A 144,179-nucleotide genomic window follows, 5' to 3' on the forward strand; every position below is an offset into this window, starting at 1 on the left:
AGGTAGATAGGAGACTTGGTAGAATCCTATTTTATTTTCATTAGCCAGAAAACGGAGATCTAGAAAGTTTAGAAACTTGACCCAACTGAAAAAAAGTAAGAAATGATGGAACTTGAAAATGACTTCAGGTTTTCTCACTGCACAGAAATAGTCAAACACTGCTGCAGTTAAATATTTTACCCTTTGTTCTCCCTGCGTGATCTACAATGATAATCTGCTTCATGTTGATATTTACTGCTGTGTTGCTGACAATTACCTGAAAGAGAAGTTGGGGTGCTTCACTGGGCTAGAAAAAGCTTAGCTAAATCAGAAAGCAGTTCTAATTAAGCAAGTTTATTCTACATATATAAAAGGCTAAGTTGACTCATGCATGCGTGATACATATAAGCCTCCTGCTGGCACCAATCACACACGTGTGTTTCCACCTGTCATTGCCAATCATGAATTTGGTTGACACTTATAGAGAAAGGGTGAATAGCGATATTAAAATATTTCTTCTAATTAATTTCCTTGCAATGTGCACGAATTTGTGCACCAGGACACTAGTGTTCTTTTATAAAATCCATTAGCAGTTCCCATATCCTGGATCTTGCTTCTCCTCCTTCTCCTACCCCATCACTATCACTCTCTAGTCAAACTTACTAAACTCTATTCTGAACTAAGACTAAATGGATAAAAGAAAATTAATAGGTGCATGTTTTCATCTATCAAACTAACAGGCTTTTTTTTATTACAGGAAAAAATTTTGGGCCCAGCTGATGTGGCTCAGTGGTTGAGTGCCAACCTATGAATCAGGAGGTTGCAGTTTGATTCCAGGTCAGGGCACAGGCCCAGGTTTCGGCCTGATCCCTAATAAGGGGCATGAGGTAACCAATCAATGATTATCTCTCATCATTGGTGTTTCTATATATCTCTCCCTCTCTCTTCCTCTCTGAAATCAAAAATAAGTGGAAAGAAAAGAAATAATGTTGGTAAGGGTACACAGGAACAGGTACATTTATAAACTCTTGGTGAGAATATAATTTGGTGCAATTTTTCTAAAGGGCAGTTAGCATTATATCTAAAAAAAAAAAGGAGAGATCTTAAAAATATGCATACCTTGGCCCCAACTATTTTTTTCTGATGATTGTTTTCTAAGGAAATAAACACTGGTATGTACAGAGCTTTAGTTTTAACAGTGCACCCCACAAAGGTGTAGCTAAAAGGAAATAATCTAAAGGTTTCCCGAAAGACATTAATTATAGTCCTTCCTTACAATGGAATATTTTGTAAGAATAAAAAATTATGTTGGGAAAGAATATTTAACTATATAGAAGTATTTCACTATATACTCTGAAGTAATGAAAGCAGATTAAAGACAGTATGTAAAATATCCTATATTCACACAAAAATGTGCTTAGAAATAAAAGGGAAGAAAATGCTCTATAATATTGGTGCTTACCACTGATTACAGGTGTTTTTTATGTTCTTTTTTGTATTTTCCAAACTGTCTGTAATGAAGTCATGACTTCTGCAATGAGGAAAAAAAGTTACGTAAAACAGAGTTAAATTGCTCATGATTGAAAATGTCCCAATTGTCCTGCTCTCAGTGGGCCCAGCAGTGCTGGCAAACCATTGGGAACGATGTTGTAATGTGGCATTTCAGGCACAGTCCCAAGACTGGTGAGGGGAGGATTTGGAGAAAAGGCGGCCTGAGTCACAGACTGAAAGTAGGCACTGTGTGCTTCACACTTTCACAGACTTCTGATGGCAGCACAGGACTGCGACCAGACCTTGGTTCTGAGCACACTACTCCCAGTGTTTGGTGACCTCCGTAAGAGCTGATGATAATACTTACTGACAATGATGTTTCTTTAGTTTATGACTCTTCAAATTTAATATTCAAACTTATTATATTTCATTATGTGCATCTGATGTATTTGCTTCTGGGTTAGACTGTGTGTGTGTGTGTGTGTGGCTACCACACTACCATATATGTTAAGTGACCACTGAAAATGTCCATGTTTTTCATATATATATAATTTATTTTAACAAAAATAGTTCATATGTGACTGTGCTGGATTCTTGATTATAATTTTTCCCCTTCTGAAGATTGGTAATGAATATTTCAGCTTAAATGATATGATGTCTGTGTTTTGCTTCAAAATAATCTGGGGGTGAGTGGAGAAGTTGGAAATATATATGAAACAAGGTTGACTGTGAGTTGATAATTTTTGAAGCTAAGTGATGGGTTCTTGGGAATTTAGTGTGTTATTCATGCTCCTTTTCTATACGGTTGAAATTTTCACTAATAGAAAGTGTAAACCTTTAAATTAAAAAGAACATCTTAGTAATTCTGGTTATTTGTGACTAACCTTGTCCACAATCCTCCTTACAGTAACAGTGTTAACTACAACTTGAAAACTTTTAATTAGCCATAAAGGCAGGATGGTTTCTTATTAATAAGCCTCAATGGAAAATAAAGTGAAGAAGCCCCTTGTTCCTAATCAAGCAAAATGGGAAAATAGTCACTATTCTTTCTCTTAACTTCAGTCTTTTTAGAAATTAAAACATCGTTGGAAACAGACCTGATTCCATTCAAATTAGCAGCCAACAATAACAGTTGTTCTGTTTGACTATGTCCCAATGAGTTCCCAGTATAAAAAAAATGCTATACCTGAATTTCTGTGTGCATTCTTTATTAAAATAGCAAGAGGAGTTGGAAAGAAAAATTGTTTAACCTTATAATGTGAAGCAGTAAAAAGTTCACCACAGTTCTAATCAGATCTTTCTTCTTCCTCGTTTTCTACCTCTACTTCCTCCTCCTCCTTGTCCTTCTCCTTCTCTATTTAGACATATATGCCTTCATTAATTTGGACCAAAACTCCTATTCATTGTATTTATCAGTGAGTCAAATTTAGTGCCCAGTTGTAACAAACTATTCTGGCATATAATAGTTTGGGCTTCTGTCATATTCTCATTCAATTATTCTTATGTAATAATTAACAAGTTCCATGAAATTTTTATCAAACCAAACTATTATGTTTTTTTTTAATACATTTATTCAGAGAGGAAAGGAGAGGGAGAGAGAGATAGAAACATCAATGATGAGAGAGAATAATTGATTGGCTGCCTCCTGCACACCCCCTACTGGGGATGGAGCCTGCAACCCAGGCATGGCCGGAATCGAACCCGGGACCCCTCAGCCCACAGACTGACACTCTATCCACTGAACCAAACTGGCTAGGGCCAAACTGTTATGTTTTGTGTGACAGTCCAAAATATAATAAAAGGGCAACATTGTTCTTTTTATTATTATCTTTTTTTTACAAGTTATATTCTTCTAATGTGGTAAACACAAAACATAAAATTTACCACCTCAACCATTTTTAAATGTACAGTTCAATAGCATAAGTATATCCACATTGTTGTGAAACAGATCATTAGAACTTTTTCTTCTTGCAAAACTGAAACTCTGTATACATTAAACAATAACTTCTCTTTTCCTCTCCCCTCAGGCCCTGATAACCACCATTCTACTTTCTGTTTCTGTGAATTTGACTACTTCAGATGCCTCAAATGAGTGGAAGCATACCGTATTTGTCTTTTTGTGACTGGCTTTCTCACTTAGTACATATATGACATTTAATTATCCATTCATCCAGTGGTGGCTACTTGGGTAGCTTCTACATTTTGGCTATTGTGAATGAAGCTGCTATGAACATTGCTGTTCAAATAACTATTCAAGTTCCTGCTTTCAATTCTTTTTGGGTAAATACCCAGAAGTGGGATTGCTGGATTATATGGTAGTTCAATTTTGAATTTTTTTAGGAACCTCCATACTGTTCTCCATAGAAGTGACAACATTTTATAATCTTACCAGTAGCGCACAAAGGTTCCAATTTCTCCATATCCTCACCAACACGTGTTATTTTCTGGGTTTTTTTTTTATACTAGCCATCTAGAGGGATATAAGATCATATCTTATTTTGGTTTTGATTTGCATAACTGATTATTAGTGATGCTGAACATTTTTTCACATACTTGGTCATTTTTATACCTTTAAAAAAATCTTCATTGTTGAAAGTATTGCATATGTCCCCTTTTTGCCCCCTTTACCTCCTCTAGCTCGCCCTTGCCCCTCACCCCAGGCCTTCACAACCCTATTGTCTGTGTCCATGGTGTATATCATTTTTGAAGAAATGCAATGTTACATCAGCAGGTGTACACCAAAAGATAAAGTTCAAGGGCAAAACTTTGAGTTTAGTAATGTAATTTTATATTATCCATCAATTATGAACATAGTTAATTCTTATGTTGAAAGAATTGCAAGAATCTTACACATATGACCTCTTAATCAGAATGGACCTTAAATATTATATAATCCAATTTCCAGACCCAACAGAAATATAGGTGAATTTCATAGCATGAATTTATATGTATTTCAAACATAGAAATAATTTATAAAACCACTAAAGGATTTATATAAAAAGAACATATCTATCAAATTGAATACTCAATAAACTTGATTATAAGTACCTGGAAAGATATATGGAAAAGTGGCTGCATATTTTTTAAAAAAGATTAGAGGGATAGCCAGCAATATATTTACAATAGTCATCACTAAAAAGTATAATTATGAATGGTTTTTAAATTTTTTTATTCTTAGCATTTTCTTTTTTTATTATTTTTATTGACTCCCCCCCCCCTTTTTTTAATAGAGAGAGAGGAAGGGAGAGGGAGACATCAATGCGAGGGAAACATTAACCAGCTGCCTACTGGGGATCAAGCCTGCAACCTGGGCATTGCCCTGATGGGGAATCAAACCAGTGACTTCTTGGTGTATGGGACGATGCTCAACCAACTGAGCCACATGGGCCAGGGCCACTCTTAGCATTTTCTAATTTTTTATTTTATAATCAGAAAACAATAAGTGCTATTTTTAAAAATATGTTACTTGAGGAGATTAGTTTTCCCAAAGTGTGGTCCACCCATCACCTATATCAGAATTACCTGGCTGTACATTTAAAATGCAGATTCCTTAGCCAAGTCCCAGGCTTCCTTAATCAGAAGTTCTTGATGGTATGACCTCAAGAATAGCATTTTAAACAAATACTCTGATGATTTCTCATGCATATTAATAAGGTCCATAAAGAGTTGATTAAGATTAAATAAACTAAAGTACTCCCTCTCTGTACTGTCTTTATATTTAGGCTAGAATCTTTCTACTAAATCTCCCAATTCTCCTACCAGCATGTAAACAAGTCAGAAAGTCCACTGGATTTCTAAGAAATGTGGGCATGATTCCTCCTCCAGCAATTCTGAATTTTCCTGATTTCCTGATAAAAGAGCTATCTGAAGGCTAGAACAACCCTGCTATAGAGACCCCATGAGATCAAATGGTTGCAAGTACCTTAGGTCATTTAATAGCAACATCATGATTGAGCCCATGCTGATGGGCTTCCTGGTCCATGATGATCACCTTCACGTGGCCCTTACTAGCCCTCTAAACTACTCCTAACTGTTCCTCATCTGTAAAGTGAAGACGGTAATAATACCTATCTTTTCAGATTTTTCTTTCTTTTTTTTTTTTTTAATGCTGGAAACCAAGAGCTCAGAGTAAATCCATGCCCTTAGCAGTATATTTTGGATTAGCCATGAAGAACTTTCTGATGATTGGCGCTGTTACACAAATCATCATTGTTGTAATTAGCATTTATTCAGCTTTTATTATGTGCTAGATACTACTGTAAGCACTTAATATTTACCTTCTAAACAACTACATGAGGTAGTTATTTTTTTTTTTAAATAAATCTTTATTCAGATTATTACAATTATTTCTCCTTTTCCCCCCCATAGCTCCCCTCCACCCCTTTCCCACCCCACCTTCTGCCCTTACCTCCCCCCCACTGTCCTCATCCAAAGGTGTATGATTTTTGTCCAGTCTCTTCATGAACCCCCCATACCCCTTTCCCCCTGAGAATTATCAGTCCACTCCCTTTCTATGCCCCTGATTCTATTATATTCACCAGATTATTCTGTTCCTCAGGTTTTTAATTCACTTGATTTTTAGGTTCACTTGTTGATAGATATGTATTTGTTGTTCATAATTTTTCTCTTTACTTTTTTCTTCTTCCTCTTCTTTAAGAATACCTTTCAGCATTTCATATAATACTGGTTTGGTGGTGATGAACTCCTTCAGCTTTTTCTTATCTGTGAAGCTCTTTATCTGCCCTTCAATTCTGAATGATAGCTTTGCTGGGTAGAGTAATCTTGGTTGTAGGTTCTTGCTATTCATCACATTGAAAATTTCTTGCCACTCCCGTCTGGACTGCATAGTTTCTGTTGAGAAGTCAGCTGACAGTCGTATGGGTGCTCCCTTGTAGGTAATTACCTGTTTTTCTCTTGCTGCTTTTAATATTCTCTCTTTGTCTTTTGCTCTTGGCATTTTATTTTTTTTTTTTTATTTTATTTTTTAAATATATTTTATTGATATTTTACAGAGAGGAAGGGAGAGGGATAGAGAGTCAGAAACATCGATGAGAGAGAAACACCGATCAGCCGCCTCCTGCACACTCCCCACCGGGGATGTGCCCGCAACCAAGGTACATGCCCTTGACCGGAATCGAACCCGGGACCCTTCAGTCCCCAGGCCGACGCTCTATCCACTGGGCCAAACCGGTCAGGGCTGCTCTTGGCATTTTAATTATGATGTGTCTTGGTGTGGTCCTCTTTGGGTTCCTTTTGTTTGGGGTTCTGTGGGCTTCCTGGACTTGTAAGTCTATTTCTTTCACCAGGTGGGGGAAGTTTTCGGTCATTATTTCTTCAAATAGGTTTTCAGTATCTTGCTCTCTCTCTTCTTCTGGCACCCCCATAATTCTGATGTTGGTACGCTTGAAGTTGTCCCAGAGTCTTCTTACATTATCTTCAACTTTTTGGATTTTTTTTTTTTTGCTTTTTGCTTTTTCGGTTGAGTGTTTTTTGCTTCTTTGTATTTCACTTCTTTGACTTGATTCTTGTGTTCCTCTATTCTGTTTCTGGGTCTCTGTATAATATTTTTTATTTCAGTCAGTGTATGTTTAATTTCTAGTTGGTCCTTTTTCATATCTTCGAGGGTCTCGTTATATTTATCGGCCTTTTCTAGGATATTCTTAAAAAGTCTTATAACGGTGGTTTTGAATTCTATATCCAGTCGTTTGTTTTCCTCCATTTCTTTCGTTTGTGATCTGATTCTTTGACCCCGCATTTTCACTGCTTCCCTGAGTTGGTAAGGTAGATATTTGTGCTAGGTTTCCAATATGGCCCAGTGGGTCTGCTTCCCCAGTTAACCTGAGGTGGACACTCTTGGTGCACCCCTTTGTGGACTGTGTGTACGGCCTTGTTGTAATTAAGTCTTTATTGTTGTTGGTATCACTGGGAAGAATTGACCTCCGGGTCAGTTGGCTGTAATGATCAGCTGTGTCTATGCTGGGAGAAGCCCGGTGCTGGAGACAGCCTTATAGGATTAGACTTGCCAAACTGCAATAGCCTCTGTGCTCAGCTTGGGTGGGGTGGAGCCTCAGTCTTGGCTTCCTGTCAGCCCCGCCCCTGCGCGCACGTGCGCTTTCAGTCCTCCGCCTTCCCCAGCTCGAGTCTCCGCCTGAGAGTCCAGACTCCCCCCACAAGAGCGTGGGTCCCCAGGGGCTCGCCTGGAACCGGGGTTCACTGCAGTCAGAACTGGGGCACAGTGCCGTCAGGAGCCTCTGACTCCCCTCCACCAGGGAAAGCCCGCGGCAACCTCCGCAGCCCTTGTGCGCACCAGCGCGTGCCCCCGTGCGCACTTTCAGTCCTCCGCCTTCCCCGGCTCCCGAGTCTCCGCCCGAGAGTCCAGACTCCCCCCACAAGAGCGTGGGTCCCCAGGGGCTCGCCTGGAACTGGGGTTCAGTGCAGTCAGAACTGGGGTTCAGTGCGGTCGGAGGCTTCCTTCCCCCTTCCGCCAGAGAAAGTCAGCCAGGCTCTCAGCCGCCCTTCCTCTCTGCGCGCACAAAGACCCTTTGCCGTACCTCCAATTCTCTGTGAGCTTTTCTCCTTCCTTCTAGTTGTAGAATTTTCACTCAGCCTGCTTTCCTGTGGTTCTGGATGGTGTCCGTTCTGTCTTTTAGTTGTAGTTTTGAAATTGTTGTGCTAGGCAGCAGTTTAGGTGTTTACCTATGCCGCCATCTTGGTTTCTCCCTGAGGTAGTTATTATTATCCGTATTTTTACAAATGAAGAAAGTGGGGCTTAGAGAGGCTCAAAGTTTACAGAGTTAAGAAGTGGTAGTCAAAACTTGAACCTAAAACCTCACCACTTAAAAACTTCACTATACTGCCTCTTTTCCCAAACTTACTTTCTCATTAACTAAATATACACAATACTTCTGGTTTCTTAACTAACTTTTCTTAATTCTTAACTTTATTCTTAATCTTTCATGCAGAAAAATTAATGAATGAAATCAGGATTTCCACATTCACCTGGAGAATAACATTCTTTGTGTCTTTTTTTTTTTTTTTTTTTTTTTTTGGTTTCCGAACCGTTTATTTCTCCCGACCGGGAGGTGGGGGTCGCTGGGAGCGAGAACATGCTGCCGGCGGGGTCTGGGGCTGATGGGTTGGGGCGGCGGGCCCTCAGGCGAAGGTGGAGCCGTTCCAGCCCACGTTGGCCGCGTTCACGTCGTAGTAGTTGATGTAGATCCTGTCCGGGCTGATGCGCAGGCGCTCGGCCAGGAGGCCGCACAGCAGCTTGCTGTAGGAGCGGTTCTGCGGGCCGCCGATCTTGCCGATGCTGTGCAGGCTGCAGAGCGCGCAGGGCTCACTGGAGCCGCCGAAAGCCATGAGCTGGTCCGGCACCATGTGCACCGCGATGTACTGGGCCGGCTTGCCCGTGGCCTGCGCCAGCTGCTGGGTGAGCTCGGAGAGGAGCCCGTCCGGCACCGAGGCGCGGGGCACGTTGGTGTTCACCACGAACATCGGCATGATCGCCACATTCTTTGTGTCTTAAGCAAAAATGAAAATAATAGCCCTAACTGGTTTGGCTCATGGATAGAGCATCGGCCTTTGGACTGAAGGTTCGATTCCAGTCAAGGGCACCTGGCTAAGTTGGGGGCTGATCTCCAGTGGGGGGCCTGTAGGAGGCAGCCAATCAGTGGTTCTCTCTCATCATTGATGTTTCTTTCTCTTTCCCCCTCTCCCTTCCTCTCTGAAATAAATAAAAAGTACTTTTTTAAAACGAAAATAATGATTTATGTACAAGTTCATGTAAATTCTTGAAAATAAGCAGTGGAAACATATCACCCATGTATGATGTTGCAGGTTATAAATGAATCAAGGAACTAACCTCTAAACACATTGGATAGTATTTTAACATTACCCATCATACAACATGTGATTCACCAAATGAAGAATCTCTCCCTACCCAAGTCACTCCCTAAAAATACCCAATGTGATGCACTGCAGGCTCTTACTTTCCTCATAGATCCCAAGAATTCAATTGTGTTCTTGCCTTGTGCTGCCTTGCCTGTTGCGTCCCATCAGAGGAAAAGCTTCTGTAGGACCCTGAGGAATGGAACATAGTATCCCAACGTCTCCCCTCAATCTATCCTTCCCCAATCCCAAGCAAGCACATTGTTTCCAGAGGCTGTCTTAGGGTTCCTCTGTAGTAAGGACAAGAACATTGACAAGGATGGCAAGAGTTCCTTCCATGTTTTTACCTTGACCAGTTTGGAGGAAACAGACGGGTTTATAGCAGTGGGTGTGTGGATTACAAAAGGAAGTTGGCCATTGCCTGTGTATACTTTGTTGTTAAGTCCGTGTTCTTCCACGGTCAAGCAGATAAAAATCAGTTTACCTGTTAAAAAGCAGTAAGGAGAGGGAAGGCGGGGGGAGGGGGGGGAAGGTGTGATAAGAGATCAACCAAAGGACTTGTATGTATGTATATAAGCATTACCAATGGATATGGACAGGGGAGGCGGGGGGAGCATGTGCTGGGGGGTGAGAGTGGCCAGGGAGGGGTTGATGGGGAAAAAAAGGAGATGTGTAATACTTTAAACAAAGAATACAAAAATTTTAAAAAGCAGTAAAGGATTATTCAGCTCTGTAACCCAACCAAATCTGGGGTGGAAATATTGTTTGACTGAAATGTGGCAAGAAAACTGGGATGCTTCAAGACTCGAGGAGTGCAGAATGTGTGCTGAGATCCTCTGAAAATTATCTCGAAATATCCTACTACTGCTCATACAGTTCCCTCTTGTGGCTAGAAGAAACATCTACTTGAGGTTTTATAATCTTATCTACAGATTTTTTTAAAATAATGGACATTTCTAAGTTTGTTCATCATGAAAGCACTCATAACAATACCCCCAAGCAAGTTTTAAAACAAACTTATTCAGACCATATAATACATTTGAAGTATGGTAGCAACCATACTTGGGTAAAAATTGCTGTTTAATATTTTAACCTTGCTGTTTTGGGTTCTGTACTCATTTAAAAGTTATTTTGATTTTCTGAACTTATGTATGATTGAATACTCCCTTGATGGCAGTTTGAATATCCCATTGATTGTGATCTCACTGGTCATCGAAGCACATTCCTCTGGGACCCAGGACAGATAGTGATCCTAAATTGTCTCAGTAGCTACAGATAACTGAATTTCGGTTGACTCAGTGGTCCCAGAATCTGGACAGCACAATTATTCTAAATTGTCCAGGTGGGTGGTCCCAGATAATGTGTTTCTGTTGATTCAGTGTTTCGTAGATACTTTAGATAACTAAGTTGCTCAAATTCTGCTTCTGTAAAAATGCTTTTTCGCAAAACAGGTTCCTCATTCCAGACCCAAAGATGTAATCAATACTTTTGTGATATTCTGTCAATATAAGCCAGATGTGGCAAGCTGTTCGGGGCTGCGAGGTCTGGAGCGCTTTTGCTCCCTCGTATGCCACCGGCTTTTAATAAATGACTCCACAATTCGACCTTTTTTTGAGGCATCCTTTGTAAGATGGGGGTTACACTACAACACATTTTTAAAATGTCTTGTTTCAGGCAAAACTTAATTAATGCAGGTACAAATTTGAGTATATGAAATTAAAGACAGTCAAGGAATTAAAATGTGTGAATGCAATAGTTAACACTTTACGATGCCATTAACCTCAACAAGCAAGAGTTTCCCAAAGCCCATTTTAGTCCCTGAAAATATATTCGGCACCACTGGAAGTCCAGTTAATAAAAAGAGACCATAGAATCACAAGTTGAGAAACTATCCTTTAAGTGTAATAAACTTGGCAAAAGAGCTCAATTCAGTTTCAGTTACATAGCGCATACATTATGTTCAGACTATATAGATAAGTTATAAATCCTCCAAAATTAAGACACTGTGTACTTGTCTTTCATTTACTCATTATTACTTCCTCAATGCTCTATTGAGAACATGTTGGCATTTTTATCTTGTTTCATTATTTCATTTACTAATGGTTGCATTTTCTGAGTTTTCATTTCTTTTTTTAAAAAAATAAATATTTTTATTGATTTCAGAGAGGAAGGGAGAGGGAGAGATAGAAACATCAATGAAGAGAGAGAATCATTAATCCTCTGCCTCCTGCATGCCCCCTACAGGGGATCAAGTCAACATGTGCCCTGACCAGGAATGGAACTCTGACCCCCTGGTTCATAGATTGATGCTCAACCACTGAGCCACCATGGTCAGGCGTCTTATTTCTTATTAAATGTTGGACAAACATAAAGAATGGAGCAAAAGAGAACTTCTGATAGAAGCTCCACACAACTGAGCAGTCAGAGAAACACTCAGTGGGTCAAAATTCAATAATCCTCCAAAACCTTTCCTGTCTCACAAAGACACCTCACCTTTGAGAACAGGGGACCATCTATGAGAGGCTGCGTCCCACAGATGCAACCCTGGGCTCTCCCTTCCAGCAATGCAGCACTTCCTCCACCTGGGTGCTCCTCTTCAAAGACCCACCTTTCTTTTAATCTTTGTCTTCATTTTAGTTCCCTGAGAAGCCGACCTTGAGACAAGAATATACCAACAAATAGTTTATTTTGGTGGTGACCTCAGGAAATGCCATCAGGGATGTAATAGAAGGAAGGGAAGACAGCCAATAAAGGCAGTGTTTTCAAGCATGTTGGCACGGTGGGTAACAGGTGCTCAGTCCCTCTGGGGAATGCTGGGAATCAGTGTAGAACCCATGTCTCTTAGTTATTCTGCCTGAGGATCGAGGGAGCTGGAGATTTATATAGGGGTGGGCAAATGTAGGTTTGCAGTCGTGAGAACGTGAAACAGTTTCTTTTTGTATTATTTATTAATTATAGTATTATTCACGTTACAATGGTAAACCTACGTTTGCCCACCCCTGTACACCAACTCTAATCAATCATTAGTTAAGGGCTGCTCTGGGAGGCATTAAGTCTCCATACACCCAGCCTCCATGCTCACAGTTGGACCTCTAGCCACTAGAGAAAGCCATTGCAAGGTGCTGCCTGCCGGGAACCCATCATTGTCCCACTAATAGAGAGATGTGGAAAGGGAATCTGGAAGGCTGGTCAACCTTAATTGCTCTGAAAGGTCAGAGCTGATCACTCATTGTTTCGTTGAGACATTGGTAGTTGAAGCAGCCTCCACCTGTTACTCTTACATGAATTCTTGCTGATTGGCTATTATTGGAATTTCCTGCCTAAAGGATATGGGTGTATCCCATAACCTTAATAAAAGGGATAGCAAAGCCAGAGCGGGTGGTAGTCCTCCCCCTAGAGGTGGACTCCAGCTTGGGCCCCAATGTTCCCAAATTAATGCTTTTCTAGTCTCTTTTCATTTGTGTGCGGCCTTCTGCAGAACCCGAACCCTGAACCTGGAACCCTGAACCACGCGGGACGTGAAAAGGATCCCCACAGCTGCCGCTGCTGGCTGTTGGTAAAGCCCCAAGGAGACATGGGCTGGGCCCCGACGGCACCGGCTGCACTGGTGTCTGAGATTGCAATCTGGAACCCTGAGGCCCATTATCAAAAGCCAGGGCTCACAGAACAGGGTTGAAGAAAGGTTCTGGAGACAGACTGATGGTTCCAAAATCTGGGTGCTTCTCCAAGCTTCAAATTCCACAAAGGATTGTTGTGGGGATTGAATAACGTAATTCATGTAAAAGTATCCAGTATTGTTTGCAACTGGCACATAGTACACTTTTCTTCAAATTCAAGTTATTAATATTATTACTAACACCTGATGACCTTACAGAGCCCTAAAACCAAACAGAACCTTAAAATGTTCTGCTTGCCCTAGCCATTTTGCCTCAATAGATAGAGCGTCAGCCCACAGGCTGAAGGATACCTCAGTTGCAGGCTCCATCCCGCCCTGGTCGGGGTGTGTGCAGGAGGCAACCAATCTATGTGTCTCTCTCGCATCGATGTTTCTCTGTTTCTCCCCCTCCCTTCTACTCTCTCTACAAAATAAAAATAAAAATAAATAATGGAAAAATGTCCTCAGGTGAGGATTAACTAAAAATAAAAAATGTTCTGCTTGACCAGGCTGCCCAGCAGAGACCCAAAAGTTCCAGTCTTGCTACCGGTACGGTGTTTACACTGGCACCAGTGAGCAGAACTGATGAAATCTCTGGCACTCTGTCCAACTAGTCTTGAAGACATGGCCAGACCCCTAGATTATCCTCAGAGGGAGAGGGAATTGTCTCCAGCTGAGTGTGGCTCAATAGAAGAGTAGATATATCCAACAAAAGTAGGTTCTAGGGGCCATGGTCTGCAAACTGTGGCTCGCGAGCCACACGCGGCTCTTTGGCCCCTTGAGTGTGGCTCTTCCACAAAATACCACGGCCTGGGCGAGTCTGTTTTGAAGAAGTGACGTTAGAAGAAGTTTAAGTTTAAAAAATTTGGCTCTCAAAAGAAATTTCAATCGTACTGTTGATATTTGGCTCTGTTGACTAATTAGTTTGCCGACCACTGTTCTAGGGCAAGCTCACCTCAGGGTCCAACTTACCTTCTTCACACTATTTTCCTACCCAGCTACTCAGACAGTGTTTAATTCTTAAGTTTATGAGAAAAAGGAAAGGAGGAGAGAACTAGTACTTATCCCTCTCCACAACAAATTCTAACACAAAAATATAACTTCCCTTTCAATAAGCAAGTATTTTTGGAATTCCGTAGTTCAGATGAAATTACATGGTTCACATGTTCAAAGCATTTTTTTCCCCAACTGTTTTTCCTCCACGGTGTGCAGACCAGACTTTTGGAAAGACTCAAACTTTCATTACAGTTCAGCCGTACAGGATATAAAAGCTGGGTGAGTCCTGCTTAGGTTTTTCTTTGTTACTAAACATCTCTACGTAACTAATAGCAAGAACAGATTTGGGAAGTGGTGCAGAGGGCATGGAGAGCCCTTTGAAGCCACATAAAGACAGCAAACAAAAGGAAACTTAGAGAAAGTTGATACTATTTTCCAAAAATCAGAGAATGCTATTTTTTTCAGGTCTCTAAGATAATAAATATGTAGCTTATTTCAGTACAATGCAGTATTTTTCTAAATCACTTCCTGATAAGATTATAATTCAAATTGCAAATTAAAAAAAAATATTTAGCTACTAATACTTACAGACCCTTGATTAAAAAATGTGGCCTTCCTTAATTAAAATAAACACATATCCTCCAGAATTGGTACTGATTAGGGAGGAAGAGCTGGACCTTATGTCCCCCTTGATTCATCATCCCCTGTGCTGGGGTGGAGGACACAGCTCTCTTTTAATGTTGGCCTTAGCCAGGCCCGGTTTGATCCTAAGAGAACTTCCTAATAAACTCCCTGTTCCCTAATTTCTGCCTCAGAGTCACCTTCCCTGAGAACCCAATTTGTGGCAGGTAACCCACAGCCCAGCAACACATATCCAGAAACCTGAAACCCTCAAGTGTAAACCCAAAAGAGCAAAGGAAGTCAAAGCAGATTATTACTGTCTCCATGTGAAACTGTCTTGTGTTCAGTTAATTGGTAGTTTTAATAATCACTTTCAGGAGGAAATTTACCTATCTTTTTTTAAAAATATATTTTATTGATTTTTTTACAGAGAGGAAGGGAGAGGGATAGAGTTAGAAACATCGATGGATGAGAGAGAAACATCGATCAGCTGCCTCCTGCACACCCCCTACTGGGGATGTGCCTGCAACCAAGGTACATGCCCTTGACCGGAATCGAACCTGGGACCCTTTAGTCTGCAGGCCGACCCTCTGTCCACTGAGCCAAACCGGTTAGGGCCTATCTTTCTTTTTTTTAAAAAAAATTTTATTTCAGAGGAAGGGAGAGGGATAGAGAGACAGAAACATCAATGAGAGAGAATCATCGATAGACTGTTTCCTGTATGCCCTCCACTGGGGATCGAGCTCGCAACTTGGGCATATGCCCTGACCGGGCATGGAATTGTGACCTCCTGGTTCATAGGTGGACATTCAACCTCTGAGCCACGTTGGCTGGGCCTATCTTTCTTTTAAGTCACTTCAACAGATTAAAAATGGAACTGCCTTATGACCCAGTGATTTGATTCCAGTTCTGGGAATATATCTGAAGAAACCCAAAAACACTAATTAGAAAGAATATATGCACCCCTATGTTCATTGCAGCATTATTTACAATAGCCAAGATTTGGAAGCAGCCCAAGTATCCATCAGTAGATGAGTGGATAAAAAAAAAAAAGCTGTGGGATATTTACACAATGGAATATTACTCAGCTGTAAAAGAGATGGGAAGTCTTACTATTTGGGACAGCATGGATGGACCTGGAGAGCATTATGCTAAGTGAAATAAGCTAGTCAGAGAAAGAAAAGTACCATATAATTTCACTTATATGTGGAATCTAATGAACAAAATAAAGTAGAAACAGACTTATATAGAGAACAGCTGTTTGAGGGGGCAGGAGTTGCAGGGCTGGGTGAAAAAGGTGAAGGGATTACGCAAAAACAAAACACACACAAAAAAACTCACAGACACAGACAATAGTATGGTGATTACCAGAAGGAAAGAGGGTGGGGGAGGTAGAAGATGGTATAGGGGGAATAAATGGTGATGGAAGAAAACTGGACTTGGGATGGTGAACACACAATATGACATACAGATGATATATTATAGAACTAGAGGCCCAGTGCACGAAATTCATGCACGGGGGAGGGGGGTGTCCCTCAGCCCAGCCTGAACCCTCTCCAATCTGGGACCCCTCGAGGGATGTCCGACTACCCATTTAAGCCCAATCCTGGTGGGATCGGGCCTAAACAGGCAGTCGGACATCCCTCTCACAATCCAGGACTGCTGGCTCCCAACTGCTCGCCTGCCTGCCTTCTTGATTGCCCCTAACCACTTCTGCCTGCCAGCCTGATCACCCCCTAACCACTCCCCTGCCAGCCTGATTGATACCTAACTGCTCCCCTGCCAGCCTGTTTGCGCCTAACTGCGCTCCCCTGCAGGCCTGGTCACCCCTAACTGCCCTCCTGTGTAGGCCTGGTCCCCCCCAACTGCTCTCCCCTGCAGGCCTGGTCCCCCCCAACTGCTCTCCCCTGCAGGCCTGGTCCCCCCCAACTGCTCTCCCCTGCAGGCCTGGGTCCCTCCCAACTGCCTTTCCCTGCAGGCCTGGTCGCCCCCAACTTCCCTCCTCTGCCGGCTTGGTCACCCCTAACTGCCCTCCCCTGCAGGCTTGATCACCCCCAACTGCCCTCCCTTGCAGGCCTGGTCCCTCCCAACTGCCCTCCCCTGCTGGCCTGATCGCCCACAACTGCCCTCCCTTGCAGGCCTGGTCCCTCCCAACTGCCCTCCCTTACTGGCCATCTTGTGGCGCCATCTTGTGTCCACATGGGGGCAGGATCTTTGACCACATGAGGGCAGACATCTTGTGTGTTGGAGTGGTGGTCAATCTGCATATTTTATTAGATAGGATAGAGGCCTGGTGCATGAGTGGGGGCCAGCTGGTTTGCCCTGAAAGGTGTCCCAGATCAGGGTGGGGGTTCCCTTGGGGCATGGGGTGGCCTGGGCGAGGGGCCTGTGGTGGTTTGCAGGCCAGCCATACCCCCTGGCAACCCAAGCAGAGGCCCTGGTATCTGGGGTTTATTTATCTTCTACAATTGAAACTTTGTAGCCTGGAGCGGAGCCAAGCCTTCTGCTTGCTCTGTGGCAGCAGCCATTTTTTTTTGGATTTATGTATCTTCTATCATTGAAACTTTGTAGCCTTGAGTGGAGGCCTAGGCTGGCAAGGGCAGGCGGAAAGCTTGGCTTCCTCCATTGCTGGGGAAACCCAATCCTCGCTCCTGCTCTCTGTGGCTGTAGCCATCTTGGTTGGGTTTATTTGCATATTTGCTCCTGATTGGCTGGTGGGCGTGGCTGGTGGGTGTAGCAGAGTGATGGTTAATTTGCATATTACTCTTTTATTATATAGGATTGTACACCTGAAACCTATATAATTTTATTAAACAATGCCACTCCAATAAATTAAATAAAAAGGAAAAATAAATACGTAAATAAAAAAGAACAAAAAAGCGTCTCTGAATAATAACCATATCATAGAATAACCCAATAAGCACAATGTTTATAAAAATGTGGGTGGTGGAGCATTTTGTTGTAAACTATCTTAAAAAATAGAGTAAAAGTAAAGTAGCAAAAAAAAGTATTGAAATGAAAGAAGTGCCAATACTTCCCATTTTGTAAAAAATACATTTCTGAAAAATTGGTCTGAGTCATATTTTAAAGTCAATATTGGAACTCATCATTTAAACATTTTTATGACAAACTGTTTTGCAGGGGAAAAAATTGTAAATTTAAATCACCGCCTTTCAATTTGCTATTTTATAAAACTAGATTTTTCACACACTGAACTGATTTAAACTAAAGTATTTGTTTTTCAAAATCTAACACCATAGCAAAACATCAAATACAAAATTGCAGTAAGCTCTAATTAATTACTCTTGGCCCAAGGTTTTTAGATACAGAGGGAGAAAAAGTCACTTCAAGTTACATGTTACTATCATATTCTGGAGGAAATTAGCCAAACTCTTTCCCAGTATTGGAACTTTGTTGTATTATTATTTCTCAAAATAAATCCATTAACAAAGACTTATCATTCTCTCCTTTAAATAATTTTAATACTAATACTTTGTTTTGGTAATGGATTTAAACTTCATCCTGAATGAGTAGCGAAAAATAGAGAAATATAGGTTAGGAACTTCCTTATTCTCTTCTGCCACAGAGTGGTTTCTCCCCCTAGCTTAGTAGGCATAGAGTGGGCATGGATAATTTCATACTAGATTTGCATAGAGATTGAGAACTTGGTCTTAGCTCAAAGCAAGCAGTTCACATTTAAATAAAATGAACATTTGGATACAATGCCCAAATTTACATAAGATTATATTATAACTAGTCGCCCTGTGCAGGAATCCGTGGGCCAGTAGCTTGCCAGTAGCTCACTGCTGCCCTCCTGTAGCTATCTGCCTGCTGCCCTGCCCTCCTGTAGCTCCCTGCGCTCCCTCCCCGCCCCCTCATAGCTTGCTGCCCTGCCCCCTCCTGTAGCTCTCTGCCACCTGCTTGTAGCTCGCTGCCCCACCCTCCTGATGATCCGTGATCCGGTTGTTATGCTTCACGATGTAACGACCATTTGCATATTACATCTTTATTATATAGGCTGATTCAGGAGGAAATCAGTCCACAAATCACATCTATTATCCTTTGTATAATGAAAGTACAAGTTGATCTGTTGTTGCAAACCTACCTAAGCCTACTTATGAGACATAATCAAAGGCAATAGTCACAAGTACATAGGTCAGGAATGTCCCTTGGCGAGGTGGAATAACATGTACCCAGATCCAAAATACCAACATGGACTCTCTCGAGAAGAGTGTCAGATGCATAAGTATTTTTCTTTAAAATGGCTCCTAGGTTACAGATCACTTCACTGCTCTAGGCCTCTTAGACTTCTCACGTGAAAAGGCAGGAGGCATGGTGCTCCCAATGCAGAAGGCGGAAGTGAAGGAATGGCGTATTTCCTTACACTGAGGAGGTCGGTGCAGGCCCACAGTTCCTCCACCTCCTTGCAGATCTTCTGCTTCAGCCTTTCCAACTCTTGGGTCAGGTGTGTTTAAGTTTAACTCCATGAATGGCACCAAAGTTTAGAAGTGCTGAGAGACTAATGCAGATTCCAGTCCATCCTGTGGGCTCTAATGTGTCATTGCTTCCCTGACGTCACATCCTGACTGCCTGTCCTGGGGACTTGAACTCCAGCACTAGACAGAAGAACACCAGCCTTACACAGACAGTATAACCAGCCCCATAGCTGCATACGGCCAAATCCCTCAATAAATCCCCTATTGTGTTTGTTTGTCATCGTGGTTTTGCTTCTCTAAACAAACCCTGACTGATATATTTGGGTTGGATTTTTAGGGTTTCAGTGTTTACTACTACAAAAATGCCACTGTGAATGTCCATGTTTGTATTTTCTGGTGTGTAAGTACCCAAGAATTCCTCTACAATGTATACCTAAGAGTACAGATTGCTGCATTATAGGGTATTCAAATGTTCAACTTTATAAGATAATGTCAAATTCATTCCAGAGTGGTTGTGCCAATTTAACTCACACCAGCATTTAACTTCTTAAAAGAGTCCTCCTTGATCCAAGTCTTTGCAATTACTTAGTATAGTAATACTCCTTAATTTTAGCCCATCTGAAGAGTATAATATGGTTTCTTATTATAATTAAAATTAATATTTACATAATGCTAATGAAAATGGAGAATCTATTGCTAGTCCCCATATTTTCTCTCCTGCAAAATGGCTATTCATACCTTTAACCACTTTGCTATTTCAATACTTTTACCTTTTACCTCTTTTCCCCGATTTGTTCTCTGTTACTTCTTCTTGTCTTACAGCACTTGTTAGGAAATCCTGCATAATAGTAGAAGTAAAAGGGGTCTTTCTATTGTTCCTGATATTTAAGGGTCTGCTTCTCTCTCTTTTTTTTAAATCACTAGGAGTATGGTTTGCAGCAACTTCTCAGATGATCATGTTTTTTCCTATTTAATCTGTAATGTTGTCAATTATATATATATATATATATATGTATATATATATATATATATATATTTTAAATATATTTTATTGATTTTTTACAGAGAGGAAGGAAGAGTGATAGATAGTCAGAAACATCGATGAGAGAGAAACATCGACCAGCTGCCTCCTGCACACCTCCCACTGGGGATGTGCCCGAAACCAAGTTACATGCCCTTGACCGGAATCGAACCTGGGACCTTTCAGTTCGCAGGCTGACGCTCTATCCACTGAGCCAAACCGGTTTTGGCTATTTATATATTTTTTAGTGTTTAACTACCCTTGCATTTCTGGGTAAATCCAGCTTGTTTATGACCTATTATCTTTTCAAAGTAAACTCCTGGGGTTTGTTTTATTAGCATTTCATTTGAATTTTGTAGCTGTTTTAAAAATTGAGATTGGCCAAAATGTTTCTTTATTGTACTGTCCTTGCTTTGTTTTGATATAAAGGTTATATATAATGAATTGCATCATAGTCTCATTTTGTTGTTGTTCTCTGAGATAGTTTTAAAGATTGGAATGATCTCTTTCTTAAAAGCCTGATATGTCATCTGTAAAAATATCTGAGCTTAGTATTTTCTTTGTGGAAAGACTTTGATGACATTTCTTTAGTAGTTATAGGACAATTAAGGGTCTCTATTTTTGAGTAAATTCTAGTAAGTTACACTTTTTAAGGAATTTGTCCATTTCATTTAAATTTTCAAATGATTGACCTAAATTGATACATTTAAAAATACTTTGCCTTACGTTTGATTATGTCCCTTTCGCTTCTAATGTTGCTTATTTGTTCTTTCTCTCTTTTGTTCAATCTCTGCAGATATTTCTCTATTTACAAAACAGACCTTATAATTTTATGCATTCTATCTTTTGTATCTTTGTTTACTTTTTCATGAACTTGTGTTTATCCTTATTATCTACTTTTTATGCTTGTTTTTTTCTATTGTTCTTTTCCTAATTTCTTAAATTGAACACATAGCTCACTAATTTTCAACCTTCCTTCTTGTCTAAAATAAGCATTTAAATTAACAAGTTTCCCTTAAAAGAATCATTTTTAACTATTATATTGGTCTGAATCCCATCTCAGACCAATTAAGTGAGGTAGTATTTTTTATTATCATTGAGTTTTTAGTATGTACATTTTTTCACTATCATTTCTTCTTTGACACATGAATTATAAAACATGTAGGTTTCAATATTTTCAAATATATGGGGACTTTTACAAATTTATCTTTGCTATTTTTGCCACCCCAGACCCCATCACTTGTAGTTTCCTAGAGTCAGTTATAAACAGTTGCTTGTGTATCTTTTCAAAAACATTGAATGCATTTGCAAACATAAATTAATGCATATTTATTCTTTTGTTAAAAAAACAAGAGAGCATTCTATAACATTGTATTGGATCTTTTTTCTATTACCAGTATATCTTAGAATTATTCTATATCAGCATTTAAAGATATACTGTATTTTTTTTTATTTGCCAGCATTCCATTTTATAGAAGTACCATAATTTATTAAATTAGTCCTCTGGTAATGAGACATTTCAGTTATTTCCCATCTTTTGATATTATGAACAATACTGCAACAGGTATATCTTTTACAGGCATTTTTGTCCATATGTGTGATTATGTGGGTAGGACAAATTCCTAGAACAGCTGGGTCAAACAGAATACATTTTGACAAATATTGCCGGCCTGTTCTTAAAGCTGTTACACCAAGTTACACTCTCATCATACAGGGAGTGCTCATTTTCCTCACAGAAATATCAGACATTTTGATTGTTGTCAATTTGATATTAAAAAGAATACCTTATCACTGCATTAATTTTCGATTAAGAAAAAAGATCATGGGAGTTATTTTTAAGACTCTTCAGGAGTTCCACGGAAGAAGAAACATCTGTGTGGGAGTGAGGGGCGGGGCATTCTCGGAGGGGTAGCTCTTAAGGGGTGTCTGGAATAGAACTCGCAGCTGAGATGGAGGCAAAGGGCAAAGCATTGAGAGCATGAGCAGCGTAGACAGAGTCGCCTGAGCAAGACACAGAGGGTGGGAAAATGTCTTACCTAGTTTGTCTGAAGCAGAGGAAGCACATCGGAGTATGAGGGAAACACACCTACTTGGCAGCAAGGAATCACGAAAGCAGGGACATTCAGCCCTGGCTGCGCATTACAACCATGGGGGGTGGGGGGAGAAGACAATAAATAGATAGATAGATAGATAGATAGATAGATAGATAGATAGATAGATAAATAAATAAATCGGTCGATGCCCGAGTCCCATCTCAGACCCATTAAATGAGGATCTCCTGTAGGAGCTTCCTAAAACTCCCCAGGGGATAGTATTTTGCAGGGAGGGTTGAGAATCACTGCATTAAGGACGCGTGGATGACTTACAGTCTTGGATCACATGCTGTTTACCTCTAAGCTTATTTAGCAGTTTGCAATATGGGAAACAATCATAACTACTTAGTTGCAAATTGAATTTAAGTAAATTTCCACTGTCACTTTGGTGAAGAGAGCGTGAAAGTCCCGGGATTCCCCTGGAATGAGACTGTGCTCTGACCTCAGTGAGGCACCGCTTTGACACTAGGTGGAGCCATGGATGTGATTTGGTGATGAAAAAAGGCTTCAAAGAAATAAGTAGAATTTGGAAACGGGGAGAGACTGGGAAACCTATCTGCTTTAACTCCCCCCACCCCTCCCCCCGCCTATGTTTTATTTGTAAAATTCTTTTATAGTGGGTACAAAATAGCTACTTTTCAAATAAGTGATCTATGCTTATAGTTATAATTTACAAGGTAAAAAGGGTATTACAAGGCTCTTCAGTAGATATTCCCTGTCTGCCCTCCAGATCCCCTTGTACTCTGAGAGGCTCATCTCAAAGGCTGCATCGACAGTGCCCTCAAACTTGGGCTTCTGGTAGGGTTCTCTCATGGAGCAGCACTGGCAAGAGACCTGAGGGCAGGAGGGGAAGGGGTGGTCAGGGTATTTATTTCCCCAGCTCCTACCCTGCTGGCTGTGGGCTTATCTAGAGAAGGCTATGGCTTCTGTTCAGTGGCCCCTTCTATACCTAGAACTCTCTCTCCGAGTTCAGGTAACCATTTACCTTGTCCCGCAAGGCCTAGGCCTGGTAATTATTCCCCACTGTCGCTAGCCCAAAGGCGGGCACATCACCGTCCTTTGTCGGGCACCTGAGCCCTGTCCACACCTTTGTAAGCCATTCTTTCATTAAACTCCTTTCCATTACACCTTTTGAGTGTGCCATGTATTTCCCGCTGGGATCCTAACTAGTGTAGGGCTCACTTCCTCCTTTCTCTGTTCCCCATCCACTGAGTTCTCCCGAAGCAACAAATTCCATAGGTTTCCTGTATGCATGCACATACAAGCATAAAGGAATATGTTTTATATTCCTATCACCATTATTTACTCAAATTGTAGCACACCATATGCCCAGGGAAGAACTGTAGTTTTTTTATGTAATAATATAGTATAAAAATCACTTTCAAGTAGTATATAGAGATTTACCTTACTCCTTTTCATGGCTTCATTATATTCCATTTTATGGAGGTACAATCATATTTTAGTCAGTCTCCTATCAATAGACATTTAGGTTGTTTCCAGTCATTTGCTATTAGAAGACATTGCTCCAAGAAATAATCTTGTACATGAGTCATTTCTCCTTATTTTATGTATGAGAAAAATGAAACTGAAAAAGATTAAGTTGCTTGAGGTCAATTCCTTGCAGAGCACAAATGTCACAGTGACTTGCAGAATGGATCTGAATTTTGCTGAGTATTCCCACAAAATTTACTGCTCTTCTTAAATTTCCACCCTTATGCTTTCATTCCCAGGGTAGTTACAAGAATGGATTCTAGAGCCACAGTTCCAGGGTGTGTTTCTTGGCCTATTATTAATTGGCTGTGTGACCTTGGACAAGTCATTTAGCCTCTCAGTGGTGTGTCAGTTTTCTCACTGATAAAATGGTTTCTACCTCAGTGTTGCTGAGACCATTAAGTGCTTGGAACAGTGCCTGGCATATATAAAGATCCATATAAGCACTGGCTTTATTAGTGGTGTTATCATTCCTTTGGGTTGAGGCTGTGCTCTCATATTAGCATTGAAGCACAGCAAGAGAGACCTAACTCTTTGCGTCTCATCATTAGTTTGTCTTTTAAACTGAGATTATCGAATGTTTTTTTAAGAGCAGATGTGGATGAAGAAATTAGAGAACTGGGGACCTAAAGTGGTTCTAAAATAGAAGGGAGTTCCTAAAGATAATTTTGCCCACTTCACAATTTCATTCTGGTTTTCCTGTTCACATGTACTATCAATAGATTTAGCCTTGGGGTGCCTCAGTGATATTACCTGTAATTCACAGTTACGGAAAACAAAGGGGTGAAGGAAGTAACTTGCCCATAACCACCAGCAAATTAAAATGGAAGGAAAGGAATGCAGACTTCTCTGCTTGCCCTTTCCTTCTCTTTTTTTCTTACTCTCCTGGCTTGCTCATCTTGAGCCTCCACCTAGGTCCTAAATATCTGTGTTTTCCGATGGTCTTAGGCGACCCCGCTAGCGGTTCTCACAGGTCGCGACCCACAGGTTGAGAACCGCTGCTGTAGAGCCTAAGACCATCGGAAAACACAGAATCTTACATGACGATTCATAACAGTAGCAACATTACAGTTATGAAGTAGCAACGAAAATAATTTTATGGTTGGGGGTCACCACAACATGAGGAACTGTATTAAAAGGTCACAGCATTAGAAAAGTTGGGAACCACTGACCTCGGAGGTGTAGAACTCCGAATCTAGCAATCACTGAGGTTGGAAGGGTGAAATGATTCATGAAGCCATCACCTTGGAGGTGGCGTCTGGGCATCCTTCTGGGACAAATGGAAAAAACAAAAGCAACCCTAAGAACGATCCCAGGAAGAAAGGAAGGTGAAAGTCATTTGTACACAGCCCTGCTTCACCCTCATCTCTCCTGCTTCTTCCCTTTTGCCCTGTCATTCATGCAACCATTCAATTATTTAATGTATATATCGAGCACCTACTGTCTGCCAGGCACTGATATCTGCACTTTCTTAGTAACTGCAGGGCTTTCTACAGATCTTTTTTTTTTTTTTTTTTTTTTTTTTCAAATCTCCTGGGAGATCCCCAAAGATCCCTTCCCAAAGCCTTTAAAAGCCATCATGTTCCTATGTTAGATTTCGCCCTCTCCAGCCCCAGGCAGCTCATCAGAACAGTAGGAACAGTTGAAGATGGAAGACTCTGTAGTTTCTGTTCTCTGCTCAACTTCCCCTATTTTTTTTTCCCAAGGGAAATCTTAAGGGGGATCCAGGTATGAGTGGGGCTTCAGCAAACTGTGGAAGATCATTACTGAACTTGACTGAGGGAGGGCATGGCTCTGGTTCTGGTGAGCCACTGAGGTCAAAGCTGGGGTGTCTCCCATTGACTAAGTTCCCTTCAAAAGAAGATTGGGTTGAAGAGTGAGTTTGAGGTGCACAGAGGGACCTTCAGGGGAGAGGAAGCAAAAGAAAAATAACACTCTTCCCCCAAACTGTTTCTGACAATTCAGCATTGCACCCTTTAAGGTTGCAATAGTATCATCACTCTATGATAGAAAATTATGTTACCACAAAACAGGGATGACAAAGGGAAGGTCCAGAGGGTGGTATGGTGGTGTCTGATTTGGCTTTTAAATTAAATTCTACAAGAAGACTGCAGAGAGACTAATGTAGATGCTTATCATGAGTTGGTAGCCCTGCTTAAGTGTTCTACCTCTTTCCCACTGGTAGGTGGTTTCTCTAAAAATGTGGGTGCAGGACCAGGAAAGGGGGAAATCAGAAGAAGAAACATGCAAATATTGAGGTTCTACCCTAATGCTGTCAGAGGCAACTTTCATCTCTGAAAGGATAAAAAATAGCCTTCCACAGAGTTACACAGCAATCATTGGAAAGAAGATACAAATCTAGACCTCTAATCTCTTTTATTTCCTTCAGAAAGTCTGTTGTAATTAAAGACTGTGGTAATTTAAGCAGGCCTGCAGGTTGTTTGAACTAAAAAAAAAAAAAAAAAAAAAGACAACAAGAGAAAGGGGAAAGAAATTATTATTTGCAATGAGTTGATAGGTAGAGGGTCAAATCGTTAGATTTATCTTAGAAATAACCCACAGTAAGGCTGTTGTATCAAAAAGGGAAGTACTAGTGGTATAAGTGCTTCTCAAAGTGTAATCCGTGCATTTGAGCCAATCCACAAACTGTTACTGGTCTACAAGGGCCTACTTGTCCAGTCCTTCATAAGAGGCCAAACTGTGGACCACAGAGATGCCTTTATATGTAAACACTAGAAGTCTGGTGCACGAAATTAGTGCACGGGTGCGGTCCCTAGGTCTGGCCGGCGATCAAGGCCAGTCAGGTTCCGTGCCTCCCGGCTTCCTCACCTCCTCCTTCCCTCGCCGCCCACATGCCACCACCTCAGCGCCTAGGAGCCTGGTGGTGGCCCTGACCCCTGCCACCGCTGCTGGTTGGGGGGTGATTGGGCCCCCGCTCGCAACTGCTTTGGCCTGGTGCCGCCCACTCACCTGCTTCACCATCCCGCCGCAGTCCCACTCTCATCGGGGCCCATGCGTCACTGACACCTGCCATGTTTCGCACTGCCCCCTGGAGGCCAGCACATGTCATAGCGAGTGGTCGAACTCCCAGTTGAGTGGACAATTTGCATATTAGGCTCTTATTATATAGGATATAGGATGATTTTGTATGAGTGGGGGATATATTTTTTAAGTATAAACTGTTGGGCCAGATGTACAAAACAACTTGGGTTTGAAACCACAGATTTCTGTTAACGGAATAGTTTGATTCCTCAGGACAGATAGATATGGCCCCTTTACTCCTACCACTTGAGAAAGTTGGTTGATTTTGCCATGATCTGCCTGCAACTGCCTTCCACTACTTCCTTTTTTTGTGGCAGTTTTCTAGGTAGAGAGGAAGTGTCTACACCTGAGCCCCCTGGAGCTCTGGTTTCAGTTACAATTGAAAGTCAGTGTCCACTGATAGGCAATAATTTATGATTACTTATGTTTTGCTTAGACTAATCCTAAAATACATTTTTCTTTGAGATTTGTGTAAAGTATTAGGAACCCAGGAGTTTACCTACTTACTGGCTGTATTACTTTGGACATAGGACTCTCAGCTTTCATTCGTCCTAAGAAAACTGGGGAAAACCCTACCTATTTTACCAAGTTGTTGTAAGGGGTTAAGTGAAATAATTTATGCAGAACAGCCCAGTGCAGCATAGCAGATTTCCATATGTGTTCATTTCTTCTTGGATAACTGGGCTAGAGCTTGGGAGAAGAATGGATGCTAGGTAAAGAAGGAAAAGACAGGAATCAAAGGAAATAACCTTGGATTGGCAATCTGTGATCCATTTCAGTCAGCTGGTTCAGGACATTTTCATGCCATCATATGAAGTAACTTGCATTTTTTTACATTATTCACGCTATGGAGAGGAAACGGCTCTAGCTTGATCCCCTGTGCCCAGCGATTTGGTATCATGGGAGTGTGCCCAGTCACTTTGTGAGGACCATGCAAGCTCCCCACAAGGACAAATGTGTAACAGAGGTGTCAGCCTTCAAAGGTTCACACTCCTAATTAATATCCAAATAACTGAGCCGCATCCCCTCACACGCCTGTAAGAAAGCTAGCCTTGACCTCTCCTCCTCAAGGATTTCTGGAAATTCCTAAGGAATGCTTACTTCAGGTAACCACCTGGGGCCCGGTGGCAGTGCATCTTATAATTCCTCACAACAGAGAACAGACTCTCACATTTAACCCAGTTTTACTGAGGAGATGTGGGAATAACACAAAGAAACAGCAATGCAGAAAAGAAGAATATAAAACTGGGCCCTCCAAAACTTCTCCTACCCTGACCTCATAGGAAGGATATCGCCTCTCATCCCTATCTTGCAGCCATGTGAGAAGGATCAATTTACCTACAGACAAGAGTCCTTTGACCATGACTGCAAGGAAACCCAGTCTCAGGGCTACAATTCTACTCACAGTAAACACAAGTCCCCCCCCATGACAATGGAATAATAATCAGCCATAAAAAAGATGAAATATTGACATTCATGACAACATGGATGGACCTTGAGGGTATTAAGTAAAATAAGTTAGTTGGTAGAGAAAAGGTCAGTCGAGGATAAGATATTGGGAGCCAAGTTGAAGATGAAAGATTCCTGTCTGGTATTGATGTGAAACATGAGTGAGGCTGCACCTTAGAACCCAGGTACTGCTAGAAGAGTCATTTTGTTCCATCCTCACCCCATCCCCAAAAGAAGTAAAGTGACTAGTTTGAAAAATCATAGAATCTTAGGACCAGAAGGAGGCCGTAAAGGCTCACCTCCTAATGGAAGAATACCTTCTAGAGTACCTTGAAAAATGGCAATTCTAAGCTATATGAGTACAGGTGTGGGCAAAAGTAGGTTTACAGTTGTGAGTGAGAAACACAGAGTTTATTCTTATACTAGAGGCCCAGTGCACAAAATTTGTGCATGGGGGGGGGGGCGGGTTGTTCCTCAGCCCGGCCTGCGCCCTCTCACAATTCGGGACCCCTTGGGTAGGGTCTCTAGGCCTGGCCGGCGATCAGGGCCTATCTGGGCTTTCCTTCCCCTGGCTGCCGGCAGCTGGCCCACCCTCGCCGCTGCCACTGCTTGCCATCTGTGCAGTGCTGCCCTCCCACCCCCCGCCCCACCACCAGTCGTCTCCCTCTGTGGGAAACAGGCATGGGGTGCGATCGCTTGGCTGTCCTGGGCCCTCTGCAGGGCGATCGTTGGCCAGCCCTACACACCCGCCACAGTGTCACTGGCTGGTGGCCTGGGCCTCCCTCTTTGGGGTGATCATGGGGTGATGGCGGGGCCCCCTGACCAATGGCATCACACCCACCTTGACTGGCCTGGCACCAGTGTGTGTCATAATGTGGTCGTCCGGAAGGTCATCTGGACAGTCGTTCTGCTGTTCGGTTGTTTGGTCGATTTGCATATTATGCTTTTATTATTATAGATTATTACTTATTAATTATTGTATTGTATATTTGTATTATTTGTCTCTTTATTATTATTATTTCATGCCCTTCCTTATGATTTATCTTTTAGGTAATGATTGCTGGTAATTTAACCTACTTTTGCCCACCCTGTCTATCCAGCAACCAGGAGATTAACCTTTGATGAATGGCTCTAGTTATTAGTGAGTTCTTTCCAGTTCTTGGACAAAACTCTACTTCAGTATAAGTGTACACACTAACTTGGCTTTCATGTCTTGGCTTAACACTTCTGTAGGTGAAATACACCCAGCTCCTTCAGGTACTCCTAGTCTATGGTGGTTTCCAACCCCATCACCATCTTGGGTGCCTCCCCCAGATCTATTCCCATCTAACAATGTCCCAATTAGCAAGTGGGGCTCAGAATAGAACAAAATACTCCACATACAGGCTGATCTAGACATATAGGCACAGCAAGACTATTTGTTTCCAGTTCTGAACAGTATCCTACTATCAGTGGTGCTAAAGTTCTTCTTAGCTATTTAGCAATTAGATTTCAGTTTGACCTGCATTGGTGATTGTGGCACATTTGTAGTTCATGAGTAGGATATCACTCACATTACTTTATATTATGCTCTCTTTTCCCATTAACTCCTAACAAATCAAGCTTCTTCCATCTAAAGTGGGTAAATCAAAAGCAAGACTTTATTTTCTACCACCTTGATCTTGACCTAGAGACTCAACCTGGCATTTTAAATGAGAAAACTCTCATATATGTAACTGAATATTCTCCCTGCTGTATTCATCTTCATATAGCATAAGCCAATCTATGTCTTCATCCCAGTCACCAGTAAGAGAGAGGTACACAGAAATAAGAGAATTTTTTAATAGTTGCTTTGTCAGCCCAGCCTATTTTTCCAACCATATTAACTTATTCACATGTATATAAATTCAACCCTTTGTGATGTGCTGTGATAAAAATCAAGATAACCTGTGCCTATGACATCTCTCTGAGCTACCAAACTAGTAATGCTACTTAAAAAGATGTAGGGTAAGTTAGTCAAGTTGCTTAACTTCTCTAACCCATTTCCTTATCTATAAAATGCCAGTATTTGCCTTACTCTCTTTACCAGCTTTTAATTAGTAAGGCTCAACTAATATAAAACATTTGCAAATGCTTTGCAAATTTTAACTTGCCACAGGAATCTAAATGATGATGATGATTTGTTACTAATGCTGAATGTGAGTGACTCAGGCCTGACTTGCTTCTCTTAATGCTATTTGCAATGTCTGTGAGCCCACCAGTTTCTGACTCAGTACTGAGTCTGGGTTTCTCCCTGTTGGACCTACCTCCTCCACCACTGGCAATAGATTCATACTCAGATTGTGGTTCTCTTGCTTCCTTCTCAGTTTTGGACCCGGATACACATCAGGGCTTGTTGCACGATGCCCAGTTCCCTTGTGACAATTCCAACCCTGGGCAGGGTCTTCAACTCCGTGCCCATCTGGGTGTCCAATACCCAGGGACACCGAGTTTTTTAGAGGAATGACTGAATAACTGAATGAAAGATGAAGGAAGGCTGCTTTCATTCTCATTTCTGTACCTTTACTGTGTTTTTATTCTCTCAAAAAGACAGACAGACAAATACATACACAGAGCAACAGACAGATAGATATGTGGCCTGTTAGACAGGTAGGTAGGTAGGTAGGTAGACTGACAGGTAGGTTGAAAGAAATCCCATATGGGAAAGCATGTTTTAAATGTTCTTGTTATATCATTGTCCTCATTCAAGGCTGATTTTCAGCAGATGCTCACTGGCGTGGTGGCATCATTGTTGGGGATAGAAGTGCCCCCAGCACCCTGAGTGCTTCACCACTCAGGCCATCTCCTGAGACTTGTCCTTCCCCCAGGACTCCCTGATATTCCCACAACCTAACAACCCAGGAATAACTCCAGGCGCAGCCATGAGCTTCCAGGATGATTCCCTAGCATTTGGATTAGTGTGCATTCAGATTGGCCACTTCCACTGCCAGGCAGGTTGGTGATATTTTTCAGTATTAGCCCTGCCCCCATTACTTATCTACTCTCTACCCATCACTGAAAACCTCCCAGGTCCAGGGCATTTCTCATTCCCTCCCTGCTCTCTTGTGCTTCTCCCACCCAGGCAGAGCTCCCACCTACTCTGAATTCCTTTGAGTCTTATGGTCTGTTTCTACTCATCAGATACTTAATTGTACCTGGCCTTGTTTCTTTCATACAACTTTTCCTGTGGGTATTTCCCCAGCTCCCATGAGTTCCTTAAGCTGGAGCAGATCTAATACAGACTGTGTATCCATTGCAACATCTCCTACAGTGCTAAAGGGGGGTTTAAAGTCCCAAGACAGAATCTGATAGAGCCTGGGGACCGTTCCCCACAACAGCCCTGAAAGGGAGATGCTGTCAGGATAGTGCAGTGAACCCCAGTCTCAACGATGAACACTCAGCACAGCAGAGCCTCTGTCAGCCTGGGCTGGAACTTGTTTTGCCTCTCCGGGACCATAGCCTGGAGCCTGTTAGGCTGACATTTTCCTAACAGCTTTCAAATGTCACATTCCAGCATCCAGCACTCCTTGTTCCTTACTTCTTTTCATATTAGAACATCAAAAAAGTTTTTGTGCTTTAGAAAGACCCCTCTCCCTCCCTCCCTTTGAATTTTCTGCTTTCAGGAGGGTGGTGCTGGAGGACAACTCCCCAGGGTACTGCTTGAAAAGACTGAGTGGCTCATCCCGTCACATGTGCGTCACATGCTCCGTGGCAGCCCAGTCATGCGTTGTGTGCAAACACAGATGCGACATTTGGTTAAGTAGGCAGGATGCTGGCAGCCCCAGTGCTTTTTCAAACTTTCACCTAATAAACTCATCTTTTAGTTTCTCTTCAGATTCCCTTAAAAACACAGGTGAAACTTTGCACCTGACATAAGGGGAAAAACCTGGGTTGCATATATAAAAATTTTGGCAAAAATACCACTATATTTGATATTTGGGTGACTTTAAAAAATATTTTTAAATTTATTTCAGAAAGGAAGGGAGAGGCAGAGATAGAAACATCAATGATGAGACAGAATCATGTTCCCTACTGGGGACTGAGCCTGAAACCCACCAGAAATCCAATTGTGACCTCCTGGTTCATAGGTCGATACTCAACCACTGAGTCATGATGGCCAAGCAATGACTTTTGATTTTCAATAGACAGACAATACAATTCTAAATTTCAAAATATTAAAGAAGCTTGAATAAGATAATTTAATTTAAGACATTAAGGTATAAATATTATTTTTTCAGATTTAAAATGTGAAATGTGTTGCCCTGGCTGGTGTGGCTAAGTGAATAGAGTAACGGCCCTCACACTGAAGGCTGGCAGGTTTGATTCCTGGTCAAGGGCACGTACCTGGGTTGCAGGTGCTCTCCAGGGCCCAATCAGAACACGTGCGGGAGGCAACCAATCAATGTATCTCTCTCACGTCAATGTTTCTCTCTCTTCACTCCCTCCATTCTCTCTAAAAAAATCAATGGAAAAAATATCCTCGGGTAAGGAGGCTAACAATAATAAAAAATGTTAAATGTGTTTTTAAAACCTTTCAAATACAGAAAACATATAAAGAAAATAAAAGTTCCTAATAATCTCATCACATCAACAGAGACAGTTACTGTTAGTACCATTCTAATTTTAGTTGAGAAAGCAAAGGAGAAGAAGGAAGGGAAAAAAAGGAGTATGAGTTTTTAGATTTTTTTTTAAATTTAATAAATCTTTATTGTTCAGATTATTACAATTGTTTCTCCTTTTCCCCCCCCCATAGCTCCCCTCCACCCGGTTCCCACCCCACCCTTTGCCCTTACCTCCCCCCACACTGTCCTCATCCATAGGTGTACGATTTTTGTCCAGCCTCTTCCTGCACCCCCCACACCCCTTCCCCCCTGAGAATTATCAGTCCACTTCCTTTCTATGCCCCTGATTCTATTATATTCACCAGTTTATTCTGTTTCTCAGATTTTTAATTCACTTGATTTTTAGGTTCACTTGTTGATAGATATGTATTTGTTGTTCATAATTTTTCTCTTTACTTTTTTCTTCTTCCTCTTCTTAAAGAATACCCTTAAGCATTTCATATAATCCTGGTTTGGTGGTGATGAACTCCTTTAGCTTTTTCTTATTATCTGTGAAGCTCTTTATCTGACCTTCCATTCTGAATAATAGCTTTGCTGGGTAGAGTAATCTTGGTTGTAGGTTCTTGCTATTCATCACTTTGAATATTTCTTGCCACTCCCATCTGGCCTGCATAGTTTCTGTTGAGAAATCAGCTGACAGTCGTATGGGTGCTCCCTTGTAGGTAATTAACTGTTTTTCTCTTGCTGCTTTTAATATTCTCTCTTTGTCTTTTGCTCTTGGCATTTTAATTATGATGTGTCTTGGTGTGGTCCTCTTTGGATTCCTTTTGTTTGGGGTACTATGCACTTCCTGGACTTGTAAGTCTATTTCTTTCACCAGGTTGGGGAAGTTTTCTGTCATTATTTCTTCCAATAGGTTTTCAGTATCTTGCTCTCTCTCTTCTTCTGGCACCCCCATAATTCTGATGTTGGTATGCTTGAAGTTGTCCCAGAGGCTTCTTACACTATCTTCAACTTTTTGGATTCTTTTTTCTTTTCTTTGCTTTTCCGGTTGAGTGTTTTTTTGCTTCTTTGTATTTCAAATCTTTGACTTGATTCTTGCGTTCCTCTAGTCTGCTGTTGGGTCTCTGTATAATATTTTTTATTTCAGTCAGTGTATGTTTAATTTCTAGTTGGTCCTTTTTCATATCTTCGAGGGTCTCGTTATATTTATCGGCCTTTTCTAGGATATTCTTGAAGAGCCTTATAACCGTGGTTTTGAATTCTATATCCAGTCGTTTGTTTTCCTCCATTTCTTTCGTTTGTGATCTGTTTCTTCATCTCCCCATTTTTCACTGCTTCCCTGAGTTGGTAGAGTAGCTTTGTGTGCTAGGTTTCCTATATGGCCCAGTGGGTTGGCCTCCCCAGTTAACCTGAGGTGGACACTCTTGGTGCACCCCTTTGTGGACTGTGTGTACAGCCTTGTTGTAGTTAAGTCTTGATTGTTGTTGGTATCACTGGGAGGAATTGACCTGCAGGCCAGTTGGCTGTGAGGATCAGCTGTGTCTACAATGGGAGAAGTTCGGTGCTGGAGACAGCCTTATAGGATTAGCCTTGCCAGATTGCAAAAGCCTCTGTGCTCAGCTTGGAAGGGGTGGAGTCTCAGGGCGGGGCAGACAGTCTTGACTTCCCATCAGTCCTGCCCTTGCGCGCGAATCTCCAGACCTCTGCCTTGCGCGGTTCCCGAGTTTCTGCCTTACAGTCCAGATTTCCCCCGTAACAGTGTGGGTCCCCAGGGGCTCACCTGGAACTGTGGTTCAGTGCAGTCGGAACTGGGGTTCAGTGCCGTCAGGAGCTTCCGACTCCCTTCTGCTAGGGATAGCCTGTGGTAACCTCCACAGTCAGTCTTTGCACACTCGTGCCTCCAGACCCCTATCGCCGCGGCTCCCCTGAGTCTCCGAGTCTCCGTGTGCCTTTCTCTCTACCTGACAGTCCAAACTCCCCCTGTATGAGCCTGGGTCCATGGGGTTTCGCTCAGAACTGAGGTTCAGTGCAGTCAGAACTGGGGTTCAGTGCACTCGGGGGCTTCTTTCCCCCTCCCGCCAGAGAAAGCCAGCCAGGCACTCCGCTGCCCTTCCTCTCTGCGCGCGTGTCTCCGTACCTCAGCCCTTTGCCGCTCCTTCTCCGTGAGATTTCCTCTTTCCTTCTAGTTGTAGAATTTCCACTCAGCCAGCTTTCCTGTGGTTCTGGATGTGTCCGTTCTATCTTTTAGTTGTAGTTTTGAAATTGTTGTGCGGGGCAGCAGTTTAGGTGCTTACCTATGCCGCCATCTTGGTTTCTTGCCGGAAGTCTCTTCATAGATTTTCTTTACAAATACGTTAAAAAAAAGGACTGTGGAAGTAATCCCCAAATCTCTAAAAAGAAATGACAGATATTCCTGTTCCTAATAACACTTATATTGCCAGGAGTGTCATTGCTGGAGTACACATCACAGTGTTTCATTGATCAATGAGCTTTACAGAGTACTAGTTTTTATATCACAGAGGACAAATACAATATCTATGTGTATACTTTTGATATGGAATGGTTTGTGAATTTCATGTCATCTTTGTGCAGGGGCCATGCTAATCTTCTCTGTATGGTTCCAATTTCCAAGTACTGCCAAAGCAAGCACTTAAAATAATATTTTACAAAAGTACTATGCATTACAAAAAAAATCTTATGAAATGGAAAAAAGGGGGAAATTACACACAACCCCACCACTTTAATAAAGTCATTAATATTTCAGTACACTACTTTCCAGTCTTTTGCTCCATTCTCACTTTTTTCTTCTTATTTATTTGGACTCAACACTGCAATCAAAGGCAAGCAATTATTATAAGACCTCCTACATCATTGCCCCACTGTGATTCTCTCTCTGTCTCTCCCTCTCCCTCTCTCCCTCTCCCTTTGCTTATTACTTTCATGAGTCTAGAGCTTTTATAGCATGTTGGATACAGAGAAATGGCTTTGATTTTGTTAGCTGAGGTTTGAATTCTGGCTCTACTGTGTGGACTTGAGAAAATTATTATGCAACTTGGTCTCAATTTTCTCAACTGTATAATTTTCTCATCCCTACTCATTGGGTTCTGTGAGTATGAAAAAAGATAATGTGTGAAAATTGAGTGACAGAGTGATAAACTCAGAGTAAGGGCTCAATATATAGAAACTATTTTTTTTTCACTTAAAATTATATCATAGAACTATTTCATATTTCTATATAATCTTCCTGTCATTTTTATTGCTAGATAGTAGTATAATGCAAATATACAAATCACTGAGACTAATTAACTTTCCTTTTTGCTTGACAGGTTATTTCCAGTCTTGGGCCTCTAGATAATACTGTAATTAAAGTATTATATTTCACATAATACACATTTCACTTTAATCTACAGATTTCTCTTAGAAAATCCTTGGAAAAGTATGAACCTTGACATGGTTCTTGCTATACATCCAAGCATATTTTTTGAGCTCATTTTTTAAACTTAGAAAGTAATCTAAGTGAACATCAAGTTTTGTAACTTGCTTTTTTCATTTATTGTTATGGTGAAGCTTTTTAAAAAATCATATATTTACATTTGCAATGGACCTCTCCATGTCCTTAGCTTTTTCTATATTTTTGGATTATTTCCTTAAAGTATATTCACATAAGTATAATTACTTGAAAATGGTATGACAAATCATATGGCCTCTTATCTATAGACAAATCACTCTCCAAAATAATTGTATGTGCTGACTTACATGACCACTGATAATTTATGAGTCTACCAATTTAAGAACACATTCTGGAACTTTATGTGTTATAATTTCAAAAGCTTTTCCAATGTAATGATTTAAAAGACCTATTTAAGTTTTGTTTGATTTAAATTTTAAATTACCTGTAATGTCAGCATTTCATTTTTTGAATTTTAAAGCAAGCAGAACTGAGACACTGGGAAGCTGCTTGATTAGATTCGCAGCCTGATTATATTTCTGCTCTATCTACAACCCAAACTTTCAGGCATTAGCTGCTTCCTCTATACTTCTTGCAGCTGTTCTGTTTTAACATGGAATTCTATTTTTACAGAACAAAGCAGAAAACATGCTACTCTTTGAGTTTACTTCTCTTAAGAGGAGCCTGCTGTTGAGAATACACAGTTATAGATAACATATTATTAGGAGGCAGCTGATGACCACCGTAAGAACTCTTATAAGAAAAGAGTATCCTATTGGCATCAGCAAGGTCTTATCTTACCAGGTGAAAGTTCAGAAAAATGATTCTGTATATTCAGAATAAGTCTGAAAAACTGGATTGCACTAACCAAACTCCTAAAAGACTTTTCTACAATTAAAAAAAAAATGCCGCCCTGACCGGTTTGGCTCAGTGGATAGAGCGTCGGCCTGCGGACTGAAGGGTCCCGAGTTCGATTCCGGTTAAGGGCATGTACCTGGGTTGCAGGCACATCCCCAGTGGGAGGTGTGCAGGAGGCAGCTGATCGATGTTTCTCTCTCATCGATGTTTCTAACTATCTATCCTCTCCCTTTCCTCTCTGTAAGAAATCAATAAAATATTTTAAAAAAATTCCATTAATGTGCAGATCAGAATTTGCTTCAGAACATTCTATTTCCATAGAAAAGTCTATATGAGAAATGAAATTATAATCAGATTCTCAGTATCCATTGAATCAGCATCGGGTGTGGAGAAGGGATGGTGGCTGAAATTATTTCAATGGCTGATGTCATCCAGTATGTGAATTGGATGCATTCATCGCCACTGGAGGGACAGACTGACAGGCTTAGACAGGCTTGGGATTCACTAACACATTTTTCCATTTTGAGCTCTTCTCCCTAGACTTAATGCACATTGCCTCCAATTCAATCCTGTAATATTTGTTAAGCATCTTCTATGTGCCAATCCTTGTACTGGGTGCTGGGACTACATAAGTAAATAGAAATCAGCTCCTGCTCCTAGGCACCTCACAGGCTTTTGGAAAAAACAGAACACAGATATAATTTTTAAATGCCATAAGACTGCTACAGATCTAGGATCTGATTTCTTGTCACATGGCTGGCTTGCAGAATCTCAAGTCTAGCTCTGCTATGTGAAATGAGCAATTTATCAAATGTCACTGGGTCTTATTTTGCTTATATGTAAAATGGAGACAATAATAGTTCCTGTTTTATTGAATTGTGAAATTTAAATGAAATAATACATGTAAAGCAATTAGAACAAAATCTAGTACATGGTGTGAAAGTTAGCTATAATGGTAACCTCATGATGTCTACCAGCAATATTTCAAGCTCAACAAAAGGAGGAATGTCTAGTCTAAACCCTTCCCAGCACTTTAACACATCTATATGCCATGATAGTCAGAAATATATCACCAAGAAAGATGGGATGATTAACTTCTGAAAATGTGACATTTTATCACAAATTTGGAAGTGGCCTTATATGATAGTGATAAATATTTTTTACAATATGTTCCTGACAACTTGTGCTCTACATTCCAGGAAAAGTCTGGATCCATTTGGGCACTTTCAACACCTCAACACAAAAGATATCACTTTGGTTCTTATGCACACGTCCCAACATCCAGGATACACCAGGGTTACATTCATTTCTGGTTTCCCAGGCTAGTTTTGAACTCCTTGAAGATAATGATCATGACATACCCATCTTGAATTCCTGGCCTCTAACACAGAGCCTTGTGGGTAGTAAGAGCTCATTAATTATTGATTGATTGAATAAATGGCTTTGGTGTCTGCCTCTCCAGCATCCATTCTTACTTACTTTGGGGACCTATCAGGCATCCTACTTTAAGTTCAAATATTCTGAATGGAGCGCCAGACTTAAGACACTACTCACATATTCTTTTTTTTTGTTTCAGTAATTGGTTTAGGAGAGGAAACATGACATAAGCTTGTCCAGAGTTCATGTCTGAACTTTTTGGGGGAAATGCTGGAAAAAACACTGTTGTTTTTTGTTGTGTGTGTGTGTGTGTGTGTGTGTGTGTGTGTGTGTGTGTGTGTTGTGGGAGGGGGTTGATGGGTTTGAACATGGAAGGTTTTAGAACTACTGGCAGAGATCCTGCGATCATGAAGGCAGAACTTGTTTGAAAACAGTCAACAAAATGGAAGCAGAGTGAAGAGATGGTACAAAGACCTTGGGTCTTGTACCCCTGTGCCCATCGGTGTCTTTTATTGTTCAATTACATAAACCAATATTTCGTTTTTTTCTTAAAAGCCAATTTGTATCAGGTTTTCTTTCACTTGCAGTCAAATGATACAATGAATGCAAATTCTTCTGTAAGATGCATTTAAAAATAAATTTATTTGTCCTATGCTCATGGCCAAAGTAGGTGCCCAACTGTTATTTTCTTATTCAGTTAAGCAACAAATATATGTTAGATCTTTGTAACCTGGTTAGATGCCACAAAGTTTAAGAAAGACCCTTGTTCTGCAATCTAATTGGAATTCTTAGTCTCTGTATTTTCCTCTTTCAAGGAATACATCACTGTTTACTCAGAGCAGTTTTGACTCAGGAATGAGTTGGTTATTTGTGTCCTGTTCTCAGCTCAAGCCTTTCTTCCTTTACTCTGCTCTGTGGAGGTAGGGCTGGGATTCACAAACCTCATTTATCAATCTCCCTTGTCACTGGTTTCCCATTAAGTTCAGGAGACAGGAAACCCTAAGGGAACTGGAATGTGGGAGGGAATTCCTTACTGTTCCCAGTTCCTGAATGTGTCACTCTTCCAGCAGTACTTGATACTAGGAGTGGTCCTAGTAAACAGACTGTCAAAAATAGGATTCTGGGATTGACTTGCACTGAACTCAGAGCTGAACATTTTGCCAGTGGAAAATGGGCACTGGTAATCTGTGGCATGTAATAGCATCATGATTTCAGCTCAAATCCTTAGAGCATCCAAGTGTTCCTAAGGCTGCCCTAACAGTAACTCCTATTCCTTCTAGTTATAGGACAGGCATGACTAAAACCTCAGACCTCCTTCACAAACTGGCCTAGTCCCACACGTGAAAATTTAGGCAGTAATTTGGAAGGAATAGGAATCTGAAACTGGGAATGGGAACATTTATTTGGGCAGACTTGGATGAAGCTGAGAATCTTGAATCCCCCACATATCCCTGAGAGTGGAAGAAGCTTCTCATTTCCCTTTTGAGGATGTTAGCCTTTCTTTGCTTAAAAACCTGTAATAACTATGTATAAGGTAGTTGCTTTGCATGGGGATCCCTAACCCTACTGTTGCTAACTCTCATAGCTTCCAGGCTTTTAAAAATATATATATTTTATTGATTTTTTACAGAGAGGATGGGAGAGGGATAGTTAGAAACATCGATGAGAGAGAAACATTGATCAGCTGCCTCCTGCACAACCCCTACTGGGGATGTTCCCGCAACCAAGGTACATGCCCTTGACTGGAATCGAACCCGAGACCCTTGAGTCCACAGGCCGACGCTCTATCCACTGAGCCAAACTGGTTAGGGCATAGCTTTCAGGCTTTTATCTAGGGTCAGAACACTGCATATCTGGAGGGACAGGGGCATAATTTGGCTAAGGAGGAAAAGGCTTATATGCCAAAAGAATTGCAATATTTTCTTAAATTTATATTAGAAAGCAAGAAATTAGGGGCAACTGTCTCCCAGGCAGGGGTGCTCGCAGGGGTCATTGTTCCTATGCTGAGGCCTCCCAATCTCAGAGCTGACTGCCAGCCATATCTGAGTTTCCATCAGCCTGGCTCGCACTGTTCCCTCTGCCCTGGTGATTGTATGAGACCCCAGCCCATCTAACTGGCAGCCCCACCCAAGCTGTTTGCAGTGGCTTTTCCATATGACTGGCCTGTCCTGTCTCAGGCTTCAGACATTCCTAAAATCTCTCAAACAAGCAGCAGCTGGTGTCAGCATGCTCCATACATATCAGTAAGAGGCCCAAAACCTGGCACTAGAATTTTTTATTAGAATAAACCTAGCTAATATATATGAGGATGGATTCTAAGGGTATTAGACCAAGGAGAACTGAACAGAACAGTGGGTTGGGGCCAAATTTAGGTAGCCTAGATATAATACACTTTCCATGTATTTTTTTATTTAATGTTAATATAGTAATAGTCCCCAGGGAATCATGCCACTTTGTATATTATGCCTTCATGTGACACCCTTCCACATTGATTTTTGGCATGGCTCTCTGACTTTCTTTGGCCAATGAAACATTAACAAATGTGATACAAACAGAAACCCGAAAAGCACTTGACTTTGGGGCTTGCTCTCATTGTGGTGTTTTTGGACCAGGCTTCATGTTGAAGAAGCATGAACTAATCTGCTGGAGACACATGGTCCCACTGAGAGCCAGCACCAATTCCAAGACTTGTGAGTCATCTAAGACCAGCATCCTCCAGCCAATCTGTCAAAAAATGCATAAGTGAGCCCAGCTGACACCATGTAAAGCAAAAAATGACTTGCACCAGCTGAGCCCAGCCCAAATTATTTACCTCCAAAACCATAAAAGCATAAATGATGAACATAAGCCACAAGTTTTATTATACAGCAAGAGCTAGCTAAAATACGTGCATTTGCTTGAACAGCTAGAGATGGCACAATTGGCTTACTTGGTCGGCTGAAACCTGTGCTCAATAGCAAGCAGCATTCAATGGTGTTTGGTTGACAGAAGAATTTCTCTGACATAATGTACAGGAAGAATTCTAAAGGCTTAGAGAGATAGGAATAATGGAGTAGTTTATTACGTGTAACCTGTCCATCTTTCCTCACCCCACTGGGCCCTGAAAGTGTCCAAGGAATATTCACTTCACTAAAGTATTGAGAAATGCATTAGTGAGGCAGCCCCAGCAACCTTAAACACCTCCAGGGAGCCCAAGGACGATAGTGGGAAATGCTGCCATTGAGATGGGCTTCCTAATTTCACTGGGGATAATGAGATCCCAGAGTGGCAATCAGAATCTTTTACTCAAAGTAAAAAAAATCTTCGGTGGTAGTTGACCCTAAGAATTAAATATGTGGCTGGACTACCAAAGCAATAGAAATACAACTTGAGTTCTCACAACTGAGAATCACAGCTTCTTCTATTCCCAGACCTTAATAGTTCACAGATCTGAAGCTCTGGGTTGGAGAGGAAGAAGGAGACCCCTTGAGAAAGGACTCTGCAACAATGCCACAAATACTTACTGTAGATCTTCCTCCAAGCCATCCCCAAATCATTTACTAAGGTGTCTGTGCACCGGGAGAAATGGAAATACCCTGGCTTTTCAGGGATTCCTAAACACTATTCTGAAATGATACTAATCCTTAGGAACCCCAAATGCCACTGCGGTCCACTGGTCAAATAGGGGATTACAGTAGTCCCTCTTATCTGTGGTTTCACTTCCCACAGTTTTAGTTACCTGCAGTCAACAGTGATAGAAAAATAATACATGAAAAATTTCAGAAATAACTACTTCAAAAGTTTTAAATTGTTAGACCTTTTGAGTATAATGATAAAATCTCACACTGACCTGCTTTTTCCTGATGCATGCGTCCATCCCTTTGTCCAGCATATTCGTGCTGTATATGTTCACTGCCCATTTGTTACTTAGTAGCCAACTTGGTTATCAGATTGACTGTTGCAGTATCTCAGTGATTGTGTTTAAGTAACCCTTATTTCACTTAGTAATGGCCCCAAAGCATAAGAGTAGTGATGCTGGAAATTAGGATATGCCAAACAGAAGTTGTAAAATGCTTTCTTTAAGTGAAAAGGTGAGTTGAGAACAATAAGATACTTTGAAAGGGAGAGGCCCACATTCACATAAATTTTATTAGAGTACTAGAGGCCCAGTGCACAAAATTCGTGCATGAAGGTGTGTGTCCCTCAGCCCAGCCTGCACCCTCTCCAATCTGGGACCCCTCGAGGGATGTCCGAATGCCTGTTTAGGCCCGAGTCCGGTAGGATCTGGCCTAAACAGGCAGTCGGACGTCCCTCTCAAAATCCAGGACTGCTGGCTCCCAACTGCTCACCTGCCTGCCTTCCTGATTGCCCCTGACTGCTGCTGCCTGCCAGCCTGATCACCCCCTAACCACTCCCCTGCCAGCCTGATTGATGCCTAACTGATCATCTGCCAGCCTGGTCACCCCTAACTGCCCTCCCCTGCAGGCTTGATCGCCCCCAACTGCCCTCTCTTGTAGGCCTGGTCCCTCCCAACTTGCCCTCCCCTGCTGGCCATCTTGTTGCATCCATCTTGTGTCCACATGGGGGCAGCCATCTTTGACCACATGGGGGCAGCCATCTTGTGTGTTGGAGTGACAGTCAATTTGCATATTATTCTTTTATTAGATAGGATTAGATAGGATAGAGGCCTGGTGCATGGGTGGAGGCCAGCTGGTTTGCCCTGAAGTGTGTTCTGGATCAGGGTGGGGGTTCCCTTGGGGCGTGGGGCGGCCTGGGCGAGGGGCCTGTGGTGGTTTGCAGGCCGGCCATACCCCTCGGTGACCCAAGCGGAGGCCCTGGTATCTGGGGTTTATTTATCTTCTACAATTGAAACTTAGTAGCCTTGAGCAGAGCCAAGCCTCCTGCTCACTCCGTGGCCACAGCCATTTTTGTTAGGATTTATTTATCTTCTATAATTGAAACTTTGTAGCAGAGGCCAAGGCAGTCCAGGGCTGTGGGAGCTTGGCTTCCTCCATCACCGGGGGCAACTCAAGCCTCCTGCTCTCTCCAGCTCCGTGGCTGCCACCATTTTTGTTGGGATTTATTTATCTTCTATAATTGAAATTTTGTAGCCTTGAGTGTAGGCCTGGGCTGGCCAGGGTGGCAGGGAAGCTTGGCTTCCTCCATTGCCAGGGAAACCCAAGCCTCCTGCTTGCTGCAGCTCCGTGGCCGCAGCCATCTTGGTTGGCTTAATTTGCATACTCCCTCCTGATTGGCTGGTGGGCATGGCTTGTGGGTGTTGCGGAGGTATGGTCAATTTGCATATTACTCTTTTATTAGATAGGATATTATTCTAATTGTTCTATTTTATTATTAGTGTTGTTAATCTCTTACTGTGCTTACTTTATAAATTAAACTTTATCATAAGTATGTATGTATGGATGGATAGGGAAAATGTAGTACAGTATACATATTTCAGCACTGTCTGTGGCTTCAGGCATCCACTGGATGTCTCAGAACATAATGCCCACAGTTAAGGAGGGAGAGGTGTATAGTGGCCAGGTGATAAATAGAGTTTGGGCCTAATTCCATCTTGTTGTCATGAATCTGTGATCCATGAAGCCATTAAAGATGATAAATAGGGAGACCAGCCAGCAACATAGTTGCTTATGGTACAATGACAATTTGGGAAAAGAATAGAAAATTATATGTTACAATTAACAATAGCTGAAGGTATGTACATGTCTGGAAGAAGAACAGATGCTGACAGCAAACATGAAAATACTTTTGCTTGGATGATGAGATCATAGGTTGTGTTTGGTTTGTTTGGTCTTTCTCAATTCCTCAAACTCTCCCAAATGCTATTTTTGCTTCCCTTTTAAAAGGTACTTTTTTTTAAAGACTTAAAACTCATCTAGCTATTTTATTTTAAAAATGGCCATTTATATACTTTTTAGTCAATCATATTAACATCATAAAAGATAAGAAGGTCAAGTGTAGCCATTCTTCTCAATATTTTAATGAATACTAGAGGCCCGATGCACGAAATTCATGCAAGAGTAGGCCTTCCTTCCCCCGGCTGCCGGCACCAGCTTCCCTCTGGCACCTGGGACCCAGGCTTCCCTCGCAGCCCCGGCTTCATCCAGAAGGTCATCCAGAAGGACATCCAGTCTAGTTAGCACAGTAGTCGGCAAACTGCGGCTCGTGAGCCACATGCGGCTCTTTGGCCCCTTGAGTGTGGCTCTTCCACAAAATACCACGTGTAGGTGCGCACGTACAGTGTGATTGAAACTTCATGGCCCATGCGCAGAAGTCGGTTTTTGGCTCTCAAAAGAAATTTCAATCGTTGTACTGTTGATATTTGGCTCTGTTGACTAATGGTTTGCTGACCACTGACCCAGACCAACCCCTGGGAAACAGCTTTGGGACCCCTCCCTTCTGAAGAGGGCAGCCAAGTGAAAGGCTTTCAAACCTCTGGGAGCCAACTGACCTGATGAATATTAAACTTACTAACTTGGATGGGCCCTGGATGGGCACTTAGGCAAAATTAGAAGAAAAAACAATTGAGTTTTATTCTTCAAAGGCATTCTTTGATTTTTAAAGACAGGGAATGGAGGAATTTAGGTATTATATGATTTGTCTGTTACTCATTTTCACACACCTTCATTCTCATTAACTCCAAATTCTCCTTAGCCTGAGCACCAGTTCAAGAGCTTGCTTTAGGCCCTAAGACACTGTTATGCTTGCTAATGTACACATTTGGATAGTTCCTGAGTCAACTAATGCTCTGAGCTTCATGGCCCCGGCATAGAGATCAAATTTAACATGATGAAACTATTGTTGGTGTGCCCAGTCATTCTCCCCCTTGACATACACATTGGGATCCACAGGATTTCTATAGTGCCAACAGTCAAAGACCTTGATTAGTGGGTATCACCATATCCCAGAAGTAGAAACTGAGCCAGTGAAAGGGTAAGGTAAAGTCATATAGAGAGCCAGGAAATGAGCCTTCTTTTGGGGCTTTGATCATATGGCTACTCATCTGAAATCTTTTTAGGCACAGCATATTAGCCTGCCAGAAATTTTAAGTGTATATCATTGATTTCCAAGGTTAAAAACCAATAATAACCCAACAGAATGTTTGGAAAGAAAGATGTAGTTAAAATAACAACAAAACTACCACTCAACATTATGTCATTACAGATAAAATAAATGCTTTGTGATTTAGACCTCACAAAAATACTCAGTGGCTTTTCTCCATGATTTGTAGTTGGCCACTCTGTGTACTTAAATGCTTCCTGTTGATTAGAATGACTTAAATGCTTTCAAGATTCCAGTAAGCTATAAAACACATCACTTAACGGCTTGACTTTGTAGAAAGCCCTGTCTGTGAGCTGATAGTTTCAATAGGCTTTTCCTATAGATAAAAATTACTGGCAATCTGTCCATTTCTGTAGCTAAAGATTTCCATTCATCTCTGCTCCGGGAAGTTTTTGGAAACTTAGGGGGAAATAATTCCCTTTGATTTTACTCCACAGCAAGAAGGAGCCTCAGGACATGAACTGGGGTCCAGGAGCCAATGCGGTCGTTTTCTAAAGTGCAGTGGTGCTTGCTCAGTCACAGGCTGTGGAGGTGAGAGCCAGGTGGGTGAAGGGGTGGGCTGCCTGCCTTCCTCTGAGCATACGGTGGCCAGGAGCTGCCTAGCCTCGTTGTAGTCTCCTGATTAAAGTGCTGGTCATGTACGGGCATTTGAAAAATACAAACAAGCTTTGTGGGCCAAGGGGTTCTCGTTCAGAGTCCAGAGGCTTCTTGAGGATGTCCCATCAAGTCACCCCAGCTCCGGAGATCACACGTTCAAATCTGAGGAGAAAAGCCCATAAACAGGAAAATCACTTTTCTGATTAGGAAATATAGAAGTTCTAAAAAAAAAAAAAAAAAAAAGATTGACATGAGAAACTACTTCAGGAAAAAAAAGCTCATCTATCTGGAGGCAGCATGGTACAAAACCTATCTTTTTAATCCTCTACCATTGCCCTAGTCCAAGTCTTCAGCCTCTCTGGGCAGACCTATTGCAAGAGCCTTCTTCCCTCCTTATCTGGGCTGAAGACAGCTCAGTGCTACTGCAGCACAGTTCACGGGGCTTTCCTAGTCAGACTCTTTTGTAGTTCCCCACTGTGCCAGATAGTTCTGTTTGTTCCTAGACACTCGGTCTCCACCCTGCTCTATCCCGCTCATGCCCTAGGACCGTGGTCGGCAAACTGCAGCTCGCGAGCCACATGCGGCTCTTTGGCCCCTTGAGTATGCCTCTTCCACAAAATACCACAGCCTGGGCGAGTCTATTTTGAAGAAGTGGTGTTAGAAGAAGTTTAAGTTTAAAAAATTTGGCTCTCAAAAGAAATTTCAATCGTTGAACTGTTGATATTTTGGCTCTGTTGACTAATGAGTTTGCCGACCACTGGCCTAGGAGGATGACATTGTAGACTGTGTCACTGGCTTCCATCCCATTCTTCCCCTCAGCATAGGAGAGAAAGGAGATTGCAGTGGGGAGAGAGTGAGGTTAGGATATGCATTCCTCAGCAACTTCCCAGACAGGTTGCAGGTCGACTTCATCCCTCTGTCAAAGGCTATAGCGCCTTGTGGGTGTCCCCTCCTCTTGCTGTCCTCTCCAGGGTTCTGGTAACTACACCTTCCTTTTTCTCCTTCAGGCCCAGGGATGCTTAACTGTTCCCTGCTTTTGCTAATTCCAGGGTGCTCGATATCCCTTGCTGATATCCCCTAACTCTGCTCATGTCTTTGTAAATAGTAAAAACTTATAAAATTGCTCTGTCACCCCTTCTAACCTTTCCTTCTGGGAACTGACTGAGGCATCATGCCCAGTGAAAAAATCTAATTTCCTTTGCCTGGAATTTATGACTCATAATGCCCCCAACAGTCTTTCCTCTTATCTCACACCTGGCTCTTTTCAACTAGGATCACATGCCTTTTCCTACAGATGCCCCAGGTCTCCCTGCTTCTCTGCTGTATCTCCTATGTCCCCTCTGTTTAGATAAGAAGCTCTAAAAAAAACAACAAAAAAAACAACATAGAGATTGGGTCAGTTGCCAGAGGGCATACAAAAAGCTGATCTTTTTTATTTTAACTTTAACTTGGACCAATAAGAACAGTGTGAGTACCTTATCTCCAATACTCTATTGTAAGAATCTTGAATAACTAATGCTGTACTTATTTCACTCTTACAATTCCTACACAATGTACCTGATGCAAAATAGCAGAAACTTAATACGTTTGATAGTGAATGAATGAATGAATGAATGAATGAATGAATAGCACTATACTGGGAATAACAAGACATTGTGTTTTTCTGTGATTATATCATTCAAGAAAGTAACTTAACATCCCTTAGCCTTAATATCTCACTACCTCTAAAATGAGGAAGTCAGGTCTGTAAACTCTAACAAACCACAGCTTGATAACTAGAATAAATATTTTTTAAAGAAAGCATAATGTATCAGTATCAACTACTACAGTTTACTGGTTGACAGCTTGGTTACTTGTATGAGAGCAAGAAGCCATGGGACCCATAGCACAAGCGAGTAAAGTTAGCTGCAAGAAGAATTTACACAAATGGAAAGGGCTGTGCGCCATAGACAAGGACTCAGGTGGCATGCATTCTAGCTCCAGTTCTACCACTCAGTTATAAGATGACCTTGTGCAAGTCACCTCATCTTTTACATCTTTGCAGTATGTATCCACCCCTTCCAGGTTGGCTGGGCTAGTAATCTTTGAAAGGCAACTAAGACATTGGTAGGTGTCATTGAAAGGGCATACACTGAGTGGCCAGATTATTACAATCTCTGAACGCATAATAATCCGGCCACTCAGTGTATATCCTATATAATATAAGGCTAATATGCAAATTGTCCCCTTGACCAGGAGTTCGACCAGCAGGCAGGCTGGCCAACCGCCCATGTCCCCTCCCCCTGGACAGACTGGCCGGACCCCACCCATGCATGAATTCATGCACTGGGCCTCATATATATATATCCTATCTAATAAAAGGGTAATATGCAAATTGACTGTCACTGCAACACCCAAGATGGCTGCCCCCATGTGGTCAAAGATGGCTGCCCCCATGTGGACACAAGATGGCCGTCACAAGATGGCAGGCAGGGGAGGGCAGTTGTGGGTGATCAGGCCAGCAGGGGAGGGCAGTTGAGAGAGACCAGGCCTGCAAGGGAGGGCAGTTGGAGATGATCAGGCCTGCAGGGGAGGGCAGTTAGGGGTGACCAGTCTGGCAGGGGAGGGAAGTTAGGGGTGACCAGGCCTGCAGGGGAGGGCAGTTAGGGGTGACCAGGCCTGCAGGGGAGGGCAGTTAGGGGCAATAGGGCCGGCAGCGGAGCAGTTAGGCATCGATCAGGCTGGTAGGGGAGTGGTTAGGGGGTGATCAGGCTGGCAGGCAGAAGTGGTTAGGGGCAATCAGGCAGGCAGGCAGGTGAGTGGTTGGGAGCCAGCAGTCCTGGATTGTGACAGGGATTCCAGGTTAGAGAGGGTACAGGCTGGGCTGAGAGACACCCCCCCCCCCAGTGCACGAATTTCGTGCACCGGGCCTCTAGTGTGTGTGTGTGTGTGTATGTGTGTGTGTATGTATATACACACACACACACACACACACACACACACACACACACACTGAGTGGCCAGATTATTATGCATTCAGAAATCATAACAATCTGGCCACTCAGTGTATAGTGTTTCCCTCCCTAAAGTTGACAAGGACCCAATGAAGAGTTCTATGCAATGCACTTGACTACTGGGATATAGAGAGGTGAGTGGGGGGTAGTTAAAAGAACTTCAGAATGTTAGTTCTTCATCTAGCAAGCATCCCGGTGTAATTAAAAGTGATACATTGGGACAGCTAAAAATGCATTAAACTACAGAGAAAATTCAGGAAACAAAAGAAGAAAACAATACAAGGTTCCATAACATAAAGATAATAATTATGGACCTTTTAATGTTTTTATTTTAAGTTTTCGGAAGAAATGGTTATGGTAGGTATAGTAAAACCATTTTTTAAAATATAGCATTCATGATATAGTAAGTATATTTTCATATCTTATTTTTTCTTTTTATTATATAGAAAACATTTTCCATATTATTATTTCTCAGAAACAGTATTTTAAATGGTAACATATGGTCTATTTAGTAGAGGTTCCAGTTTCCCCCTGTTATATCAGTTAGGGTAGGCTAGTTTATGGTGCAATAACAAACAACTCCAATATAATAAACGAAGTTATATTCTTGCTTATATTCCATGTCCATTGCAGGTCATCAGGGGGCTCTGTTATTTGTAGTTAACTACTCAGAGATCCAGGATGATATAGTAATCACTAGCTCAAGTGTTGCTGGTTATCATATCAGATGGAAAAAGAAAATATGGCAAAGCACACTCTAGCTCTTATATCTTCTACACATAAGTGTGTATTACATCACTTATGATTATATTTACTTGACCAAAGCAAGTCACATGACCATACCTAATTACCAGTTAACTACAGATAAGTGCAAACCCATTATGTATACAAAAATAAGACATCCAGGAAATATGTGAAATAATACTAATGACCATCACATCCATGACAGAGAAGGATGAGAATAAGCTATTTCTTCAGTCATAGTATCTGAGTCTTTTTATTTTATAATAACAAAGTTAAGGTCTTGAAGGCCCTTCTAGGGGTATTGAGAAGTCTGGATTTCCACAAGAATAAGAACAAGCAACACCTTTCTCAGCGTTGCCCAGAAAGTTATGGGCAGAGCCACGGAGTGGAAAACCAAGCCCTAGGCAGCTGTTGCTTGAGCCTCTGAGCCCTGCTGGGCACTCCCACAATAATCACATCTCACTTCAGTATCTGGTCACTGAAGCAAAACCTACAAGCCCTTCCCTGCTTAAGTAGAAAGGGAAAATATTTATCTGAATAAAGTCTTGGTAGTTTGGGGGTGAGGCAGAGCTGTAATGGCAGAGAATGGGTATGGGAGAGTGAGAGCCTTGAGCTAGCTGGGCCCAAATACTTCCCAGTGGGGCTCTCTCCTTAGATAGCTCAGGTAGGAGTAGGAGTGGCATTAGATCATTTAACACAGGAGCAAGTACATTGACTTTGGGAGAAGGTACAGCCCAGGGAGAACCTCTAGGTCAGGGTCAGTACACTTTTCCTGTAAAGGGCTAGATTGTAAAAAATTTAGAATATATATCCCATAAAGTCCCTATTGGAATTCTTAAACTCCGCTGTCAAGGCAGGGGAAGGGGTGTTAATGCTGGGGGGAGGAAGGGCAACATAGAAACAATGAGCATGGCTCTGTTTCAATAAGATTTTGTTTATAAAAACTATTGGCCCCTGGTTATAGTTTGCTTAAACCCCTTTTAGTTGATACATAAAATGAATAGTAGAGTGTTAACTCTGGTTGATTCTCATTTAATAGATGCCTAATGAAAGTACACTTTCTACGATGTAATAGGCTTTCAAGGGAAGAGGAAGATCCTCAGCTGCTTTCTAGAAATTTATAAGTTAGTACTTTGGGAAATGCAGATGTTACTCCTGGAAGCTTTTACCCAACATAAATGCTATAATTAATACACTTATTTTCTTTTAATAAATATATGGCATACAGGACATTAATGTTTATAACCTGGTCCTGAGAACCCAGTTTTTCTAAATCCAATACTTGTCTTCTCAGGATAAGAACAAAAACAATTTAAAAGTAAATGACAGCTCTGGCCAATGTGGCTCAGTTAGTTGGAGTAGCATCTTGTACACCGAAAGGTAGCGGATTTGACTCCTGGTCAGGGCACATACCCAGGTTGTGGATTTGATCCCTGGTTGGGGTACATGCAGGAGGCAACTGACCAGTATTTCTCTCTCACACTGATGTTTCTCTCTTTCTCCCTCTCTCAAAACTTAGTCTAGATGCTTCTATGAAGGTATTTTGTAGATGTGATTAACATATACCATCAGTTGACTTTAAATAAAACAGATTATCTTCCATAATGGAGGTGGGCCTTGTTCAATCAGTTGAAGATTTTAAGAGCAACACCTGAGATTTTCCAGAAAACAAGGAATTCTGATTTAAGACTGTAATAGAGTTCCCAGACTGCTGGCCTGCTCTACAGATTTCAGACTCCACATTGCACCTTCAACCTTTACCTGAATTGCCAGCCTACTAGCCTGCCCTACAGATTTCATACTTGCCAGTCTCCTAGTGGCTCTGTTTCTCTGAGAAGCCTGAGGTTCCTTTCGCCTCTAACAACAGGTACCAGGTTTTCTTGGCTATCTAAACACTGGGCCCCAGACCTGTCCTCTTTCCATTCCCAAAATCAGTATCTCCATGTCTTGATCCTCCTTGTTCCCAGGGGATATTATCTAAAATGTTAAATTAGTTCTCAATAAAGAGTTAATTGTTGGTGAGCAACTTTGTAGAGGAGGAACTTAAAAAGCATCTACTGGGGTGGGTAGGCTCTATCTCCCTTCCTCTCTGAAATCAATAAAAATATATTTTTAAAAAGATTATGTATCTAGCTCACAGGAAAACCTGAATCTAAATCTCCTGAATTTTAGTTATAAGCTCTTTTGTATAAAAATAAATAATTCAGGCCCTGGCCAAGTGGCTCAGTTGGTGGGACCATCATCCTGTACACCAAAAGAAAGGTTTCAGGCTTGATCCCCAGTCAGGGAATGTAGGGAAGACAAACGATTGATGTTTCTCACATCCATGTTTCTCACATCAATGTTTCTCTCCCCACCCCCCCCCCCAAACCCCCTGCTTCCTCTTCCTTTAAAATAAATAAAAACATATCCTCGGTGAGGATTAAAAACACACACAATAAAAACATAAATATTTCAGGCATAAAGCAAAGTAAAGGGGAAATACAATGGAACATCTGTATCTCTGCCACCCAGTTTAAGAGGTTAAATGTAGTGTTTATAATTCCTGTGCTGTTTTTGTATTTTTACTTCACATGACTGTTTCCATAAACACTACTTAATGGTTGTTTGCATGTGTTTAAAAATCTCTGTGATAGGCCATATGTTGTCTATATCTTTTTGCAATCTGTCTTTCCTCTCAAAATTATATTGTTCAGATTTAATCATCTCAAAAATACATCTAGCTTTGGTGCTTTCATTTTAATTATTGAATAGCATTCTTCATCTATTCTCCTATTGATTCATATTTTATTATTTCCAATTTGTTGCTATTAAATGTACCAGGTATATTCCTATGTGTGATTTCTATGATGTATGTATATGTGGTCCTGACCTCTTTACATCACACCACATATTCTCAAGTAAGTGCCAGGGAGGAGTGAGGAAGAGAGGAGGAGCATCACTCCCTTACCTCCCAGACTCTCCCTTCTCCCCATTACAAGGTAGAGAGCGGGGGACTGTAATTGGCTGGTGGGGTTGGTGGAGCAGAATTAGGTCGATTTCTTTCATCTGACTTTTGATTAAGATAGTTACTTTATTTTGAATTTTAGATACCATTAAAAGAGGGTGTGAGGGTTCCCCCCCCCCCACCCCGCCTGTTTATAACGAGATGTATTGGTTAAAAATGGTTGTGCTATCGTGTTAATCCAAAGAAATTGCTCTATAATAGTGCAACGTTCACACCGGTGACAGGCTATAGGGTGAAAGATTTAGGAATGGCAGGAAGCCTTTGAGCATTTCTCAGTTCCTCAAATAGATGTTTCTGCCTTCATGACTCAAATCCTAAGCTCCTTCCTGACTATGTTTTCTCTCTAGCTTGGAAAGAGGTTTTCCGAACTGGTCATTGACAGGCTCAATTAGCCCATGGGCACATTTTGTTTGGTTGGTTTGGTATTTGAAATAGTTTTTGAAATAACGAGGGCATCCTATCTAATAAAAGAGTAATATGCAGATTGACCATCACTCCCACACACAAGATGGCTGCCCCCATGTGGTCAAAGATCCTGCCCCCATGTGGACACAAGATGGCCACCACAAGATGGCCAGCAAGGGAGGGCAGTTGGGAGGGACCAGGCCTGCAAGGGAGGGCAGTTGTGGGTGATCAGGCCAGCAGGGGAGGGCAGTTAGGGGTGACCAGGCCAGCAGAGGAGGGAAGTTGGGGGTGACCGGGCCTGCAGGGAAGGGCTGTTGGGGGGGGACCCAGGCCTGCAGGGGAGAGTAGTTGCTGGGGGACCAGGCCTGCAGGGGAGGGCAGTTAGGGGCAAACAGGCTGGCAGGGGAGTGGTTAGGGGGTGATCAGGCTGGCAGGCAGAAGTGGTTAGGGGCAATCAGGAAGGCAGGCAGGTGAGCAGTTGGGAGCCAGCAGTCCTGGATTGTGAGAGGGATGTCCCAGATTGGAGAAGGTGCAGGCTGGGCTGAGGGACACTCCCCTCCACCCCCCCCCCCCGCCCCATGCACGAATTTCGTGCACCAGGCCTCTAGTTTTATGTAAAAATCTGGCTTTCTGTCTTCTCCAGCAATGTTAGGCTAGTGCTACATTGACAGAGAATATGCTCTCTGATTTGACACAGTCCCCACCTCTCCCTATTTGATTATACTAGGCCTTTTCCACTCATTTCATCACCTGCCTGGCCCTGGTGCGCATCTGAGTTGACCACCTCTGCTGTCATGCCTTTCACTATTTCTTATGCTGAGCAACTGAAGTCACTTATACAAAGACTTCAAGTTCATGAAATGCTAGGGCCTCTCCCAGAGAAACTCACTTTACAGGAATGAAGGATTTTTGTTTCTCAGGAAATGGCTGTTTCAGTTTCAGTGTTGAAACTTATCTGAGTCAAGAAAACCTTTTGGCTGATTCAGAGAAGCTCAGTGTAACCTGACCTCAAGTCCAGCCAGTGCTGCATGTGTTTCCTTGGTTCTGTGCACAGGGCAGAATGTACAGTCACAGGATGTGCTTTTTAAAAATACATATTTTTTATGATTTCAGAGAGGAGGGGAAAGAGAGATTGAAACATCAATAATGAGAGAGAATCATTGATCAGCTGCCTCTCACACGCCCCACACTGGAAATTGAGCCTGAAACCCTGGCATGTGCCCTGACAGGAATTGATCCATGACCTCCTGGTTCATAGGTCAATGCTCAACTACTGATCCATATTGGCTGTGCAGGATATATTTTTACAACTGGCTTTCAGGGAAGTGGTGGGAGAAAGAGAAGGTACAGGGGCCAATTTCACTCTTTTGAGTTATATTTTGTGCTTATGTGCTGCCATATCTTATGCATAAGCTAGACACAGTGCCTATTAGGGTTTCCTAGGGTTGTTTTCACAATTGATGATTCTGGGATTTGGGGGATATATTCAGCAGAATTCTAAAATGAATAGCTGTGAATATTCTGAGTAGCTGATGCAAAGTTATTTAGAAATTTCTGTGATTTTCCTATCATCATTTTGGTGAACTCATGTGTCACATGTGCTTTTTAGATTACAAAGGAAGGCGACTTTTCCAAAAAAGCTAAAAATACCCAGTCCTCAACATAACCCAGGCCTGTCAGTCCCCACCTAGAACTATCCCAGTTCTAAACTTTTCATCCAACCAACCTGAATGGTCTCAGCAACCTAACTTCTTCTGACCTCCAGATCACATCCTTTCTCTTCTACAAATTCTAGCTCCAAGCTTGTCAACCTCATGAAAAGAGTTCTATTCCCCCAGCATTATCCTTGACCCACAGTCCTCACCAAGTACTTAACTGTTGCAAAAAACAATGGCTATTGATTGCATCACAACCGAATACCTACCCCTTGGTGTTAAATTTTAACCATGTTTCTAAGTATGTGACCTCACAAGCCCTGTGCAGTGTTCCCCAGCAGTGCTTAGTCTTATAGGCAGACCGAAGGCTACACAACTGTTCTGTAGCTGTACAGAAGTTACCATCTTTGTTCTCTAAGAAAGATATGGAACAATGCAAGTTCTAGAGAACAACTAGCTGAAATGCCATTGAATAGGAAGATTCTGTTCAGGCCTAAACTATTCAGTTACCCTTTATGCATTAATATCACAATGGCTATATCTTAATTCAAGCTGGGAGAGAAAAAGAGATGAAAAAGAAAAATCATGACTACTCATAGCTCTGTTCATTTCCCTCCTGTTTGTGGTGACAACCTTTTGCTGCATCTGAAAAAGAAAAATCCCAGTGATGGAATAAAATTAGTGAGAAAATTGTTCTGTGTATAGGCCAAAAGATGGCAGAACAAAAAGTCAATCCAAAACAGACCAGTGGTCAAGATGGTGTCGTAGGTAAATGTGGAACTCACATCCTCCCACAACCACATCAAAATTACAGTGAAACTACAGAACAACCATCATTGAGAACTACCTGAAATCTAACTGAACAGAAGATATAAAGCAGAAGCCACATCGATGCTAGCATGAGGGGAAGAGACTCTGAATATGCTGGTCCCACACCTACATGTGGTGGATAAAGATTGGGAGGGATATCTTGCTGCTGAGGTACCCCCTGAGGAGGGGTCCTAGTCCCATACCAGGCTCCCCAGCCCAGGGTTCCAGTGCCAGAAAGGGAAGTCCCCATAACTTCTGGCTGTGAAAACCAACTTGGATTGAGGTGAGGGAGATGGAGGGTTCTTGGAATCTCAGGCAGTTCCTCTTAAAGGGTCCACGCAGGAACTTACTCAGACACTCTCACTCTGAGCTCCAGTGCTGTGGCAGCAGTTTGAAAGGCATGTGAGGAACATATTGGGAGGAAATGAATTGTGTGGTATCAGGGCAAGGGCTGGAGGTACAGCTTCCTCCCAGACAGACGTGCTGGCAGAGGCCATTGTTCTTTTGATGAGCCCTCCCCACTACAGAGCTGGTAGGGGGGCTCCATCAACCTGGCTTCACACTGCTCACCCTGCCCTGGTGATTCCCTGAGACTCCACCCCACCCAACTTGCAGGCCAATCCAAGCCATTTTCAGTGGCTTTTCCATACAAATAGCCATCTTGGCTCATGCTTTGAACTTTCCTAAAATCTTTCAAACAAGCAGCATCTGGCCTTGGCATAACCCCTACCTCTCAAAAGTGGCCCCAGTCCCAGCACTGCAGCATCCAAGCTTGGTTCGCAGCTTGGTCTCTCCTGGGCACCTCTAAGCTCAGCATATTTAGTAGCTATCTGAAGATTGCTCCATAGCTCATGCTGGGTGGCCCTGGGAAGGGCACAGGTGGTGGCTGACTTTGGTCTACACCTCCCAGGAGTCCCAAGAGCCAGCACACCCGATAGACAGCTTCAGACCACACCCAAGCACCTACATGAGTGACACACTCAAAGGGAAGACACAGCCAGCACCAGAATCCCACTGAAGAATGTCCTGTTCCAAGGGGTGGGCCCCTGCACAGCACATCCTCCACAATGGTCACAGCCAGTCCTTGCAGCCAATTGACCTGGGGTGAATCCCTCCCATGGACATGCCAATACCAATCAAGACTCAAATACAACAGGAGGGTGCACACAGCCTACACAGGGGGTGCACCTGGAATTCCAAGCTTGGGTAATCAGGAAGGTTGTGCCACTGGGCCTCATAGGACACCTACTACATAAGGCCACTCTACCAAGACTAGGAGACATAGCAACTCTACCTAATAAATAGAAACAAACCTGGGGGGGAGGATGGGGGCAGCCAAAATGAGGGGACAAAGAAACATGTCCCAATGAAAGAACAGGACAAAACTCCAGAAAAAGAACTAAACAAAATGGAGACAAACAATCTACTAGATGCAGAGTTTAAAATGTTGGTTATAAGGATGCTCAATGAACTTAGGGGAAGAGCAGATGAAATTATGTTTCTTATCTTTCTGATAATTTGAACAGAGAGATAAAAACATAAAAATGGAGCTAGAAAACATTTTTTAAAAGTCAAAAATGAAGAATGATGAATACTTTACAGGGAATCAACAGTAGAATGTATAAAGCAAAAGATTAATCTGCAATTTGTAAGATAAGGAAACAGAAAACACCTAATCAGAACAGCAAAAAGAAAAAAGAATTTTAAAAATAGGAGGACAGTGTAAAGAGCTTCTGGGACAACTTCAAGCCTACCAACACTTACATCAGGTGTGTGTGTGGCGGGGGCGGGGCGGGGGGCGCACTTTGCTGGAAAGAGAAGAGAGAGAGCAAGGAATAGAAACCTATTTGAAAAATAATGACAGAAAACTTCCCTCACCTGGAGAAGGAAACAGACATACAAGTTTAGGAAGCACAGAGAGTCCCAAACAAGATGAATCCAAAGAGGTTCATCCCAAGACACATCATAATTAAAATGCCAAAGGTTAAAGACAGAGATTCTTAAAGGCAACAAGAGAAAAGCTCTTGGTTACCTACAAGGGAGCTTCCATAAGACTGCCAGCTGATTTCTCAACAGAAACTTTGCAGGCCAGTAGGAATTGGCACAAAATATTCAGAGTAATGAAAAGCAAGGACCTATAACCAAGATTATCCCACCCAACAAAGCTAACATTTAGAGTCAAAGAACAGACAAAGAGCTTCCCAGACAAGAAAAAGGTAAAGGAATTCATCACTACCAAAACATTATTATAAAAAATGTTAAAAGGTCTTCTTTAAGAAGAAAAAGGAAAAAAAAAGATTAAAATATAAATAATAAAATGACAATAAATACATATATATAAACAATTACTTTAAATGCAAATGGGTTAAATGCTTCAATCAAAAGATATACAGTGGCTGAATAGATAACAAAACAAGACCCTTACATATGCTGTCTAAAAGAGACTCACTTCATATCAAGACACACAGACCACCCTAGCCAGTTTGGCTCAGTAGATAAGAGCATCGGGCCTGCAGACTGAAGGATCCCTGGTCTGATACCAGTCAAGGGCACATGCCTGGGTTGCAGGCTCGATCCCCAGTGGGGGTGTGCAGGAGGCAGCCAATCGATGATTCTCTCTCATCATTGATGTTTCTATCTCTCTCTCCCTCTCCTTTCCTCTTTGAAATCAATCAATCAATAAAAAAGACACAGATTGAGAGTAAAAGAATGGAAAAAGATATTTTATGAAAATGGAAATTATAAAAAGTTGGGGTAGCAATAATTATACCAGACAAAACATATTTTAAAACAAAGGCTATAACCCAGACAAAAAAGGACAGTAATTCCACTTCTGGGTATTTATCAGAAGAAACCCAAAACACTAAATGAAAAAGACAAATGCATCCATATGTTCATTGCAATATTATTTACAATAGCCAGGAGATGGAAGCAACCTAAATGCCCATCAATAGATAAATGGATAAAGAAGTGGTGCATATATGTACAACAGAATACGACTCAGCCATAAAAAAAAAAAGAATGAAATCTTGCCATCTGCAACAAAATGAATAGACTTAGATAGATTTATAAGTTACATAAATCAAAGAGAGAAAGACAAATGCCATTTGATTTCACTTATATGTAGAATCTAAAAAACAAAACAAACAGACTCATATATAGAGAACATTTTGATGGTTGCTAGGTGGTAGGGGTGTTGGGGGAATGGGTGAAAAAGGTAAAGAGATTAAGAAGTACAAATTGGTAGTTACAGAATAATCATGTAGATGTAATGTACAGCATAGGGAATCTAGTCAATAATATTGTAATAACTATGTACGGTGCCCGATGAGTACTAGATTTGTCAGGGCTATCACTTCATAAGTTATATAAAATATCTAATAACTGGTTTGTACACCTGGAACTAATGTAATACTGTATGTCAACTGTAATTGAAAAATAAAAAATTATTTTAAAACGTAAATCCAGCCCTGGCTGGTTTGGCTCAGTGGATAGGGTGTCGGGCTGTGGACTGAAGGGTCTCAGGTTCGATTCCAGTCAAGGGCACATGCCTGGGTTGTGGGCTAGATCCCCAGTCAGGGGCATCCAGGAGGCAGCCGATCTATGATTCTCTCTCATCATTGATGTTTCTGTCTCTCCCTCTTCCTTCCTCTCTGGAATCAATAAAAACATATATATAGTAAATCCAAATAAATTCACACATAGAAGTCTAAATGTCTCAGTGGCTTGAGAACTCAGTCTGAATAATGTGTAATGTAAAACCATGCCAACAGGCAAGATTGTGAACAAAGACGGCCTCTATTGCCATTCCTTTGTCTGTCCCTGACCCCAGGCACTCAGAGGTCAACTTTGGGATTCAGTCCAGGAAATGTCTGGCTCCAGAATTTTCTCTCCCTCTTCTGGTTTAGTCTTTACTGCCACTTCCTTCCCTCTGCCCTACACAGAGCAGAAGGTCTGATCAATTAATTTGCACTAAGTGTAAATGACTGCTACTGGTTCAAAGTAACTTAGGGGGCAAAAGCCAAAATTTCACATAATGGGATGCTGCTCCCCACTGTTTCCCTGGTTTCATCTTTCTCAATACCGGATTTCACTGCTCCTTTCCACTTTTCTTTTCTTCCAGGGCTTGATGCCCATCTCCTGCAGTTGCTTGGGTATCTAAATTCAGTCCATCTCTAATTCTGTTTTTGCTCTGTATACCAGATTTTTAGTAACTCTCTCATGACCATCTTGGGCCTCTAATTCAGCAATGCAGTCTCCCCCAAGAGGGTTTGTACTTGAAAGGAGCCCAATGATTAACTCAGAGAGATTGCCCTAGAATGTTGGCGTTTCAGGGAAGGCCTCTTTCTAATGCCTGTGCTCCCATTCTCTGTTGTCCTTATACATCATAAACCTGCATATCTGGCCTTTGGTTTAAATCCCTGGAAAGTCCTTGGTCAATCCTTTAGGACAGTGCCACCAAAAGTGTGGTCTACAAGCTGGTGCTGGTAGGTGAACTGTTTATTTGTCCACAATGCGATAAGAACAGAAGTGGAGTGTAAACATTTAGAAAAATGGATAGTAATTATTTTACTAGGTTATATTTTTGAACATATTTATTCAAATGTCATTTTATATTTACTGACTCCAGTAAGAATTGGGCTTATTGCTTTATGTCTTTTCCATTTTATTATTAATATTTTTTCCATATATACATATTATAAAAGTACCAATTTTTAACATATTAGAAATTTGAAAAAAAACAAAATGGTTCTTTACCATCGAGAGTTTGAGAAACAGAAATCTAGAGACCTTTTGGAGATCTGGTCTCTATAGCTCACAATTCTTGCTGGCTTCTTTTATTGGCTTTGCCATTGGCCCAGCAAGTCGATGAACAAGTTGCTCAAGTACTTTGGGTTGAGACTTTTTCTTTCCATTGCCCAAAGATAATTATAATGTAAAATGTATTCAGATTGAGCCAATTTTTATTAAGCACGTTTGCAACAAAGGGCCACAAGTTTTGGAGTCAGACCTGTGTTCAAGCCCAGCTATATAACTTCAGAAATATTTTCTGAGCTTCAGTTTCTTCATTTACAAAGTAGACATTACTCCTTGCCTCAAGCAGTTTTTGTGAAATTAACTGCAAAGGGTCTAGCACAATGCTGTCCAATAGAACTTTCTGCAACGATGGGAATAAGTAATATCTGCTCTGTCCCATACAGACCCACATGGCTACTGAGCACTTGCAATATGTAGGCACTTAAAATGTGACTGAAGAATTGAATTTTTATTTCATTTAAATTTAAAAACCGCATGTGACTAGTATATTTTACAGAGAAGTTTAGCCTATGTACCTGCATATAGTAGGCTCAATGTTAAAGTTTTCTTGAAGAACTGTATTGCCAGGTAATGTTTTAGACACTGGACATATATTGGTGAATAAGAGAAACATAGCCCCTGTACTTATGAAACGTAAAGACTAGCAGATGAAACAGAACTTGACATTATTTTTACAATAATGTCAATATCACCCTGGAGCCCTGATCTGTTGAATGGTCCCTCTTAGTGCGGGATGGTAAAAGGGGGAACCTTTTACGGTCTGACAACGGCTGCCCTCCCCAAAAACCTCAGTGTGCAGAGCGGGTCACTGAGGCATAAGGGGGTAAATGTGTGGGGAGCCAAGGAGCTTTCTGGACAGAAAGGGACTAAAATGGAATCTCTCCAATAGATTGAGAAGTTCAGAACAGAAACTACTCCAGAGAAGGAAGTCAGGACTGGTGTCCCAGGCTCCACATGAGGGTTTGAGAGCAGAAGAGGCTGGCTGCGCACAGCTGTGGCTGAGGCAGGAAGACCCTCCTCCCTTATCAGCCCCTGCCAGTCCTGCTTTGGGAGCAAGGCCAGAACATGTGAGGGGAGCCAGGAGAGTTGTCATCCTGCATCGCTCTGGTCTGTGTGGGGATCTGGACCAGCAAGGGTACCTTTGCATAGTGGATGGAGACACCTGGAGGTAATAGGGATGTTGCATGGCAGGAGTAGAAATAGCAGCAGCTTAAAACCAGGGATCTCTGGTGAACTGACCTAGTTCCCCAATAGCTTTCTCAGAAGCAGCACTGGCCCTGTGGGCTAAGTAAGCCTCCTGGCAGTTTGTGGGAGTTGGGGAAGTACATACTGTGAGAAGGAGACACTGGACTTTTTGCTAAGATGAGAAGGTTGGTGGCTTGAGAAATTAATTGGAAAATGAAAAGAGATGCAATTGCATTTTTAGCTCAAGCTATTAAAATAGGTCCTATGTACTTGTGTGCTGAGTATATTGGAGGGAGAAGTTGGTGCTAGGCAAGCACCTGACAAGGGGATTTATTGTAATGGGTGTGGTGAGGGGTAGATTCAGGGGAGGCTTGATGAAGTGACAGCTTAGTGGAGACTTAATGAATGACACCAACTCAAGTGGACAAGGAAAAGAAAGTAATTTAAGAAGAGCAAATACTATATGAGAAACTCATATTTGAAAGAGGGGGATATCTCTGAAGACTAGAAAATCCTTTATGGCTAAAGCTTGGGTAACAAAGGTGATAGTGGTGCCATATAAAACTGCATACATGAGTCACACGTCCTCGTGAGCAAGGTGAAGCCATGGAAGAGATCTGAACAGAGGAGACCTGATAGATTTGAGAAATTACAAGCCCATGCTAGCTAAAAGTGAAAATCAATCATATTGGAGACAGCAGGAATAGATGCAAGGAGATGAGTGAGGAGGGTTCTGCCCTAGTCCAGGTTGAACCTTGGTAGTGGCAGTGAGATTGGGTTAATCAACTGCAAAATGTTCATTCCCAGGTCGCTACCCATTTTACAGATAGAAAAATCATCTCAAAGGAGTTAGGTGATTCGTGCAAGACCATAGAACCAATAAATGATAGCACCAGCTCCACACCTAACCTGACTTTGGTTTAAAGCTCTATCCACAGAACCAGCTGTTCTCAACCTTTTTTCGTGACACGTGAGTTTGTGCGCATGGCCACCACATTTCCACATTTGTATCCATGTATCTCCTATGTAAGAAAGCATATTCCAATGCACAAGAGTTAGGGAGGTTATTATATAGGCAACCATGATTTCACTCTGTTTCATTAAAAACAAAAAAAGGAACCATTTGCAAATTTATTCATTCAGCCCTTATTAGTAACAATCTCTCCACTACAGCTGGTGCTTGAGCCTTGCACCCAGGAGCTACTGATGTCCTCACTCACTCTAGAGATCGAGATGAGGGGAGGATTTTTTCCCTGCTCTACCTTTGAGTATAACTCCACTTTATTTTCCAAAAGAGAATAAGGACAGAAGGCTCTGCTGCTCATTTCTGAGGTGACTAAAGGGTTCTCAGGCCCCAGGTCTGGAAATATGGTATAAAGATAAGATTCTAATGAACTGCACTGCATCTGCCACAACTCTGAGGTCACAGATTTGCAGAAATGATTCTGTTTAGTCAAAGTTCTGTCCAACAAGAACTTGTGATTCCCCCTTTATGGTGGAGCGTCCTTCCCCTCCACTTTTGTCATTTCTCTCTTTTTTATTTCTCCCTTCTTCCTCCTTCCCTTTTCCTTTCTCCCCCCGCCGCTTCTTTGACAATAGTTCCTTTAGATATACCTTAAAGGGGTTTGTGGATATTACCCAAGCTAATACATATAGAGGGCAATGGGCAAAAATAGAATATGATAATATTTCATGACAGATGAGAATGTAGAAGTTAGATTGTAAATGTGGGAGAACAGCCACCTAAACATCGCCCAATCCTCAAATAGTGATCACCCCAAATTCTATTGAGTTACTCCCAGATGCCATTTCTTTTTCTATAGACAAGGCTGTGTCTCAATCTTGGGAGGAGCCGGTTGGGTGCTGACAAAGGGATAGTTTAGGGAAGTACCAGATGAGACTGCAGATATTCAGGCCAGGGCTCCAAGGCTGCAGGCATGCTGTGTCCCAGCTGGCACAGTAGGAGTGGGGATCTGCTGAAAGACCTCAGGGTACCACCAAACAGGTGCTTTCCCCACCCCCAAATTACCTCACACACTTTTCTCCTCTTCTTACCCCACCAGGAGATTCAGATTCCTGGGGGTAAGGGGAAGGCTTAGCCCAGCTCATATCCAGAATGAGGCAAGGAGAGATGAGAGCTGAAGGAGTTGTTAGAAAGGATCCTGGCATCTTCCCACCAGTGAATGTTGACCACATAGCTGTCCAACATTGTCAAAGTAACACCAATCTCATGAGGCTGATGGCACGTCTTGGCTCAAAGAACAAAGCAAACAATTTCATCCACAGAAACAAAATATTCCTTTGAAAATATTCAGTGTAAGAGTTTTAGCTCACTGAAGACTAGAGCCATTTTCTTCTGGGGAAAAAAATCATCAGGACAAACCCAAAGCAATTCATAACCATTGAGTGGATTTGGTGTGAAACCAGGAAGCGTGAGGCCAGTGGTGAAAGCAGAGCCCTTCACTGCAGACACCCAGTCCACATGGTTACTGTGAATAAAACTCACCTACCTTTTCTTGAAGAAAGCTTTTGGCAGCGTTGTTTTTTTAAGATTATCATTGCAACTATGAATATTAGAGCAATGATGAAGGAAGGGATGATAATATGAAGCAGCCAAGTTGAAGGGATCTCGGGTTCCATCTCACCTGATGAAAGAAAAGCACCACAATTACATGGTAGCTCAGAGGTAAATCAACAAGTTGGCCTTCTGAGTGGGTTATAACCAACATGGCCAACTTGCATTGAGCATCTAATTCATGCTAGGTACTTTCTATGTGCCCTGTGCAGACTAGCTCATTCACTCCTCATAACCACCCTAGGAGGCAGGCTCTACTATGACCCCATTTTACTGGTAAAGGAAGTGAGGCCTAGGAAGCTTTCCCAGAGTTATACAGTAAGTGTCAGAACTGAGATATAATCTAGGCTGTCTTGTTCCAGATTATATGCTTTGCAACATTCTGACACATGTATCATATTCTATCTATGTATCTATGTATCTATGTATCTATGTATCTATGTATCTATCTACCTACCTACCTACCTACCTACCTACCTACCTATCTACCTCTTTACCTATCATCATCTCTCTATCTTTCCAGTAGGGTAGTTTCTCAGTCCAAAACTGTCTCCCTGCTCCTCTGTCATGGTGCTTAGAATCTATATACATTCATTATTAAATTTCAAAGAATTACAGGATCCTGTGGAAAAAATAAAGTCTTGTAAGTAGTATTCATATATAAAATCTAGTCATTGAAAATTACAATAATTAGCCCCTCTCCTTGTCACAGCTAATGAAGGTCCTGGCACTGTGGAAAAGATGAGTTTAGTAGAGAAGTGGATGAGAAAGTAATTTGGGAGCCTGGGGAAAACCTTATAAAGGAGATCTCTGAATATCTAAAGGTTAGAATGAGGGCCCAGGCTGACCAAAGACAGGGCCGGAGGGGGTTCACTGCAGGGAGATGGAAGGGGACCCAAGGTAAGCTATACCTTTTCCATAAACCTGAAGTCTGCCTCGTGGAGTAACTTATACAGAATAAACACAGAAAAACCTGGAAACACTGCTCAGGGGAAAGGTTCAGTCCTGCCCACTGCCTCCCAGCCCCCAACACAGTGCCTTCTGAGAACCACAGGCAGTTTTAGCTGAGAAGGGCATAGACATCATTTAATCTGAGCCCCGCATTTGAGCATTGACAAAGTAAGCTCAAAGATGAGAAACAATCTATCTAAGGTCATCACTGCTAAGCAAGTGGCTAAGCTGAAATTGCAAACCCATATCTCTCTGATCCAAAGCTCTGGCCCAATAGATACTATTCTCTATCTAAAAGAGTGAGGAAAAGGAGTAGAAAGACTGGCTCATCCATACATTGGATAACCCATCCTTCAAAAAAATATTTTTATTGAAGTATAATTGACATACAACATTACATTTGTTTGAGGTGTACAACATAATGGTTCAATATTTGTACATACTGTGAAATGATCACCACAGTAAGTCTAGTTACCATCCCTCAATGCATAGCCCATATTGATTACAGTCGTCTCCTTCACCCCTAGGAAGTGCTATTTAAGCTCTTGCCATGTGTAATACCGTGAGTCAGGGAGTACCGGGACCCTCACTGTTCCCACAACAAGCAAAGTGCCTACCTCAGGGCCTTTACGCAGACACTTCCCTCATAGTCCTTCCCACATACAAAAGCTTACTCATCCCTGAAGACTTTCCAATGTTGAATATCCAATGGAACATCAGTCTGCTTAGATTGTAAGTATTTAAAGTGCAAAGACTTTATTTAAGTCACCTCTGAATCCCCTATAAAGCCAAGCTACATGAATGGTGTCAGTAAGGATTTGTTGGACTGAATTGACCATCTACCTAGTCCACCTACCCCTATCTTCCTTGTCAGCAGTTACCTTATGGCAGACTGCCCCTTATTCCTTAAATCCATTCTGCTTTTCTTCCCTAGTATTAGCTAGGTGTTAGCTGGACACATGGTTTCTCAGAGACTACATTTCTAAGCCTCCCCTATAGATAGGTGTGGCCAGACATGTAAGTTAATTTCAAGCCAAGAGAATGGGTCTCCTGAGTTTTGGCTTTAAAACACTGAATATGTCTCTTTTTCCTTTCTGAAGGCTGAAACACGGATATTGCAGTGACCCAGCCTTGACAATTCAACAGGGATAACACTCTGGAGAGTGGCAGAAAAAGATGGAAAGAACCTGGACCACAGAATGACTTTATGGAATATAGCTACTTACCTGCTCTGAATATTACATGAGGGAGAAATATATCTTTGTCTTGTTTGAGTCATTGTATTTTCAGGTCTCTTAGTCTATATCCTAATACATATTCTTCTAAACTGTTTTCTAATATTTGCATGCTACTTAACAATGATGTGATGCTGTATGGGAAAGCAACTTGTTTCATCCTTACTCACAAGGAAGCCATGCCTCGTGCTAAAGGTGCCATTTTTTTTTTCCTGTTTCCATCTTTTCAGAGTGCTAGGGACTTTATTAGTATATTTCATTTAATAGTCCCAATAGCCTTGTAAGGTAGCTACCATTATTTATCCCCATTCAACAAAGGAAGACAAGGGACCCTTCTCGGGTGGCTCGAGTCCTCAAAGCCATAGGTAGCAGAGAGGATTTGAAACTCAAGCCCAGCTGACTTCAGAGCCTGCATGCTTGACTATTGGCAGAGTCACTGCAGGCCTCCTGGCAGGGCTTTCTTGCCAGCCCCATAAGAATCTGGGCTCCAGTCTCACTATATACTTCCTAATGAAAATGCAACAACCGACTGAGCAGAATAAACTCTGTTTTGAAAGGAAAATCGTCTCACTGCTCCTTAATTTCTGATGGAAAGTGAGGATGCTCAGTTATCCATTCTAGAGTCATGGGAGCACCACCCACCCCGAGAATTTCGTTGCTGTCTTTGTTTGATTCACTGATTTCTGGAAAAACCTGTGGTGGGTCACGGAAATCAGCAGCTCCACTTATGAGAATGAGTAGAAAGGGGACAGTCATAAGACAACGTAAAAGGCCTTTGAGAAATAGAAGCTAGGAACCCGTGGGAGGATGTGTGACTGTGGTTTGGTATTTGTACCACAAGCCAGGGCATCATTTGACTGCTCTGACTGACGGTCCACACAGTCTGGAGGCTGGGACGACGGGCCTGGAATCATCTAAGACTAAGCCTTCAACCCATTAATCTGACATTGGTTGAGCACTTATTATGAACAGAGCACTCTGTTTTTGCTTTATCTGGGTATAAAGAAGACTCATATGAATAATTAAAATACATGGAAAATAAAATAGTGATGGAAGAGAGAAGGTAAGTACAGTCCCAGGCAAACAAAGAAGTGGCATAATTGGCCTCAGGAGGCAAGATGAGGGAAGCCTGCTTGTACCCTGAGGTTACCTGAGCTGCTCTAGAGAGAGTGGGCTTGGAACTGGTGAATACTGATATTTTATGTGGAATAAAGTGCCTGAGCAAAGAGGTCATGGAGGTGGAAGAGGGTCAAGCAAGTTCAGAGAGTACATGGTGAGGAAGGGGAGCTGACTGGAGCAGAGGATCATGTCAGGGGATAGTAGGATTAATTTAAAGCTGAGGAGGATGAGTAAAGCTAGGTTGAGGATTTCTAATTGCAAAGATTTCTCCATCTCCCTGTTGGTTGCATTCATGAGTGATATCCCAGGCTTTGATGCAGGCCCCACAGGTCTCTCCCACAACGTTGACTATTCAGTCAGGTGTGTTGGCTCCCCAGAGAAAGAGGGGCCACCTTACTTTATTCTTAACTTCTCACAGCCTCAAGGCTTCCGGAGAAATGATCACTTCTCTAACCTGAAGAAAAAAACACTGATGCAAAGGACAGATTCTAGTTGTTTCCAAATTCATCTTACCAGGTCTGTATTTCTCTGTGGAGATCCTTATATAAGTGTTCTTCTAGAAAACCACATTCCATCTAAATACTGGCCTACACTTAACCAAACAGAAAATGCCACATAACAAAGGACAGTTGAGTAAACATAAAGGACAGGAGAGGAAAAATAAAGTCCCCTGGGATTGTGAGTATTTAAGCTTCTAAAGCTGTAGTGTGAATTAGTTATAGCTCGATATTCATAAGGTGACAAGTCTGGTGGTCTTAGCTGTGATAAAAACAGAAAGATTATTGAAAAGCCAGCTTGCCTAATTAACTATTTTCATTCAAAGTCAACCCTAAACATGATGTTTCTAATGTCTTTATTTCTATCAATATCCTTAGCATGACTCTTTTTACCGCTAACATTAGTGTTGGAATTGCATAGAGACGTGTAGGTAGGTAGGGAATTGGGGGGCAGTTGGGGGCTGGAAATAACAGTGCATCTGGATGCCTCTAAGAACTATATCAGGGAATTTTGTGATTTTTTCCTCAGAAGTAAAAACTAGGAAATTAATGTCCATTGAGTCACTTCAAAACTTTCAGTCTGGTCTGTTGTTTGGTAAATGTTACTTTAATTTGAGGTGGAGCAGATAATTCTGATGCCCCCAACTCATATTCTGTCCATCCCACCCCAGGTACGGACTCACTTCCCACTGCCAATCTCATCTCAAGCATGTGCTGCTTCTGTGCCAGGGCTCCCACATGCTGAAGGCTGGTCCCTCTCAGCATTACTTCCAGTGACCCACTTGTAGAATTTTTGTTTCTCATCTCCACAAATTTTGGGTTTCCTGGATTAAAAATCCAGCTTCCTGGTGGTGAATGCTTCTACTATGGGATGTTATACCAAGAAATATTTCTCTTGTATCTAATGGTATAGCTACTATCTCATCTGCTTGAGTTCTACCCACTGGTGGACCAGCAGGAAAGAAAAGAATTATTACATTGGTGGAGTAATTGATCTTAACTACCATGAAGAACTTGAAAGCTGTTACATAATGGAGGCAAGGAAAACTATGTCTAGAACTCTGGGATCCACCGATTCTGATTCTGGTTACTTCCATGCCCATTAATAACAATGAAAAAGCAATTGTAGCAACCTCAGTCAGCTAAGGGTAAGGCAACTATGGGTTGAAAGTCTAAGTCCCCTACCAGTGGTCAGCAAACACATTAGTCAACAGAGCCAAATATCAACATTACAACGACTGAAATTTCTTTTGAGAGCCAAATTTTTTAAACTTAAACTTCTTCTAACGCCACTTCTTCAAAATAGACTTGCCCAGGCCGTGGTATTTTGTGGAAGAGCCACACTCAAGGGGCCAAAGAGCCGCATGTGGCTCGCAAGCCGCAGTTTGCCGACCACTGCCCTAGGCAAACAAACTGTTGCATGTGAGGTGCTGAATGAGGGAAATCTAGAATGTATGGTGGATGGGATAGATGATAAATATCGATTGCGATCAATTGCAGCAGCAGGAACAGTGGTTTGTTCCACCAATTTTTCCATATGACATCTTTTGCAGAGATTGTAGCTGCTTCCCTGCCCGAAGGCTCAGAGACAGTAGACTTAATGTAGGGCATGAGTGGGCTTGAACAGTACAAAGGTTAGACTGTTGCAGCCCTGCCTCACTTCCTCTCAGCTTGATGCCTGAGTTCAGCCACAGATTGGGTAGAATCCTGGTTGGGCTTTGATGCACTTCATGGTCAGTGATTCTGTCAAGTGGATATTTGCCTTCTGTCCTGGGATGACTCTGATGCTACAGATGCTGGGGGAGCTCACTCAGACCACACGCATGCACAGTTCACAGTGAAAGGGAGTTCATACTCCTGAGGACAATTGTCAACCACTGGGGATTAAAGCAGATGCATTAGTCCTTCCACCTAAAGTCCTCTGAGTGAACATCTTAGGAGGCCATCTGTATGCTGCTCAGGAAGTCCTTGCATATTTGAGCTCCTGTTACCCACATCAACTTTGATAATGCATCCTTATTTTGCTTTTCCTTCTTTCCTCCTAAACCTCTCATTTCTAATCCCTGGGATCAACACCTAAATAACTGCATGCCCACAAGCCCTTATCATAGGCTCAGTTTTGTCTAAGACAAAGCACAAGAAGTGACATATAATGACAACATAGTTAATTTTCTATAGTCAAATTAACCAGTACTAGGGAATGTCCTTTATTCTGAGATGATATGCTTTATTTGTATGCTAGTAGAATAATAACTCCCTTCAAAAATGTCCATGTTCTAATCCCTGAAACCTGTGAATATGTTATCCTACATTGCAAGGGGTTTTACAGATGTGATTATGTTAAGGAACTTGAAATGGGTCAAGTATCCTGAATTATTGAGTTCCAATAGTCAAAAGGGCCTCTAAAAGATAGAAAAGGGAGGCAAGAGAGTGATGACAGAAACAGAGGTCTGAGTAATGTAGCTGCTGGCTTTGAAAGTGGAGGAAGGGTCCATGAGCCAAGGAATGCAGGTGGCCATTAAAAGCTGGAAAAAAACATAAGAAAATGCATTCTTCCTTGATTTGATTTGAGCTTAGTGAAGGCTTTTTCAGACTTTTGACTCCCAGAAGTGCAAAATAATAAATTTGTATTATCCTAAGCCCACAAAGTTTGTGGTAATTTGTTACAGGACCACCAGGAGACTTGCGCACTTGGTGATAAATGACCTGTCTCTTATGAAATGATTGCAATACTAGATGTTAGCTGCTCTTATTTGAAAAAATTAATGTCCTTACTTGGCATATAAAAAAAAATGGTCAGGCTTCAAAAAGCATTTGAAATTTTGCTAGTGTATGAAGTTCTAAAAGTATGGGACTCGGCACAGCCAGTGTAAGCTCTGCAAGATTTTTTGTGAGAGGCCAGTTTTCCTGTAAAACCCCCAAACCATTTATCTGGCAGCAAAGCCAGGAAAGTGATATTCATCCTGCTGAGTAATTAGCTTTTGTGCTGGATATTTTCTGTTTCCTCTTCAGACCCATTATCTACACTTCAACACTCTGTTCTGAGCTCTGAGAGGCTGATCTTTATAGACTGGATCAGTGGATTCCCTTGTTCTCTCTGCCAGTTGGATCTAGCATAATGGGATGCACCAGAAGGAGATCAGAGGGTGGGAGGAGCATGGGATATATATTCACCCACTTGCACCCTTAGGCAGTTGCTGTGAGTGGCAGCATCCTCTTACTGGAGGGCACAGCTCTGTCACTTGGTACTTTCCCCACAGCTCCTTTCGCCAGGTTTCAGTCACCACTCCAATAGTGGTCATGGCTCCCCTACTGTTGAAGCCCCAGGGTCCTTCAGTATCCTCAGTAGTTTCTTTAAATCCTGATCATAACTTCATAAATAGTCCCTTTGTTACATTCTCCTCAAATTACTCATTCTGAGTGAACCCTGACTGATAGTCAGGAAGGGCAGCTGCTCTTACCTTGAGGGTCAATGATGGCTGAAGTAAGTTCCTTCACATCAGCGTTCCAGAACTCACAGGTGAAGTTTCTGCCAGGGAGTGGCTTTAGGCGCAGAATACTCGTGACCTGGTAGAGGCCATCAGATGTCTCCATGTGGCTAGTGTTGGCAGAAACACTGATATTTGGCCAGGAGACTTCTGCCAGGGGGTACCCTTCAGCCTGGCAGGTGAGCTCTACCTCATCTGTCCCTGGAACCTGAAGGATGCCAGTGTTTATTTTCTTGTAGGAAGCTGGGCAACAGAAGAAGAAAAAAAATAAGTCTTCCTTTTCTGATTCCTGTAGAGCTCGTACCCAATACCATATGAAGTAAAGAAAATAATCATTATCAATATTAAGTAATAATGCCTTTACTTTTTAAAAACATTTCCTTTGTTCCAGACATGCTATTTTACACACATTGAGTTATTTAAATTTTACAAGACAACAAAAATGGTATTGTTGATATTCCCAATTTTTGTTGGAGGTAACTGAAGCTAGAGAGGTTGAATGCTTTGTGTGATGAGTGACCTTAGAGTCTGATCTGCAAACCTGGAGTCTTAGGTTAAGCTGAAGGAACAAGAAACAAAAGGACTCTATTCTAAGTCATGTTCTCCCATGTAAATTACCAGAGAAGCCCCAGAATAACAAGAGGGGATGGGGGAACATCATGTGCTTACCCACTTATTTTAAAATGGAGGTCATTTTTCATTTGGTATTAATTCTTGTGTATATTGCTCACTTAGTTTAGAACATGGAGAGGAGCAGGGGAGAGTGGCTCTAATTCCTGACTCCTTCCCCTTAATATACATTATGTCGTTTAAACTACACAAGGACATTGTGAGGTAGGTAGAATTCATATTCTTATTTTGTAAATAAGGAAACAGCTGGAATCAGGGATGAATGGGGGGGAGGGACTTGAACCCATGCCCTTCACAGCTACTGTATTCTCAATTTTGTATTGGAATCATCATCAGAGGATGATTCTCTATGTAACTGAAAACGTCTAGGGATGGAGCAATATAGAGGAAGGGTGTTTTCCAGAGGGACTTCGGAGTACCCAGAACTAGTATACAAGGAGAATCAGGTTCTGAACCAGCCTACTGAAGGACTTGAACCAGTTAGACTAACCAATCTCAGAGCCAAATACTAATAATCAGTCATGCATTCTGAATACTCATTTTATGTTATTTATCCACAGTTTTCCCTCCTTGGTACGACATTCTCTTATAGTCATGTTGTCCTATTATGTTGTAGGTTATTTCTGAAGCTCTGGGGTATTTGGGGGAGATGGAGGAGCATAAATGAATTTATAGGAGTAGTGTGTTGTGGGTGAAGGTCTGGCCTGCTCCCACAGGGCAGCTTGAGATAAGAAGCTGATCTTCATGGCCAAGTTGCTAGGTGATTTCAGAGCTAGGAGGGTGAGGAATCAGGAGCTGGGCTAAGGCTTGCACCTGGATATATATATATATATATATATATATATATATATATATATATAGAGAGAGAGAGAGAGAGAGAGAGAGAGATGGGAGAGATGTTCAACTAAAAGGATCAGCAAAATTTGGGGAAGGGACAGGAGAACACGTCTACATTTATAAAACTTACAGATGTTTCCACAGCCTCTTGTATTTGGGAAGTGGCTGAAATGGCATCACTACCAGCAACACACAATGAGGAAGCTGGATTGAGGATATTATTCTTAGGAAAAGATGAGTAAATTTTAGAATTTCAGAGGTGGGAGTAGTCTTAAAATATAACTATCCCAACTTCCTGCTCTAGAAATATCTTTAGTAACTTTGGAAGATAAATACCTTGATGCATGCACTTGGAAATATATTCTGCAGTTGTTGGGTATAAGTTTCATGTATGTTAGTTAGGTCAAGATGGTTATGTTGTTCAACTCTTCTATTTTTTTTGTTTGTTCTATCAGTTATGATAGAGATGATTCAAAGTCTCCAAATATAATTGTGGATTTGCTTATGTCTCCTTTTACACCTGCCAATTTTTGGTTTATATATTTTGAAGCTATGTGTTTGATGTACACACATGTCTTCCTGTGGAGTTGACTTTTTTTATCATTATGAAATGTCCCTTTTTATTTTTAATAATATTTCTTTTCTAATATTAGTAACTTGTTAGATAACTAACTTTTCATTAAGTAAATCTATGAATGGAAGCTCTTACTTTTAGAAGTAGTTATTGCCATCATTAGACAATAAAAAGTTCAACTTTCATTGAAAAAAAGCATCCTTATGCCAAGTCAAATTTTGCCTTATGGTGACTTTAACCATTGGTTCTTGTCTGGTTTAGTAGAACAACAACTCCTTCCCCTTAATATACATTATGTCATTTAAATATACATTATGGTAAGCACAGTAGTTGGAACATAGTCTTCGGAATCTGAAAGGTATGACTGGGCTTGAGCCAAGGGCTGCTTACACGACCTATACAATAATACTAATCCTTAACAGGAGTGTTAGAATGATTAAATGAGTTATGTGTCTAAAACATAATAAATACTCAATTAGTGTTAGTAATTATTAGCTCTTCCATATGAGAAGGCCACTCTTCCAGTATTTGAAGATAACTGATGAAACTCCATATAGTCTTTTCATTTGTAGATAAACAGGTCTTTTTCTATCAACCATTTCTCACAGGACATAGTTGTCAAACCCAGTGCTAGATACCAGTTTTTGGATTCACTTTCTTTTTTCCAATGTGAGCTATATTCCAGATATTATCTAAGCAGTACAAAGTATAGTGTGACTAATTACCTCCTATGCACTGGGCACACTTTAGGCCCAACAGGCTAGGGTCATAAGATCAATTTTGTTAAATAAACTGCCTAGCCTGGTTGGCTGTAACAGACCCCTTGGCACATGGAGATTATCTCCAGGTTGACCCAAGACCATCAATCACCCTTTGCTGCCCCTGACTCAAAAACTACTAGTTGTTCAGTCTGTTATAGATACAGGTAACTACTACTATTCAACCCACATTTTACTACTTTATGCACAAGGTGTGTGCTGTGTGGGTCCTGGGTCTGTTTGTCCACAGATCCATCCCTCACTTTTTCTCCTCTGCTTTTTACTGCGGGAAAACTGATTTCTACAGGCTGTGTATTCCAAACTGATTTCTACAGGCTGTGTATTCCAAACTGATTTCTACAGGCTGTGTATTCCAAACTGATTTCTACAGGCTGTGTATTCCAAACTGATTTCTACAGGCTGTGTATTCCAGGTTCTTGACAGCCAATGGGAACATGATGGGAAGCTTGAGGGGTGAGTGAGGGGAAAATGTTAGGGTATTCCTCCCCTGTGCACTGTGCTATACTGGTCTCTCCAGCAATAGCTACCTCTTTTCCCTGGCTCCCGCTACCACTGGACAGGCCCACTGGAATTCCGTGTCTGTCAGGTGACTCTGGGCCCTATGCTCCACCAACCTGCCTTCCTGTTTTCTCTCCAGCCCACTGGTGGTAGCAGCTTCCTAGGTAGGTTTCTCAATCTATTCCATCAAAAGATTTCCTGATTTAAATCTCCAATGGTTTAAGTGGTTTCTGTTTTCTTTGACTATATGATTTATAAATTACTGGCAACTCTAGCATTGCTGAAATAAAGATAAGCTGTACATAGTATTATCTGTTTTATCATCATAATGACTGTAACTAAGGTTAAAATAAAAAAGTAGGTTTCCATGTCCTAGCCTCAGACAATCCCAACAGATTTCTAATAATCACTGACAAACATTTTTTAGGATTTCTCTCATTTGTCTGGAGAGGAACCTCGGGTTAAACAGTTTATAATTCACAGAAGCTTTTCCCCCCTTCAAAATTCATTGTTCCTTAACTCCAGCTTTCCTTATTCCCTTCTGTCTCCCCAGTGGAGAAAAGACACCAAGATCAGAGCCCCATCAGTAAGTTCTTTTAGCAAGTGCTTTCTCTGGGCCTAGAGGCTGAAAGCACAGCCATCTTTTCATTACCACGTCGCTCCTCTCGGGCTGTTTCCTCCCTATGCCATTTGTCTTCCCTTCTTAGGGTGAAGACCATTTCTCTAGTAATTAAGAATGGAAACCATGTCGCCTCCTTCCGCCACTTGCTAAAGTTGCACTCTTTGTCTCTCTGGTGTCTTTTTGTTGATCTGAGGTACTTCTGTAAGCCTCAGTTCATTCCAGGTGTTGGCTCTCTCCATCCTTATCTTCATGCTTTGCCCAGGCCATCAGGTTGGTGTGGTCTTTCTATTCTTAGTACTTGCTCTGTGTCTGTAGGGGATTCTTTGCATAGGCCGGTTCTCAACCTTCGGGCTCAATTCCTGGGCTGTCCCAGCCTCTCAGGGCCACTGTATTTCCCCCCCCCCACACCCGCCAGCCATGCTCCCTGCTCTTCCTTGGTCAGATTTTTCACTGTTTTTGCAGTTGCAACCTGGCTTTTCAGAAGCTGCAGCCTCTTGTTACTGTCTCTTCTGGACTCTCCAGCCATCCTACCTACTATTTTCTCCCCTTTGCTTTTGAAATCAGTTAATCAGTTCTCTTTTCACTATATTTAATATGAACTGTTGCCCAGACATTAAAGAAGGTGCAAAAAAATATTTTCAATGTTTATACCATACGTCAGACATTTTAAGAAAAAAGCCCGTCCTTCCTTTAGTCCTATTTCATGTAAGCAAACCCTAACTGGGGCTTCAGTTCTCCCCTGCTTCCTTCAGTGATCCCTGATCAGGATAAAATACTCTTAGGTGATGATCTTCAACTTTTTCTTTTCTTGCATTTCTCAGAAAAAAACTGTAATGCAGTGTGCACCCTCTCACATATTAAGTTGATTCTTAAAGTTTTTAGTGTTTCTAGGTTGGAAAAATATATGACATTTAGAAGTTTAGAAACATTTATATTTTTTAGTAAAACAATTATTTCACTCTTACATATGTACCCAATGTCATTTAGATATGGAAGAAAGTTTTTTATAGACACTGCCATCTGTTGAAAAATGCATACAAAAATTTTTCTCTAATGGTCAGAGCTTTACTTTGTTTCTTTTTATTCTTTGAACCTTCATTTCCATTCCACTTTTCTATAGGATTTTATCCTAATGCGTCATATTTAAAGGTCTTTCATTGATTATTCCATGTTTCTTTGCAACCAAACATGACGTGTGGCTATTGAAATTAAATATTTTTTCTTGTGACTGTAAGGCTTCAAGTGTTCAAAGCTTTCTTCTGCATTGAAATCTAATTTCCATTATTATTAGCACATGGAAAATCAAAACATAAAAATATGAATATTGATAATTATTAACCATAAATTTTTATTGGAAATGTATCTCTTAATGGAATGGATGGGGCTTTCTTCCTGATTTGTTCATGAATCTGAGGATGCATATGATTTATGGTTGAAATGAGATAAGATTCAACATCAATTCTATTTCTATTTGTCATTTTTTTATAGCTATAAGGACTAAGGAATCTTGCCCAAGAAAATAAGTGGTGGGGATGGAAGTAAGGTATTTCATTCTTTGAAAGCCTTATGTTTATATGGCAACAATTACTTCATCTTTTATTATCAGGTGCTCATTTATTAGAACTCGATATCTCCTCATCTGCAATAGATTTGTTAGTCATTACAGTTTGGTAAGTTATCAATATTTCTAATTACTCTTTTGTTTAGGGTTATGGAGGGTTTTTGTTGTTGTTGTTGTTGTTGTTTTTTATAGAGAACCTACAATTCAGTTTTATTCAGAGCAAAGACGAAAGATATTTTTGATCACACTGGAAAATACTCAGCCATCGGTTTGGAATCTGTACCCAAACTACACATGCAATGAGGACAATATTCTGCTAATACAGTTGATTTGCTGCTGCATTTGTCTTCTGTTTGCCTAATATTACAATTATAGACAGAGCAGGGCAACTAGTATTTGGAACAATCCTTACAGTGTTACAGTGTCAGGCACAACTTTTCACTTCTCTTCACACCACTGGTTCTCTCTGCGTACCTGGGCTTCCTCTTCTTCAGTAAAGTCATTTTTGAGATTAAAGGACTTGCGAATCTCTTCAGGGTTTTCCCCCTTGATCATATTGGCAACAGTCTTGTATGTAACATCAAGCAAACCTTTGATGTCTAAATAGTTTGCAGTCAGAATAAGTTCAAATAGTGTTCCTTGTCAACTTTGAGGAATTCTTGGTCCCAAACAGGGATATCATCTATTCTCTTTTCTTTGTTTTCATTGTCCTCAGGAGGAGGAGGTCATCCTTGTGGTGGGTGCACCAGTGAATGACCTTTTTTTTTTTTTAATATTGCTGCATTAACATTTGGTAGAGGAACTGTGTCATCATCGCCTTCAGCATCCATTCCCAAATCTTCTAACATGGTCTTGATAGTCACAGATTGTTTGGCAATTTCAACATCAGCTTCAAATATCTCTCCATCAGAACTCTGCAACTTAATTGCAGGCATGGTGCTCGGTCTCGAGGAGAGAGCGGGCCAGAGGCTGACGAGAGCGGGACAGCATCAGCAGAATCAAAAGAAAAAGTTGGAGAACAAGGCCACTTCCCAGGTTATGGAGGTTTTTGCACTGTGGGGCAATGCACTGTATTCGTGATGGGTGACAGGTGGGCTTTTCTGAGGTGGGAGAAAGCAATACTAAAAGAGGAAGTGTTCTAGGGGAACCCCAAGAGCCTTGCCTGGAAGGCACATTCTCAGGCGCATTCAGTTTGGGGAAAGAGTACTTGGGGAAGACGAAGATTGAGAAACTCATTTCCTAAAACTGCCTGTGCCTATGCACTCCTTAGATAAAGTCTTTGTGATCCCCATATATGCTAGTTTGGAGACCTTTAACAAGTTAAGAATTTAATTAGTTAATTGTTTAATTAATTAATTGATTAATTAATATATAAGAAATAAATCTGCTCCATACCTGAGCCATCCCTGGTCTAGGTGAGGAAGCAGGCAGAGTGCCTTCCCAAGAATAAAAAATAGCCCTCAGCCACAGAGAAAAAGTGGGATGTTTGGCCCCTAATTGATCCAAAATCCTAGATGCTTTACAGCATTCAAATAGAGATCCACAAACTTGGGGGCCATTAGGGGATCATGAAATGTACAGTCTTCTCTCTTCCTGTTAATTGAACTCAGACTAACTTCAATGTTCTGGAAGCTCCTCCTAGTTTAAGTCTGGATGTAGGAAATGCAATAAAGATAGAAAGCAGGTCCTAGCTGGTTTGGCTTGGTGGATAGAGCACTGGGCTATGGAGTGAAGGGTCCCGGGTTTGATTCCGATCAAGGGCACATGCTTGGGTTGTGGGCTTGGTCCCCAGTGGGGGGCATGCAGGAGGCAGCCGATCGATGGTTCTCTCTCATCATTGATATTTCTATCTCTCCCTTCCTCTGTGAAATCAATTAAATATATATATGTGTGTATATATATATGTGTGTGTATATATATATATATCAGTTACCTCTGGGCTAAAGACTTTCCTGATGATTCATGGGTAGTTGAGGTCTGAGGAAGTCACCGTCCCTGTAATAACTGAGAGTGTTTGAATCAAATCTCTGGACATTCACCATATCATATGCCAGGTACTATGCTCAGTTCTTTATGTCCATTATTTCTTTTAATTTTTACAACAATCCTATGTGGTAGGTGCTACTGTTGTTAACTTTTTACAAATAAGAAAATATATGAGATTATGAAAAAGGTGAAATAACCTGCCCAAAGTCACAGGTGAAAGCAACATTCACCCTCATGTTTAATCCTTTTAGTGTGCCTGTCTCTGTACCAGATCATAAGGTCACACCATTGCTGCCAAAGTCACTGACCAGTCTTTAGGGACCATAATCCACAGATCCTTGAGAGGACAGAGTAGAGGTCTAATGGGAGGTCGGAGGAAACAGAGAAAAACTGGCATAGTTTCACTCAGAATAGTCAATGAAGGCTGAAAACTACAAGCCAATGAAGATCCAAATCTATTCTTTTATAGTTGTTACATGTCTTTCCACAAATCACCTTTCCTAGAACAAATAAGAACTTGAAGATCTCTCTAGATTTAGTTTCTTGGATCCTGCTGTGGTTGAAAAGAGCCCTGAACACAGAGGAATGGGGACAGCTATTTTTTTTTTAATTTCATTTCATTTTATTTTTTAAAATTGATTTTAGAGAGAGGGTAAGGGAGAAAGAGGCAGAGAGAGAGAGAGAGAGAGAGAGAGAGAGAGAGAGAGAGAGAGAGAGAGAGAGACATCAATATGTTATTCCACTCACTCATGCATTCACTGGTTGTCTTCTGGATGTGCCCTTACTTGGGGACCAACCTGCAACCTTGGTGCATCTATGATGCATCTGGTCAACGCTCCAGCCAACGGAGTTACCCTGGGCTCCCTCAGGCCACCCACTTCACTTCTGTGAATTTCTGCTTCATCAGCAATTAATGAGGCTTGGACTAGAGTAGTGCTCTTCAAACCTTTTAGACTGACCCAAAGTGATGCAACAGACAAAACATACAACCTCTGATGTATTTTATTCTATTCATTTTGTTCACTCGTTTTCTTGGCAGGGGGCGGGGGGACATCTACCTGATTAATACTCACTAAACTGATATTTTAATTCATAAATGGATGGCAAACCATGGTTTAAATAACTCTGGACTGGGGAATAAGCTGTTCTCAAAGAGTAGCTTAATAATCAAGTAATGTTCCTCAAACAAACTGTGAATTAGGCACAGCCAACCTTTGGCTCTTCCCCAACTTTCAAGGACTCATGGCCTGGGTTCCTCTAGCCCCATTTATTCCTGCAACTCCTGCTCCTATTTCCCTTACTTCAGCATCCTTGTACGCATATGTAAAAACTTATTACTGAACAGGTACTTTTCCTTTCTTTGAGATAGCTCTGTCTCCTACAGCCGTGGGCAAACTACGGCCCGCGGGCCGGATCCGGCTGTTCTACCCGGTTCTCTTGGTCTCCCCTCCGCTCCTTTACTTTGAATTTATATTAGTTCACACAAACACTCCGTCCATGCTTTTGTTCCAGCCCTCCGGTCCAGTTTAAGAACCCACTGTGGCCCTCGAGTCAAAAGTTTGCCCACCCCTGCCTTAGAACCATCCTCCCAGCTTTAGCTTGAGCTCGCTTTAGGTCCTTATTGGAGAGATGTTTCCACAGATTCCAGGCCCCGAAACTACTCACCTTTGACTTTTAGAGTCAGGTACTTGTAGTCCCAGGAGCTCCTATAGACGATCACGCAGCGGTACTTCCCCGAATCGCTCAGCTGGACTCGGGGGAAGTGGAATAAGGCCTTCCCCAGGGGCAGCTGCTCCTTCAGCAAAGTGGCACTGTTTGAGGATGTATTGTCTCCCAACTTTTGCAAACTGGCTTGTATATATTCAACATCCAGGTCATCTTCAGAGTAAAAATCACACTCCAGGGTCACATTGCTGCCATGTTCCGCTGTGTATAGTTCTTTAGGGATCACCACTCTGAATAAAGCTAAACAGAAAACAAGATGTTCTCCCATTGTCTGCCTTCACATTTCAGTTCTGTGCAGAGTGGAAGCCAAAGAGACTCAGGCCACCCCGCTTTTCTAGGGAATATCCATCATTATCTGAGCATTGCTTGGGCTCATTTCTGTCCCTTCCCCATCCAGTCTGGGCAAGAGTGGAATTCTCTACACACTTTTCTGAGGTAGTTCTCTCCTCTCAGCACTCCCCACCTGTACACCTGATGGCCCTCCTACCACCTATTATCCAGGCTCATCTTTTTTCATGTGAATGAAATTACATCATTCCCTAAAAAAAAAAGTGACTTACCTTTCACCAGTGATAATAATTACAACTATGACGTGTTGAGTTCTTACTATGTGTTAAGCCTCTGCTAACTCATTTATCAAAAATGCATTAGCCATCTTCAATGAGCCAGGTTCAGGAATTTACACTACTCGAACTTTCCTCATAACACTTCCTTCTTTTATTTTATAACACATGATAAAATAGGAAACAGGGAAGAGAAATGGGGCTTGCGAGGAAGATTAGTTGCTGAGTCTGAGATATAACAAGAATTAGAGGACTCTGTTTGCATTTATTTAACAAATGTATTTATCACACTATGCTTTCTTTTCATGAGAGGAACGCCTATGACTTCCTCTGGAACTCCCCATAGCACAGAGCAGAACTCCCCTCTTGACCGTCTGAGCCTTTGACAAAAATACATTTTCTGCTTGCTTCCCCACTCTGCCTCGTACAGGGGGTGTGTGTACCAGGCTGTAGGCATAAAGCATGCTACCTCTCAGGTGATGTTTTCCAGCTAATGTTCACAAGAGAAAAGAGCAATTAGCAAACATGAATCATGTATATGAGTACCTCAGAATAACTAGGAAAGTAATTGTTATTTGGGAAGGCTTTTAAAGCATACTAATTAATGCTCTGGCCCCACTTAGAATCCTTTAAAATTAAATTCTAATTCTTTTGTGAGGCTAGCATCAATTTTTTTTTATTTCCCTAATATGCAAAGAACATTGAGAACCACTGGTTAGACAAATAAAACACCTGCACTTGCAAACATCTTTTATCATCCTGCCATTTAAAGTGTTGTCCTCAGTTTCACCTTGGAGCTAGTTAGGAATGCAGAAGGTCAGGGCCTGCCCCAGACCTAGAGGAGCAGAATCTGCATCTTAGCATTGATGGCGTGATTTACGTGCACATTAACATTTGAGAAGTTGAGTTAAAACTCTGGTCTGCATTGGGACTTTTAATGGGAAGTAGGGTAATAGTTAATATTTATTAAACACAATGAACCAAACACTGGGCTACCTTTACATCATCATCTCATTTGATGTTTCCTAAATCCTACAAGGTAGGAGTTACTACTCCCATTTTACAGTTGGGGAAACTGAGGCTTAAAGAGTGATACACTTGCGCAAGGTGAGGAGTTGGAATTCAAATTTATATATCTGTGACTTGAAAACTTATACTCCTAACAACTTTACAGATATGACTATATATCCACTGGCATGTATATACTACATCTATGAATGAAACAAATTTTTTCATCTTTGTACTAAGAAAAATACATTTGTTTTATATTTTATACGCCTCACGGTTATTAAATTAAGCTTCAGCTTAGCATTGCACTCCTGAAGTTATCAGACAAAGGAGAAAATTGGAAAATTTCCATGACAAAAAATTAAGCAAATTAAACAGGTTTTCGCCATTATTTGGGGCCCTTGATTAAGTTAAAGGGTAAAGGAGTTGGCCAGGGCATGAAAAACTCATACGTGCAGGTTCTTTAGGCAAATTAAAGCAGTTGCCTTGACTAATGCTGGAGCCTTGGAAAAATTTTATATAATATGCACATACTTTAATAATATATTGATCTACTGAATCTACATTTTACAAAAGATAAAAATCTATATAATCCAGTTCAACATGCATACAGTTAGGGTGCACTTACAGTGCTGCAGTCTTTTTGAAAGTTCTTGGGGTAACTTTACATTTTATTTGCAATCAGGAATCACTGGGAGCCAGCACCTGTCACATCTCCAGTAAACACAAAATAAATCATTTGCATTGCCTCCCAAGATAGCTTCCGCTTTAAACTAATTTTATCCTTTTTTTTTCTATTTGACAACAGAACCTTAGACTTGTTCCTACTTCTTACCTAATGTGCTTATAAGTTGGGGGGCTGCTTTAGAAAAGCCACAGTTTTCAGAGAACTCTAGTTTTTGGTTCCAGATAGAAGCCTGCTTGGGGCAGCTGACTCATGCACTCTTCTGTATAGGAACTCTGCATGGAGACATCTTAGAAATCCATCTCCCAACCTGATTCTTCTGTGTTGTATGCCTCAGGGGTCAACAGAAGTAGTTTTGGAGAATGAAGGTAGAATAAGTGGAGTGACCCAGGGTGTAGGCCCTGCCCCAGAGTGACATCAAGCATCACCATGGTCATGTGTCCTCCTGGTTTTATGTATCTTTGGAGGATGAAGAAAGAAAGAAACATCAATGAAAAGAGTAAAATTTAGGTTACTTTTTCCTCCAAGACATGACAAAAGACAAAAGTAAATATCTTCCTTAAATGTATTACAAGATGAGTTACAAGATATTGTTAGGTTTTTAAATCTATATATATATATAGAAGGCTAATATGCTAAGTGTCCCTCTGACTGTTCAACCATTCGACCAGTCACTATGACGCACACTGACCACCAGGGGGCAGACGCTCTGACCGGTAGGTTAGCTTGCTGCTGGGGTCCAGCCAATAGGGACTGGGTGAGACAGGCCGGACACGCCCTGGAGCCCTCCCCAACAGTCCCTCCCAGCCACGATCATGCACCGGTGGGATCCCTGGCCTGCGCCCTCTCGCAATTCAAGATCCCTTGAGGGATGTTGGAGAGGCAGTTTCAGCCCGATCCCCACAGGCCAGCCCGAGGGACCCCACCGGTGCATGAATCTGTGCGCCAGGCCTCTAGTAAAACTATAAGAAACTAGAAGCCCAGCCAGTGCGGCTCAGTGGTTGGGCATCAACCATGAACTAGGATGACATGGTTCAATTCCTGATCAGGGCACATGTCTGGGTTTCAGGCTTGATTTCCAGTGGGTGGCGTGCAGGAGGCAGCTGATCAAGAATTCTCTCATCATTGATGTCTCTCTCTCTCTCTCTCTCTCTCTCTCTCTCTCTCTCTCTCTCCCCTTTCCTCTCTGAAATCAATGAAAACATATTTAAACAAAACAAAAAAACCTTAACAATAAGAAAATAAACAATCCAATTAAAATTGGTCAAATAATTTGAATACACACTTCACCAAACAAGATATATGAATGGCTATAGGCATGTGAAACTATGCTTATCATCACTAGATATTAGGGAAATGCAAATTAAGACCAAATGAGATATTTCCACACACATTTTAGACTGACTTAAAAAAAGAAAATGACAATGTCAATACCAAGTGTTGACAAGGATGTGGAACAATTGGAACTCTCATACTTTGCTGGTGGGAATGCATTCTCCTGTTGATGGGCATTAGGTAGTTTTTAATGACTAACAATACTGTTATAATTATTATTTTTAAAGTTTCAAAGTAGAAATTTAAACAGACAGGGTAATACAAAATTATATTGATCCAATTCATATATCTATTTTTTTTTCCCATTTCAGTGAGAGTGCAGGTCTAGCTAGGGATGCACAGGGCAATGAGGGCAGTGAGGTCATCCATCAGACCTCCCTGATAGCCAGGGCTCTCTGGGGACTGAATGCCATGGCCTACCTGCTCTAACGTGCTTTTAAAGGATTTCTATATTTTAATAATTATACTTTAACTAGTGGCCCGGTGCATGAAATTTGTGCACGCGGGGGAAGGGGGGCGGTTGTTCCTCAGCCCGGCCTGCACCGTCTCCAATCTGGGACTCCTCGAAGGATGTTCTACTGCTGGTTTACAGGGATCAAGCCTAAACTGTCAGTTGGACATCCCTCTCACAATCCGGGACTGCGGGCTCCAGCTGCTCACTTGCCTGCCTGCCTGCCTGATTGCCCCTAACCACTCTGCCTGCCGGCCTGCTTGCCCCCAACTGCCGCCCACCGCTGGCCTGCTCGCCCCCAAATCCCCCCCCCCCGCACCAACCTGGTCACCCTCAACTGCCTGCCTGTGCCAGCCTGCTCACCCCCAACTGCCCCCACTGCTGGCCTGCTAGCCCCCACCTCCCCTCCCCACTGGCCTGCTCGCCCCCAACTGCCCCCCCCTGCTGGCCTGCTAGCCCCCACCTCCCCTCCCCACTGGCCTGCTCACCCCCAACTGCCCCCTGCTGGCCTGCTCACTCCAAACTGCCCCCCCTCTGCTGTCCTGATCACCTCCAACTGACCCCCACTGATGGTCTGCTCACCCCCAACTGGCCCCCCTGCTGGTCTGCTTACTTCCAATGGCCCCGCTCCCCACCACCTAATCACCCACAACTGCCATCCTATCCTGGTCTGATCACCCCCCGGCGACCCAAGCTCTCAGCCCCTCCTTTTTTTCTTTTTTTTTTTTTTCAGCACCTCCTTGAGCTGAGGCCAGGGCCGGCTGGAAGCAAGTATCTGGGATTTATTTATCTTCAATAATTGAAACTTGGTAGCCTTGAGCGGAGGCCAGGGCAGGCGGGAAGCTTGGCTTCCTCCATCGCCGGGCAACCCAAGCCTCCTGCTCACTCCAGCTCTGTGGCTGCAGCCATCTTGGTTGGGTTAATTTGCATACTCGCTCCTGATTGGCTGGTGGGCGTAGTGGAGGTACGGTCAATTTGCATGTTTCTCTTTTATTAGTGTAGATCAGGGGTGGGCAAACTTTTTGACTCGAGGGCCACAATGGGTTCTTAAACTGGACCGGAGGGCCGGGAACAAAAGCATGGATGGAGTGTTTGTGTGAACTAATATAAATTCAAAGTAAAGGAGCGGAGGAGAGAGCAAGAGAACCCTCCGCTCTTTCGGCTCCGCGGGCCGGATGGAACAGCCGAACCGGCTGGATCTGGCCCGCGGGTCATAGTTTGCCCACGGCTGGTGTAGATTATACAACTAATCCTCTTGTAGATTTATTTTATTATACAAGTAAATACAAATAATAACAACAACCTGGTAAACATACTAAATAAAATTTTCCTTTTCACCCTCATCCCAGACCTCATCTGCTCTCCAGAAGTAGTAATCTAATCAGTCCTCAGTGTGTGTGTGTGTGTGTGTGTCCCTTTCTTTCTCAGGTAGCTTCTATGAGAAACTCTTTCATTAAGGGAGACATGAAATGTCAAAACTTAAAAACAAAAACCTGAGGAGTAAGCATTCTAATTTAGGCAGGTATTTAACGTTTGATTGAACTAATATTATCTGCACAAATATATAGTGGAAAGCAGAGAAGAATTCCAAGTTTGTACAAAAAGCAAGATACAATATGTATATAGCTTCCTCTTGGTTAATTCATAAACATAATTCAGTATACATATTTTTTGGTTTTGTGAATGTCCAGAGCAAATGTTTAATATGTGCCCATAATCAAACTTAATTCCAAAAACCAAATCCAGAGTGGGTGGGTTAGGGATTGTCTGCCATACTTGCTCACCATCATTGTAGCCCAGTCAGGTAGAAAGAACAGTAGCTTTGTAGGAAGCTTGCCCATGCCACCTAATTACTATGTAATGTTTGGCAAATTAAATAACTTTTCTGAGTCCCAGTTTCCTCATCTACCAAATGGTTATTGTGAAGATTAAATAAGATAACGTATGTAAATTTCCTAGCACAGTTATTTGGCATTTAATGTCCTCAATAAATATACATTCTCTTCCCTATGCCCTATTAGTATCCCTAATAGTTAGAACCTACTTTCATTTCCTTGTGCTACTTATCTTAGAAAGAAAGGTACTACCGCTGGAGAAAGATTCAGTAAGGGATACAAAATGATACCACTTGTTATCCAAGCTCACTCTTTTCTTAAGAGAAAATTTAAAACAACAACAAAACAAAAACACACAAAAAAAAGGTCTCAATGTTTCTAAGCTGCAAACCTGCAGAAGTTGCACAATTCCCAAGGTTTCTCCTGGAGTCCCCAGTCCTGTCAGGGGATGGGGAACAGCAGCTTCAGAACCTTCTTTTGACCTTTGGTTTTCTTATCACTTTACTAGAGGCCTGGTGCATGAATTCGTGCACCAGTAGGGTCCCTTGGCCTGGCCTGCGGGATCGGGCCAAAACCAGCTCTCCAACATCCCCTGAGGGGTCCTGAATTGCGAGAGGGCTCAGGCCAGGCTGAGCGACCCCACCAGTGCATGATCGGGGCTGGGAAGGGACATGGGAGGTTGGCCAGCCGGGGAGGGACCGCGGGAGGACTCCAGGGCATGTTCGGCCCATCTCGCTCAGTCCCGATCAGCTGAACCCTAGCAGCAAGCTCACCTACCAGTCAGAGCATCTGCCCCCTGGTGCTCAGTGCACGTCATAGTGAGTAGTTGAGTGGCCTTAGCATATCATTAGCATATTATGCTTTGATTGGTTGAACGGACGACTGGACACTTAGCATATTAGGCTTTTATTATATAGGCTGGAAATTAAAAGTTCTATGGTAGCAAGGAGGCATCTTTGCCTTTCATATGTCTCTAAAATCTGAGGGTGCCTTAGACAGGAAATAAGATGTGTTTCTTTAGCTGGCACTATAGGGCAGGGCTGGAGTAAGCAGCATATTGGGGTGTTCTCCAAGGATGGCTCCTACCAGACCACGCTGTCCAGCCCAAGGGAGGAAGAGGAATGTGACTGGGTAAAGAGCAGCTTGGGATCACCTGGAAGATAGGGGAAAGCTCTTCAAAAGGTTATCAGTGCCAAAGAAGCCATTTTTTCTCAATCAAAGGCAGAATGTTGGAGGACTTCCCAAGGATTGGGGCTGCTATCATTGAGGGCCTAATCCCCTGCGCCCACTTCTGTCTTCCTCTCTTACCTCCTGGTGTTCACCCAAAATAACACACTCATTATCCTCACTGCACACACGAAGGGTCTGAACTACCTTTCCTAGGAGAGCCACAAACTGTGAAAGCGCTTTTTGCCTTCAACCATGAAAAGTCCTTAGATGGGAAAAAACCTGTGAGCATCCACACCTGCTGGTAGAACTCCTTTCTTCAATATCCAAAGGCATCACATTAAGGTTCATTATTCATTTAAACATTAGGAAAACTCTGATTTTCCAATTCAAGTAATCCACTATTAGCATTTGAATGAACAATTTAAAAGAGGGACTGAAATAAATATTCAATAATCAGTGGAATGTCTACAAGAGACTCTTTAAAGTAACAGAGTCCTTTAGGTGTCCCCCTGACCTTTGTCTCCTCCCTCTATCTGTCTGAAGAGAAAGGGACAGCTGCCAGGCACCTCACCTTTCAGGACCAACAAACAATGCCCTCTTGTATCAGTTCTGAGGTGAATGGTCTGAGAGGTTCTGTCTTCTTGTCACCACCTTCATTGGAGAGTGGGACTAGATGAACCAATATTCTCAGTCCCTGTTTTTGTAAGACAGGAACATGGGCATGCACAAGCCACCATTCTTTTGCTGTGCTTGTAACAGCCAGTAATCACTCTTCCCCTCAAAGAAAGCCTTTAGCCTGAGGACCACATTGTCATCGTTGGCTTCAGCTAGGGGCCATCACCTGCTCCTCTTTCTCAGGCCCCTCCCTTTGTCTGTCTTACCTCTTGTCTGATGAAGCTGTACTCCCAGGCTCAAAATTAGCAGGAGGAGGAACATATTCTCTACCGGATCTGAAACAGACAATTGAAAGTCTCAGGCCCTTCTGAAGTTTTGCTGGTCTCATGACTTGATGACTTGTTCACTCCTGAAAACAAGGAAATGACTTGTAAACAAATATTTTTTAAATATTTTTATAGATTTTAGGGAGAGAGGAGGAAGAGGGAGAGAGAAAGATCGATGTGAGAGGAAAATATGGACTGGCTACCTCCTGCAAGTTCACCACCACAGGGGATTGAGCTGCAACCCAGCACATGCCCTGACCGAGAATCAAACCAACAACCCCTGGGTGCACTGGATATTCAACCAACTGAGCCACATCGGCCAGGACTCATAAACAAATCTTTAAGTGGGCCATGGCAGAGTGAAGCTGGGAAGGGAAGTTATGGGCCTCGGAGAGAGGGAAAATAGGGTAAGAGGAAGCGAGGCCTCTTTATCAATACCAATTAGAAGCTCTTCCTCCTTTTCTAACAGACTTCTGAATACGAAGCAGTCCTCTGACTTAACCCACACTGGTGGTTATCTCTTTGTCTCTCCCACAGAGCCTTCCATAGTTTCAGGAGTAGGCCCTTGAAAACCAAATCTTGCTTGTCAAATAAATAAACCAGCTGGGCCAGAACTCTGGGTGTCAGGCATTCCGTTTAGTGCTCAGGAGCACAGAACTAGATTCTCAATAAATATTTCACATCTGACTGAGCAGGTAAAGTAGTCAAGCTCTTTTGAATGCTGTGAATGAGTTTGCCCATCACTTGGATGACTCTTATTAAGAGGTTTAGACAGGGAGAGCAGGGAACTGGCTCTGTTGATTGTTTTCCCAACCTTTGTCCTGTTTCAAGTCTCATGCTTCTACCTTTACTCAAGGTTTTTTCCCCATCCAAGGACTTTTCATGGTTGAAGGCAAAAAGGGACAGATACATGACTGTCAGCTAGTTTGGCCTCCAAGAGGCTGTCAACATTGTATTAGCCATGGAACCATTTCTTCAGGGGAAATAAGTTAGAGCCATACATGTAAATCAGGTTAGAAACAGAGCTGCTCTGAGTACAATGGAGAAGGCCAGTGGATGATTTGCATCAGAATGACATGATCTCATTTACACTTTTAAAAGAGGACTCAGCTTTGGTGTAGATCAAGCATGTCAAACTCAAAGGCTAACACGGGCCAAATAAACAAGGTTTAAGTTTATGTGGGCCACAAAAAAACAAAAGCTTCAATTTTCATAGAAACATAGGTTTATTTCAATAGAGACATGCTGAATACAAAGGGCTGAAATAAATGAGTTAATCATTAACATAAAATAATAGAACATTTTAATAAAAATTAATATTTTTTCTTGAACATTAACTTACCAGACACCGAATAACTGCACAAATTAATAAGTGTAACGTAAATAAACCTATTTTTCTTGTTCTCTGAAAGTGAAATATTTCCTGTTGCTCACACCAAACAAGTCAGTACAAGACTAATGGCATGGCAAACGGCGGCTAAAATATTCGCTGCTAGTATTAGTGGAGAGAAATGGTGCGTGGGCTCATAAGGGAAATGAATGCAATACGATTTTTGTAATCAGTCATTAGCGAACGTTGTAGTTCATTATTAATAATTATGTATAACAGGATATTGTAAAAATTAAGTTATGAAATTTTTATTAAAATGTTTCTTACATACCATTATATTAGCTGGGCTGCAAAAATATACCTTGTGGGCCGCATGCGGCCTGTGGGCCATGAGTTTGACATGCTTGGTGTAGATAATAGACTATTGTTGGGAAGGAGACTGGGCAGGGTGATCAGTGAGGACTATTTTTGCAGAAGTGATGATAGTTTGGATTAGAGTTGTGGGGCCAGTGGAGGTGAGAAGTGGTTCTTGTTGAAAGTTTAGTATATGTACATATATTTACTTTGTCCTTTAAATTTATTAAAATTTTTTCAACATCTTTATTGAAGTATAATTGACATATAATAGAGAATTATATGTGTAAGTATGTTTGTATGTTTGTGTCTGCATATCTATAATAATAAAAGGGTAATATGCTAATTATACCGGACATCCTTCTGGACAAAGCCAGGGCTTCGAGGGAAGCCCGGGCTGTGAGGGAAGCATGGGCCCCAGGTGCCGGAGGGAAACGGGTGCCGGCAGCTGCGAGAAGGAAGGCCTACTTTTGCTTGAATTTTGTGCACCGGGCCTTTACTATATATTTATACACATTTATACATATAAAATATAGATGATTCAGTGGTACAATTCAGTGGTTTTTAGTACATTCACAGAATTGTGCAACCTATACCACTAATTTTAGATTATTTTCATCATCCCAAAAAGGAACCCCATGCCCATTAGAGGAAACTCCCCAATTCCCCTTCTCTTTCCCTCCAGCCCTTGGCAACCACTAACCTACTTTCTGTCTCTATAAATTTGCTTATTGTGGATATTTCATACAAATGTAATCATATAATATGTGGCCTTTTATGTCTAGCTTCTTTCACCAGGCATATTTTCAAGATTCACTTACGTTGTAGCACATATCAGTACTTCATTCCTTTCTATATCTGAATAATATTCTATTGTATGACTATACCACCACATCTTGTTTATCCATTCATCAGTTGATGGACATTTGGGTTGTTTCCACTTGTTGGCTATTCTGAATAATTCTATGACTATTTATATATAAGTTTTAGTGTAGACATATTTTCATTTCTTTTGGGTATGTATATATGTAGGAGTTGCTTGGTTAAATGGTAACTCTATGTTTAACTTTTTGAGAAACTGCCAAGTTGTTTATCAAATACATGGTGAACAAATATTTTCTCCCAGTCTGCAAATTATCTTTCAGCTTCTTGATAGGTTCTCTGAAGCACAAATGTTTTAATTTAATTTAATTTAATTTAATTTAAAACATAATTCATTTTGATAAAGTCGATTTATCTGTTTTGTCTTTTATTGCTTGTGCTGTAGATGTCTTATATAAGAAACCACTGCCTAATCCAAGGTAAAAAAAAAAAAAAGATTTACATCTATATTTCCTCCTGAGAATTTTATCGCTTTTCTTCTTGTTTTTAGGTCTTTGATGCATTTTGAGTTAATTTTTGTATGAGGCAAGGCTCCAGATTCGTTATTTTGCATGTGGACATCCAATTGCCCCTGCACAATTTGTTTAAAAGATTATTCTTTCTTCATTGATTGTCTTGGCCCCCTAACCAAAATCCAATGAACTATGGATGTATGGGTTTATTTCTGGACTCTCAAGTCTATTCCATTGAGCTATGTCTATTTTATGTCAGTACCAGAGACTTGATTAGAGTAGTTCTATGGTAGGCTTTGAGATCAGGAAATGTGAGTCCTCCAACTTTGCTCTTTTTCAAGATTTTTCAGATGTTTGTGTGTGTGGGGAGGAGCTCTTCTGGCTCTCTTGCATTTCCATGTGAATTTTAAAATCTGCTTATACACACACACACACACACATCTGAAATTTTGATAGGAACTGCACTGTATCTGTATCTTTATTAGAAAATATAGCCATCTAATAATATTGTCTTCCAATCCATGGACAACATATAATGTCTTTCCATTTGTCATCTAACTTTCAAAGAAGACCTGATGGAAATTTCTCACAGGTTTGACAAAAATAGAAAAATCTAGTAAAATTTATAGGTTTAGGGCTTGAGTCACTAGGGCAAATGCAGGTGCTATTTATTAAAATGGAGAAGACAGAGAGTAGCAGATTAGGAAGTAGAAATCAAGATTAGAATATGCTTGGAATATGTTTGAAATATGTTTGGTTTGAGATGTCTCTTAGACATCCCAGTGAAGATGTTTAGTAGGCAGTTGGGTAATAGGTGGTATAGAGTTTGGGGGTAGAGATATAAATTTGGGAGTCATCAAAATATAAGTGTTACTTAAAGCCATGAGGATGCATGACTTCCCCTAAAGAGAGATAGGGAGAAGAGAGTGTCCGAGGACTGAGATGTGGGGCATTCCAACATTTATCGATCCTTGAGAGGGAGGCTACTAGCAAAAGAGGGCTGAGAGTAGAAGTAAAAAGATAAATTAGCAATATCTTTTCCTTTCTGTATTCTAATGCTTTGACATCTGGGGCCTTGATGACTCTGGAGGGACTGCCCCTCCTAGAATTAACCAATTTCTCACAAAGAAGTTCATCTTTCAAATGCACACCAACCAATCCAGAACCCCCAACCACCTTTTTTTTTTTTTTTTTTTTAACTTGGTTCTCACACACTGTGCCACTACTTATCTGCACTAATCACTCCAGAACCAGGTACCAGAGGACAAGGGACAGACCCTATGCTTCAGAGCCTACTGAAATTATTCAAATTAGCCAATTCTAAGCCTGCCTATCCCACATTGCCCATTCCGTCCTGTGAAAACCACAATAAAGTCTCCTGCCCACATTTCCCCTTCTCCCTCTGCCCCCATATGACCCTGATGCTTTCCTGGGTGGCCCCCTGTGGTGTAACATGTTCCTTTCTCTTGGGAAAGAGGATACAATTTTTTTTCAATGACAGACATTTCCTGATTTGTTGGCCTCACCATAGGTAAATAACAATAAAACCTGGAATTTAAAATATTGTGCTATAAGGAGGGAGCCCCAAACTCCAGAGTGTTGGGTTAAACAGTGTGGAGGTCATGGGTGGCCTGATGCGTGTGGTCCTGGTAGATCTGGTGCTGATGAAAGCCTGTGTGGATTCAAAAGAAAATAGCAGGTAAAGATATGGAGACAACAGAATACAGGTCACTCTTCAGGAAAGAGTGATGAGGCAGTAGTTAGAAGGGAATACAATGTGAGGTCTACAGTAGACTGTATCCTTCCTTTTATTTTAGGGAAGGAGACAGTACATCAGGGACAGAAAAACAATCACAATTTTCATAGGGAAATGCGCAAGGTACACCTTAGCTAGACCTGAAGATCACTTTCCTTATTGAAAATGCACATATATCCACAAAAGATATCATCTTAAGCTGCACCTGCAGGCCTGGGACTTGTCCAGCATTCTTACTTCTAGAGAACAAAAGGATAGCACATAACATGTAGTGCTGGCAACAGAAAGGACTCCTGGCTCAGCCACCACTGGGCTTAACTTCCCCTTCTTCCTTGCCCATCCAAGGGGGCTTTCCTTGCACACTGCCTGCTTGAGCTACTGCTAACTGAGAGATGGACACTGTTGTAAAGGTACTTTCCAGCCAGCAGCCTTCTCTCTTCCAGGGATAATATGCCCCACATAATGGTTAGGAGCTCTGGTTCTAAAGTCAGGCACATCTGAGTTCAAATCTTGGTTCTAGACATTATTAGCCTCTAAGACCTTTGGCAGTTTATAAAAGTGCCCCATTTTCCTGTAATGCCAGTAATAACACCCACTTCAAGTCAGAATCTTGGGTGTCCTCTTAAACCTACTCATCTCTCATCTTACACCTTCCCACTGCTAATGTCTTTTTTTTTTTTAAATAAATCTTTATTGTTCAGATTATTACAGGTGTTCCTCTTTTTTCCCCCCATAGCTTCCCTCCACCTGATTCCCCACCCCACCCCATGCCCTTACCCCCCGCCACTGTCTTCATCCATAGGTGTAAGCTTTTTGTCCAATCTCTTCCCGCACCCCTCACACCTACTCCCCCCTGAGCATTGTAAGTCCACTCCCTTTCTATGTCCCTGATTCTATTATATTCTCCAGTCCATTCTGTTCTTCAGATTTTTTATTCACTTGATTTTTAGATTCACTTGTTGGTAGGTATGTATTTGATGTCACTTTGTTGTTCATAATTTTTATCTTTACCTTTTTCTTCTTCTTCCTCTTCTTAAAGAACACCCTTCAGCATTTCATGTAATCCTGGTTTGGTGGTGATGAACTCCTTTAGCTTTTTCTTGTCTGTGAAGCTCTTTATCTGACCTTCAACTCTGAATTATAGCTTTGCTGGGTAGAGTAATCTTGGTTGTAGGTTCTTGCTATTCATCACTTTGAATATTTCTTGCCACTCCCTTCTGGCCTGCATAGTTTCTGCCGAGAAATCAGCTGACAGTCGTATGGGTGCTCCCTTGTAGGTAACTAACCGTTTTTCTCTTGCTGCTTTCAAGATTCTCTCTTTGTCTTTTGCCCTTGGTATTTTAATTATGATGTGTCTTGGTGTGGTCCTCTTTGGATTCCTCTTGTATGGGGTTCTGTGTGCTTCCTGAACTTGTAAGTCTATTTCTTTCACCAGGTAGGGAAAGTTTTCTGTCATTATTTCTTCTAATAGGTTTTCAATATTTTGCTCTCTCTCTTCTTCTGGCACCCAAAAAATTCGGATGTTGGTACGCTTAAAGTTGTCCCAGAGGCTCCTTACACTATCTTCATATTTTTGGATTTTTTCTTTTTGTTTTTCTGGTTGGGTGTTTTTTGTTTCCTCATATTTCAGATCTTTGGTTTGATTCTTGGGGTACGTTGATCTACAGTTGAGTTTCTGTATATTCTTTATTTCAGACAGTGTATGCTTAATTTCTGACTGGTCCTTTTCCATTTTTTTGGTATTCTCATTAAGATCCTTAAAGGTCTCACTAAGTTCCTCAGCGGTTTTTAGAAGATTCTTGAGTAACCTTATAAATGTGGTTCTGAACTCTATGTCATCCAGTAGTTTGCTTTCTTCCATTTCTCTCATTCGTGACATGTTTCTTGGTCTCCGCATTTTGCTGCTTCCTTGTGTTGATGGAGTGGCTTTGTGTGGTAGGTGACCTATAGGGGCCAGTAGCTCAGCCTCCCCAATCACCTGAGGTGGATGCCTTTGGTACACCCCTTTGTGGGCTGAGTGCAAAGTCTTGGTGTAGTTAAGCCTTGATTGCTGTTGGTACACTGGGAGGAATTGACCTCCAGGCCAATTGGCTGTGAGGACCCACTGTGTCTATAATGGAAGAACTGCTGCGCTGGAGACACGCTTATGGTGCAGGACTTGTTTCAGTGGGGCTTTGGTGCTCACTGAGTCTGCCTCTTGAATGTGTCACTTATGGATGTGAGGAGTTGAAATCTGGTGTCTCACTCTGACCACTAGGTACACTGGCTTCTGGATCTCCAATGGGGTGCAGGTCAGCTACTGTCTGAGGCCACCCAGCAGGTGCTACAGCAAGAACTACAGTTTTCTCCTCTTTGCTTGGGGTTTGGCGGTTTTGGAGCTGTCTGACCCGGGCTGCTAGTTTGCTAGGTTAAGCTGCAATAGGGCAGACCATTCATAAGCTAAAGCCGCTGCTTGGAGCTTGGGTGGGTTTGTAGGTTGTGCGGTTGTGCAGGGCGGGGTCTTAGGGCGTCACTAGGCTAGGGCGTGGCAAACAGCGATGGCTGCCAGAAGTCGGCTCTGCGTCTCCAACCGTGTCCCTGCGTCCCGCGCCCCAGCACAGTAAGCAATTATTCCTGCGCGCAGCCCTGCAAGCAGGCCTCCCTCACTTTCCGACCCCACGGCAGACAGTCCAGCTTCTCCCCGTAGGAGTTTGGGTCCCCCGCGTCTCCCCAGAAACTGGAGTTCCGAGTAATCGGGAGCTTATCTCCCTTCCGGTTGAAAACAGCAGTGCTCCCGATTCGTGCCTCTCCATACCTCAGCTTTTCTGCGCTTGTGCACCCCTCAATGCTGTTTGCTCTTTCTTTCTAGTTGTAGAACTTCCACTCAGCCAGCTTTCCCGTGGTTCTGGGTGATAGATGTTTTGTCTTTTAGTTGTAGTTTTGAAATTGTTGTGCGAGGCAGCAGTTTAGGTGTTTACCTACGCCGCCATCTTGGATCCTCTCCCCACTGCTAATGTCTTAATTCAGCTCCTCATCATTTCTTACACCGTAGCACAGCCTCCTCACTGTAATTTTTACTTTCCAGTTTTGCTGCTCCTGCTCCGTCTTCCACATTGCGAGGTGGCAGACACAAACCTTGGCATCCTCCTCCACTCCTTTCTTCTCTCACTTGCATCCAATTCATTAACAGGTCTTATACCAGTAGGCCCTTCCTTCAAATGTGTCTAGACTCTCACTGTTTCCATATCAGCCTGAATCATTATTATCTCTTGGGGTGATTACTGCAATAGCCAGACAGCTGGACTCTATGATTCTGACCTTACCTTCCTACAGTTGATTCTCAACAAGGCAGCCAGAAAAATTGTTTAAAAATATAAATCAGGTGTGCTCAAAACTTTTGATGACTCAATATTTCACTGAGAGTAAAATCCTAAATCCTTCCAAAAGCCCAGGGAAGGGGACTGTTTCAAGCCTCCTTCTTCAGAGGATCCCACTGTGGCCATGCCTCTCCCTGCAGTGTGAGGTGTCTGCAGGGCTGAGAGGAGTCATCTTGAGCCTCTCCCCATCACAGTCTGGGTCCTTGAGATGCTGGAATTTCATTCCCAACAGCTCTAAGCCCATGTCTAGGCCTGTGCAGTGTCTTCCCCAGATCCATCCTTCCAAGGATGAACCTTTCTGCCAGTGTGCATATTCCCATAAACCAGGCACTTCTCTGCTCTTTCTGCTTGAGACTCCCTTCTGTAAAACTGCCAGCACACCAGCCCTCCGGCATTCCCAAATCTCCTTATCGGTCTCTTTTCCAAAGCATTCATTACTATCAGACATGCCATATAATATACTTGTTTATTATATTACTATATTACTAGAGGCCCAGTGCACAAAATTTGTGCACAGGGGTGTGGGGGGGTGTCCCTCAGCCCAGCCTGCACCCTCTCCAATCTGGGACCCCTCGAGGGGTCGGACATCCCTCTCACAATCCAGGACTGCTGGCTCCCCAACCGCTCGCCTGCCTGCCTGCCTGATTGCCCCTAACCGCTTCTGCCTGCCAGCCTGATCACCCCCTAACCACTCCCCTGCTAGCCTGATCGATGCCTAACTGCTCCCCTGCTGGCCCAATTGCCCCTAACTGCCCTCCCTTGCCAGCCTGGTCACCCCTTATGTCCCTCCCCTGCCAGCCTGGTCGCCCCTAACTGCCCTTGCCTGCTGGCCAGGTCACCCCTAACTGCCCTCCCTTGCCAGTCTGGTTGCCCCTAACTGTCCTCCCTGCAGGCCTGGTTGCCCCCAACTGCCCACCCCTGCCTGCCATCTTGTGGTGGCCATCTTGTGTCCACATGGGGGCAGCCACCTTGTGTGTTGGAGTGATGGTCAATTTGCATATTACCTCTTTATTATATAGGATAGCTTGCCATCTTTCATAAGAATATAATCGCTTAAATCAAGGATCTTTGTTTTGCTTACTGCTATGCCTTCAGCCCCTAGAACATTGTCTGGCAGTAAGTAAACACTCTGTTAATATTTGTTGAATAAATTTTCCTTTTACCTAGCAGGCAGAGTAATCTCCTGAATACTGAATGATTAATTCTGACCATGTTACTTCTGCTTAAAAGACTTCAATAGCTCCCATTATTTACAAGGTACAGTTCTCCTTAGTGTGGCCTGCAAAACCTTCCCTAACCTGGCCCCTCTTGCCTGAGCCACAGAAAAATATATGCACTTTCCATGACCAGGACCTCACAGGTGCTTTGAGAATTCTAATTTCTCATGTCTGATCTCATCTTAAATTTTTCTAATCTTATTTTTCCTCTATTTCAGTTTCTTCAGGTACTTAAAAATAGTATTGCATCCCTAGCCAGTTTAGCTCAGTGGATAGAGCGTTGGGCTGCAGACCAAAGGGTCCCAGATTTGATTTCAGTCAAGGGCACATACCCGTGTTGCAGGCTTTTCCTGGGCCCGGGGCCTTGGTTGAGGCACGAGCAGGAGGCAACCAATCAATGTGTTTCCCTCACATCAATATTTCTCTCTGTCTTTTCCTTTCTCTAAAAATCAATGGAAAAATATCCTCGGGTGAGGATTAAAAAAGAAAAAATAGTATTGAGTCTCAAGTATCTCCTTAAATAGCCTTACATTCTTATGCATTTAACACAGTATATAAGCCTCTCTTAAATGTCTTAAGCTGTTCCTTCTGCCTCAATTGTATCTGCTACTCACCTCTAGTGTTAACACTAGTTTAAGTCATTCCTGGCATGTTAAATGGGTGCATTTCTGTTTCCCTGCTAGAATAAGAACTCTTTGTACTTTATTAGGTGCTTAGAATTATTTGCTAAACCTCTGATAATTTTGGTACTTTGTTACTAGTAACACAAAACAATGTAGGGATTTCTATAAAAATTGTTGCCTAAATTCTGGCAGAACCAGTGGCCAGAAATGTCTGTCAGCTGCATTCTCATCTTAGGGAGGAGCGACCTGGAGAACCTTGATAAGACAATTGACAGGACTACTGACAGAACAATTGATAAGTGATCAGCCATACAGGAAAGAAAGAAAAGCAAAAAGTTGACTACAGTTTTGAGGCCAAACTATCAAGACAATATTGATACCATTGGGAGAAAAAAAAAGGAGACATAAGATCAAGAAAGAGGTGATTCTGCCCTGCCAGTATGGCTCAAAAGTTGAGCATCGACCTATGAACCAGAAGGTCACAGTTTCATTCCTGGTCAGGGCACATACCCAGGTTGTGGGCTCAATCCTCAGTGTGGGGTGTGCAGGAGGCAGCCTATCAATGATTCTCTCTCATTGTTGATGTTTCTGTCTCTCTCTCCCTCTCTGAAATCAATAAAAATATACATATTACCTAATAAAAGAGAAACCATCAGGAGTGATATGCAAATTAACCCAACAAAGATGGAGGTTAATTTGCATACACAGGTGCCCCAAGTGACCGGGGCGGGTGGGATGCTTGTGTGGTCACCATGGCAGAGTCAGAAGGCGGGGTCTGAGCAGAAAGAGGCGGCTCTGGGGCTGGGCCGGAGTGGAAAGGTGGTGCCGGCAGCCAGGGAAAGGAAGGCCCATTCTAGCACAAATCTTCGTGTATCGGGCTTCTAATATATATATATATATATATATATTTTGTAAAGAGAAAGAGCCCTAGCCAATTTGGCTCCGTGGATAGAGTGTTGGCCTGTGGACTGAAAGGTGCCAGGTTCGATTCTGGTCAAGGGTACATGCCCAGGCTATGGGCTCGATCCCCAGTAAGGGGCGTGCAAGTGGCAGCCGATCAATGATTCTCATCATTGATGTTTCTCTCTCTCTCTCTCTCCCTTCCTCTCTGAAATCAATAAAAATATACTTTAAAAATAAAATAAAAATAAAAAAGGAAAGCTAATTTTTAGAGAAATGATGATAAGTTGGGTTTGAGTCATGAAGTAATGCAAGGCATTCAAGAAAAATGTTAAGTGTAGAGTTTTCGACATAATTGAGGGCTAGAGATAAACATAAAGAAGTTATTTCAAATATGCCGATGTTAGTTAACATTGGGGAATGAACTAACTCTCTGTGGGGGAGAATATAGAAGGTGAGACTAGAAAAAAGAGGTCTGGACTCTGAGGAATGCCCCCAAATTTGGAGAGCAGGAGTAGGAGATCAGAGAAGGCAGAGAAGAAATAATCCTAAGAGTAAGAGAAGCTTCCCCCATTCCAGTGTTTCCGGCCCAAGGGAGGAAAATCCCAAGAAGATAATAGAGAAATCTGGAGAATAAGAACTGGGAATAAGCCCTTCAGTGTGGTAGAGACAGCTGGAAAGCATTGAGGTGGTTGGGGCTGGATAATCTTTCAGAGTTCTTTATCTATCCTGCAATATAGTTAGTTTTTTTAAGATCAGGGGAACACATAGTATAACCTAAATGAATCCTGCTGCCCTGGCTGTGTGGCTCATTTGGTTGAGTGGCATCCCACACACCAAAAGGTCGCAGGTTCGATTCCTGATTAGGGCACATACCCAGGTTGTGGGTTCTATCCCTGGTCAGGAAGCAACCGATCAATGTTTCTCTCTCCCTCTTCCTTCCTTTCTTTCTAAAATAGATAAATAAATAAATAAGCCCTGCTGCAGTGGGGTGTGACAATAGGTGGCCAGGTTATAGTTGCCTCATTACATGGTAACCCAGGTATTAAGCAATTAAGGCATTTGGTGTATTTGGACATTGCCATGTGGAATAAAAAATACACACAACAATCTATGGTTCTCTTCCAATGCATTGTAAAGCAAGTCAACTCTGAAACATGACCCATCTCTGAAGATGTTAGCATCATCTCCTCAAATCAACCTCAAACTGCCTCCTGTATATTACACAAATAACCCACATCTGGTGGTTCACCTGCCATTTCATCAAATCAATGCATGAAACAACTCAACAAGCACCCAATGATCACATATTGTGCTAGGCACTTGGAATTCAGAGAACCTAAAACTCTAATTTAATGGAAAGGCTCACAGACAGCAGGAAGAAGACACCTTGAAGCAGTAGACAAGGAAGATCCTGCTGACAGTGAGAGGTTAGGTAATGAAGGTGAATAAACCAGTTTTGAGTGGCAAAAATGATATGGCTCATCCGATCTTAGAATCTTGGGAGGGAACATTTGACTCCTGATGCAACTGTGTGATTACTGCTCAGCCTTAATATTCTTACTGTGTACTTTGTCAAATATATTGTCCATTATTCCCTTCCACCAGACCTGAGAATTTCAGGGTCAGAAGACCTTATTAATAGGCAATTTCACTGAAACTTGACCTCCTCACTTTAATGCTCTCTTACATGAACCCACTGTCATTTCAACTACTACGTGTACCCAGGTGGGGAGCAATAAATACTTTCAGTTTTCTTCCATTTTACTAATCTTTCATCATTTCACATAGAAAAATAAGCCTTTTAGTAGATCCCAGATCACATTTTTGTTAAATAATGGTTGTCTGTAGTATAAGTTAATGTAATTACCATTTTACTTTTGTTTTTAAACAGCTTTCTTTTAGAGCATAGCTTCTAAACACAGGCTAGCCAGGAATGTTCTCTCCCTGCCAAAGGGATAATTCAAAACATGTCAGACACAAGAAAACAAAATTTTAAGTTCTCTTAACCCTTCAAAAATTCTAAGCTGAGATAATCTCAAGAACAGTTCAATATTTTTCAGCGCACGTTTATTTTGTGTATAAAAATATCTCACCTCATAAAACTGCCCAACAATAATAATAAGCATAGGGAAAAGCAAGAGAAATCCTACTATTTGGGGAGCAGGTGGAAATTAGCTTGCTTATGTCCCTGAGCACGATGTCTGAGGCAGAATATCTCCTGCCTCCGATGCTGTGGAGAGAAAGGGTGCCCACACTTACCACACTGTGGCAGCCTCATCATGTTCCATACCACCAACTCAAAGAACCAGAAAAATCTCAACCCCCTGGATACTCACATCAAGACTTGGCACTTGCTCCTCAGGCAAAGAAACAAAACAAAAAGAAAACAATAAAAGTTGCTCTTTGCATCAGATTCCTTCATAGAAGCCACAGCTAAACAAACAGCCAAAAGAAAGCAAAACAAAAACCCTAGATTGCTGCCTAGACCCCGGCCAGCAGCCGGAAGCCAGGACTCCTTCTAGCTGGTCCAGGGGCACAGAAAGATGGACAATGAGAAGCCATCAGATAATGGAAGTACATTCAACATGAGAAAAGACGTCACTGCCATTCAGTTGTGATTCAAATCACAACTACTTCTTAGGAACGATTGAAGCCCAGCCTACTGAGTTTTGGTTTTGCTTTCAGGATCACTTCGTGTAAGCAAATATCTGACTGGTATTTGGGAAAACTGGTTGCAAAGTTACTAGAAAAGAAGGCCAGGGAAAGAATGCTAGCATGTTCTAGCTGTGTGCCAGAAATTTTACACAGGTATCTTTAATAGTTTTCTGTGGCTGCATAACAAAAGACCATAAACTGGGTGGCTTAAAACAACAGACACTGCTCTCCCAGCTCCCTCATTGTTCTCTCACAGGTCTGGAAGCTAGAAATCTGCAATCAAAGTGTCACAGGGCCAATCCCTCTGAAGGCTCCGGGAAGGAAAGAGTCCTTGCCTCTTCCTGGCTCCCAACAGCTTTCTGTAAGCCTTGGCATCCCTTGGTTTGTGGCTGCTTCACTCCAATCTCTTCTCCCATCTTCACATGACCTTCTTCCCTGTGTGTGTCTCTGAGTGTCCTCTCCTCTTCTTTTAAGGACACTAACCACTAGATTAGTGCCCACCCTAATCCGGTATGACCTCATCTTCATTAATTACATCTGTAGATACGCTACTTCTAAATAAGGTCCCATTTTGAGGCTCCAGGTAAACATGAATTTAGAGGGAACACTATTCAACCCACTACAGGACTTCATTTCATTCTTGGAGGAACTCATGGCCTAGATACTGTTAGACCCATTTTTCATATGCCTTTCCTCAATTGCACAGATAGTCCCAGTCTTGGTATTTAGGCAGCCACTCACAACTGTCGCTACCACAATTGTTTCTTGTTTGAGGGATGGAGTCAAAAGAACAAGAAGGAGGAAAGGAGAACACTGCCTTTTCAGAAGAAAAACAATAGCCCTGCTGGTGCGGCTCTGTGGTTGAGTGTCAACCTATGAACCAGGAGGCCACAGTTCGATTCCCTATCAGGGCACTTGGCTGGGTTGCAGGCTTGATCCTCAGCAAGGGGCATGCAGGAGGCAGTTGATCAATGATTCTCTCTCATCATTGATGCTTCTATGTCTCCCTTCCCCTCCCTTCCTCTCTGAACTCAGTAAAAAAATATATTTTTTAAAAATCTGAAATCAATAAAAAACTTATTTTTTAAAAATCTCTAAAAATATTCAATAGAAACAAAAACAATTAGGCGGTGGTGACTTAGAGGCAGGCGTGGAGAGAAGACAAGAACTCATTAGAGAAATGTGGCTAAGAAAACACACCCTGTCTAAGCGTCAGAGTTCTGTCTCTGCTGACCCCACTCCTATGAGCCCAAGGGAACCATAGTGTTACCTGAGATGTTGCTGGCCAAACGGCACCAGTTATTACCAGTGAAGTTACACCTTCGTTCTTGAGTTCAGCAAAAAAAGAATTCAGAGCCAAGAACTCAAATTACAAGAAAAAGTCACAGAGGTAGAAGAACTGTGCCAGCTGGGCTGCGTAGGCGCAGAAAACAAGTTAAAGAGGCAGAAGGGCCTTGGAAAGGCAAAGACAATGTGCCTGGGGGAAGGAGAGGCGTAGGGAAAGGTGTGGGCATGCTCTCAGAGGGAGAGCACACCCTGGGTCCTTCATCTTGATGGTTTTAAAGGCTGAGAGTTTAAGGAAGGTCTGAGGGAAGAGTCTCAAGAGAATATACAGCAGTTTTATGCTGATATGCCAAAATGAGATTTATTCCCCTGACTTCACATATCCTTGGGTGTGGTTGGCACAAATGGCACTAATTGAATTTTTGTTACCTATCTCACTGAATAGGCTGATTTAAGCTATTTACCCTCTGTTTGTGGAGGAGAAGTGTGAACTATTTACTTTTAAGCATCCTTGGTTAGGGAAGATAGGGTTTTGCCATTTACTAGATGGCTGTAAACTGCTTGGGCATTTAACTATCTGCCTTAGTTTCCCTCTTCCATTTGTCCTGGCTTACTACTAGCCTGTCTCAGTAGGAACGCAATTGGTCATCTAGGTCTATATCCAAGTTGGCCTTTTCTTGCCAGCTAGTTTTTAGTCTCACCACTGAAAAGCCCCACAGCGTAGTGGGACCACAGAGGCCTAAGGAATGGGCGTATGTCCTCTGCATGGCTCTGAGAGTTTAGTGTCTACATGAGATCCACACACCACCTGTCCGTGTGCCTGTCCCTCTTTAGGAGGGAGATATACTTGTCACTGTTTCTCCTTTCTGCCTTGTCCAAGTTTCCTCCCACTCCACCCCACTCCCTTTCCTCTTGCTATAGATAGACATGAGCAAAGCAAGGACAATGGGCCAGGTATAGAAGGTCACCAGGGTGGAAAGCCCCAGGTACCTAGCAATGGACAATCATATATAATAAAAGCCAATCATAATATGTGAAGTGTCCAGTCGCCTGGTCAGCTGTTCAACCAATCAAAGCATAATATGCTAATGATATGCTAAGGCTGCTCAAACGCTCACTATAATGTGCACTGACCATGAGGGGCAGACAGTCGACCAGTCACTATGACATGCACTGACCACCAGGGGGCAGATGCTCTGACCGGTAGGTTAGCTTGCTGCTGGGGTCCGGCCAATCAGGATTGAGCGAGATGGGCCAGACACACCCTGGAGCCCTCCTGTGGTCTCTCCCTGGCTGGCCAACCTCCCGCGTCCCTCCCCGCCCCCCCAGTCATGCACCAGTGGGGTCCCTTGGCTTGGCCTGTGCCCTCTCACAATCTGGGACCCCTCGGGGGATGTTGGAGAGCCAGTTTTGGCCCAATCCTGCAGGCCAGGCCGAGGGACCCCACTGGTGCACCGATTCGTGCGCTGGGCCTTTAGTCAATTATAGGGTGGGACCTCACCCCCAGGGTGACTTTTCCTCCCCTAGCATATTGCTGGTCATGAGGTTTGGATGCCCTGATCTTTCCTCCTTAGAGACATTCATGCTTCCATTATGTTTCAGCTTTAGGCCCAGAAAAGCAACAATACCAGCCAAGGCTGACCTCAGGACCAGCAGCATTGAATAATGACCCCCTGCCCTGGTGTTGGCCAATCAATCAGTGGAGACTACAACCCTAAAAGGACACAGCTGGAAAACTGCTGAATATTCTACTGAGATCTTCCCCTGGGACCTCCCCTAAAATCTCCACCCTTAAAACCCTTAGGACGGAATACCCTGGGAGCATGCCCAAGCCTTTCTCTCCCTTCCCCCTCCCTACCCTCACTCCCAAGCTCCAAGGGCCCTTCCTTTACCTCCGTAACTTGTTTCCTAAGCCCATTTCTTCTAGGAATTACTTCTTCTACCTCTATGATTTACCAAATAAATGTTCTCTTACAGTTTGAGTCTTGACTCTGAATTCTTTCCTAGCCAGAACCCAGGTTGCTGAACCCAGGTTTGGTCTGACCCCACGGGTCAGACACCTGGTGCAGTAGGTTCCCAGGCTCTTTCTTTATTCCGTAGGTTTGGAAAACAGGCTTACCTCAGAGCAAGGGTGTTTTCACAACAAGGCTCTTGGTGTTTTCACCACAGGGCCCACAAACCACTCAAACTAATATCTCAGCATGTTTTCCTGACTCGTAAATCTATATGCCTTGAAAAGATACTGGAGGGGGAGATAGCAACATTTTTTCAGGGGCCTCTACGTAGAGGACTTGTAGGTGATTTTTTAGTTTCTTCTTTTTGTTTATATTTTATTTTCTAAATAACTTGCCATGAACACAAATGCACTTTTGTAAAGACATGGAAATAATTTTTAAAAATTAGTAATGGAAAATTAAGTTGCTAAACAGCAACAAGAAAACATTTCAAGAACTTTGAAAAGGGCGTATTTTTGTTTCTAATTTATTTAATTTAGCTTTGTTCCCTTTATATTATTTTTGTTATAATGGAAGATCCCTGAGAGGTATAGCTAAATTGTGTGTGTGCTCCTAAAAACAAGACAACAGGCTCAAAATGGAGAGAGTTACACTATGACCCCAATCACCAAGCCAAGACTTAATTATAGTTTGGCTCTTTCCACATGGAATCTTAAACCAGTCCATCAATAATTGTACTGTTTGTGTTTGCTGGAGTGTCTGGATGTCGGTTTTGCTGCTGCTCCTTTTCCGCCTTCTGAGCCTCCCTGCCTCCCCAGCCCTAGACACCCCTGCCAGCGGGGTCAGTCTACCATCCTCTGTCCTTTCTGAGAAATGCCACTGATGGCTCCTTTCCTCCTGTACCTGGCACTACAATAGTTACACAGATTGTGTCATTGAATCTCCCTGCAGCTGAGACAGTGACAGAGAAGTTAAGGAATTTGCTTAAAGTCACAGATCCAAAATGCACTAACCTTGAAGTTGATTGCAGGCTGAACACTTCCTTTCCACCTTGCACAGCACCAAATTGAATGCCTAGCCAAGTGCCATATGCTTTACCAAAGTTTCCACTATTTCTTAAAACCCTGGGAGGGTGGTATTATTTCTACAGCTGAGAATCCCAAGTGACTTGCAAAAGAACATCAGCCCCGCTTTGCCTGGTGGCAAACCCTGGAAATTTACAGTATCACATGTGGTCTCTGTGTTTCTCTACACCCTCACTTCCCCCGCCCCTTTAAACAGTTTTATTGATGTGAACCCTGAGAAGAAATATATTTGCCAAAGAGTGTGGTTAACTGGGCCCAAATTCATAACCAGGGTTTATGGCTATTGCTAACTGAGGCCTCTCATGTTCTCTGAATTTCGGGAAAAGTCACAAGCTGAGCTGTCAGCCTGCCACTGTGCTGTTCTACCCAACTCAACCCTTACCAGGGAGTTCTGGGTTTCATCTTTCCACCAATTGACTGAGACCTGCCCTATACTATCAAAACTGGACAAGTATATCCTCATTTGCACCTATACCAACCAATCAGAACTGCTCCATAATGATAAATCAGAACGCACAATGCGGGCCGATCAGGACTGTGCAGATTTGGATTCCTTATTTGCATAAAAATGTATCAATTGCAGAAAAAAATATGTGTCAATTGGGAACCAGGGTGGGACCCTTCCCCATAATAGGTGCCTCATCCCTTGTCTCACTGGAGCGAATTCTTTTTTTTTAAAGGTTAACCTTTATTTTTATATAGTTTTATATTTTTTTGTTAATCCTTGCCCAAGGATATTTTTCCATTGATTTTTAGGGAGCCTGGAAGAGAGAGGGAAAGACAGAAACATCGATGTGAAAAAAACACATCAATTGGTTGCCTCCTGCATGAGCCCTGACCCGGGAGGAGCCTGCACCCCAGGTATGTGCCTTTGACCGGAATCGAATCCGGGACTCTTTGGTCCAAAGGCCAAGCTCTATCCACTGAGCCAAACCAGCTAGGGCAGTGGAGAGCATTCTTGATGGATTGGCTTAAGATTCCATTTGGGGGAGCCAAAACTATAATTAAGTTTTGGTTTGGTGACAGGGGTCATAGTTTAATTCTCTCTGTTTTGAGCCTGAGGTCTTGTTTTTAGGAGCACACACACAATTTAGCTATGCCTCTCAGGGAGGCTGCATTTCCCACTTTGCAAGCTGTTCACCTGAATAAAATTCTCCTTTCCACACACCTCAGATGGGAAATTTTTGTTGACATACAAAAACCTACACATATTTAAAGTCTGTTATTTGGTTTTTACATACATAAAATCAAATATGCCCCTGAAATCATCAGTACAATCCAGACAGTGAACATATCCATCATCCCCAAAAGTTTCCTTCTGCCCATTTGTAATCCCTCCTCCTAGTCACAATCTTCCATAACTACTCCTCAAATAACCATAGATCTGATTTTGGTTGCTATAGATTAGTTTGCATTTTGCATTTTAGAATTGCATATAAATGGAATAACATAATATGTGGGGTTTTTTTTGGGGGGGGGTAATTGAGCTTAATTATTTTGAGATTCATACATATTACTGAGTGTATCAGTAGTTTATTTCTTTTTATTGCTGAGTAATAGTCCATTATATGGATATAGTATAATTTATCTATTCACACATTGCTGGACTTTTAGGTTGTTTTCAGTTTCTGGCTATTACAAACAAAGCTATGCTATTGTAAACAGTATTGTTTTAAATTTTTTAATAGTTTATTGCTAATGTATAGAAATATAATTGATTTTGATCTTGTATCCTGTAAACTTGCTAAACTTATTAGTTTGAGTAGCTTTTTATACATTTTATAGGATTTTCTAGTATACAGATAATAATGTTATCAGTGAATAAAGACCGTTTTCCTCTTCTTTTCCAATAAAAAATAGAGAATTGCTTAGTTAATCTGCCTGACAGACCCTGCCATCCCCTAAAGGAAAGTGACTTTTCTATAACCAATTTGCTTTTTCGTCTAGTATAACTTCTTTGTTCCTGCTCCCTCCTGCCTATGAAAATCTTTAGTTTCTTACAGCTCCTTGGAGCCCCTTTCTATTTGCTAAATTAGATACTTCCAGATTCATGAATAATTGAATAAATCCAATAAGATTTTTAAAATTTATTCAGTTGAATTTTTGTTTTATTTTTTCAGAACTTATTTAAAATTTATTTTCAAAAATGCTATTGTCCTTATAATGGTCTATCTCCAAAGCAAGATCTGTATTAAGTTTTTTCAACAGAAATTCAGGTTTGGGATAGGATCATCATAGATATAAATTTTGTTTTTAACAGTGTGTTGGATGATACTTGGTCATGGAAAGTTGGAATTTAGGTCATAGATATTGCACTATAATAAACATAATAATAATCTCACCAGTGTAAACAACCAGTCTGCAAGGCCCCTTCCACTTTATAGAAAGAAAAGTCAAGGTGAAGAAAGGTTACACAGCTTAACCAGTATCACCTTGTGAAGATAAGGCAGAGCTTCTCAGAATATTTTCCTCCAAATGCAATGCAATACAATGCAATGTGTGTAATGCAATGCAATGTGATGTGATGTAAATGTTCACATGAAACACTTAGAACAGCACCTGCCACATAATAGGTACTAAATCAGTGTTAAGTATTTCAGGTCCAAAAAAGTAAGTCCACTCTTTCTTCACTCTATTAGGCCTTATAGGGAAGGGGGGGAGGGGCGGGGAAAGAACACAGCCTAAGCGTGAAAGGAAATGCACACAGGGTTCTGAAACATGGGTAAGAAGGCACAGCTCAGGAAGGGGTGAGAACTACAAGGAGCCAGCAGCTTGTCTAGAACCAGGCTTAGCAGCCTTTCCAAAGGCAGGGACCGAGGTTGTGATAGGAGTTTATCTGGAATGTGATGGATGGGAATGATGGCAGGCCCCTCTCTTGAAATGGGGATAGGGGATTCCGAGGTGCGAGAAAGTCACAGGCAGCCAGAGGGAAGAGGGCAGAGAGGAGTCTACATGGGGGCCACCCTGAAAATTGGTCTTCCTTGACTCACGGTCAGCCCAGGGAATAGAGATCAGTCATTTATCACACCAAAAGTCAAACGCTTGGCTTGGAATCCCACCTGACCTTTGTCTGTAAGGAAAGCCTGGCCTCACAGTGAGGGAAGGAAGGTGTGGGTAGATATTCTGACCAGAGCAACTGAGATGATTGCTTGTTTTTACAAGAAAAAAGGTTTAGGTTTGGCTCATTTCTTGAAAGGAATTCAGATAAAAGGGAGGCTTACTTTCAGTTTAATGGGTTGATATAAGCTACTGATTAGGTATTTTTCCTGCTCCAGCATTTCCTGAACTGGAAAAAATAACTGCAGAGATAGCTCTGTGTTGAGAAAAAGGTTACTAAAGTCACAAATTTCAGTAAGGCCTAATTCCTCAGGTGAGTCTCCCAGGTATAGGATTGGGTCAGGAAATGAGAGTAAAGAAGAGGTGGGGATTAGAGAGGTTGAACTGGTTCACTGGCCTTTAACAATCTATACTAATAATAGGGTAATATGCAAATTGGTCGGGACGCCCTCACGTAACAACTGATCAGCAGGCTAAGTGTGCAGCAGGTGGGTGGGTGGGGACTTGCAGCATTGGGGATGCGATAGTGGCTGCCGCTTGCCCAGGGCTGGCCCAGGGCTCAGGCAAGCCGCCGATGGCCGCTGCCATTGTGAGGGCCCAAGGCTCAGGCAATGAGGGCCAGGCGAGGCTTAGGCAAGCCACAGTGGCTGTGAAAGCCGAGGCTCAGGCAGCCTCGCCGCTGCCAGTGGCAGCAGCAGAGGCATGATGGGGGTGTCGCCTTCCCCTGATCGGCAGGTTGCCTCCTGCAGAGGGAGGCCAGAGGCAGCAGCAGCAAGGGGGTGATGGGGGCGGTGCCTTTCCCTGATCAGCTTGTCACGTCAGGCAGAGGGAGGCTAGACTGTGGCTTAGGCCCGCTCCCCAAAAGGAGTGGGCCTAAGCTGTCAGTAGGACATCCCCTGAGGGCTCCCAGACTGTGAGAAGGGGCAGGCCAGGATGAGGGACCACCCCCCAGTGCACGAATTTCATGCACCGGGCCTCTAGTGAAAAATAAAAGGGAGGGATTAGCGATGAGGAGGAGGTTCTGGGGCCTAGAGGGAAGGTATCCTGTCCTCTTCCCCTCTCATTCTTGGGGAGAAGAGGACGTTGGACACACATTCTTGAAGTTGTAAGGTGTTCCTACATAGAGATCAGCATCTGCTTCTTGCCTGAAGTTTCTGAATGGGGAGGTTCACTGGAGTACCCCATACCTGGAGGGCATGAAGAGCTGTAGGGCTGTTTTCAAAGATGAAGAAAATGGGGGCAGTCTTCATCCCAGGTCGCTGAGCTCTCAGTGACCACAGAAGACCCCAACAGTTTCTGTGAATTCAGACGAAGCAGAAGGAAGGGAAATCAGGGACACAGTCCGGGGCCCTTAACAAGCCACTGACTTCAAACTGAACCAGACGGAGCCTGGGGGCATGCCCCTCCCCACTCGAAGGCAGAGCCAGAAATGTGTCCTGTTCTGGGAAGAGAGCAGGGGATCTGAAAAGGATATATGACTGGAATTTCAAGTGGGATGGAACTCTGGCAGTTCTCCAAAATGTTAAACATAAAGTCACTGTATGACCCAGCATTCTACTCTGAGGTATAGATCCAGGAGAGATAGAAATATTTGTGCACACAAAAACCTGTACATGAATTGTTACAGCAGCATTATTCACAATAGCCAAAAAGCAGAGAGTTCAACTGTCCAGCAAGAGATGAATGGGCTAATAAATTTGGGTACATCCATAGAGTAGAATATAATTCAGCCTTAAAAAGGAATGACCTACGAATACATGCTACAATGCGGGTGAACCTTGAAAACATCATGTTCAGTGAAAGAAGCCAGTCACAAAGACCACATATTATATAATTCCATTTATATGACATGTCCATAACAGACAAATCCATAGAGAGAGAAAATAATTAGTGGTTGCCTGGGAGTGGAAGAATGAGGGGAGGGGGGGTGGGTAAGAATGGTGACTGACAAAGTGAATGGGGTTTCATTTCGGTATGATGAAAATGTTTTTAAAGTGATTGTTGCACAATTCTGTGCATTTACTAAAAACCACTGAAGGGTACACTTTAAATGGGTGGACTGTATGGTATGTGAATTATGTTTCAAAAAGCTATTAGGAAACACGGGACTGGACTGCCATAACCTGTGACCTGCACATTATGAAGCTGAACTGAGATAATGATGAAGGTCATTCTCTACCTGGCAGGCTGGGAGGGTTAACAGAATATTATTGACAACAGTTATTGGAAAAGTAAAACATTCTAATGAACTCAGTTTGCTCAATCAAATCGGTGACATAAGGATGGGTGGGGCCCCCCACGGTCAGAATCAAGACCACACCAGCACCAGTTCATGGCGTTGTTTCTCCCTGTTTGTCTCTGCTTCTCTCTGCACATCTCGTCTGTCCTCCCTGCACTGCTGACTTCCTCATTCTTTTCCTCTAGTCCGAACCTCTTTTCTCTTCCTTGTTGATTTTGTTTTTTCAGAGTTTCTGCTGCCTCAACACCACATTTCCTATCAAAAGTCTAGGAACTTCATAACCCTTCAGCTCAGGCCTGACTGCTTCTGTTTTGAGCATCTGACTGGCTGACAGCCTCCCGAGCCCACATCTAAATCCACCATTCTTTAGCCCACTGAGCAGTTGTGGGAGGTGGGTCACACAGAACAAAAAAAAATCTGGCTCCCCTGGGTGCCCTTTTTGACAAAAGGAGAAGGCAGGGAAACTTCTCTCAGAAAGGAGACAGGTGCTCTGACTAAAAGAGGTCATGGGGAGAAGGCAGATGCCTCTGATGGGGGCTGAGGCCTGGCTAACAGCCCTGGGCCGGAATTACAGTTCAGATTCTCAGAAGGGTTTCTGCCATTGCAGCAGCTCTTCTGGTTTAGAGCAGAAGATCAGGCATTTGTCCCTGCATCCCATCCAAGGTAAACAATACCTTTGTGTCTTGTTAGGGCACAGGGACTCACCTCTTCTCTGGAAACTTATCCAGATCATAAAATTGGTTTCTAGTGGCCATATCTGTGCTATATCACTTTACTTCCTATGCTCATGCTTATCTGATTCTTTTCCTTGGACATTTGAAGTGGGCCTAAGAGATAGTGAGTCAGTTACCTCATGTGGAAGAAAGTGCAGAATATAACTGTGGGAGTTGATGTGCATGTGGGAAGGCCATGTAGCCAAGAAGTTAAGAGAGTAACTGAAGAAAGAAGCAGACAAGAAAGAGAGGCAGCTCTGACTAGCATCCTGCTCTTTGTTCCAGTCCCTTCTGCATTCTGGGTTGTGGTCTTAGCCTCAGATTTGGCTAGATACCAATGTGCAATTATGCTTTTTACTCAAGTGGGTCTCTGTTCCTTCAGACAATTCTAAAACACACAAAAGCTTAAGTGCCCGAGATTCACCTATTGCTGCATGCCGAGCCAGGTCTGACCTCATTTGCAGGTGGTTGAGGGAAGAAGAACAAGGCAGACCTAAGGAACTAAATAATCTACATGCTTCCCAAAGTCTCTTCTTTTCCTGATCTTGGTTTATCTCTGCTAGACCCAGAGGTCTGGGCTGGCTATAAGATGAACCTGGTGTGGTCCCAGCAACCTGGGATCAAAGGATCCCCAGAGCCTGTCTAAAATTCTGAACCCAGTTCCAGTGTCTGTGTGTAGTGTGGGTTTTTCCCATACCATCGATGAAGCAATTTTTGGACACCAGCTGTGTGTCTCACAATTCAACTCAATTCTGACATGATCTTTCTGGAAATAGAATCAGATTCCATAAGATGCCCTCCACTTCAGATGCCAATCAGAAGTCCAGATATGATCTGTGCTTCTGGCTGATCAGCTACAGACTGAAGTTTCCCACGACCCCGATCTTGGGTTTGATTAACTTGCTAGAGCAGCTTACAGAACTCAAAACAACAACAACAAACACAAACATTTACTCACTTGATTACTGACTTATTACAAAGGATAATAAAAGATATGAATTACCAGCCAGATGAAAAGATACATAGGGCAATATTGATATCCCAAACAAAGGTGCTTCCCAAACAACAGAGTTTGGGCCCAATACAGTGGCACATGAAAGGGCACTGCTGCCCCAACCTGGAAGCTCTCTGAACCCTTTCCTTTTACTTTTTTTTAGGGAGGTTTCATTCACAGCTGTAATTGATCAAATCATTGGCAATTGGTGATTAGATTAACCTCCAGCCCCTACCCCCTGCCAGGAGGTCAGGGGGTGGGACTGAAAGTTCCAGCCCTCTAATCTCATGGTTGGTTCTCCTGGAAAGCAGCCCCCAACCTTGGGTGTGTCCCATTGTTACCTCATTCAAATAACAAAAGACACCTTTGTAGCTCTCAACACTTAGGAAATTCCAAGCGTTTTAAGAGCTCTGAGCCAGAAATGGACAAAAGAGCAAACATATACTGCTATTTCTTCTTTTATTAAATATATTTTTATTCATCTCAGAGAAGGAGGAGAGAAGGAAAGAGAAACATCCTATGTAATAAAAGAGAAACATGCAAATTGATCGTACGTCCGCTATACCCACAAGCCACACCCACCAGCCAATCAGAAGCAAGTATGCAAATTAACCCAACAAATATGATGGCGGCCATGGAGCTGGAGCCAGCAGGAGTCTTAGGTTGCCCCCAGTGATGGAGGAAGCCACACTTCCCGCCCGCCCTGGCCGGCCCTGGTCTCCACTCAAGGCTACAAAGTTTCAATTATAGAAGATAAATAAATCTCTGATACCAGGGCCTCCACTTGGGACACTGGGGGGAGTGGCCAGCCTGCAAAGACCACAGGCCCCTCACCCAGGCCACCCCATGCCCCAAGGGAACCCCCACCCTGATCCGGGACACCTTTCAGGGCAAACCAGATGGCCCCCACCCGTGCAACAGGCCTCTATCCTATCTAATAAAAGAGTAATATGCAAATTGACCATCACTCCAACACACAAGATGGCTGCCCCCATGTGGGCAAAGATGGCTGCTCCCATGTGGATATAAGATGGCCACCACAAGATGGCCAGCAGGGGAGGGCAGTTGGGAGGGACCAGGCCTGCAAGGGAGGGCAGTTGTGGGCGATCAGGCCAGCAGGGGAGGGCAGTTGGGAGGGACCCAAGCCTTCAGGGGAGAGCAGTTGGGGGGGACCAAGCTTGTAGGGGAGGGCAGTTGGGGGGGACCAGGCCTGCAGGGGAGGGCAGTTAGAGGTGAACAGGCCTTCAGGGGAGGGCAGTTAGGGGCAATCAGGCTGGCAGGGGAGTGGTTAGAGGGTGATCAGGCTGGCAGGCAGAAGCAGTTAGGGGCAATCAGAAAGGCAGGCAGGCGAGCAGTTGGGAGCCAGCAGTCCTGGATTGTGAGAGGGATGCCCGACTGCCAGGATCGGGCCTAAACAGGCAGTCGGACATCCCTTGAGGGGTCCTAGATTGGAGAGGGTGCAGGCTGGGCTGAGGGACACCCCCCCTCCGTGCACGAATTTGGTGCACCGGGCCTCTAGTCCTATATAATAAAAGCCTAATATGCAAATTGTTTGAGTGGGAGTTCGACCAGAAGTTTGACCTCTTGCTATGACGTGCGCTCACCACCAGGGGATGGTGCAGAACATGGTGGGCATGAAGGCGCTGCTGGCCCTGATGGGCCCTGATGAGAGCAGGACCACAGTGGGATGGTGGAGCAGGTGAATGGGTGGCACCAGGCCAAGGCTGGTGCAAGTGGGGGCCTGATTGCCCCGCTGATTGCCCTGCAGATGGCAACTAGCAGTGGCAGTAGGGGGGCGGGGCTGCCACCCAGCTCCCAGGCCCTGAGGGAGCAGGCGGGGGGGCCAGCCCCAATTGAGCACCTCACAGGTGGGATGGTGGAGCAGGTGAGAGGGCAGGCCAGGCCATGGCGGGGTGCCAGGCGGGGCTTTGGGGCTTTGAGGCTGGGGCTGCGAGCCTGGGGGTATGAGCTGGGGCCTCATCCCCACAGCCACCCCGAGGGACCCCACCTGTGCTCGAATTCGTGCACTGGGCCTCTAGTCAATGATAAGAGAGAATCATTGATTGACTGCCCCCTGCATGTAACCAGAGATTAAGCCCACAACCTGGGCATGTGCCCTGACTGGGAATCAAACTGTGACCTCCTGGTTCCTGGGTTGACATTCAACCACTGAACCACACCAACCGGGCCAAACATATATTTCTAATTATAAATCACAATATCACATAGCTGTTTCACCCAGGGACTGCCTAACCAGGGCTAAACAGGACAACAACATGTTCCCAGGACTAAATGAAAGGGGGAATCTACCCCCTGAAACCAAAACCAATGCCCTTTGGCCTTAAGATTTGGGGAAGCAGATGCATTGCTTGGTCAAAGTGGAGGGGTTATCTGACCTCAACCTCAGGTAAAGGAAATCAGAAGTTCTCACGTGGACTCAAATGATGATTCATCTCCTCACATACAGTCATGGGCAGGAGGAAACAGCTGGCTCATGTTTTGGGGTCAGATCAGTGGTTCCCAAATCTAGCTGCACATCAGAATCCCCTGGGGAACTTGAAAAAAATAGAAATGTCTGGGCACTACCCCTGACGTCCTCATTCAAAATCTCCATGGATGGGATCCAGAAATTTGCATTTTTGAAACTGATCAGGTGGTACTGATATAACAACCCCTAATTGGTGGTTCAGCCTTAGGGAATCCCTGGGTGTGATGACACTGGTCACATTGATCCTCAAAAAAGCAAGTAAAATGGAGAAGAGGCAGGATAGAACTCAAAGATAAATAATGGTTATTTCAACATGTGGTTATGTTGGTGGTAAAATACCTGAACTAAGAGAGGAAGTTTGAGATTTTATAATACATATAGAATGCCTAGAATTTCTTGAATTAGGCCAAGTAAAATAGGGCCTCTTGGTCCCTTTTGCTTGATCGGTACGCGTGACTAAAAAGGGGGGCACCTACTAAACTTGAAAACCCAGGGGAAGACTGCACAAACTCAGAGACCAAAGGTAACCAAATAAGGTGGTCTGAATATAAAAATTCCTAACTAAAAGTGGGTCATGGTGGTAGTCATATCCTAGGCAAGGAAATGTGGCAATACATAACAAAACTACCAAGACACCCGCCTTTGACTCAGCAAACCCACTTCTGGAAATCTACCCTGAAGATAGACCTTCAACAGTACAAAATGTGAAAGTACAAGGTTATTCACTGCACATTGTTTATAGTAGCAAATATTGGAAATAATAAGTACCCATGGTAGGCAGAATGGTGCCTTGCTATGCCTAGCCCCTGTAAATCAGTAGATGAGTGTCAACCTATGAACCTGGAGGTCATGGTTTGATTCTCTGTCAGGCACATGCCCGGGTTGCGGGCTCAGTCCCTAATGGGGGATGTGCAAGAGGCAGCTGATCAATGATTCTCTTTCTTCATTGATGTTTCTTTTATTTTTAAAAAAATATTTTTATTGATTTCAGGGAGGAAGAGAGAGGGAGAGAGAGATAGAAACATCAATGATGAGAGAGAATCATTGATTGGCTGCCTCATGCAGGCCCCACACTGGAGATTTAGCCTGCAATCCCCAAGCAGGTGCCCTTGACTGGAATCGAACCCAGGCCCCTTCAGCCCACAGGCTGATGCTCTATCCACTGAGCCAAACCAGCTAGGCACATCATTGATGTTTCTATCTCTCTCTCTCTCTCCCTGAAAAAAAAAGAAAAAAAAAGAATAGTGCCCTGCCAAAAATATTCACATCCTAAAAAATAAACAAACTGAATTAACAAGCAAAGTAGAGACAGACTCATAGATAGAGAGCAAGCAGACAACTCTGGTGGGGAAGGTGTTAGTTGGGGTGGGTGGAGCGATTGAATAAAAAAGAAAAACGAAAAAGAACTCATGGACATGGAAAACAGTGTGGTGATTGGGTCGGGGGTGGGGGTGGTTGAAGAGGGTAAATGGTGATGGGAAAAAATAAAATAAAATAAGGGGAGGAAAAAATCTATGTCCTAAACCTGTGGATATATTACCTTACAAGGCAAAAAAGGGAGTTTGCAGATGTGATTAACTAAAGGATTTTGAGATGAGGAGATTATCCAGGATTATTCAGACAGGCCCAATATAATCACAAGGATCCTTATAAGTGAACAACGGAGGCAAGAGAGTTAGAGTTGGAGAGACATGAAGATGCCACACTGCTGGCTTAGAGAGGGAGGAAGGGAACATGAGCCAAGGAATGCAGGGGGCCTCTAGAAAAAGCTTCTCACTGTCTGAGAAAGAATTACAAATAAAGAAGGGTAAAAGCTCCACTAAAATGTCATTCTGGATTGGAATCAGAGGTATCAGTAGGAACTCATGGTTTAGAATACAGGGTGGTGCAAAAGTAGGTCTACAGTTGTGAGTACACCAACAACAGTTTATTCCTGTATTGTTATTTATTAATTACTAGAGGCCTGGTGCACAAAATTTGTGCACTTGCAGGGGAGGGGGGTTCCTCAGCCTGGCCTGTGCCCTCTCACAGTCCGGGAGCCTGTGGAGGATGTTCGACTGATGGCTGAGGGGGGACCGGGCTTAAGCCAGCAGTTGGACATCCTTAGCACTGCTGCAGAGGCGGGAGAGGCTCCTGTGCCCATCGCTGCACTCGCCAGCTGTGAGCCTGGCTCAGGGCTTCTGGCTGAGTGGTGCTCCCACTGTGGAAGCGCACTGACCACCAGGGGGCAGCTCCTGCATTGAGTGTCTGCCCTCTGGTGGTCAGTGCGTGTCATAGCGACTGGTCGTTCAGTCGATTTGCATATTAGCCTTTTATTATATAAACTAGAGGCCCGGTGCATGAAAATTCATGCACTGGAGCGGGGGTCCCTCAGCCCGGCCTGCCCCTTCTCACAGTCCGGGAGCCCTCAGGGGCGGGAGGCGACCCAGCGATCAGGGGAAGGCGATGCCTCCATCACACCTCTGCTGCTGCCACTGCCGGCAGCACAAGCCTCGGCCGGCCCTAGTTACCTGAGCCTCGGGCAGCCGCCATCCAAGGCTTGCTTGCGCCTCGGGCCAGCCCTGGGTGGCTGGGGGGCTGAGGAGACTGGGAGACTCCAGAAACAGGTGCGTGGAAAGACCTTGCCGTGCGCCTGCCGCCCCAGCGGGGCTGAGGGGACTGGGCACCACCATCTTGTGGCTGTGGGTGCCACCATCTTTGAGGGTGGGGCAGTCATTTAGCATATTCCCTCCTTATTGGCTGTGGGCGCCGCCATCTTTGCGACAGCATGAGGGTCAATTAGCATATTCCCTCTTTATTAGATAGGATTGCAAATCTAAAATTACCACATTTCAACTAAACATTTCTTAAAATGTGGATTCATTATTTTTCTGCATTTAGTAAATTTATTCAAGAATAAAGACACTTGGGATTTCCCCATTATGTTAAATATTAAAGATGTTTACAGAGGCTACTCTTTTTCAAATCCTCCTTTCCCTGCTGCACTACATTCTTAATGATCTTAAGGAAGAAAATGAAGTAGAAACAAAACACACATGAGAAGTATAAAGATTTAAACAGCAGCCTACCTGAAATCCTTTTAGGAATAAGGTGGGGTATGTGTGCATGTGCACATATTATGAAGATTTATAGAAAAAAAGAAAGAATTGTTAAAGCTATAGGAGAATTTTTTAATTGTTTTGTGCCACAACTTTCTATATAGTAGGTATCCATTAAATGCTTTACTGTGTTAATAAATAAGTGACCCCTCTTGCTCAAGCAATGAAGAACTAAAACTGAATCAAAATTCACCCTGCTCAGAGTTATTATGAAAATAGAATTTCAGTTGAGGGAAGAAAAGAAAAAGAAGATCTTTCTGCCAGTCTATAACAGGATTTATTGGTCTCATTTAAGTTTGTGAACAAACCTAAAACCAGTGAGTCCCCCTGGAGAACTGAGTGTAGAAAGCATCCTGGACCCACTGTCAGCATGGAAGGGCTAGGGAGCCAAGAATCGACTTGGTGGCTTGACTTTTCTTTGTCATTTGTTTACCTTTGTAGAAGTAAGTGCCTATGATACCAACAACCTTTATCAATTATTTTACTTTCATTTCCCACCATGCCTGAACATAGGGATTATCCAGAAAGTTAAGTCTTAAGACCATTTTTATTAACTCCTCTAAGTCATCCCAGACATGTTAATACCTTGCCTCTTTTAGCAGCCTCTTTAATAATCAAGCAACTCATTATATTCTTTCCGTTTAGACCCAGTCCTTCATGATGCAGTTCTGTTAACTTATATTCATCTGTTTTAACTTTGATAGAGAAAGACTCCAGCAGGTAGGCACTATTTTAAACATTTTAGTGGTTCCTCAGTAAGTTAGGTCATAAAATTATTATATGATCTTGCAATTCCACTTCTAGGTATGTACTCAAAAGAACTGAAAAGCAAGTGTTAAAAAAAATGTACAAAAATTTCCATAGTAACACTATTCTCAGCAGCCAAAAGGTGAAAAAAAAACAACTTAATTTCTATAAACCAATGAATGGATAAAGAAAATGTGGTATGTCCATACAATGTAATGTTATTTAGCCATAAATAGGAATGAAATACTGATACATGCTAAAATATAGATGATTTTGGAAAGATTATGCTATGTGAAAGAATCCAGACACAAAAGGCCTTATGTTATATGAATCTATGTATATGAAATGTCCAGAATAGGCAAATCCATAGAGACAGAAAGCAGGTTAGTGGTTGCCAGGGACTGGGGGAAGAGAGAGATGGGGAGGTGACTGCTTAATGGTTATGGAGTTTTCTATTGGGTGATGATAATGTTATCAAATTTAAAAGTGATGATGGTTGTACAACAGTGTAAATGTACCAAATGTCACTGAGATGTGCATTGTAAAATGGTGACTTTTATATTATACTAGAGGCACAGTGCACAAAATTTGTGCACTTGGGGGGGGGGGGTGTCCCTCAGCCCAGCCTGCACCCTCTCCAATCTGGGACCCCTCGGGGGATGTCCGACTTCCAGTTTAGGCCCGATCCCTGTGGGCCTAAACCGGCAGTCAGACATCCCTCTCACAATCTGGGACTGCTGGCTCACAACCGCTCACCTGCCTGCCAGCCTGATCACCCCCTAACCACTCCCCTGCCAGCCTGATCGACGCCTAACTGCTCCCCTGCTGACCCAATGGCCCCCAACTGCCCTCCCCTGATGACCCGGTCACCCCTAACTGCCCTCCCCTGCTGGTCTGGTTGCCCACAACTACCCTCCCCTGACAGCCATGTTGTGGCTGCCATCTTTGACCACGTGGGGGTGGCCATCTTGTGTGATGGCATGAAGGTCAATTTGCATATTACCGCTTTATTATATAGGACTAGGGGACCAGTGCACAAATTCGTGCACCTTGAAAGGAACTGTGGGCCACAAGGCTGCGGTGGGCACAGGGGCAGGTCTCGGCCCATCCTATGTGTCCCCACCCTGGCCCTCCTGCCGCGGCCCCCTTCCCCCATCCCTCTCTGCCAGCAGCCCCACTCCCATCGCTGCAGTTCCCACACGCTGACAGCACTAGCCCCGCTCTCACCAGCTGATGATGTGGAGCTAGGGGGGCCGGCGCTGTCAGTGGGTGCGAGTGGGGCCGGCGCTGTCAGTGGGTGCTAGTGGTGCCTGTTGCCCCAATTGCCCCTCAGGAACAGGAGGAGGTGGAGAAGCCCTCAGGGGCAATCTGGGCCAGCAGCCATCGCTAGCACCCACTGATGATGCCAAGTGATTAGGACCAGCGCCAGGCACTGGCGGCAGGTGTGAGCAGCGGCTCTGGCGTCAGCAGTGGGTGCGAGTGGGGCTGCACTGGCAGCAGGTGCGAGCACCGGCAGGACCGCGGCGTGCGGGAGCAAAGGATTTTCAGTAACCAGCAGAGTCTCGCCTGGATGATAGTGACTGGCACCCCGCCTTGGTCTGGCGTTCCCACTCACCTGCTCAACCATCCCACTGCAGCCAATGCCTGCCATGTTCTGCACTCTACTGCCTGCTGCCAACGCCTGCCATGTTCTGCACTCGCCCCCTGGTGGTCAGCGCATGCCATAGCGACCAGTTGTTTGGTTGTTCGGTTATTCAGTTGTTCTGCCGTTCAGTCTATTTGCATATTAGGGTTTTATATATATATAGATGTATTTTACCACAATAAAAAAAATTAATTTCAGGAGAAGGATTATAGATGAGGGACATGGGGAGGCTATAGGCAGGTAATGGAGATGGAGAAGATGATTGTGAATGAAAACACAAGAGTTAGGCCACTGTAGCCTTCCTTGTAGCCCCACTGTCCGTGAACTTGTGTTGATAATTCTACTTCTCTTATTCAAGGCACTTCCGGGTTAAGTCCTCTGACACTTCTAGTTCTTGAACCAACTCCCAGTTGCTTATTCTGCTACCTAAAGATACAAGGTTGGCTGCTTTCCCCTCCTCCTCACTGCCTACTCTACATTTTGGGTTCCTTGTCACCACAAGACTCTCTATAAAACACTGAACTTTATTGCTTTGTTTCTTCTATTTACCCTATTTATTGAAGTGACATTTATTGAGGAAAGAGTTCAAGATCATAGTAGGCTAAAGATATTAGTAGGTATGGTGTTTCAGTCAGGAGTTTTAAAAATGTCCCCTTTGAAGAGCTTACAAAGAACTCTTCAAACCCAGAAATTGAGTAATCATCATTTCCAGACACGCTGCACTAGAGCACACACACACCGCAGAATCTCTCATTATTAGCTCAGTTGTCTTCCACCCCAGTGGCCTATCTCTTCTGTTGGCAGAGTCCTGCTCAGTCCTCAGGGCTTTGGGGCATGAGGTCAATTCCAGCCTAGCTTTAGCTGTTTGAGTTTACTCAACATGTTGGAAGGAACCCATAGATAGCCTCAGGGGTATTGTGAGGTTGTAATTATTCAATTCAGTGATGGGTTCATTGGTGTTCATTTTATTATACTTCAAAACTTATAACTATAGTCTCTTATATGTATCTATATTTCATGATACTTTTTTCAAAAATAAAAATAGCTTCAACCCTAAGAATGATGCTAAAAGTTTAAGTCCTCTAAACGTGAAACATTCAAGGACCAACCTGATCTTCCAAAACGGCTGTAGATGAGTTTCTTTCTAGGCTTGCCCAGTTAGGATGAGAACTCAAGTGGCTTTAGGGTTGGAATGGTGCTTCAGCCATGTTGATCTATGTTCTCTTTGTCTTCTTCCTTGAAATCTGAAGATAATAAATAATGTTAATAAAGATAAATAATAAAGTATTTTCTGATCAACAAGAAAACTAATCATCTTAACCAACCCACAAGTTTAGGGAGTCAATCCGCTTGGGCCCCAAGCATTCCTTCACTTTCTTGTTGGGTAGGTCAAGGATGCAGCCTGACTGCTCTTTATCTGGGCCATTTCTCAGGGTTGTGTTTGCAGTGAGCAGACTTGAGGGATGAAGTAACCTCTCTCACAAAAAAGCAGCCGTGCTAACCACTCACCATAAAAGTGGTAGATTTGACAGCTCACTGTTCCTCAGTTAAGGCACAAACCTGCTGCATCCATCTCAGTGTCCAGTCCAGCTAGGCCCACCCCCATGCCCTCCACGGAACTTGGAGCGCATGAAAAACATCTCATGCCCATCATGAGCCTACTCAGGCTGCTTGCTGCCCTGTGAGTAAGAGAGTCTCCTGCCTGCCCCCCTGAAACAGTAACAGGCTATCCTGTTAACCTGCCAGTAGGGTAAATTCCAGACCCTCACAGAGCCTGCCTGCTTTGGTGACAAAGCTTAGATGCTGATAGAAGCATGGCATTCTGAAGGAGAAAGGACAAGAGCCCTCAGTAAATATGGGTTATTGGATATAAGAACACTCCCTGAGACCCACTAGGAAATGCTCTCACCTAGGTGGTGCTGAGGGTGGGAAGGCAGAGTAAGGGTCTCTCACTGTCCTAGGTGTTAAATGAGGCCGAGCAACAAAAGGTAGGGTCAGAACAGGTCACCCAGAGGGTACTTTGGTTGTGGCACATTCTCCTCTGGGGGAGAAGGAAGGATGTTATCATGACAATGGGGCATCAAGCCCCACACTTCAGCCCAAAGGTATGCAGGGTGACTGTGGCTGATGGGCCAGGGGTCCCCACTGCTGAAATAATGGTGTCAGCATTGAAGTTACAGAATTTGGGGTAGACTGCAAACAAAAAAAAAACTTGTTTGTTGAGCCTTGTGATGGGAGGCCCCGTGAAACAGAGTATATGCAAAGGCTCGCTTACTGGCACTGAGCTGCTCTCTCTCTGTCTCTCTCTCAAACTTCAGCAGCATCAGGGAAGAAGGCTGAGTGTTCTGGGGAACTTCAGGGAGGGGAGAGAGGATTCAAATGCTTATGGCTCTGTTGGACAGAGGTACCCAAGTCTAGTTATTTCCAAGCAGAAGTAGGGTGAGCTAAGCAGTTGGCTGGCCCAAAGTGCTCAGGATACAGGTGTGGATGAAAAAGGGACCCCTTTCCAGACCTGACAAGCTCAGGGGAGTTCTGCATGGCAGTCCTCACAAACCCAGAAATTGAAAATAACCACATAGGATGGTCTGAACATGAAAATTCCCAACTAAAAGTGGGTGATGGTGGTAGTCACGTCCTAAGGCAGTATCTTCCCGACAAAGGTCAGTCTTTTCCTTAATGGAGCCTGTCTATTGTCTTTTTGATTCTAAGATAACATACCTTTGAGTAATCATCATTTCCAGACCCGCTGCACTAGAGTGCGCGCGCGCACACACACACACACACACACACACACACACACACACACACACACGGCAGAATCTCTCATTATTACCTCATTCCCGGCATACCATCTCTATGTGCTGTGTAATGCTAATTATTAACTATCTCATACCCACCAATATAAAAGAAACATGTGTCTCTTTGCATTTTGCTTTTATCCAATCCTTCAGATTTCCTCACTTTGCTTTCTCCTGCTCCCTTAATCTACCACCAATGACTTTCTTGTAACCCTACTTTGATTCCAGTGTATAAGATAAGTTGCAAAACTGCTATTCTCCTGAGCTTTTTCTCAATTCATTGAGATTTTGCTTCCCAGCAGTTGTTCTCAGTTTGGTTCAAACAAACTCATTAAAATTATCTATTGGTTTGGACATTACTTATGTAGACACATGTTAAAATTAGTAACTTCTTTATTTAACGGCAATTCTTACTGTGAACTTTTTGCCAGATGAGGTGGAAAATAAAATAAAAAAGAATTGATATGCAAGCATTGCTTTCCTTAACTATTACTCTAGAACCGTGGTCAGCAAACTGCAGCTCGCGAGCCACATGCGGCTCTTTGGCCCCTTGAGTGTGGCTCTTCCACAAAATACCACGGCCTGGGCGAGTCTATTTTGAAGAAGTGGCGTTAGAAGAAGTATAAGTTTAAAAAATTTGGCTCTCAAAAGAAATTTCAATCGTTGTATTGTTGATATTTGGCTCTGTTGACTAATGAGTTTGCCGACCACTGCTCTAGAATCATAAGGCCATGTGGCTTTAATTTCCAGCTACTCATTCCAGAAAGGATGTTTATTATTTGAACAACATTATTTTCTAGGCACTGGGGAGCAAGACATTGTTTCTGCCTTGGGGGGCTCGTGTCCATTGTGGGGAATGGCAAATGAACAGAAATATTGTACCAGGTAATAAATGCAGGCATAGAGAATGCCCACTGTCTCCAGCCTGCTCTAAGGACAATCCCACTGGGTGCAGCTGGGGCCTGTCTCTTGGCCTGAGAGGAGGTTGGTAATGAAGGTGAGGGGAAGTATAAGTGTCATAAGACAAGTAGTTACTAGATCCATATATGGCATACAGTGGGGACTAATTAATTTTAAGTTGGGTGGCCAGAAGAGGCTTCCCTGTTTTACAAAAGAGGAAACTGAAGCTTAGAGGGATTAAGTAAACAGGTGGCCAGTGGGAGGCTGAAGAGCCTTCGGGAACAGCAGGGAGAAGAGGACAGAATCCTGCTCCCTCACTCCCTGGCTCCTCATACCTCAGCCCCTTTCACAGCTCCCTGAAGATAAGGAGCCAGTGAACTTTACTTGGAGCAGCACAGAGGTCATGATCAGAGACCTCTGTCCAAAACACTGTTTTATCTTTTACCAGCCCTGAGTCCTTGAACTAATGACTTTCTCTTTTGGTTCCTGTTTCATTGTCTGTAACATAGGGATCATAAAAGACCTGCCTTATAGCATTGCTGTATAAATGATTTGAGACACGGAAAATGCTTCAAACAGGGCCTGTTGGTATATATTAAGTGCTCAATAAATAGTAATTCTATGATTTGTATGCTATCACCTGGTTAGTGTGGCCAACACAAGATCACATTCCCAAAACCTAGCTCAAAGAGCATATAGGGGGGATAAATGGTGATGGAAGGAGACTTGACTTGAGATGGTAAACACACAACACAATCCTATATAATAAAAGGTTAATATGCAAATTGTCCCCTCAACCAGGAGTTGGACTGGAATTCCACCGGGAGTTCAACCAGGCGGTGGGGCCAGTGGCCAATCACCCGCAGCCCCTCCCCCCAGCCAGCCCCGTCCTCTCCCCTCCCCTCCCACTCCAATTGGGGCAGGCTGGCGGACCCCACCATGTGCACTGGTATACAGATGTTGTATTATAGAATTGTATACCTGAAACCTATATCACTTTATTAACCAATGTCACCCTAATAAATTCAATAAAGAAGTAAAAATCAAAAAATACCTTAGCTTATTTTTTCCCTCAGAATTAAGATATAAAAAGCTACATGATATGCATTTTTAAAATAAATTAAGAGTCTCCATAGAAGTCAATTGAAAAATAAATAAATAAATAAAATATAATATAAAAAGCTGAGGGGTGTTTTTTTGTTTTTTTGTTTTTTTTTTGCAGGTTGTAAAATGACACATTGTATTATTGTAAAATAATATTTAAATGAAAAAAAGAAAAATTCCCCAAATACCTAACCCTAGAGTTAATTGTTGTTAATATTTTGGTGACTATAATTCTCTATAGCTCTCTGAATATGTCTATATGAATGAAACTTTAATTTAAAGTGTCCTTATATCAGAATGCTGCTCAATGAGCTGCTTTTATCACTCATCAAAGATATTATGGGCATCTTTTCATGTCAATAATTATAGATCCCATGATTATTTATAAATCTTAATTACTATTTCATTGTATAGCTATACCATAATTTATTTAAGCCATCCCTAGTGATGCCCATGTAGGTTATTTTCAATATTGTTGATATTATAAAAGAACGGCACCACGAATGATGCTGTATAGTTGGCTCTGAGCCCTAGCCTAGTTATTTCTTGGAAACACTTGCTGTATGTGGAATCTCTGGGTCAAAGGGTGTGTACCTGAAGACCCATGTCCCATATTGTCAGCCTGCTTGACAGGGCTTTTGTAGCAACTCGGGACCTAGTTGTGGGAATGCAATTAGGCCAATGAACAGTTTGAGGGAAGGCAAATAGTTGGAGGCTGTCCCTGCCAACAGGTTTGAGCATGTTCCTATGCTGGCAGGTAATTTTTCAGGCCTGAGGAGGGACTCTGTGGGAGAATTTACTGACCTCTTTGTTAGATCACCGGTGCCCTGCAACTTCTCTGAATATCTGGCTTTTCTAGGAAATCAGGTTAAGGAAGTTCAATTGGCTGAAAAAATGTTACTTAAACTTTTGAGGAACCTTCTAAGGATATAATGTACAAGGGAATTTTGCTCCCGTCAGGCTTAGGGAAGATTTTTCCTAGCCCCAAAGTTTCCTCTTCACTTAGCCAGTGATCCTGAGCATTATTCCTTAGCACATAAAGCTGGAATGTGAGGCAACAGATAAGAGTGGTGGCCATGACACCAGGAGCTTCCACTGGCTAGAGATTAATGAAAGATAGAGAATGCAGAGGAAATGGCCACAGGCTGGATTGCATCAAGACGTGGCTAGTTCAGACTGGCTCCTGTCATAGGTGGAGGAAGGTAAGGAAACACCTGCCCCCCCCCCCCACCCTCGGCAAGAGGTCAGCTACACATTTCACGCCAGCCTCCCTTCCTGATGCTATTCTAGGGTGGAAGCTTGGTGTGGAAGAGTGACCAAGGGATTAGCGGAATGTGCAGTCTATTTCTACTTTTAAGCAATTCTTAACCAAAGAGGAAAACAGTAATACAGGTTAATATTTACAAAGGTCTATTGCCAGAACAGTTCTAAGTGCTTTATGTGTATGAACTCATTTAACTCTTGCAACAATCCTAGGAGGTAGGTATATTTGTTGGTTCAATTTTATAAGTAGGGAAACTGAGGCACAGATTGTATAGACAATTTGCTGGAGATTACACATTGAGTAAATAAGACAGCTGACATTTAACCCCCATCACCTAGCTCTGGGTTTTCTTTGTTCACTATTGCTCCTCTTTATTTCTGTAAAAATGGAATCTGCGATTTCTCTTCAACCAGACACTCCTGAAATAATCCTAAAAAAGAAAATGTTTATCAGGAATAGCCTTAGAGAAGCTAATGGGAAGTGAAACCTTTTAAGAGTGATCAAAAGCTGATAAATAAGAGAAATGAATGAGCCATCTCCAGACCTGGGAGTGGGAAAGAAAAAAACATTAGTGGCAGAACCCTGGGGATTCATGACATTATCTGACAGTGACATGCTGTGCATTAAAAGTAGAAGGTATGTGGGCATCTTTGCTTTCTTACTCTTTGTCAGCTCTAGTTCTTTACTTTTCCCTCCCTGTTTCTTCTGTTCTTTCTTCATAGGCTGCAACTGCTTTGTATCCACACTAGACATATACACTACTGATCTCTCTTGTATGTATATGTTCTGTGTGTGTATATATATCAATTTACATCTATCTATATACACATGCACACATATTTCATACATAAATAACTTGTCTCTACAAATTGTTAATTTTCTAAAAATGTTATTAAGTAATCAGATTTAATAAACATTTTACTCCATGCATTGTATGTCTAAGCTTGTGAAATTATGACCTGACTTGTTCAAGAGAACAGGAAAATAGTTAGGTCAAATGAGGTACTAAAGACTGCCAGAGGCCCAGTCAGAAGGCCCAGTCTTAATACGATACCGAGAGTGATGAGACAGGAATGCCAGAAAATGTGACCAAAGTGTGGACAACCCATCATACGGTGGATGGAAAGGAAGGAAACTTGGAGGGTTGGAAGGGCTGATGTGACGAGGGGGAGCAGCACATTCCATTATGGATATAACAGCCAGGCTATTCACTCCCTGTCATACCTGCACCTGGCAGGCAAAACCCTTTCTCTCCTAGCAGGAGATTTGAGGATACTCATGGTAGCCACAAGTTCAATTGCAAAAGACATTTGTTATTTGTTATGTCTTTTCTTTTCAATAGATGTGTATGTATGCATGAGTGTGTGTATGAATTATTCATTTCCAGTAATTTCTTAAAGTTCAAACCAGAGAATTTTCATAACCATTTGATTTGAGTAAGTAGTCTCCTGGCTTACTTCATCCTCTCCACGTTCACATTTTGATCTCCCAATTGTAACTCTTCTCTTCATAGCAACCAAACTCAAGGCTTCCCTGACTGTCCACAGAATTTACCAGTGTCAACCTTTCACATAATCCAAGAGAAATATAAAAAAGAAACTTCTTTCGAGCTCCATGGCCTACATTCATAAATTGTTCTTATTAGCAATTTGGGTTCTCTGAATTCACTTTCTCTAAAAGTCCCAAATTTCTTCAGGACTTAATACTCTTAACTAACAAACCCCCTTGAAAAACAATAAGAAATAATATTTCTTCTTTCTAGGCAATATAATAAAATTATTTTTGGAATTAAGAAGGATATATATCCTTGGATTTAATGACTATCAAGAAAATCTCAAAAGGACTTAAGGCTGTAGACAATAGTTTAGATGAAGCAGAGGATGGAATCAGCAATTTGAAAGATAAAGTAGCAAATAACACCCAATCAGAAGAGCAAAAAGAAAAAAAATAAGGATAGTTTAAGGGGCCTTTGGGACAAAACCAAGTGTAAGAACATTCAAATCATAGGGGTACAAGAAGAGAAGAAAGAGAGCAAGGAATTAAAACCTACTACTCAGTCATAAAAAGGAAAAAATCTTACTTTTTGCTACAGCATGGATGGACCTTGAGGGTATTATGCTAAGTGAAATAAGCCAGTCAGAGAAAAACAAGTAGCATATGATTTCACCTATATGTGAAATCAAATAAACAAAATAATAAACAAAATAGAAACAGACTCACAGATACGGAGAGCAGACTGACAGCTGTCAGATGGGAGGGAGTTGAGGGCTAGGTGAAATAGGTGAAGGAATTAAGCAAAAAAAAAAAAAAAAAAAAAAAAAAAAAACCAAACAAAAAAAACTCATAAACACAGACAAGAGTATGGTGATTACCAAAAGGAAAGGTGGGTGGGGGCAGGTAAAAGAGGGTTAAGAGGGGCTAAATGGTGACAGAAGGAGATGGTGTATTATAGAATTGTATACTTGAGACATACAATTTTATTTATCAATGTAATCCCAATATATTTAATAAATATGTAAAAAATAAAAGAATGCAACTTAAAAAAAAAAAGGAAGAAAAGGAAAAAGAAAGATGGAAAACATCCCTAACCAGGCAAAGGAAATAAACATACAAGTCCAGGAAGCATAGAGAGTCCCAAAAAAGATGAACCCAAAGAGACCCACACCAAGACACATCATAATTAAAATGCCAAGGGTTAAAGACAAAGAGAGAATCTTAAAAGCAGCAACAGAAAAGCAGTTAGTTACCTAAAAGGGTGCTCCCATAAGACTATAGTTGATTTCTCAACAGAAACTTTGCAGACCAGAAGTGTTTGGTACCAAATATTCAAAGTGATGAAAAGCATGGACCTACAACCAAGATTACTCTACCCAGCAAAACTATCATTTAGAATCAAAGGACATAAATAGAGAGGATCCAAGATGGAAGCTACACTCACCTCCTCCAAGGACTAAATGAATTAACAAAGCATTCAGAACACTGCCTAGCATGTATTAGATACTAAAAAAAGTTAATACTATTTATTAAATATTTTCCATATGTTCTAGTGTTGTGATATGGCATAAAACAGATGGAACTACAAAAATACCGTATTTGGATTAAACTCAGTGGTGCACCAAAATACATAAACTAACTCTCAAAGGTTTGATCAAATTCAACGGAAGCAGTAGAGAGTGTAACAATTGAGTTCAAACTGCTTTAAATATTTTCCAGTGATCCAATGTTTATGTCTATATTTCTGACAAGTCCTGTTATTTGTATTTTTTTTGGGGGGTGGGGGGAGTTATGCCCTTAACTAATAATAATATGTTTCAATCTTCATGTTTTTAAGGGCAGTGTGAATATCTGTGTCATCTCTGCATTCTCCATAATGCCTAGAGGATACAGTAGATGTTCAACAAATGTTCAATAAAAATTTTAAGTTCTCATTTATGGTGCACTCATTTCTGTGTAGTTAGAAGCCAAGCTGCATCATTGTTTTGTTATGATTTTGTGTTCAATTTGACTAAAGAATAGACAGAAATGTAACTTAACGTATAAAAAGAGAAATTACTTTCACTAGGAAGCTGTTTGTTCTGAAATTAGCAAAGAATGAAGCATCTTTCTTTAAAAACAAAACAAAATATAGTTTATCCAAAAAATTTACTAAATTTCCCTAAAAATGTTATGTTATGCTACACAACTTCTGTTTTACAGTAGCTCCATAATAACTGACATGAGGGACACCAGCTGAATAAAAAGGAATTGATGCCAGAATTTTAAATGTACAAATTGAAAAAGAAAAGAAATTCTAGTTAAACATTATGAAAAATTCCAAAATTATTAAGACTCGGACCATCAACCCAGCAGAATTTTAATTCACAGTTATTTTAACTTTAAAGATAGAAAGAAAAGTTAAATATTTTAACTTAAATGTTCTTAATTTTTAAAAATAAAAATTTAATAAACACAAAATTAATTTTAATTAAAAATAATTTTTAAGCCCAGCCAGTTGCTCAGTGGTTGAGCATTGACCCATGAGCTAGAAGGTTGCAGTTCGATTCCTGATCAGGGCACATGCCCAGGTTGCAGGCTCAATCCCCAGTGTGGGGTGTGCAGGGGGCAGCCATCAATGATTCTCTCTCATCATTGATGCTTCTCTCTCTCTCCCTTCATCTCTGAAATGAATAAAAATATATTTTTAAAAAAGTAGTTTTTAAGTCATTCATAACAATAACAGTCTGGCTGGATTCATAGCTCTTACACCTTAAAATAATTTAATAAACCATTTCTTGCCACCAGTGATATCAGTAAACAAATTGACTACACCAGGCATTGTTCTAAGCATTTTAGATATGCTGCCTCATATAGTCCTTATTCTATTTCACCCATTAGCAAACAGGCTTAGTGAAGTTAAATTACATACCCAAAGTCATAGAATTAATGAAATTGGAACTTGGTCTGACCAACTGTAGGTCTTTGAAGCAAATTCCCAATCTTCCCAATTATATGTACATTTCTCAATACAGCTAGATTTTTTCCCTTTTCATGGTCACCTAGTATAAAGCAACGTTTAGAGCAGTGGTTTGTGTTTTTTTTTTATTTTTTTAAGTTCTCTGCTAGAAACCTGAATTATTTTAATCACATTTTAAAGTCCCTAAACATCCTTAGTATTCTAGAAAGACATAACTTTGTATGGTCTCATATACATTAGCATTACCTCAAGCTTGCTAAGTTATCTGTGTCCAAAAGGAAGAAAGGTGTTTGACAGCTGAAGGATGCTGTTAGTCATCTGCTGTTGCTGATATTAGGTGTTTTGTTTTTTTTTATCACTCAAGTGTGACATGGCATTTTCTTTAATTCTCACAACAGTTCTCTTAATCAGTTTCAGTTATGTAAATTTTGTTGTCTTTTGAGTAACTTCTCCATGATCTTTCCCTTTTCAGTTTTTACCACTGCAGAGATTTTGAGGTGAAACAGCTTTTTATGTGTCTTGTCAAACAAAAGCTGGGTGCTCCGTTTGGGGCAGGCAGCCAAAGTTTCCCACAGAGAAGCCAAGATGCTAAAAGGGGAAGCCTAGGTTGGGGGTTTTTCTAGTCACCAATATCCCCTGAAATGCTGACCAAATAGCTTCACCTCACTCTTATGCAAAAACTTCACATCCTAAACTCAGTTCTCAGACTGGATAAATATAAGTTGGGATCATTTTTGCAAGCTTTCCCAAGGTCCAAATGTTTTAGTTATTTCATATCTAAGGAAGCATCTTTCATGTCTATTAACAGTAGATTGATTTGGTTCATTTGTTTGTTTATAATAATACCATTTACATCATGTGGATCCAAACCCATAGCTGCTTAATCAGAGGCTATAAATTACCTGATCATGTTCCATATACTAGAGGTGTGCTGGGGGTGACACCAGTGGAAAATAGAGGAAAATTAAATGGAAAAAAAAAATTCAAATCAGTCAGGTTCCAGTCCAGACTGAAATCTGGTGGTGGTGGAATTGTTCAAACTTCCTCACAACTGATGTTTGTATTGGACTTATACATTGAGAGTTACTATTTCCTTCAAAGTTTATGAAAGTCCCTGGAAGGCAAGTAATTGAGCTCAAATTTTTAAAAACTATAGTTTATTTATTTATGACTAGAGGCCCGATGCATGAAATTCGTGCAAGAGTAGGCCTTCCTTCCCCTGGCTGCCAGCACCGGCTTCCCTCTGGCATCCGGGACCCAGGCTTCTCTCGCAGCCCTGACTTCGTCCAGAAGTTTGTCCCGAAGGACAACCGGTCTAATTAGCATATTATGCTTTTATTATTATAGATAGGTAATATGTTCACAGGATTCAAAAGCCAAGAGATTACACCAGTAAAATTCTCCCACCAGGAACCCAATATGCCACCCCAAAGGCAACCAGTTTTACCAATTTCTTATGCATCCTTTCTGATATATATGTATACATGGCAAATATACATCTATATTCCTTCCTTTCAAAGGCGAAAAATATATATCTGGAAAGATACATAGTGCACATAATATATGCTTTAAGTGTACATAGTATACATACTACTAGTAAGTACCTAGTATGCAGTGTTCTTAGTGTACATGCTATATGCATAATAGTGTATAGTGGCTTACTGTCCACTGTTCTGTAACTTCCTTTTTAAATGATAAATATATATTGGAGATCTGTTTTATAATAGTACAGAATTTCCTTATTTGTTTACATGGCTATCTAATAAAGTATTCTATTGTTTTGATGTGCCACCACATTTAATCCGTTCTATATTGATGGGTGTTTGGGTTGTTTCCAATGTTTTTCTATTATAAATAAAATTGCAATGAATATCCTTTATACATAGGTCATTTTACACCTATGAGAATATAGTGTAGGGTTAATTTCTCTAAATGGAATTGCTCTGTCATTTATACTTTTTATAGATATTGCCAAATTATCCTTTTTAGAGGTTGTACTAATTTAGATTTCCTCTAGAAATATAAGGGATCACAGATTTTCTTCAATCATTAAACTTACCTTTAATAATAAAAGCACAATATGCTAATTAGACTGGACAATCTTCTGGACGAAGCTGGGGCTGCAAGGGAAGCCCGGGGCCCAGGTGCCAGAGGGAAGCCAGAGCCAGCAGTGGCGGGGTGGGGAGGGGTGGGGGGGAAGGAAGGCCTATTCTTGCACGAATTTCATGCATCAGGCCTCTAGTCCTTTATAAAAGGAAAAAAAAAAAAAAACCAAACACCTGCTTTCTTTTTTTTTTTTTTTTTAATATATTTTATTGATTTTTTACAGAGAGGAAGGAAGAGTGATAGATAGTCAGAAACATCGATGAGAGAGAAACATCGATCAGCTGCCTCTTGCACACCTCCCACTGGGGATGTGCCCGCAACCAAGTTACATGCCCTTGACCGGAATCGAACCTGGGACCTTTCAGTCCGCAGGCTGACGCTCTCCCACTGAGCCAAACCGGTTTTGGCCAAACACCTGCTTTCTACACAGCTATGGTTTGAAAGTTTTGGTCCCCCTCTCTGCCCCAAATCCTAATCCTCAAAATGATGTTATTAGGACAATGGGGTCTTTGGGAGGTGCTTAGGTGGGACTCTCATGAATGCGATTACTGTTCTTATGAAAGAGATCCCACAGAGATCCCTTGTCCCTTCTACCATGTGAGGACACATGAGCCAGGAAGAGGGTGCTGACCACAACACAACCCTGCTGTTGCCTTGATCTTGGATTTCCCAAACTCCAGAAATGTGAGGAAGAAACTGTTGTTGATAAGCCACCTAGTCTGGTGTTTTGTTACGGCAGCCTGAGTGGACTAAAATGCACATACTCAGAGGTAGGCACCTCTCCATTCTCCAGGGGCCAAGTGGGATCTGGCCTCCTTGCTGCAGGTTTCCTAGCACCTAGGATTTCCTCCTTCCTCTGCTTCACAGCTTTTGATGTCCTCTCTTCTCACTGTTTTGAGACATTTTCTTAGAGTCTCACATTCCCTAACACTTGAGATATTACTTAATTCTTCATGAATGTATGTATTGTCTCCTCAGACAATAAGCTCCATGACTGCATGAGCCACATTTAATATCTTTAACTTTCCCACAGTGCCCTGTAAATGCCTGGCCTGTAGAAGATGCCCAATGAGTAATTGTGAGCCACTGAGCTATTTGTAGTGAATTGTGGGAATTGCAGGTGTTATTGTGGTACTTTCTATGTCTGAGCTTTGGCATGGGGCTGGAGAGGGAAATCGACCCTCAGGCTACAAAGAGAGAGAGGGGAGGTAAAGGGAACTACACAGGGAAAAAACAGATTAATATGTTGAGGTATATTGCAATCCTGCCACACAGCCCTTCTGTTATCATCACAGCCTATTCAGTTATCATCTTGAAAATTACCCCCCCAAAATGTAGGCACTGAAACACTATTTGAACTTATTACACGACCATCATTGTCATCCCCAGGGATATCAACACATTGAGAACCTTTGTGGGATCCTTTGGCTAGTCCTTAACCTAGAGATAATGCAAGTTTAGAGACTGGGTGGATCTTCACCTCCCTTTACCTCACCTTCAACTAGGTTGCTGCTGCTCATTTCCTCAGGCCTATCTCTGCAATGGGTGTCCCTTAACATTTCTGACCTGCCCTCAACCCTTAGATCACCCCCTGGTTTGTCATCTGACCTGAAAGGCTCTGGTGAGGGATTGAATCCTGGTTGTGAATGAGATTTCACTCCACGGCTGCCTATCTCCCAAGCCTGACTTTCTCCTCAGCCAAGACAGGATTAGATACTCATTTTCTTCTGCAAGATATCTCCTACAGAGTTCACACTGAGTGGAAAGAGGAGATGGGGAATCTGTGTTTACCGATAATGTCTCCTCAATGGAAATGGATATTCTAAACTTCCTGTCCATCCAATTGCATTTTTCTATTATAGAATATGTAATCAGATCATTAATAAGTGGGGAAAATGGAGCCAAAATATGATAGCTTCACAATAATTAAGAAACTAAGAAGTGTATATTTCAGCCAATATTTGGCTACTTACTGTCCACTCAAAATTAATGTCATAGTCTTATATACAATATTTTTAAATGACCATTTTATATTTTTTGTTGAGGGAAAAGATGTAAGTAAATAATCAGCAGGAATTTCAATCAAAACTTTTTAAAGCGTCCCCATAATATCACTGTAATTATGCAGTCTTATTTATTTTTGCCTACTTAATGCTCCATTTTTCCTTAACTTTGCTGATTTGGCAGTCATCCAGGCAAACGTGGTTTTCTTGTTTGGAACACCTTCTTGCTGGTTCATGGCATTAAATGAGATAATGTATGTAACTCTTAGTGCCTGACATAGAATATATACTCAATGAATGGTAATTATCATGATTATTAATTATAGAACCCAACTACTGGCAATTGCTTCAGTTTGGTCAAACTTTAACTTTTCTTAAAATAAAAATAATTCTGTAAATATTTAAATTATAACAAGGAATCTGGCCAGTGTGCCTCAGTGATTGACAACCCATGAACCAGAAGATCACGGTTTCTCAGTCAGGGCACATGCATGGGTTACAGGCTCAATCGCCAGTAGGGGGCGTGCAGGAGGCAGTCGATCAATGATTCTCTCTCACATCAATGTTTCACTCTCACATTGATGTTTCTCTCTCTTTCCCTTCCTTACTCTTTAAAATCAATTATATATATATATAAATATATATGTATATTTATATATATATACTGTATATATATGTTTTAAAAAACCATGTAGAATCTGACATACACTGAGTGGCCAGATTATTATGATCTCTGAACGCATAATAATCTGGCCACTCTGTGTGTGTGTGTGTGTGTGTGTGTGTGTGTGTGTGTGTATGAATGAATTCATGCACAGGTGGGGTCCAGCCAGCCTGGCCAGGGGGAAGGGACATGGGTGGTTGGCTGGCCTGCCTGCTGGTTGAACTCCTGGTCGAGGGGACAATTTTCATATTAGCCTTTTATTATATAGGATATACACTGAATGGCCAGATTATTATGCATTCAGAGATCATAATAATCTGGCCACTCAGTGTATATTCTTAAAAATCATCTTCACCTTTTGAGTGTCTGATTCTGAGAAATGACCAAAAGTCTCTAAAGTGATCTTGGTGACTAATTAAGCTAGATGACAGCATTAAAAGTTCTATACTTCCTTGAATGACAAGTGTTGTCATTTGTTGTAAAACTATAAATCTCCTTATGGTAGCACTCTGTATCAGGCCTCAATTCTAACCTTGGCTTTGCTCTAGGTTTCTCACTTCCTATTCAGAACCGGAAGATTGAATTACATCCAGCTTCATGTGTGTTGGCTTACATATCCATGTTTACTGATCCGAGAAGAGTACTCGCATAAAGGAAAGCCCCTTTGTTTCCCTATAGTTCTCTTTACCACTCCTTCTCTTCCACTTTCCCACCCTCAACTCTTCAATTTGGATGGCACAATTTTGACAATTTTTTTTTGTATTCTCCTAAAAGAAGCTATTGAGTGACAGAGAATAAAAATTTTCAACATATTCTTTTAAAAATAATTCTTTTGATATTTTTCATTATGCAGGACTCAAGAGCATGCTGTGTAGACATAGAAGCTATAAAAAGAAAAGAACTAGGAAGATGGCTGAAGATCTTTCAAGTAACTGTCTCCACTGGGATGCTAAATTAGGAGTGGTTTTTGTAAGACATGTAGAAAACCAAAAAAATGGTCATGCTGGAGTACTGGAAACAATAAATAAGAATGTTTTATTAAATTAATGCAGGTGTATACAATGACAATCAAATGCAGAATTATATATCATTTCTGCTTAAGTAATTTACAATAAAACACAAGACAAAGGGCTAAAGTGCTTTATAAATCGAACACCATGAAGGCATTAAGACTTAGGAATGGAATGAATAGAATGGATCCTTGCTTGTACATCACACAAACAAGGGATATTGTACAAATGAACATGTGCAAAAAGATAAGAGAAAACATTTTGTTGGAGATCCTGTTTCTTCAGCTTTGACATGTGAAAAAGCAAAGACGGTTTTCCTTGTCATCAATCCAGGTAAATGGCTAAGAGGGAAGGAATACTCTGGGAGCTTCTGAGAAGGCATCTGAATCTCAACACCTTTGGAAAGCAAGATCTTAAGAGGCCTCTGTAGTGATGAAAACTGGCAGGACTCAAGGGTTTAAGCATAACTCATGGGTCTTTATTGGCACAGATGAGGGTCTAGGGTCAAGGTACTCTACTGGAATTTCCCAAAAGAACATGTAATTTTGCAAGTACAATATCAAAGTCAAGTTTATACTCAAGAGAAAACAAACAAAATAACAAGTTGCAGACATGATTCTGTCACACAGAATTAGTAATAAAGTCATTCTTTAGGACTAAATTGACCCAGTTAGAGAATCCATGGGTCCCATTTTGAAAAAGACAAAATAAACCAAATCCCTCCTCAGTCATAAAGCAACTACTTAATGAATTGCTGGTTGTCTAAATGTAGACGTGGTACATATTTAGCATGTACTAAGTCTTATGAAAGATACTAAGAGGCTATAGAAAAGGTGTTCTAGAAACTAACAAGACACAGTGCCTGACCTCTGGGAACTTCATATTTGTCCCACTGCTACATATAACATAATATATTAAATAAAAATAGCAAAGTGTACATCAGGTACGTAATGTGTTACCACACACGTGGAAAAGAGGAAGAAAAAAAAATATGCTAACAGTAGGTCCTCGGGTTACATTTCTACCGCACGACGTAATGCGATTTTCGCCGTAAGTCGGAACCCACCTACATAAGCACCTACGTAACTCACATGGAGCACATACACAGTAGTAATGAATTAAAACAGTAAAAAAATTTTAAAAGAAAGATAACAATTCCTGACCTTTACTTGTGGTAAATAAATAATAAAACACATAAAGCACATATGTACATATGACGGAACTTTTTTTTATATAAATAAATGGGAGATGGTGATGTAACCACAAAACGATGTACATCGAATCTGATGTAACCTGAGGACTTTCCGTATATATATGTATTTCCACAAACATTCATAGAATATCTTCAGAAGCATAATAAACAAAGGCAAGAGCAGTTGCTTCTAGAAAGGCAACCTGGATGATAAGGATGGAGTGGAGACTTTTTAATGTTTCCTAGTTGAATTCCTGCATTTTGAATCATGGAAAGGTCTAAATTCAAAATTCAACTGCATTTAAATAAAAAAGAACTGTTAAATAATACCAGACACTATATAAATAAGCATCAGGTTGCATGACAAAGCAAATAAATAAGGGGTAAATATAATGATAGAAAAGAAATTCAAAAGTTATTTTCTACAGTTTTTAAAAATTTGACATCTTAAAAACATAAAAAATAAAATTATTGATATTATCTCATAAACTAAAATTGCTTTGATTATTAAATTATTTTCAGTTGTCCAGGAACACACTGACTGGCCACCAAGAGTACCCCCCTCCTTTTGGCAGCATATCTAGACTTTCTCCCTCTCACTATCATTCTCCTCCAACACCTTATGCTATGACACTGCACAAAGTGTAATAATACATTTTCCTACCAGTCTCCCCATTATGCTATGAGCTCCTTTAGGGGAAGTACTTTATTTTTCTCACATCTGTAGACTCATTGCCTGGCACAGTGATTGGCATGCAAACGCATTTCCTAAATATTTGCTGAATGAATGAATTAGCAGCTGTAAATTATATTCTAAAAGGACAGTGGGTGACAGTCCGGGAAATCTGAGGTCTGCTATTTACCACTCCCTTATCCTATACAAACCAATGGTTTGTTCGTGTGCTTCCTACATAACAATAATTATAGATACAAAGCAGCTAACAAGTACTATACATTTTCCTGGACACATACAAGTGATTAAGCAGGAAGTTTAGTTTGGTGACAATATACCTTCCAAAGAAAATCATTCACAATCACATTCACACGACAAGACCCCACAAACTCAAAATAAATAGAAATCACTCATATTTAAATACTGTTACAACACCAGCACTCTCAGTCACACAGAAGACAAATCAAGACACTGATTGAAGGCACTTCTGTAAGAACTGACCAGTAAATCAGGGAATCTCAACTTGTTTTCCTAGGAAGAGCGATGGACAATTTGTGTGGAGGCTCATCATTCAGAAGTTTCCTTTCTCCCTTCCATAGGCACTGATGAGTCTCCCCGTCATTCTGAAGTATCAAGGTTTCCTTTGTTCTTTGTTCTCCTCTTCTTTTCCAGCTTCCATTTTCAGTGCTTGAGCCTTTTGAGTCCTACATCGCCTGCAGCTGCCGGCCTATTGCACACCTCTGGTCATGCTCAGCCCTGACAAACGCAAACCACAGGCTGAGAATCCCTGCTTTAAGACCAGAAGTTTCAATGTTGGATTACGTCTCCTCAAACTGTGTAGCTGGAGAGCAATAATGAGAAATATTTTATATTTGCTAGATGGTATAATACATTTGCAAGAAGATAAAGAAGCAGAGTATATTTTTGCTCAAATACCTTTACTTGATAAAGGGTGACCAACCATCCCAGTTTGTCCCAGACTGTCCTGATTTTAAAATTGAGAGTCCCCTGAACTGAGAAACCTTTAGTCTTGAGAAAACTGGGATGGTTGGTCACCCTAGGATAACCCAAACAACATTCACTAGTTAGCTTTATACACAAAGGAAACCATATAATAAAACCTGCCTGAGCTTGTCCAATCTGATTAGATTACTTTAAAGTTGGGCTTCTTGTGAAGTTTGGTTTCTAAATATATTAAAGCAAATTGAAAACATCATTTCTCTTAGTTCAGTTGGGTGAGATCTTTCTGACCTTTTATAAATATAGACATTTGTGGCAAAATGGAATCAAGCAGATAGGCTAAGACTAAGGTTCTATGGTCAAGCAAATGGGCCTCAAAGCCTGATTTTTGTCATTTATCAGCTGTATGTTTTGGTGCAATTTACATGATCTTCTTGGCCCTGTATTCTCAAATATAAAGTGGAGATAATCCTAGTATTTATCTCCTTCATTTGAGGGGTTGGAGGGAATTAAAGGAGGTACTAACACAGTTCCTGACATACAACTTTTATTGATCGATCTATCTACATAAGTCAACTTGGTCGTCTTCCAGGGAGAAGTTAGGATGCAAAGCAATAGAAACCTAGCAGAGAGAAACTGCCTCCCACCCCAGCTCAAGCCTTTTCCCCCTCCACCCCCAACACACACACAGAGCTGCTCATCATTCTTTACTCTCCAGGCCATCTCTAAACCTTCTCAGACTGCGGGGGGGGGGAAAGAGGAGTTCTTATATTAGAGTTGTGAGGCAAAAAGAAGCCAGCAGTTCCAACAGCTAGCATTCTTTAAAAAGAAGAGGAATTATGGCTGATAGATTCCTCCTTGTTAATACTTTAGCTTTTTGTTTCCTTTTTCTTCAACTTCTCAATCCCTGCTAATATTCTTACCATTTTGTTTCTTTGAGTTCATGTCTCGAGTGACACATTTTTCCACATCCGTCATTCTCACTTGAAAAAAACAAACACATTTTATTTCCACAAAACACAATTCTACATCCCACACAGTGACTCAAGTTTAAATTCCAGGTTCCTATGAAACATTTTTAATCCCTAGAAAATCTGGTAGACTTCCTTATTCCACATGTCTCAACCCCTGAGGTTAATTCAACAGTTTAGGGCTTTTGCTCCTAGATTTTCTTTATAAGTATATACTTTTATTTTCCATTCTTCCCTCAGAGATGGACCAAACTTTTAGGTACTTTATCATGCACTGGTTTCCTAGTCATTTCTAATACCAACTAATAATTTCCATAGGAAAATATTCAAAATGCAAGTTGGTAATAGTCACTTCCTTGGACAAATCAACTCCATCTCAGGATCTTCCTGTCATTGAAACTTGGTCCTTATATTCTGGCTGTCTGTGTTCTGTTAAGCATTAAGTAGTCTTTAGAATCAGCAACCTCCACTCCCTCAATTACACTACTTTCCCAGATCCCCTCTTAAAGGGTTGTGGGGAATTTCTCAACAACTACTGGAATTCCCTTCCATTTTCTGCTTCCTTATTGACAACAGATAACTCCACACAAACCACCATTGTGTCCTTTAGTATACTTCTCAAAGAATTGGAGAAATGTTTTCTCTGAGTCATCTTAAAATGGGAAGAAATTATTTGAATAGGCTCATTTTCCTGCATTTCAATTGTTGCCATAAGTAAACAGAGATAAGCACATTCAAATTATTTAGAAAATTGCATAATCAGCAAAATACTCTATGGTAAAAGTATCATAGCTCTACAGAAGGAACTATTTTTATAACTTAGGGTATCCAGAAACCAGCTCAATATAACAGTGCAACTAATATAAGACTCAAATTCAACTAAAACCAACAGGTATTTTAGCTTTTTCTCTCCTCTAAGTCTGTGGTTATTAGTTATTCCCATAATAGAAAGAACTGCATGATGATGGTCTTCTTCAACCTCTATTCACTCCTGCTCTCCTACCCCTCACTTTTATACACATGGATCTTCACTCAGCAATCCTGCTCAGCATCACTGTAATTGCTATTAAACAGTAGAATGTCTTTGTGCCACCTTGCAAAGGCAAGTCAGGTTCCCCTGCAGTCATGATCCAACTGTCATTCCTTCAGAAATGCTCCTATAGTGTGCACTGCTGCCCTCCAATGCTGGTGATGCTGCTGGATAGGAGAATGAACAGGGCTAGAGGAAGAGGTGATATACAGGTTCCCATGGTGGCATAGCTAACATCTACTTTGCATAATTGAAAACAAGCCCTGAAAGGAAAGGCTAATAGGAAGGCAGCATTTTATAAATCTGTGTTTCCTGGTGGGGGTACTGCAAGCGTTTGGGATAGGACTGTTCCCTGTTCCGTGGGACTGCCCTGCACATTACAGCAGGTTTGGCATCCTTGGCTCTGCCTACTAAGTACCATTAGCACCCCATACATTTCCCCACATCCCTAGTGAAGACCCTTTCAATAAAGGAAATACCATCTCTTTGTAGACAGAAGACCACTGCCAGGGCTACAAATAACAACAACAGGATGGCTCCCGGAATTGCCCAGCGAATCCTCTTATTTCTTGGAATTGTAGGTGGTTCTGAAAATCAAAACAAAACAAAAATAGACTAAAGATAAAATTTTGATGGGAAGGAGTCAAGAGAATAATCATCCTTGAAAATGACTGAGGTTAGCTTTAGATTAATTTTCAAAAGTTCCTGGCCAGTGAGTGGCTGGAATGATGAGATACCTCCAATATGAAAGTGAGAGCAGCATGGAAAAGTAGAAGCAGCCCAGGCTTTGGACAGATGAACCTGGGGTTAAATTCTGCTGCCACTCACTAGCTTTGACATCTCTGACAAGTCCTATAACCAGCCTACAAGTTGGAAACAATAAGGCTAATGTTTGTAAAGTGCATAGCACAGTACCACAGTGGGTGGCTGCTCAATCCTAAATGGCAGCCTTGATTATTTCACTTTCTCTAGTATGCTTTAATATTGAAGTTAACAGCCTGATATACACGGCAAAGATGGAACATGAAGGCCAACTAGCACTGCCAAAGAATGCTCACCTCCCTATATCTGTGGTCATGATTGGGGACCAATTTTTATCTTTTCTTTTTCCACAGTTTGAATCTCGGGACATCTAATCATTAGTGCCTCTCACCTATCTCCCAATCTCTCTGTCTGTGGTCCCATGCAGGAAAAAAAGGTGGTCCCATGACACATGAGGCTCAGAGACTGCTAACCTCCCACCATTAGTCATGATCCCTGACTACCTAGTTCAAGTTTTAAAGCCACAACAGCAGTCAGCCTTCATCTAGTAGCTTACAGTCTATGCCTGCTCATATCTATTTTGAGTCTCAAAATAAGTTTATGAGTTAGGTATGCCAGGTGTAAAAAAAATCCCCAGGTTACAGATGAGGAAACAGACTCCAAGCAGTTCAAGTTATTCTAAGTCATTCCA

The 144,179-nt window shown here is 42.0% G+C and overlaps 3 protein-coding genes and 1 pseudogene across 4 annotated transcripts in view; all 4 read right to left on the reverse strand.

Moving 5' to 3' along the window:
* Positions 1-1,460: 1,460 nt before the first annotated feature.
* PDCD1LG2 (programmed cell death 1 ligand 2) lies at positions 1,461-88,760 on the reverse strand (the record flags this gene model as incomplete). Its single annotated transcript, XM_080667829.1, has 5 exons — positions 1,461-1,510; positions 64,211-64,345; positions 71,539-71,808; positions 80,718-81,017; positions 88,706-88,760. The coding sequence occupies 5 exons, from the start codon at positions 88,758-88,760 to the stop codon at positions 1,461-1,463; spliced, it is 810 nt and encodes a 269-aa protein (XP_080523955.1).
* Positions 8,521-10,954, reverse strand: LOC308247963 (macrophage migration inhibitory factor). The gene has a single exon (XM_080667845.1). It carries the CDS (start codon positions 8,968-8,970, stop codon positions 8,623-8,625), a length of 348 nt encoding a protein of 115 aa, XP_080523971.1. The 5' UTR covers positions 8,971-10,954; the 3' UTR covers positions 8,521-8,622.
* On the reverse strand, positions 77,505-78,001 carry LOC308247953 (S-phase kinase-associated protein 1-like; annotated as a pseudogene). The gene has a single exon. The product of its transcript is annotated as an S-phase kinase-associated protein 1-like (transcript).
* Positions 88,761-137,906: 49,146 nt separating the features above from the next.
* Positions 137,907-144,179, reverse strand: part of CD274 (CD274 molecule) — a 17,345-nt gene continuing 11,072 nt past the window's right edge. Inside the window, exons 5-7 of the mRNA XM_080667828.1 lie at positions 143,206-143,313; positions 141,649-141,708; positions 137,907-140,606 (exon numbers count right to left, since the gene is read on the reverse strand). Of these exons, the coding sequence (XP_080523954.1) occupies positions 140,584-140,606; positions 141,649-141,708; positions 143,206-143,313 (191 nt within the window). The 3' untranslated portion in view covers positions 137,907-140,583. The remainder of the gene's footprint in view (positions 140,607-141,648; positions 141,709-143,205; positions 143,314-144,179) is intronic.

This window comes from Plecotus auritus (genome assembly GCF_963455305.1).
Source record: "Plecotus auritus genome assembly, chromosome: 5".
In the NCBI taxonomy this organism is placed as follows: Eukaryota; Metazoa; Chordata; class Mammalia; order Chiroptera; family Vespertilionidae; genus Plecotus; species Plecotus auritus.

Excerpts from the sequence above, each read along its gene's own strand:
- LOC308247963 (XM_080667845.1), bottom strand. The coding sequence starts at position 8,970 with ATGCCGATGTTCGTGGTGAACACCAACGTGCCCCGCGCCTCGGTGCCG.